Here is a 122,854-nt window from a genome sequence, read left to right on the forward strand (position 1 = left end):
TGTGGCGACCCCCCTTGTCTCTCGCAGGAAAGACGTGGATAGCTACATTTATTGTTGTGCAAGGTTGTGCCTCACTTTCTTTGGGCGTTTCTGCAAAAATGAAACCACAAAGTGTATCCTCTTCTGTCCTGAAGATGTCAGAAAACGCTGTCGTCAAGTTTAATTTCGGACACTGGAGATTCCTTCCATCCATATGAAATATAGTAAACATCTCCGGACTCTATCACGATGACATGTGGAGCATCTGCATCTGTCAGTGCTGTAGTACTCAAGACCAGTCTCAAGACCACTTTTTGAAGGTCTTGTCTCGGAATCGACCGCATTTTTACTCGGTCTTTTCTCCATCTCGGACATAGAGGACTCGGGATTTTATTTCAAGACCGGTCAAGATCACAACTGTGGGTGTTTCACGAAATTGCCTGTACATTGTCTGATTTATTTGTGAACATCGTTACTGTGATTGGATGTAAAACCTCCTGCATCAAATACAACCAATAACGTTACTCATTGTTCATTTGAAAATTTTCTTCCTGTTAATGGCTGTCACCTCTCCCCCACCCCCTTGACTTGGTCTCGCCCTGCTCTGGTCTTGGTTTTGACTTGGTCTCGACCCGTCTAAGTCTTGGTCTTGTCTCGGTCTCGATACACTCTGGTCTTGGTCATGACTTGGTCTCAGTTTAGGTGGTCTTGACAGCAACACTATCCCCCATCCACATCTCTGTGTTAGCAGTTACTATAGAAACGATAATGGATGAGAACAGGTGCAATTTGTGGCCAATCAGAATTGAGATGCTTTTCCGCTCACCACGGTTGTTAAAGAAAAAAAAAGCTCGAACCACCTCAAATCTGTCCATTTTCCTCTGACCTCTCTTATCAGCAAGGCGTTTGTTTCCACCCACAGAACTGTCCCTCGCTCACTCGCTCGATGATTTTTGTTTTTTGCACCATTCTGTGTTGAGACTGTTGTGTGTGAAAACCCCAGGAAGGAGATCAGCAGTTTCTGAAATACTCAAACCAAAAATAGTCATCTGGCTCAGACCAACACCCAGACCACAGTGAAAGGAAGTCACACTTTACTTAGGGTGACCAGATGTCCCGGTTTTACCGGGACAGTCCCGATTTGGGGTTGTGTGTCCCGAGTCCCGACAAAAGTCTGTCGGGACACTGATATGTCCCGGTTTTTGCCACTCGCGACGTTTGCGACTGAGCAGCGTGGGAATCATTAGCGGAGAAATATCTGCATTTACTATTTTGATGAATTGACAGGAATCGCAAACTTTCCTGGTTACTGCCCCCTGGCCCTGTGGCATGGGTGTTTATTTAGCCACATTATTCCAGACAACAGAACGGGTTGCCATGCAACAATAAAATAAACATTAACTGGCGCGAGTGTTCTTTGTCTAGCAGCTAACAGCAGTAATGCTGCAGCAATTATGCCGAAAAGAAAATGTACCTTTTCCAAAGATTTACAGGGCACCTACCCCTTCCTTTGAGAGGTGCAGCACAATGCGCACGAAGCCGACTGCACACACTGTAAGTGCTTTGTTCTTGTACTGAGTTGGGCAGCCTATGTTGCAAATGCTGTGCGCTCCTGTGGGGGCTTTCCTCGGGCTGTCGCCCCTCTCCTCCTTTACTGCTGAAGCCGCGAGAGGCCTTTCATATAATCCTTTTTTTAATTCACCTTGTTATCCCGAGGTAACGACATAATTACCGTATTGGCCCGAATATAAGACGACCCCGAATATAAGACGACCCCCCCCCTTTACAGACTCATGTTTTGGGAAAAAAAATGACACCAAATTTCATATAGAAAACTTATTTATTTGAAAATCAATCAGTTTTGTCTGTTTATAATTCATTGAGGTAGAGGATTTATTTTTCACATTTACCACAAGATATTGCACAGTAGCCATAGTATGAACACTTTGCTTAAATGCCAAAAAACACTTTGAGGCTGAACTACAGCAATCTTTAATTAAAACAGAATATTGCTACCATCTCCTATTCAATTCATCAGATTTAGGCCTAAATGGATCCCATGCCAATGGAGCAAAACATTGCCCAAGAAAGCAGCAAAAAATACAAAGAAGAATGAACTATTGCTTAAAACAGCAAAACATGAAAACAAACAGCCACTAAGCACAAAGATCTTCTGCATCGCTATCACTCTCACTATCGTCGTCACTTTGATGTTGCTGCACCAGTCCCTCCCACAGGATGTCATCATCGGATCCATCTAATGCATTCGATATGCAGCACTTCTTGAACCCATGAGTGATGCTCTCTGGCGAAATGGCATGCCATGCCTGCAGGATCCACTCACAAAGCAGGCGCACCGCAGGCTTCTGAATTTTCCCCGTTGGTGTGAGTGTGTGGTTACCTGACAGGAGCCACTCCGTGTACTTCTTGCATAGATTATCTTTAAAGGGCTTGTTGACGACAACATCCAGCACCTGCAGTTGGCTCGTCATTCCGCCTGGGATGATCACAAGATCCCCGTTCATTTTCTGCACTTGCGCTTTCACTTGCTCCGTTAGGTGACCACGGAAAGCATCCAGAACGAGCATGTTCCGCTTTTTTGAAAGCGCACCAGGTCGCCTACCCCACACAACTTTCAGCCAGTCTACCACCAGCTCAGTGTCCATCCAGCCCCTCTCCTGTGCACGCACAATAATGCCAGCTGGCATGGCCTCCTTAGGGATAGTCTTTCGCTTCAAAATCAGGTAGGGAGGAAGTTTAGTGCCGTCCACAAGACATGTCAACATGACAGTGACCCTGCTTTTTTCATTTCCCGTCGAGCGCACAAGGACTGATTTGTCACCTCGCTTTGCCACGGTCACCGAAGATGGCATATCAAAAAAAACAGGGGTCTGATCGGCATTGCCGATTTGGTCGAGGGGATAGGAGTGTGTTTTCCTTAATTTAATGATATGCCGCTGAAAACTCAGCAGCTTGTCCTCGAAGTCTGAGGGCAGGCGCTGGGCCAGGCTTGTTCGGCGCCTCAGTGATAGTCCGTTGCGCCTCATCATTCTTTTGACCCACCCCAGGCTCGCCTTGAACTCAGCTGGGGGGATATTCAGCTCCTTGGCCATCTCCAAAGCCTTAAGCTGTATTATTGCTCGGGTTACGGGCATTCCGTCTTGACATTTTTCCGTCACATATTGACAGACTCGTCTGTCAATTTCCTCGAAACGACCGCTTTGAGGTCCACGGAAAGCTTTTCTTTGACTGTTAGCATTCCGAAGACGGTCTTTTTGTGCTCGCCACCGACGAACATTGCACTCTGTGACCCCAAATTTTCTGGCAGCCTGACAATTATTGGACGATTCCGCCGCATTCACTACCATCATTTTAAAATTGGCGTCATAATTCCGTCTAAGCATTTGATTAATTTGTCCTGACTTTGAACCACTTCGTTCAAGACAGTCTCGTGTCTTCTCCATTTTTATTTTTTGTTGTGATAATGCGTGAGGGACGGTGGCCGATTCATTGTGTGTTGTTATTACAAGTCAAAACACTCGTTGTAAAATGTTGTTTTCGATGGCATTTTGTCTAGTCCGCGAATGTAAGACGACCCCCCCCCCCCTTTTTAGATCTATTTTTAGAGCAAAAAACCTCGTCTTATATTCGGGCCAATACGGTAATTCAGGATCTCGAGAAAACAACACAACTAATTCGAGATCTCGAGAAAACAAAACCGTTATTCCGAGATCTCGAGAAAACAAAACCGTTATTCCGAGATCTCGAGAAAACAAAACAATTATTCCGAGATCTCGAGAAATCAAAACCGTTATTCCGAGATCTCGAGAAAACAAAACAATTATTCCGTGATCTCGAGATAACAAAACAATTATTTCATGCTCTCAGCTGGATCACTGTATCTCCGTCGGTAGAGACGAAGCCGGGCCAGTCTTCTGCGGAGGTGCCGCGGACTAATTTTGAAATTATCCCTTATTAAAAGACTTAATGCAATCTCTCCCTGTGTCAACCCCTGATCAAAATATTGCCTTATTAGGTGATCGATTATTCCAGACATTCTAATGACCAAAGTTGCGTCTATACAGAATGAGAAATAGCCCCAAAGTCAGCATATCACAAGTCTCTTGGCGCACCTGAATGAACCATTTCTCAGCTGTTTACGGGAGATCATGAAATAATTTTGTTTTCTCGAGATCTCGAATTAGTTGTGTTGTTTTCTCGAGATCCTGAATTAATTATGTCGTTATCTCGGGATAACAAGGTGAATAAAAAAAAGGATTATATGAAGGGCCTCTCTCAGCTTCCGTAGTATATATTCTCAAATCACTTGTCTCTTTTTTGTTTCTGTTTAACATACCATTCTGACAGTTTGGCCATATTGCTGTATTGAACAGCTTGTCTTCCATTAAAGTGTTCACTTTTGTCCACATCTTCTTGCTTTATTCATTCAGTTGTGGGGAATGGTTAGTAAGGTTGATTCTGACCTAGGCTATGTTGAGGTCACATATCTACTTTTTAAGTTCATGCTATAGTGCATACAATTTTAGAGATATAGCCTACATGTGCATATGCATTCTTCTTGGTGTTCTCACAAACAGGTGAAATAAATCAGTTTAAATTTGGCCTATGGACATAGCCTGGCCTATTCTCAGCCATTACTAAATCTGTTGTCTGACCATAATTTAACTGATCTGTATACCACTATGCTACTCATCTCATTCTCATTATCTCTAGCCGCTTTATCCTTCTACAGGGTCGCAGGCAAGCTGGAGCCTATCCCAGCTGACTACGGGTGAAAGGCGGGGTTCACCCTGGACAAGTCGCCAGGTCATCACAGGGCCGACACATAGACACAGACAACCATTCACACTCACATTCACACCTACGCTCAATTTAGAGTCACCAGTTAACCTAACCTGCATGTCTTTGGACTGTGGGGGAAACTGGAGCACCCGGAGGAAACCCACGCGGACACGGGGAGAACATGCAAACTCCGCACAGAAAGGCCCTCGCCGGCCACGGGGCTCGAACCCAGGACCTTCTTGCTGTGAGGCGACAGCGCTAACCGCTACACCACCGTGCCGCCCACTATGCTACTAGATAACAAAATGCCTGTTTGTTTTATTTCATGTGAGATGTTGATAAATGTGAGCTTCAACAAAATGATAAGAGCACCTCTCTGAGTGTCACGTTTACGTAAAAAAAGATGTGCATGCACGAGCATGGTCGCACGCAAAAGTGTCCCGGTTTCAGACTAGGGAAATCTGGTCACCCTAACTTTACTGTGAGATCACAATTTTTCCCGTTCTGACGTCTGAACATTGTGAACATTAACCGAAGCTCTTAATTTGTATCTTCATGATTTTATTTGATGCATCGTGCTGCTGTCGATGGATCGGCTGATTAGAGAACTGCATCAAACAGGAGGTGGATGGAGGGGTGTTCCTAATAAAGTGGCCAGTGAGTATCTGGAGATGTATACACTACCGTTCAAAAGTTTGGGGTCACTTTGAAATGTCCTTATTTTTGAAAGAAAAGCACTGTTCTTTTCAACGAAGATGACTTTAAACTAATCAGAAATCCACTCTGTACATTGCTAATGTGGTAAATGACTATTCTAGCTGCAAATGTGTGGTTTTTGGTGCAATATCTCCATAGGTGTATAGAGGCCCATTTCCAGCAACTCTCACTCCAGTGTTCTAATGGTACAATGTGTTTGCTCATTGCCTCAGAAGGCTAATGGATGATTAGAAAACCCTTGTACAATCATGTTAGCACAGCTGAAAACAGTTGAGCTCTTTAGAGAAGCTATAAAACTGACCTTCCTTTGAGCAGATTGAGTTTCTGGAGCATCACATTTGTGGGGTCGATTAAATGCTCAAAATGGCCAGAAAAATGTCTCGACTATATTTTCTATTCATTTTACAGCTTATGGTGGTAAATAATGCTGTCAAGCGATTAAAATATTTAATCGCGATTAATGTCGCGACTGTCATAGTTAACTCGCGATTAATCGCAATTTAATCGCACATTTTTGTCACATGAAAAACCATTGTAATTCTCTTATCAGCATAAAAAAGTGAATGGGCTTGCTTTGTACCAATGTTTTGTTTTTTTTTTATTGCAGAGCATAACACGTCACAGCCACTGACATCCATAACTTCCATATTAGATGAGAAAACCAAGGGATGAAAAATAAAGTGCATATCACTGTGAAAATAAAATTTTTTTTTTTTTAAAGATATTTTTTTGGGCTTTTTGCACCTTTATTGGATAGGACAGTGTAGAGACAGGAAATGAGCAGGAGAGAGAGACGGGGAGGGATCGGGAAATGACCTCGGGTCGGAATCGAACCCAGGTCCCCGGATTTATGGTACGGCGCCTTATCCACCTGAGCCACGACACCCTCCATAAAAGAAGAAAAAAACAGATAACAAAAATAAAAACATTCATCATACGTTCAAAAACGTTCATCATAGTGTGGCACTGTATTATCTAATTCTCACTGCTTATAACTCTACACCGACCCGGTGGAGATGAGCTGGGAAACTGAAGACTGAAGGAACAGTATTGAAAAGTATTTTTCCAGTCTCATCTGTGAAAGGTAATCCCATGTGATCTCGTTTGGACGGTAAACCTGTTGGTACAGTTAAACGCAGCACATGAATGAGGCATCTTTATTCTCGGCTACTGTCTAGACGCTATACCAGAGACGGTTGAAGAATCTCCACTTTGCCCCATCCAATATGGCGGCGAGGATGTTTATATGTCTATGCCTTTCTCCATCACTCACACGTACTCTTATTGAAGCAGCGCGCGACAAGCCTCAACAGGAACTACGGGTGACTCGCAGGGCCAAATTAGAATTTGCGTTAACGGCACTATTTTTTTAAATCGCGTTAAATTGAGATCGCGTTAACGCGTTATTATCGCGTTAACTTTGACAGCACTAGTGGTAAATAAAAGTGGCTTTTCATGGAAAACACAAAATTGTCTGGGTCACCCCAAACTTTTGAACGGTAGTGTATGTGAGTGTTTGGTGAAGGAGTGCTGACTGCTGACACACTGGCTACACCTGCAGCCCTCAGAACAAGTGTATGAGTGTCTGGGTGGGCCGTGCTCAAACCTGCCCGCACTCCTTCTTCACTCTGCCCCCAACACCATGGCATACAGGTAAGGAATGCAGAGAAAGACGATCAGGTGCAGCAGGGCGCGTGGCGGCATGCCGTACGCAGGTAACCTGCTTCGCCTCATGGGGAACTGTTCTCCCACATGACTCGCTGTGGAATGCAGCAAAATCTGTCACTTTCTACACAAAAGAGAAAGACTGGAAGCGTAAAGTGGTCAGCGAACGACGTGACAACGATGTGACGTTTACACGTGTGACTGTTTTCAGATTTGACCCATTTTTATCATGAAAATTTTGGAATATTTAAATGCTTGGCATGACCCACCCTAACAACTGGGTGGAGATGGATAACCGTAGCCTGAGGGAATAAAATCTCTCTCTCTCTCTCTCTCTCTCGTTCTTGTTCTTTCTCTTTCTCCAGTGTGCTTTCAGGTCTTTCGAAAAGCCTGGGTGTGGACAGTGTACTTTTGATACCTCTGTAATTTGTGCCTATTTTGTGTTACAATAAGCAAAGGATATGGTTTTAGCATGTTACTGCAGAAACATCCACATTTTTCTGCGTTCATGTCACACACACACACACACACACACACACACACACACACACACACACACACACACACCACATCAACACACTTGGTACTTTTCCTTTACAGAAGACTCACATGTGACATCACACTGTATGTTTCATCCAATTATTATTATTATTATTATTATTATTATTATTATTTACTTTTTTCCAAAAGATTCATTTATCTTCACATGAAATTATTTATTTTATTTTTACAAATGATTAATGTTTTCTGCATTGATGTTTTTTGTTACAAAAACTGTATTTTTCTTTCAATGTGATTTTTTTCTTGCTGAATATAAATTAATTAAAATGAATGAGTATAAATGATTCATTTATATTCACTGGATTTTTTTTTTAACAAATGATTCACTTGTTCCTACACTGATTTTATTTTGTTACAAAAGATTAATTTATTTTCACTCTTCTTGTTTCAAATGGTTCATTTATTTATAGATTTTTTTAATGGGAAATTATTCATTTCCATACACCCATTTTTTTTTAATGAATGATATATTTCTACATCAATTGTTTGTGACAAAAGATTAATTCATCTTTGAATGTGTTTTTTTCTTGCTGAATATAAATGAATATGAATGATTAGTTTATATTCCCCAGATTTTATGATTATTATTTTTTTATTTTACAAATGATACATTTGTTCCTACACTGATTTTTTTTTGGAACAAAAGATTCATTTACCTTCATATTATTATTACAAATTCTTCATTTATTTGTAGAATTTTTCTCGGAAATGATTCATTTCTTTACACTTGTTAATTTTTTTTGTGAATGATTGATTTATCTCTCATCTCATCATCTCTAGCCGCTTTATCCTGTTCTACAGGGTCGCAGGCAAGCTGAAGCCTATCCCAGCTGACTACGGGCGAAAGGCGGGGTTCACCCTGGACAAGTCGCCAGGTCATCACAGGGCTGACACATAGACACAGACAACCATTCACATTCACACCTACGCTCAATTTAGAGTCACCAGTTAACCTAACCTGCATGTCTTTGGACTGTGGGGGAAACCGGAGCACCCAGAGGAAACCCACGCGGACACGGCGAGAACATGCAAACTCCGCACAGAAAGGCCCTCGCCGGCCACGGGGCTCGAACTCGGACCTTCTTATTGTGAGGCGACAGCGCTAACCACTACACCACTGTGCCGCCCCTGATTGATTTATTTCTACCTCATTGTTTGTGACAAAAGATTAATTTATCTTTGCATGTGATTTTTTTTCCTTGCAAATTAGATGATTTGTTTACATTCACCTATTTATTTATTTACTTATCATTAAATTTCATATGTTTTTTTTTTCAAATTATTCATTTATGTCTACACTGATTTTTTTGTTCCAAAAAAAAAGAAAGAAATTAATTCATATTTGAATGTCTTTTTTTTTTCTTGGAAATGATTCATTTATTTTCACGTGCTTTTCTCCCCCCAAAAGGATTCACGTTTTTCTACATCAGGTTTTTTTTTTTTTTTTATTTACAAAAGATTGATTTATCTTTGCATGTGATTTTTTTCTGAAATCTTTGCAAATGATTTGTTTATACTCACCTAATTTTTAATTAATTAATTAGACAAATGATTCTTTTATTTCTACGTTAATGAATTATGTGTATTTCTTTCTTCCGAAAGCACACGATTCCTTTATTTTCACACAATGTGACTTCACACTTTTTCTTTTTTTACATTACTCACATGATCACGTGAAATGTGTGTGATTTTTTTTTTTCCAGAAGGGAAAAGATTATTTTTGCACAAAGAGCATGAAGTATTGTACCTGCTAATGAGAAAAAGAATAATTAAAAGCAACAACAACAACAGCTACCTTCTTTATGGTTCATGTATTCACTTCAAAATGGCCCACGCTGTGTCGAGCGCTCGTTCTGGCATGATTCATGTCTCATTGCTGCAGCTTCCCTGTTATCTGGAGCCGCTTTTCACTAAAAGTTATGTTAATGTTATTCCTTTGGAGAGGACAGGGATATTATTTACTGTCTAAAAGCCAAGCACAAGATTTAAACTCGACTCTGGGTGGGTGGTGGGGGTGAGGAGAAACAGTCGAGGGGGCCCATCTCAAATGTTCATTTTTCCAGAATGTGTGTGTTTTTGTTGTCTTAAGTTTTCCTTGGTGGCGGTGAACAAAGTGTTCCACTGTGGAGTGAGCCGTGGGCCTGCAGACACAGTGTCTGTGCTGGGAGTTCCTGTCCCAGGCCCAGATCCCGCAGACCCACAGCAACCAGGACAAGGTCAACGCTCTTCAGCGCTCGAACCAAACGGCTATATTACCTCATGGACTGTGTTGCAGCATTCAAATGAAGAAAGGAAGCAGATTCCACACGGAGGATCAAGACGTGAAGAATTTTGGTCTCAGTACTGAAGAAATAGGAAATATGGAGTCATGAACATCCAAGAATTCAACAAAGTGTGGAATTAATGATATGGTGAAGAGATTTTTTTTTTTTAGTCTTCAGGAATCTCCACCATCAGAGGTGTAAAGGGGTCACTTTAGGTTTTCTGACATCTTCAAGACGCTCCACAACGTTAAATGTATTGTTCATGTTCACAAACTGCTTAAAAGAAAACATGTTATTATTCAAAGTGTAGGTTTTGAGTTCATTTCCTCAACCCTGTTACCGAAAACACATTTGGAGCATTCCACTTCCACATGTTCAACTTGGTCATGTGAATTCCCTGAAGATCATGGGAAGAAGAAGAAGAAGTTGGTTCTCTGATTCTTTTTCTTTCCTCATAATTTTGATATGTTCTGAAATTGTGATGTCAGCTGATGAGGTCAGGGACGAAACCTGTTCATAAAGTCAGTAAAATGTCCGTTAATGTCGTCCGACTACAAGCATATTTGCATATTTGCAAATTCAACTACGTTCTTTATTGATATAAAAACAGTCACATGAATGTTTTTTTTCCCTTTGGATTAAATGTTAAGAAAAAAAAGATGCCATTTTCTTGACAAGTGCTCTTTGTGTTTGGCGGAGATTATCAGACGTTGGGAATTCCAACCATGGTTGCCAGTGATAAGAGCAACTCACAGCTCCAGAAGCAAGAGATTAAGAAGGAACACACGACTGGTGATATCAGATGAAAGAGACACTTTAAAGAGGTTTGTTTTCCAGCTTTGATCTCCAATAGACATTTTTTTTTCTACGTCGAAGCCTGAAAATGCAACGCAACACTCAGAAATCTAATATTTTCTCACCACATGGTGACGTTGCTTGTCTTGAGTAGCTACAAGCTCCTTGTTTACTGCACGCCAAGCAAATTTTCCTGGCATTACATTACCAACAGAGCAGGCCAAATTATTGGTGGTTTGTGGTCCTCGTGAAGCCAGAACGTAGAGGAGGCGTCGGTGTTTGACTGCGCAGATCGCCTGAAGATAACTCAAGCGTATATCTCCAGCAGGCTGTCCGAGTGAGTGGGTGGCGTCATCAGGCATCAGCCTGACGTTACCTACGTGTTCGTGGGCATCTGAACTTGTCACTGCATCACGGATGAGCTCAGACTTCCCAGGGAAGGGATTTTCAGTGAGATCAGCAATAAAATTAACCCTCAGGAGAAACATGTTGGACGTCAACGACGTCAAGGACGAAGTGCATCAACAGATGAAAAAGCAACTCGAAGAGCAACACAAACAGGAAAAACAGACCTGCGCTTGCAGAAAGCTCGGAAGCACACTCGAAGGTCACTGTGATATCATTGTGTTCTTCAAGCCCTGATGGCTTCTGAAATGTATCCTCCTGTACAATTACTTCTCTTATCCAGGTGCATAAGACAAACTGTTTGGGGTTTGGCTGTGAAGCTAAAAATTACCACTGCATTATATTTATATATTGGTGTACACAAAGCTCCGCCTCCTAGAATCTTTGGTAGCCAATGGAATTCATCCATGTTTGTTTCTTAATTGGCTAGCTCGCTAACTTTTCATCCTTCTGCTTGGCGTGCCAAAAAAACAAGCCAAAAATAAAAGATAACACTGATTTGGTCTGGTGTTGGGGTGGCACAGTGGTGCAGTGGCTAGCGTTGTTGCCTCACAGCAAGAAGGTTCTGGGTTCAAGCCCAGTGGTTGACAGGGGCCTTTCTGTGTGGAATTTGCAAGTTCTCCCTGTGTCTGTGTGGGTCCCCTCTGGGTGCTCCGGTTTCCCCCACAGTTCAAAGATATGCAGTTAGGTTAACTGCATATCTGACTAAATTGCCAGTTAGTCTTGGGTATGACTTTAAACTGCAACCGGTGGTGAGTCTAAGGTCCGGGAGGACTTGAGTATTGGGAAAAGTGGAGCTACCCTTTAATCGCCATTACTCCCAGGTCTGCTCTGACCCGGAGTGGTAGCACCTGCTGGGTTCCAGCTATGGGTTAAATAGTACAGCACCAATAAGGCACTGGCAGCAGGGCGCTTTTCGGTGCAATGTGGCAGATGAACCCAACAGGGTCAATGGCACACCACCAGATGGCATGCAGAAGAGCCATTCAAATGGCCAATGGATGGCATCACTCGGCAAGTCAGTTGTCACTGCTGGGCAACTTCCATACCCGTCAGGTCTGTGGCACTTTTGTGCACCACTTGGCATCAGGTCTGGCGGTCCAGAGAGACAACACGAGGGGGGCACGACATTGTTTGTCATACCTTACTGTGCAAGGCACTTCATTAGGAGAGGAGAATAGTATGCGAGAGCTCGCGAGACCAGACATTCCGTGGCGGCCCGGCCGGGCCATTAGTGCCACCGCTGCGGGCGACTCAGTTGTTCTGGTGCGGGCCCCGCAGCCCATCTGCGTTTCTGTGCATCCTAATGAAGCAGTCATCATTGCTAGCAATGGATACACTCGCTTCCATGGACCATGAGCTGGCCTCGTGGTTAGCGTGTCCATCTCTCGACTGGAAGATTATGAGTTGTACTCGCAGTCAAGTCACATCCGAGACCATTATCAAAATGGTACCTATTGTCGAGACACACCGCAATACAGATGTGAGTAGGGAGTCAAATTCTTGCGCTTTCCAGAGAACCATCCCCCCACTGTAACCCGAGCTATGTAATAAGTGAGAGACCGAGGGCTATGGAAATGGAGATCGGTGCCGCCCAATGTGCAAAGTGCCTGGTTAGTACCGGGACAGGAGACTACCTGGGAAGACCAGGTCCTGGCACAAGAGGGACTTTGATATTCATGATATTCATCATCCATGCTGATTTCGCCACCCAACCGGTCTTAATTTCTGTAAAACCATGCAATCAATGGCGATTTGCCATGTATTAAGAGGAAGTAAACTTCACGAAGTGCTATTATTGAAAAATAATCAACCTTTTGGGCTTTTCCTGTAGCTCCAGTTCATCACCACACTGTTGATTCGTTGATTATTTTCCTATACACCCTGTACACCCATGTTTCATTCCTTATACAAGATAAACGATCGCATTTCCCGTCCAGGAGAAATGGCTAACTCAGCATCCAGCTTCATCTCCTTCAAAGTGAGCAGGTAGGAAGCGTAGCTCCTAGATTTATTCTTGTTTTACTTCTTTTGGCGCCGTGACATGTTTTTGCAGCAGATTGTCTTTCTTCCACACAACACCAACAGTCCTATCTGGCGACGCTCAACACCGGATTGTGCTACGTTCGCATTTCTGAGCAGAGGATGGATTGATGGACCCTTGGTGGGGGTGGGGTGTGTCTGACTTGAGGGGGATGACTGACAGGAGGGATGTAGACTTGGACTTGGTTCGAACAGTAATGTTTCATCATGCTCTCCAGATGTTTCTGTGTTATTTGGAAGAGCTCTCTGAGTGTTCTTCACTGAACGTAGCTAAATTTTTTTTTTTTTGGAATAATTTCTTGAGAACTTTCTGCTCTACTCTACTCCAAGTCCAAATGTAAGACCTGTTGACTCAGGCAGTGCTCAGAACTCAGAATGGAAATGCTGAGAGAATGGGAGGGTTCTGTACTGTCATGTCTGTGCAAGAGCTGCTCCAGTGAGGAGTACCGTCTGAGCCACATCCTAATGAGTAAGATCTCCTCCAGCTCAACCTCAGCCTTTCAGACACACTCATAGCCATGCACACATTATTATCTCTTAGTGAGCAGAGATGAAATGACAGCAGAGCAGTACCTGCTTCATAGAGCAATACAAAAGGACCTAGACATTCCATATATATGTGTGTGTGTGTGTGTGTGTGTGTGGTGGGTCACAGGTGAAGAGGAGACCTTGCTCCAGCCCCTGGTACATTCCTTTGTGTTGTGGAAAGCATCAAAATGTTCCCAAGAGTGACGAAATTGAAAAACATTGGGGAAACGCTTCACATTTTTTCACAAAGATCTGGGGAAACTCATTGAGTCTTCATCGATGTTCTGTGTAACTTCCTTATTTGAATAAAAATAGCTAAAAAGTGAATGTTGCGAGCGTGAAAAATGAGATAACGCTCAAGCGTGCCTGAGCACTGAAATCAGCTGAAAGTTGAGAAAGTACGTGACATGCGCCTTAGACGTGAATATGCTACGATAAGATACGCTTTTCCCGAGTTTTGCCTTCGGTCTCCATTTTCAACTCATTGAAACATTCAACATTTGACGAAACAAGCAAAAGCTGCATATTCGAACACGAAGGGGCATGGCTGAAGCATCGGGGTGTTTCCTATTTTCTGCTATTAGCTCAATGAGTTCTCAGTTCTCGGGAGCCATGTTCGTATTACGTATATGGTAGTACACTGGTATGCTAGCATATCGAATCGTGAAGATAGCTTCTTTCTAAGGAGTAATGTGTTGTTGTTTTTTTTATTTTTTAACTCCTGTCATCTTCTAAACATCAATTCAGTTCAATTCTAATGATTGAAAATTCAAGAATAAACTCTCTCAGCCCCTGTATCCATCCACCTATTCATTTTCTTCTGCTTGTCCAAAGTCGGGTTCCGGTGGCAGCAGGCTAAGCAGAGTATTCCAGGCGTCCCTCTCCCCAGCAACGCTCTCCAAGTCCTCCTGGGGGATCCCAAGGCACTCCCAGGCCAGATGAGATAGATAATTTCTCCAGCGTGGTCTGAGGCTACCCCAAGGTCCTCTCCCAGTTGGACGTGTCCGGAAAACCTCCAAAAGAAGGCCCCCGGGAGGCATCCTAATCAGATGCCTGAACCACCTCAGCTGACTCCTTTCGACATGAAAGAGCAGCGGCTCTACCCCGAGATCCCTCCGGATGTCTGAGCTCCTCACCCTATCTCCAAGAGTGAGCCCAGCCACCCTACGGAGAAAGCTCATTTCAGCCGCTTGTATCCGCGATCTCATCCTTTCGGTCACTCCCCAAAGCTCATGACCATAGGTGAGGGCTGGAACGTAGATTGACTGGTAAATCGAAAGCTTTGCCTTCCAGCTCAGCTCCCTCTTCACCATGACGAACCGGTACAATGCCTGGATTACCGCTGATGCCGCCCCAATCCGCCTGTCCATCTCACGCTCCATTTTACCATCACTCGTCAGCATGACCCCGAGGTACTTGAACTCCTTCACTTGGGGCAGCAACTCACTCCCAACCCGCAGGGAGCACTCCACTGTTTTCCAACAGAGAACCATGGCCTCAGACTTGGAGTCAGCCCCTATGACTCTTCAAAAATTGATCTTCAAATTGGCCAGACTCTCAGGGTAGGAGGAGCATCCTTTTTCTCAATACTAACCAATTATGGTCATCTGCGAGCTCATGTACGCAGAAGTGGGTGGATCGTGGGGTCTGAAATCGAGTGCGTTTTTGGAGTAGAATTCACAAAAATACAAAATGTGGTTGACAACAATACATCGGCATCCATGATGACGAGGACATCGAGGGCTTGGGAAGGATTTACTTCAAATGAATTCATAGTTTACGTCCAATCAAATTTTTGGCAAAAGTCGAGCTCGCTTTCTTCCTCTGGTGATCCTCATGAAATTTGGACGATGCAACTATCTTCTGAACTTGTGAAAGATTGGAAATATTTCATCAGGCACTTATTTATTTTTGTATTATAGTCACTAACTGAACCTCTTTGGGAGCTTTGGAATTTTTTTCTTTTTGATCTTTCCTGTCTGCCTGACAAGAATGTTTGCACCATGAAATAGTGTGAACGTGGACATCCCCAGGACCAGAAAATGGTGCCTGGTCATAAAAGCCCTCGAGCTACGCAGCTACAAAAGTCGTCTTATCGGCATCCTGTGGATTGACTTCAGGGATCTGGAGGGCTAAAGCCTCCACCAGACGTACTTAGATTAGACTCAAGCGGCTTTGACAGCGTAAGGCACGTTCTAAATGCTTACTCATTATCCGTACATCAATAAATCCATGTTTTTTTTTCCAGACTTTCGTTTCAGAACTGATTGCAAAGCAGCACTGAGGTGTACAAACACATCCTAAAGTGCACAGGGCACACCTGATATTTTGCAACGCTGGCCTGAGATTCATGTCCTGGCGTGAGTCCTGCACAGGCATGTTCGTTTGACTACAATGCCAGGATGTAGGGAATATTTTCAGGGGCTTGTGTTTGTTTAAGGATCCTTTTGTGTCTCTTGATAAAGCTCATGCAAGTAAATACAGGCGCCGGTTTAATTAGACCGAGATGTAAATTGATCACTTCCTGCTCTCATTTCATGTGAGATTTGACATTGCTTGAGCATAACATAAGCCTCAAAGATTCACTGGGAGGTTTTTTTTTTTCAGCACCGTCTTCGTTTATTTACAAAATAGAGGATGTTTATCTCAGTTATAATCTTGGAATTAGAAGACAGATATTGGATTTGGCTCAGTTTGTTTTAACTTGGGGGGGGGGGGGGAGGGACATCATGATCTGCTATTACGGAAGCAAAATAAAGTAAATCCGACCTTGGTTGCAAAAGTATTCACCCCCACCCCCATGGGTCAACGCTTGATAGAACCACCTTTGGCCGCAACACCAGCCAGCATTCTGGAATCAGTCGATCAGCTTTGAACAAGTGGATCCGAATGTCCTTACTCGAACTTTGCCCGGTGGATGGAGATCATTGGGAAAGAGCAGTTTTACAATCAGAACGAGGACTGGGCAATTCTACCGTGCTCATTTTCCTGATTCTGAACCACTCCAGAAGCAGTACGCTGAGTGTCATCATCCTGTTGGACAGCCCTGATATCAGTTCTCTTGAACAGGTTTTCCTCAACCATGACCAGTTTCCCAGGCTCTGCTGACCAAAAGCATTCACGCAACATCATGTTGCCACCACCATGCTTCGCTGGCAGGATGGTGTTCTCAAGCTGATGAGCAGCATTCAGGTTCCGTCAAACGTTCAGTCTGCGCCAAGGCTAAAATCTTCAGAGAACGTTTGCCAACATGCCTTTGGTCAGCTCCAGGAATATTAAACGTTTCTTATCGCAAAGCTTTTAGGATTGTCCTGGTTATGGATGCTCTGTGAACAGCTTCTCTCAAATGAGTTGCGGATCTCTCCAGCTCTTTCAGAGTGACTCTTGAGCTCTTTGTTGCTTCTCTGACCAATTCCTTCTTTCGTCAGGCACTGACTTTTGGTGGACGGCTTCCGAGCGTGTTGTCTTTGCGACGGATTTAAAACACGTTTGACAGGATGTTCAAAAAAATTGGGATATTTTATTCACCAAACTTTGGTACCAGAAAGTTGTCCTGGTCTTCATGATTCTGGGTTGTTGGGGTAAGTTCTTGAACTAACTCTCGGTTTCTTTGAGGAACAGGTGTATCTACAATGTGATCTCGGATGGTAACCAATTTCAGGTTGGAATAGGACAACAGTGCTGGAAAGCAGATCTCAGAACGATTCATTTTATTGTGATTTCAGAATGAGTTCCAGGTTTTGGAACATGAGCAGAGACAGTACTGTATTTGGGGGGAGAAAAAAAAAACAGCAAGCTGTGTGTATGATGTTCATGAAATTGTAATTGGTTTAGAGGCATGTGATTTGTGTCTCCTGGTCAGATGCTGAATCTGATTTCATGGTTTACCAAAAAAAAAAAAAAAAATTGAGTGCAGAGGGTTTGTTTTTGTAATCGTATTATTGATCTTTCATGCTCGTTCCTTCAAGACTGATTGCATTTTTGACAGAACAAATCAAGTCTGTTTGAGTTGAACTTGATTGAATTACTGCAGAGAGGAGAAATACTAATATCAGAATATAAAGTGGCTTTAAATACTGCACAAGACAACTTTTCAATGTGATTGCCCTTGTTTTGTTGAATGATTTTGATTCAAGTGCCAAAAAAGCAGATGGGAGAAGCAGCTGTTAAAAGCTAACATGACCGTGAGAAAGCAGAATGTTTGGCTTTTGTAAACGAGCAAAGCTCGCTTCAGGCTTTTGGGGTGACTGTGAGAAAAACAATCCTCTCTTTCTCATCAGGTCAGATGAGATCAGCCGATCACGCTGTGGTCAGGCAGAGAGTCGGGTGAAGAAAGAGAGCGAGAGTCGAACAAAGTAAGGAACATGACCCATTTTAACAAGTTCTTTTCCAAACAGCGAGAACATTCCTCTTTGACATTTTCTGGAAAGTCAGATGATGCAACTTCCTGGTGAGCAAATGAATGAAAAATTACTTTAAAACAATCCGTCGTCTATTTAAAGTACAATAACGATCATGGCTCAAGGTAAAGTCGAGTCATCAGAAGTTGGGAACAAGGGTTTTAGTGTAAACGAGGCATCCTGAAAAGTCATGTGGAACACCTGCATTGTGTGCTAGCTGTAGCTTTAGGGCCATACGCTATCAAAGTCAACGTTTCATCACCTGGAACAGTTCAGCCCTGAGTCATACCCCTTTAAAATGTTCATACCCCAGATGCAACTAGCATGGACAAGTGTCCATTCATTCCTCGAGTCATAGCGCAGTCAAAATACTCCTCATTCACACTTTTTCGTGAGCGGTCGAAACGTATAAAAAAAGTGCAGAAATGGACGCATTCTATAACCTTATGAAAGGCGCTATTCAAAACAAGTCATGAGATCTAACTCCAGCACCAGGAGCACATGCCATTAATCGAATCCTCGAGATGAGATTTGCACTCACTCTTCCACACAGGATGTCCTGACAGGGGCGGGGAGGGATGGCAGGGAAGTGAGAGAGCTACCTCGGCAGGAAGTGTGACATTTTTTTGGGACTTGAACAGGTTCACAAAAGAGCAAGCTGTGGTGTCAGAGGATGGTAGAGTTTTCCCAAATTAAAAGTTCACACTTGACAATCGAGAAATTTTCCTTTCCTTGATTTGTCTCAACACCTTCTGGGGTCAAGTCAGTAACTCCATGAATATCTCTATAGGCTGTTGCTTTTTCACAGCCCTTATCCGGAATGTTATTAACTACTGAGTCACATCAGGAAAGCAGGACTGGAAAAATGAGCGGAACATCTCCACCTTGTGAATCAGGTGAACGCTTCGTGAGTCAAATGACTGCTGGAGCACCACCCACATTAAAACACACCGTCTTATTTTCTCCAGGTTTGACATGGCTGCAGGGAACACTAGCACATTTCACTGCGTGTTTGTACACGACTCTCCCAAAGAGATGCACTCATCAATTCTCCAGATTCATTCCAAAACACGGTTTAAAAATAACAGGAAGCTTTTTTTTATTCATATGGTGTATAAAAAACAATGGATACAAAAAACCCCACCCATTCCACTTAAATGCATACGTACGAACGCTATACAATCATTTCAGTCACGCGTACATTCAAATACGTATTAAAAAAAAATAACCAGTTAAAAAGCTCAGAGGAAAGCACCGCGAGTCCGATTGCCAGGACATGATCGCGAGACGCTCGCGAAACACTTTGCACTTGTTCGCTCTCCGACGATGGCTTTCGGTCCTCGAGTTCTTTGGTCTAGCCGTCATACACCTGCTATTAAACAGAACAGCTCCAACAAGTTAACTGTCATACCGTTAATTGTTAAGCATCCAATAATGGATAATAACAGGCTGAGGCTCCTGCTCAAGTACGAGCAGGCCTCAGATTACGATAGTACGGAGCAGTAAACGCTTTTACAGTACATAGAAGGATTAAAAAAGGTCAACATTGGGGGTGGGGGTGGGGGGAGCCAAAGCAAAAACAGTCAGAATACTGTTTAGGAATAGGAAGCACATGACGGAGCACATGATTTAAAAAAAAAAAAAAAAAAAAGGAATGAAGGTCACCTCACTCAGTCAGTCATATGCGCCCCTGGATTTAAGAATACTGTGTGCAGAAATTGACAAATCTTGCAATTAAAAAAAAAAAAAAAAAAGGCACCATAATTTTTTCTTTCCCAGAGCAGTTCTTTTTTTGGGAACTGGGGTCAGTGAGCGACGCAGCATCCCGACTCCTCATGCTTGTGCAGGAGAGACATTCTGGAGAAGGTTTTCGAGCAGTTCTTGCACTGGTACTTCTTCACGTCCGAGTGCGTCTGCAGGTGAGCCCTGAGGTTGGATCTGTCTGCGAAGGCACGGCTGCAGTGAGAGCACGAGAACGGCTTCTCGCCTGAAACCAACCACACACACAAACACACAGGTCAGAAATGCAGCAACTCATTCATCTCAGAAAGAAAAGGTACCAAAGTGTACTTGATCCTCGTCAGCCAAAAGGTACCAGTGAAACTGGTATCTGAAAACTTTATTTTCAAATGGCTTCAATTGACCTCAAGTGAACGTTGGTGCCTTTATTTATACAAAAAAAAAAAAAAAAAACTGAATCAACTCTTAGGTCTGTCCATGTTGCATGAAGACCTTCATGTACTTGTTTCTTGCCCCTTCGAGCTCACCTGTGTGAGTACGGATGTGTCCTTGGAGCAGCCACGGGCGTGAGAAAGCCTTGCCGCACAGCTTGCAGACGCACGGCAGGGTGTGTGTCCGTATGTGCATTTTGAGTGCGCCGAGGCTCACATACTCCTTCTCGCAGTACTTGCAGCTGAAGGCCTTGCGCGCGTGCGAGTCGCAATGCAGCTGCTTGTGCTTGAGCAGGCCCGCGTACGTCGAGTACGACTTGTGACACAGAGCGCAGCGGAACTTCTCCGCCACATCCGAGCTGCTGGTACTGGTGGTGGTGGTGATTGTGATGGAGGCCGGCTGCTCCTGCTCGTCTTCGTCGCTCCGCGGGATCTCGTGGCTGTCTTTGGGCGATGGGTATCCCGACACGGGCGAGAGGTCAGTGGGAAGCGGTGACGGCGGAGAGTCGCTCGCCGTCCACATCGTGATCGGACTGTACATCACCGGGCTCAACACCTCGGGCTGCGGGATCACCGGCATCACCAGGCTTTTGAGGAGCTGCTGAGACACGAACGCTGCAAACCACAAAACATGTTTGGATCAACCATCAACAAGTGGGGACTTTTTTTTTTCCCCTGGAAAATCAAACACTTTCATTTGACATTTCATCACTGCACTGCACCAGCGTGAAACTGATTCTTCCTGTTGAGCAACACCTTAGCTGTCTGATCAAGCTGTATCGTTAGTTGTCACCTCTGGCGAGGTGCACGTAGCATCCCTTTCAAGCTTTATTCAAAAAAAAAGTCCGTTTACGGTCTTCAAGGTGCACTCGCACTACTCTCTTCCACGTGAAAGATGCACACAAGCTCCAAAACAGCAGGTTCAGTTTCATCAGCCCACCCCTCAGAGTGTTCCCACTCAAAGAGAGGTTCTTTTACAGTTCCTCAAAGTTTTCTGGGATGTTCTGAACTTCCTAGAAAGACATGCTAAGAAGGAAAATCGAGGGTCTCCTCAGGCCTACCTAGAAGATTCGTCTTATCTAGAAACAGGTCTTCAGTCATTCGTAAAGGCTCAGACTTCCAGTGGAAAGATCCATGTTTAGGTGGTGACCCAATGTACTTTTTCATAGTCCAATATCTCACACACTAGTATGAAAACATTGAGGATTCCACACTGAACCTTTCATGGTTTAAGCCTCTAACAAGGCCAAATCTGTTTATGACTGATCATGTGACCAGCGCATGTTCTCGAGCTACTTGTAGAAGACTAGAGAAAAGTTCAGCAAGTTCTACACTCACTGATAAATCTCAGTATTAAAATTCAGTACTTGGTTCATGAACAAGTATAACCGTTCAGGATTAAAAGTTAAGTACTGAAGCACAGTGTTAAGGTTCAATGCTCAGTCGTGAAGTTCAGTGCTCTGGATTAAAGCCCAGTATTAAAAAGTTCAGTACTCAGTATGACAATTCATTATTAAAGCTCAGTATTAAAGTTGAGCGTTCAAGTTCACTCTTCAGCACACATGTTGAGTATTAAAAGTTCAGTCCTCATTGTGACAGTTCAGTATTCAAGCTTAATACTGGGCTCCAGTACTGAAGTTCAGTGTAAAATTTCAGTACTCCGTCCTGAAGTTCAACGCTCTGAATTAAAAGTTCCGTACTGAAGCTCAGTATTAAAGTATTACTGGTCAGTACACAAGTTGAGTATTAAAGAGTTCAGTACTGAAGCTCAGTGTTGAAATTTAGTATTAAAAAGTTCAGTCCTCAGTGTGACAGTTCAGTACAATGGGTTAAAGCTCACTCCTGAATGAGACAATTCAGTACATAAGTTCAGTCCAGTGTATTAAAGCTCACTCCTGAATGTTCAGTCCAGAAATCGGAGTTTTAAAGTTCAAGCCACTGGATTAAAAGTTCAGTCCTCAGTACGACAGTTCAGTACACAAAAGTTCAGTCCAGTGTATTAAAGCTCACTCCCGAATGTGACAGTTCAGTACAGAAAGTTCAGTCCTGAGTAGAACAGTTCAGTACTAAAAGTACAGTCCTCAGTGCAACAGTTCAGTACAAAAGTTTAGCATCAAGTTCAGTACAATGGGTTAAAGCTCACTCCTGACTGGGACAATTCAGTTCAGAAATTCAGCATCAAGTTCAGTCCAGTGTATTAAAGCTCACTCCTGAGTTCAGGACAGGAGTTGAGTTTTAAAGTTCAGTCCTCAGTACGTGACTTCAGTACACAAGTTCAGCACGACATATTAAAGCAGAGTGTTGAACTCAAGAGTGAACTTTAGAAGTTCAGTCCTCAGTAGGACAGTTCAGTACAATGTGGTAAAGTTGCCTCTTGAGTGGGACAATTCTGTTCTGAACTCCGGAGTGAGCTTTAAGACACCGGATTGAACTGAAGTGTAGTTTTAAAATTCAGTACACTGTATTCAAAGTTCAGTCCTCTGTCTGACAGTTCAGCCCAGTGTTAAAGCTCACTCCTGAGTTCAGGACAGGAGTTGAGTTTTAAAGATCAGTCCTCAGCATGTTACTTCAGTACACAAGTTCAACATGACATGAAAGCAGAGTGTTGAACTCTGGAGTGAGCTTTAGAAGTTCAGTACACTGTATTAAAAGTTCAGTCCTCAGTAGGACAGTTCAGTATAATGTTTTAAAGTTGACTCTTGAGTTGGACAATTCAGTTCAGCATTAAGTTCAATCCAGGGTCTTAAAGCTCATTTTGGAATTCAGAACAGAAGTGTAGTTTTAAAATTCAGCACACTGTATTCAAAGTTCAGTCCTCTGTATGACAGCTCAGTACCAGTGTTAAAGCTCACTCCTGAATTCAGGACAGAAGTTGAGTTTTAAAGTTTAGTCCTCAGCATGTTACTTCAGTACACAAGTTCAACATGACATATGAAAGCAGAGTGCTGAACTCAGGAGTGAGCTTGAAAGTTCAGTACACTGTATTCAAAGTTCAGTCCTCTGTATGACAGTTCAGTACTCAAGTTCAGCCCAGTGTTAAAGCTCACTCCTGAGTTCAGGACAGGAGTTGAGTTTTAAAGACCAGTCCTCAGCATGTTACTTCAGTACACAAGTTCAACATGACACATGAAAGGAGAGTGTTGAACTCAGAAGTGAGCTTGAAAGTTCAGTACACTATATTCAAAGTTCAGTCCTCAGTATGATAGTTCAGTACAATGTGTTAAAGTTGACAAGTCAGTTCAGCATTAAGTTCAATCCAGGGTTCAATCCAAAGCTCACTCCGGAATTCAGAACAGAAGCATAGTTTTAAAATTCAGTACACTGTACTCAAAGTTCAGTCCTCAGTAGGACAGTTCAGTACTCAAGTTGAGCTCAGTGAATTAAAGCTCAGTCCTGAATGTGACCGTGCAGGACAGAAAGCTCAATACTGAAGCTCAGTCCTGAGTGTGACAGTTCAGTACTGAAGTTCAGTAGTGAGGCTCAGCTGGGTGTTCTTACCTGTGGGGCACTCCAGCTCGCTGTAATTCGGCTTCTTGGCGGAGTTGAAATGCTTTTTGACGAGAAACGAGCGCGGCATCTTGGACCTGCTCCCACGACAACAAGGTGAAAGTGTGTGAAAAGCCGAAAGCCCGCAGCAAGTCGAACCCTTTCCTCCTCACTGCGCTCCCCGACACACTGCCATCCTGCACCGCGGAGAGAAAAACCAGCCCGGCGCCCCAACACCGCCATCAAATACTCCGCAATCAGGTGCAGGGGGCGGGGCCTCGGCTCATTTACATAACCCGAGGCCTGGCTGCGTCCAATCAGATCCCGAAGGCGGTGTTTAACTTCGGAATATATTTACACACAAGCGTGTTATTGGTCCTCCTGCATGCGCGTCACTCTCGGTGGGAGGAGCTTACGGACCTGCTGGAGAAGCAGACAGGTGTTTCACGGGAGCGTGAAAACAAACAAAAACAAGACGTTTACAATGATATCAACAAAACAACAATACATTTCCCGAGCTTTGGCATAATTTTGAATTTCCCTCCCACGTCAGCTTGATCACGTGATTCACCTTTCCTTTTCATAGCCTGAAACTACAGCTAGAGTCTACATGATGTCATTTTCAATAATATTTTTATTCAAATTAAAAAAAAAATTAAATAAAGTTAGAATAAAATGTTCTTCTGCACATTGTGCTGTTTAAAGAGAATTCAGAGAGCTGGATCAGATCAAGCCTTTATTTCCTCCAAACACAAGCCTGGGAATAAAAGTGCACTTGCGCCCTCTTGTGGCCACGACACCAAGCATCCCAAAAACTCTTGTGGAAACATCACCCTGCCACGTGTTGGATCATTTTTCTTCATCTTTGAAAGCAGGGTTTCTCAGTAAAACGCGCATGTTGGTGTTTTTCCTGCTTCCACGTTACCTGGGCCCTGTACTACGAAGCGGGTTTTCTGGCTTACCAGGGTAACTTCGAGAGTAACTTGATCATGTGCAGCGTAACTTCCCGATTAACCCATACTACGAAAGTTGGCTATGTTCAAACCGAGGTATGCTGCCATGGCAACTTACGCTGCATCTCAAACCTGCTCATCTCAGGTTATGTTCTTGGTTAACCCGAGGTTTCCGATTAACCACACCCTTTTTAAACACCACCTCTCCACCGACATTTCCTCGAGAGACAATGCCAGCGTACCTGGATGACCCGTGCGATATCGGACCGCAGATTAGAGATGGGATTTATGGCTCTTTGATGGGATCCGCATCTTTGTCTCATCTCATCTCATTATCTCTAGCCGCTTTATCCTTCTACAGGGTCGCAGGCAAGCTGGAGCCTATCCCAGCTGACTACGGGCGAAAGGTGGGGTACACCCTGGACAAGTCGCCAGGTCATCACAGGGCTGACACATAGATACAGACAACCATTCACACCTACGGCCAATTTAGAGTCACCAGTTAACCTAACCTGCATGTCTTTGGACTGTGGGGGAAACCGGAGCACCCGGAGGAAACCCACGCGGACACAGGGAGAACATGCAAACTCCACACAGAAAGGCCCTCGCAGGCCCCGGGGCTCGAACCCAGGACCTTCTTGCTGTGAGGCGACAGCGCTAACCACTACACCACCGTGCCGCCCCCCACATCTTTGTGATCCGTTCTTTGAAAAGAGCCGTTCAAAAGACTGGCTCATTTGGCTCTTTTTAAATATTTATTCAGTTTTAAGAAGACAGCGTCTAAAGAAGCCAGATCCCTCTGCTTAGACAGTGACATCAATATTTCTGGACATCCCTTTTATATAAAGCAACCTAGACTTACATTATTGTAACCCCTAAACGCTCATAAATAACCATTAAAAAACAATGAGGGCTTCAATGAATGTCCATGCAGAACGGCTTTTCTGTAAAAAAAAAAAAACACTCAAGAACATAGTTATCAAGAACGCAAGAATATTTTATAGAAAAACACTTGTTTTACAAAAATATTTAAGTCTGAGAGACAAAATAGATACAACTACAATAAATATAACAAGAACTAGTTATCACACAAGAACATTTTAATAGAAAAAAAACCTTTCTATATTAAAAATATTGAAATTGTAACAAAAATAGATACAACTAAACAGTCAGATAAATAGATAAAGTTATAACAAGAACACAAGATTATTTTAATAGGAAAAACAAACTATTAATGCAAAAAATATATTATTAGAAAAATAGATACAACTAGACAAACAGATAAATAAATAAAATACACAAAAATGGAACAGACAAAATGACGATAGAATAAATTAAATGAACGTCTGTGCAAAGTAGTTTTCCCACAATATTATCATTAATATCACACAACAACATTATAAACTGTATACAAAACAATTTGAACTATTAGGCAAACAGATAAAACTTGAATAAATAAAAGGCAAATGAATGCTTGCTTGCACGCACACACACACCATTATGAATGATGCTTTTATATTTCATTTTCACCTGTTGCCAGGTGCGTTTGGCACTGCTGTTGCCTCTGAAATGTTCACAGGACCGACACCAACTTAGTCAAAGGGACTGAACAGTCAGTCATCCTAATTCATGTGACTCTGTGCACATATCAGCTTAAGTAGGCTACTCCATGAATTTACCATACCAAATTTTATTCAGGATTTTTCGGACATTAAACAAGCTATATGTGACTGGGGCCACGTCGAAGGACCATTTTCTGTGACTTGTGATTGATCATGAAGCTTTCTCTCATCCTATACTTCTGTTCTGGAACATGTAGAAGGGAGAATGTACTTGCGCATTTACCCGATCGGCAATTCGTTGCCAACATGCTTGCCGCTCCTTATTGGCAGCCGCTGTGTTAGATTTTGCTCTTAATGTTGTTTTGAACTCCTCGTAGCTTTGCATTATGACAGCGCATTCTTCCTCCGTGAAGTACGGCGACCGTGCCATTGTGAACAGTGGGGATTTGCGCTGATAACCTCCCCTTTAACGAGAACGCGCATTAACCCTGATTAGGTTAAACCAGGTTCAACAAATCAACTTCATAACTGGCGTCGTAGTACTGTTTAACCCCAAACAAGATAACCAGGTTTTGGGAACCCCGGTTTAGCGGGGGAACCCTGGGTTACTTCTGGGTAGGTTAACCTCCGTTCGTAGTACAGGGCCCTGATGGAAGTATAACCAAGGGTCTGTTTGAGCTAAAAATCTAAACAGGGTCAGCTTTGGAACTAATGTGTTGTTTTGGTGGAAAGGTCTGGAAGTAAAAAAAAAAAAGCCACAATATTTCTGTCCACTTCTGAAGAATGAGCCTGATACAGGATGTGAGTTCGGTTTCTTATTTTACAGTGGGTTAAAAAAAAAAAAAGTCCAAAAACTTTCAGCGAGGTTCAAATAATCAGAGGTGAAAAACACTTCAGGACCAGGATCGTGAAAGTTCTTGTGTAATTGGACACAAAAATATTTCATTCGAAAAAGTTTGGTGAAAATCTTCAGGGGAAGGAAGGATTTTTGAAATGCCATTTTGACAAGAATTTCAGTCAAGGAGATAAGAATTCTGACCTCGTGTCGTGTACAAACATGGGCATGATCATCACAAAATATAATAAAGTGACCTGAATATACAAGTGCATCTCAAAACATTGGACCATCATGAAAAAGTTCATCTCATCTCATTATCTGTAGCCGCTTTATCCTGTTCTACAGGGTCGCAGGCAAGCTGGAGCCCATCCCAGCTGACTACGGGCGAAAGGCGGGGTTCACCCTGGACAAGTCGCCAGGTCATCACAGGGCTGACACATAGACACAGACAACCATTCACACTCACATTCACACCTACAGTCAATTTAGAGCCACCAATTACTCTAACCTGCATGTCTTTGGACTGTGGGGAAAAACGGAGCACCCGGAGGAAACCCACGCGGACACGGGGAGAACATGCAAACTCTGCACAGAAAGGCCCTCACCAGCCACTGGGCTTGAACCCAGAACCTTCTTGCTGTGAGGCGACAGTGCTAACCACTACACCACCGTGCCACCCCCAGTACCTCATATTATTAGAATATTTCATTTCGAGTTTGACGAAAACAGCATAAATTCTGTGCATCTCTCTGTCTAGTTCAGTCCACACAACCACAATCATGAGGAAGAATGCTGACTTGACACCCTCCACATCCACAAGGAGGGTAAGCCACAGAAGGTCATTGCTGAAAAGGCTGGCTGGAAAAGGTGCACAAGCAATAGGGATGAGCGCAGCCTCGAGAGAATTGTCAAGAAAAGTCGATTCAAGAACTTGAGAGAGCTTCACAAGGAGCGGACTGAGGCTGGTGTCAGTGCATCAAGAACCACCACGCACAGACGTCTTCAGGAAAGGAGCTACAGCTCTCAGATTCCTAATATCAAGCCCCTCCTGAATCAGAGACAAGGTCAGAAGCGTCTTACCAGGGCTAAGGAGAGAAAGAACTGGACTGTTGCTCAGTGGACTTGATCAAACACCAGCAGATGACATGGCACCAAATCATCACAGACTGCGGAAACTTCACACTGGACTTCAGACACCTTGGATTCGGCGTCTCTTCATTCTTCCTCCAGACTCTCGGACCTTGATTTTCAAATGAAACGCAAAATTTACTGAAAAGAGGACTTTGGACCACTGAGCATTGAATTTCAAAGACGCTCACTATTTTTCAACCTTTGCACTGAAATTCTAAATTTTTGTTTTCATTTTCCATTTAAACTTCTTTTAATCCCAAATTGTTTTTATACATTTTAAAATGTGGTCTCAGATTTGTTTTGGGACTTCAGTAAATTAACTTCATTTGGTCTTTAATGATTTGAAATCTCTTCCATGTCATGTGCAATGTTTTCACTCGCGCTCAAACCAGAAATTTCCCTTCGAATATTGGAGGACAAAATAAAATCAAGATTCAACATGCTCTTATCTATCGCTCGATCTCTCCATCACTGGTTCCTCTTTCTTGTTTGTCAGTGCCTTTCCTAATTCTCAACTCCGTGTTTGTAATTTATTTTTAAAAAATGAAGAAACTTTGAGAAACATTTGTTTCACATTCACAATTTGAGACACTTCATGTTAGGTTTTACACGTTTTTCACCTGTCGTGCAGGCATTTTTATTTTTCCACCTGATTTTTAAATTTTTTAAAATCCATTTTTATGGAGACATGATTCATCCTTTTATTTAATTTTTTCCTAAAAAATGCAAATTGAGTCACATGATTTTTTAAAAAGACAATTCATTTATTTTTGTCATGTGATTTTTTTAGAAAAGGTTTTTAATTTTCTTCCATGAGATTTGTTTTTCCACACAATTCATTTCTTTTCAAACGTCATTTTTTTTTAAATTTCAATTTGTGTTTTCACATGGGGTTCAGGATTTGTGAATCACATGATTCATAAATTAATGAATGAAGAAATTAATTATTTTTGAAACACATGGCAAAGACGTAAGAACTTCGAGGAGTATACATTTAAGTCTGAACAGAAACTTTGGTAACAACTAACTCGTATGATAAACATCGTTTTGAGCATTGCAAGGTTTTTTTTTTACTCATCAGAGGGTCAGGGGTTTGAGTCCCATCTCCACCTACAGTGGTGCTTGAAAGTTTGTGAACCCTTTAGAATTTTCTATATTTCTGCATAAATATGACCGAAAACATCATCAGATTTTCACACAAGTCCTAAAAGTAGATAAACAGAACCCAGTTAAACAAATGAGACAAAAATATTATACTTGGTCATTTATTTATTGAGAAAAATGATCCAATATTACATATCTGTGAGTGGCAAAAGTATGTGAACCTTTGCTTTCAGTATCTGGTGTGACCCCCTTGTGCAGCAATAACTGCAACTAAACATTTGCGGTAACTGTTGATCAGTCCTGCACACCGGCTTGGAGGAATTTTAGCCCGTTCCTCCATACAGAACAGCTTCAACTCTGGGATGTTGGTGGGTTTCCTCACATGAACTGCTCGCTTCAGGTCCTTCCACAACATTTCGATTGGATTAAGGTCAGGACTTTGACTTGGCCATTCCAAAACATTAACTTTATTCTTCTTTAACCATTCTTTGGTAGAACGACTTGTGCGCTTAGGGTCGTTGTCTTGCTGCATGACCCGCCTTCTCTTGAGATTCAGTTCATGGACAGATGTCCTGACGTTTTCCTTTAGAATTCGCTGGCATAATTCAGAATTCATTGTTCCATCAATGATGGCAAGCCGTCCTGGCCCAGATGCAGCAAAACAGGCCCAAACCATGATACTACCACCACCATGTTTCACAGATGGGATAAGGTTCTTATGCTGGAATGCAGTGTTTTCCTTTCTCCAAACATAACACTTCTCATTTAAACCAAAAAGTTCTATTTTGGTCTCATCTGTCCACAAAACATTTTTACAATAGCCTTCTGGCTTGTCCACGGGATCTTTAGCAAACTGCAGACGAGCAGCAATGTTCTTTTTGGAGAGCAGTGGCTTTCTCCTTGCAACCCTGCCATGCACACCATTGTTGTTCAGTGTTCTCCTGATGGTGGACTCATGAACATTAAAATTAGCCAATGTGAGAGAGGCCTTCAGTTGCTTAGAAGTTACCCTGAGGTGCTTTGTGACCTTGCAGACTATTACACGCCTTGCTCTTGGAGTGATCTTTGTTGGTCGACCACTCCTGGGGAGGGTAACAATGGTCTTGAATTTCCTCCATTTGTATACAATCTGTCTGACTGTGGATTGGTGGAGTCCAAACTCTTTAGAGATGGTTTTGTAACCTTTTCCAGCCTGATGAGCATCAACAACACTTTTTCTGAGGTCCTCAGAAATCTCCTTTGTTCGTGCCATGATGCACTTCCACAAACGTGTTGTGAAGATCAGACTTTGATAGATCCCTGTTCTTTAAATAAAACAGAGTGCCCACTCAAAACCTGATTGTCATCCCACTGATTGAAAACACCTGACTCTAATTTCACCTTCAAATTAACTGCTAATCCTAGAGGTTCACATACTTTTGCCACTCACAGATAAGTAATATTGGATCATGTTCCTCAATAAATAAATGACCAAGTATAATATTTTTGTCTCATTTGTTTAACTGGGTTCTCTTTATCTACTTTTAGGACTTGTGTGAAAATCTGATGATGTTTTTGGTCATATTTATGCAGAAATATAGAAAATTCTAATGGGTTCACAAACTTTCAAGCACCACTGTAGCTGCCACTGTTGGGCCCTTAACCAAGGCCCTGAACCCGATCCCATCCATCAATCCCATGTAGAACTCATACCATAAAATCATGTAAAAAGAAATTCTTGTTTCGCAGTACTCCTCTATAACAAATTGGTATTGATGAAAAAAAATCTAACTCCTACATACAGCCCATGACTCATTTGCCCTTTTGAAAGAATCCACAGAAATACCCTGCGTGTAAAAATGAAAGTTCTTTCAGTTAAACAGTGACTCCTCTCTGCGTTAGGAACCCTTGGTAATTAAAACGAAACGACACACTAAACAGATTTGCTATCTCGCTGCAGTAGGAACGGAGTTGAAGTTCTTATCTCTCAAATCCAATTACAAGAGCCGCGAGACGGCCTGCTTTGTCCCGCGCTCAACCTGCGCAAGGGCGTTTTCCTTCCCTGCACGTTGCACAATGACACATTTCAAACTTTCTGCATCTTCTGTGGAATGTGTCGTGCTCCGAGTCAGATTGTTCCTCATCTCATGAGGATCCAGTGGTTCCAGTTGATCTGGTGACGTTTTCTGCGAGTTGAATAGTTAAGGAAGGAGTCTCCAGTGTCAGTAAGCAGAGGTAAATCTTAGACTACGTTCTCCTTTCGAACCGCATCGCAAGGCAGTTGAACAACGAAAGGAAAGCGCTATTCGCCCTCTTCCACATACATGAGCTCAGAGATGCAGACGATTAGCTCGTGTTGCTGTTTGACAGGTGAGAGAGAGACAGAGTGTATGCCCCTCCCACCCCGCCAGTTTCGCTCTCGAGACTCGTGACCAAGGACAACTGTGGCGTCATCACTTTTCTGTCGTATAATGTTATGGGTTTTTTTGTTTTATTAAAGGTAGACTGCCTTTCAGATTTTTCAAATGTAGGTCATGAAAAGAATTGTCCCAACACCCAATTATTTTTGTTTAGTGGACTGAAAGCTACTGGATTCGAAGCACAGACTTCCAATTTTATTCGTTTAAAAAAAAAAGAACAATTAATGAATTTATCTCCACATGGCCCTAAACACTATTTTTTCCTGCTTCACCATGACCCAATTCAAGATACTATGTCATGCATCACGTGGTGGGCTTTCCCCGTTCATGCAAGGCACTGTGGGATACAAATTTGAAACAGGAGAGAAAAATGGAGGATGTGAGTGTGCAAATGAAACGTAAAAGACCGACGACAGTAACGGAAAGTGAGATGAAAAGACGTTATATGTAATATATGAAGGAAAGGAAACGCAGGACTAAACTAATAAATATCGGCGCTCAGCGAGCACCTCGGTGTGATCAGCTGTTCGTTTAGCGACAGAATGATGGAACTGCCAGTGCACGCTCAAAGGTAAACCTGCGCATGCATGCACACACACATCCTCTGTCTGCTTGACTGCATGAAATCACTCGCTTCATGCACATTATTTGTTTGGGAATCCCCTCAAATTGAATAACTTCCCAGCCACAGAATGGCCTGATATTTTATGAGATATTACGTTCATCACAACGACCACATTTCAGAGAGAACTAAATTTCACCGATTTCATGAAATCGAAAGGCCGTCTTGCTTTCATTCAAGAGAAAGGCTGTCAAAATGGACATAACTTGTTTCGCAGATGTTCCGCAACATTAAATGTCACTATAAACTGATAAAAAGTATGACTCGTCCCTCATTAATAAGTAGACTGTCAGTAGTAGGAGTACTCTCCCTCTCTCTCCCTCTATTACAGCAACACAAGCTAATCGTCTGCATCTCTGAGCTCATGTATGTGGAAGAGGGCAGACAGTGCTTTCCTCTCGCTGTGAAACTGCCCTGTTATGCAGGATTTTTCATTCATATGAAACATCTTGATCGACACTGAAAAATGTTGAATCATCTTTTTCTTTTTGGAGCCAAGAGTGAAATGTCACCACGATCCCTCGAGTCCTCCTGTGACCGCAGCGTGGCTCCTAACTGCTCAGGAATAATGAATACAGCACCAACCAACAGATAAGCACCGAAATCACTCAACTCTGGATCGTGTGTTTCAGGGTGGGGATTTCCTTTTAGGCCCCAGTCATGGGAATCATACATATCTTCTACACTGACATCATTAATTTAAAAAAAATTAATTTTATATATATATATATATATATATATATATATAGAGGGGTGTCGTGGCTCAGGTGGATAAGGCGCCATACCATAAATCCGGGGACCCGGGTTCGATTCCGACCTGAGGTCATTTCCCGATCCCTCCCTGTCTCTCTCTCCTGCTCGTTTCCTGTCTCTACACTGTCCTATCCAATAAAGGGGAAAAAAGCCCCCCCCAAAAAAAAAAAAAAATCTTCAATATATATATACACACACACACACACACTGTCCATATAAACTCTGATCGCTATCATTTTCGAAGGTGATAGATTCGATGTGTTGTGTGCGCATCAGTGAAACACAGTGAATGTCGAGTTATGTTGCCAGGTATGACTCATGCAACGCAACAGGATTTCTTTTATTCGTACTTACAGGAAGAGTGACACAAACAAAGGTGATTTTTTATTTCCTGATAGAAATCATTTGAGAAGGCACTTCTCTTTAGTTTTTTTTTTTTCCACAAAACATTTTTGGAACACACTGAGGAATTGCTGCTCATAAAAGCAGTTTTCACAGCAATAAAAAACAGCTATGATGGAAAGACTTCATCAGCAGGATCTCCAGGGGAAAAAAATAGCTTGTTGATTCACAGCAGGTTTTCATAAAAGGTCTAATAACGCAAAGAAGAATCTTTTTTTAGTGGAATTGTGAGGAAAAGTTACGAATCCGATCTGAAGCTATGAGCCGTTTCTGGTCAAGGCATGGCGATGATGCAAGTTGTTATTAGCTTACTCGCTAATGATCACTAATACAGAATGAGCAACAGCGTTAATGTGGAAGTTATCCCATCACGTAGCTCGCTGCTTACTCAAGATGTCCCATATGTAGTATTAAAGTAAATTAATGCAGTTGATTATCAGTATAATCTTAATGAAGCACAGGCTCAGTAACATTGTTTAGTTTCGCATATTCTTTCTCTCCGTGGCGGTGTGGCTTTCCTTAGGGTTCTCTGGTTTCCTCCCACCTCCAGGAAGTGGTTTAGTAATGATAAACATCCCCGCATGATGGACTGTCCAGTGTTGTGCATGAACGCTTCTGACAGACACTGACGTCCATTTTGAATCCAGATTTCGCTTTGCTCTGCTGTTGTATTTCATATTATACGTTTCACTGGGAAATACACCACTCGTATTTTTCCTCCGACCTCCATCCAGGACAAGGAGATCCAAAACTCATCATCTCATCTCATTATCTCTAGCCGCTTTATCCTGTTCTACAGGGTCACAGGCAAGCTGGAGCCTATCCCAGCTGACTACGGGCGAAAGGCGGGGTACACCCTGGACAAGTCGCCAGGTCATCACAGGGCTGACACATAGACACAGACAACCATTCACACTCACATTCACACCTACGGTCAATTTAGAGTCACCAGTTAACCCAGCGGTTCCCAAAGTGGGGGTCGCGGAGGGACTCCAGGGGGGTCACGGAGAGACGGGACTGTTTGCATAACACAGAAAAAAAAACGGGCATTGGAATGTTTTGAATGGCGTCGGAATGTTGGTAATGCGTCAGCCGGCAGAGAGTCATTAAATCAGTCTACAGAACCCAATCACCCCCTTTCACTCCATAGTCGCTCCCCGCCCTCCAATATGAATTTCATTCAGTGTATAGCTGCCACGGTCATTAGAATTCAATTGCTCCCTTTCACTCAGTAATCGCGCTCCGCCCTTGAATATTAATTCAATATTAATTCGATATTGTTGTTGTTATTAGCAAACCCTCCTCCTGTGAATACAAACTGTATAAAACAGGTCCCTATTTTGAGATTCAGAACAAAACATCGGACGGCGACTTTATGACAACATGGACAAGTTTCTACGCGTGCTTCCTACAAAACGCAAGGCTGCTGCACAGGACGAGTTCCCATGCACTTCGGCAGCGAAGTTCCCTTTTGCCACATCCTACCTCTGTGAGGTGGGCTTTTCTGCAGTGGCCTCCATCAAGACCAAATACAGGGCAAAGTTGAACATTGAAAACGAATTAAGGGTGGCGATCTCACAGTTATCACCAAGATTTGAAAAACTCTGTACTGAAAAGCAAGCACACACAAGTCACTGAAAAAATATTCTGATGTTCTGTTTTATTATGATGTGCAATGCTCTTTTGTGGATAATGCTCTTCTGTGAATAAAAAATAGCAACTTTAATATCCGTCTGATTATTATTATTATTATGGTTATTATTACTACACTACACACTGCATAATGGGTGGTGGTGGTGGTGGGGGGGTCGATGTCAGGGGGTCCCAAAAATATTCTGAAGTCCAAAAGGGGGTCCCCAGCCAAAAAGTTTGGGAACCACTGAGTTAACCTGACCTGCATGTCTTTGGACTGTGGGGGAAACCGGAGCACCCGGAGGAAACCCACGTGGACAACATGCAAACTCCGCACAGAAAGGCCCTCGCCGGCCACGGGGCTCGAACCCGGACCTTCTTGCTGTGAGGCGACAGCACTAACCGCTACACCACCGTGCCGCCCAGATCCAAAACTGTGACACAAATCTCTATGTCATTCCTGAGTAAATCGATGAAATGTTTTGAGAAATTTGGGGACTTTTTGGGTCGTGAAAGAAAACCACACGTTGGCTTGAAGATATGAAGCTTATCTTCTCATGTTGACCGTAGGTGTGAATGTGAATGGTTGTTTGTCTCGCTGTGTCAGCCCTGCGATGACCTGATGACTTGTCTAGGGTGCACCCCACTTCTCGCCCATAGTTAGCTGGAATAGGCTCCAGCTTGCCCCCCTGCACAGGTTAAGTGGTTATGGATAATGGATAGATGTCCAAATAACATTAAGAACATTACACTGTGGTGAAAAGATATGAAGTTTATCTTCTTGTGTTGACAACATTTTCACTCGTTCACTTTACTCACTCATGATAGATACATTCACCACTCAAAGATAAACTTGATATTTTTGTGCCACTGTGTCATATCCTCTGTGCATCTGCTAAAATACTGTGTATGTACTGGAATACTTTCATTCAAAAGCGAGATGGTTCCCACTGCGAAGCAAAAAGTCCAGGGGGGTGGAGCTGGATCTGATCCAACTCCTCTGATAAGCCTTCATCTCTAACCTTGCTCTCCCATATGAAACCTTTATCCAGCGTAAAACACACTCCAACCCCTGGACTTTTGGCTCGACTCCGTTCCAAATAAGAGGATCTGAATGAGGTTTGACTCCACCTCACTGCTTATTAGCTTAGCTCTGTCCAAAATAGAAGGCGCTGGATCAGATCCCACTCCAACCCCTGGAATTTTTGCTTGACTCCATCTCCGGTAGGAGGTGCTCGATCAGCTCCCACTCCACCCGCCGGACTTTTGGCTCGACTCCATCTCAGGTAGGAGGATCTGGATCAGGTCCGACTCCACCTCCTGGAATTTTGGCTTGACTCGGTCCCAAGTAGGAGGATCTAGAGCAGATTTGACTCCACCCCCTGGAATTTCGGCTCAATTCCATCTCCGGTAGGGAGGTGCTGGATCAGCTCCCTCTCCACCCCCTGGACTTTTGGCTCAACTCCATCTCCAGTAGGAGGTGATCAGATCTGACTCGACCCCCTGGACTTTTGGCTCGACTCCATCTTGGGTACGAGGTACTGGATCAGCTCCCACTCCACTCCCCCGAGACTTTTGGCTCGATTCCATCGCAGGTAGCAGGAGCTCAAGCAGATCCCACTCCACCCCCTGGACTTTTGGCTCGAGTCTATCTCAGGTAGGAGGTGCTGATCAGATCCCACACCACCCCCTGGACTTTTGGCTCGATTCCATCCTGGGTCGGAGGTGCTCGAGCAGATCCAACTCCACCCCCTGGACTTTTGGCTCGACTCCATCCCCAGTAAGAGGTGCTCGATCAGATCCCTCTCCACCCCCTGGACTTTTAGCTCGACTTCATCTCAAGTAGGAGGTGCTGGATCAGCTCCCACTCCACCTCCAAGACAATTGGCTCGACTCCATCTCGCATCAGAGGTGCTCGATCAGCTCCCACTCCACCCTCTGGACTTTTGGCTCGACTCCATCTCGGGTAGGAGGTGCTCAATCAGATCCCACTCCACCTAATGGACTTTTTGTTCTGCAGTGAGGGGTACTTGCTAAAAGCCCCAAACCTGGTTGCCACAGCTTAGAGGTTAAGGCTTCAACATCCATAGATCTGTGATGCAGCCAAATCAACATCAATATAAATATATACTGAAAAAGAAATGTGTGTGTGTGTGAGAGAGAGAGAGAGAGAGAGAGCGCAAGAGAGAGCAAGAAAAAAAAGAGCGCGTGCCTGCGCACGTGCTGACGTAGCTCCGCTTCCGCAATCAAAAACAGCGTCGTTTCTGGTCTGAGCTCAAAGACCGAAGAGATGTTTCCCTGAATATAATGAGCTGCTGAGAGACGGACGATGAGCACGAGGCTGGTGTGGGGGGTGAGGACACACGCGCGCGGATTACTGCGGAGAATGCTAGCTGAGGGGACAACCGATACCGGCCTGTTAATGTGCACTGTATCCACGGAGGGAGAGAGAGATGGAGAGAGAGAGATGGAGAGTACGCGCTTCATGTAGCCTCGTGATGGAGAATATCTGAGGATTTCTGTGTGTCATTGCGGATTGGACTGTGCCGTAGTGTCCGGGTGCATCCGCTCCTGCTCTGTCTGTGTGTGTGTGTGTGTGTGTGTGTGTGTGTGTCTCTGTGTGTGCGTGTGTGTCATGGGCTGAAACAAGCCAAGCAAGAGGGATCGAAGAAAGCAAATTAGCACCTGTTAACAGAATAGGTAAGAACTGCCTGTATGTATAAACAGCACAAAATGTGACATTGCAATGCAATTTGTGCACAGAGACACGTGTGCGCGTACGGCTTCTTCCACACATTTCTGCGCCGAGAATGAAAAGAGCTTTATTTTTTTTTGCCTGAGCAATGCAAAGACATGGATTAGTCATCCTGTCAGTCAAATGGTGTAATAGTCAATCTGAAGAAATTGATGCAGTCCAACCTTTCAGGTCTGACTGGCACTTGATAGCTGCAAGAATAGGAAAATCTCTCTCTCTCTCTCTCTCTCTCTCACACACACAACGCTATACTCCCTACTCATTATCCTGGTACCAATAAAAGGATTTAAAAAAAAATGACCCTGGAGCTTTTAAAATCACAGACCCCCTCCCCAATTATTTTAGTTCATTATCAGAAGTCAAATGATTCCTCTGAGAATCCTCATGAAGATCTGGAACGTTTGCAGCTTCTGAATCTTAGATGTCTACTTAAGACTGAAATAAATTCTGTTGGAGTTAAAAGCTAGGAGGGAAAAACAAGTGCTCTGGGCAACTCTTATCGAGGAGTAGGAGTAAATCCTGAGAGTACATCTTGCATCATTGCAAACTGATCAACCACACAATATTCTGACTAAGTAGAAGTCGTACACAGGATGTAGACTGGTGTCAAATCCATTGAAAGCAAATAAGTATTCGAACACTTTTCTTTTTGTTAGTTAATACATTTCCACTTTACATTTAAATACAGGGTGCTTTTTTTTAAAATCAGGAAAGTCAGGAGATTGTTTACAGAGAAACAGCCCCAATTCCTGATGCTCCCACCACCGTGCTTCACTGTGGCTATGGAGATTATGGGATCGTACCTGCAACTGTTCTTTCTCCAAACATGCCAAGCTGAATTATTGCCAATAAGTTCTATTTTTTTTTTCACCTGAAATCTGTCAGGCAGCACGGTGGTGTAGCGGTTAGCGCTGTCGCTTCACAGCAAGAAGGTCTGGGTTCGAGCCCCGTGGCCGGCGAGGGCCTTTCTGTGCGGAGTTTGCATGTTCTCCCCGTGTCCGCGTGGGTTTCCTCCAGGTGCTCCGGTTTCCCCCACAGTCCAAAGACATGCAGGTTAGGTTAACTGGTGACTCTAAATTGACCGTAGGTGTGAATGTGAGTGTGAATGGTTGTCTGTGTCTATGTGTCAGCCCTGTGATGACCTGGCGACTTGTCCAGGGTGTACCCCGCCTTTCGCCCGTAGTCAGCTGGGATAGGCTCCAGCTTGCCTGCGACCCTGTAGAAGGATAAAGCGGCTAGAGATAATGAGATGAGATGAGATGAAATCTGTCAACGCTTTTAGACGTGCAGCACAGTGCTTCTGGTTTAGGTTTTATTGAGGTGTTGGAACAGGGTTTGCTTATTATTGTTATCTGCTGCTTTCAGCTCCTCCTGCAACTCTTTTTGAATGACTTCTCTCTTACCTTCCTTATCATTCATCTGTGAAATCATGGATGGAGGACCTGTCCGAAGTCCTTGAACTTTCCACTTGTCGATGATGAAACCAGTCATGCTGACAGGGACGTTTCAGGTGTTCGCTGTGGCCCTGAAGTCCCCCACCATTCTGTAAATTTGAGGAAGCTTTTTCACATTCACCATGATAGTTTTTTATACAAAAAGTAGCAATCAATATGTACACAGATCTGGTAGCAGCTGGTCACGATATCTATAATGCTAATAATGTGAAGTCCGTATGATACAGTACAGTTGAGCCTTATACCTATATCAGGTCTCATCTTGGGCATAAAACTTGTACTTAAAAAAAGGAACACTAATTGAAAAGACAGCCAGGCAGCACTATTTGTAGGTTGAATGGATAAATATGTTCTCTCTCACACACACACACACACACACATTATCTGATTGGACAGATGGTGTGGCTTTGTGGCAGGACTGAATCTGAATGAGTGCAGTATGACTAAAAGTGGTGAATATCCAATTACTTTATGACCAAGATGATATGACTTCATTGAGGAAAAAAAAGAACTGGTTTATGAAATCAGTCAACATTTTGTCTCAGCTTGGAACACACAGCTCCATCTGAAACCCATCCATCCATTATCCGTAACCACTTATCCTGTGCAGGGTTGTGGGCAAGCTGGAGCCTATCCATGCTGACTACGGGCGAGAGGCAGGGTACATCCTGGACAAGTCACCAGGGAATCACAGGGCTGTCAGAGATAAACAACCATTCACACTCAAGGTCAATTTAGAGCCACCAATTAACCTAACCTGCATGTCTTTGGACTGTGGGGGAAACCGGAGCACCCGGAGGAAACCCACACGGACACGGGGAGAACATGCGAACTCCACACTGAAAGGCCACCGTTGGCCACTGGGCTCGAACCCAGAACCTTCTTGCTGTGAGGAGACAGTGCTAACCACTACATCACCGTGCTGCCCAGCTTCATCATACAATAGAATAATTAAAACAGACCCTCTGATTGTTGCTGTACATGTCTTAAACATCTTTTACTGGAAAAGCAGCGTTTCTTTGCATTGGCGACGGAAAGCACATCACGCAAGCTTTGAATGCTTCTTAAACATCTGTGATTGGAATGCACCATGGGTCATGTTCCTGCCTCTTTTCCTATGTAGGCTTTTGAGCCTGTGAAAAGGGAGGAATGATGTAAAAATGGCATATTCTGAAACGATTGTGTTATTGTTGTTCAACCTCTTGAATTAATGACTCGGGTGCTTGAATGGATGTCCAATTAAAAAAATAATTGCATGAACAGCATTTGACACAGTCTTGACAAAATTATCAAAACTGACGCATGTATTCACCAGAAAGCAACATGAGGTAGGACTTCTATCTTAAATTATTCAGCTTCAGAATCATTTTCATGGGACCCTGACGAGTAATACTCCAGTCCGAGTCCACGCCTGGTTCGCCAGTTATAGCACGATGCAACTCTGGTAGCACGTCCCTGAGACCTCGAGAACTGCGTAACACCTTACAGCACTGTTAGAACTTTGAAAATGCTTCCAAAATCAAGCAGTGACATTACGGATAAGAAGCTAAATTGGTATTCTCAGTATGAACATCATGGCAGTCGAGGTGAAGAGACTAAAGGTGATGCCGTTGCAAGAAGCCAGGAAAAAGAAAAAAAGTGACCAAGCAAGAGTAAACTTGGACTGGATTTTACTCCTTGGCGAGAGTTAAAATTAAAAGGCTGGGAGATAGATGCTGAGCAAGGCTTCTTTCTGTTGGACTAGTCAGTAATATTATATTAGCTGCATTGCTATGTGTTCTTTTGTTGCACTTGCTTGATGTTTGGCTGTTAGCAAAGTTGCCAATTCATTAACTTTTGATTATAAGCCATGTCGGCTCTTTTTGACAAAGGTTTAGCTGCTAGCTACATCTCGAGGTGATGTTCGCAAACTCGCTACAGAACACTCAGACATTCGCGTCGGTAATAAAAACGCTCATGTCGGTTGCTGTCTCACTTTGCTGGCGAGCTTGCCAACCAAGGTTGCATCACTTTGTTTCATCTAAATTTTGTAAGGTTAATTTTGCTAACGAACTGCTATTTGTCCGGTTGCATCTTCCAAGATTCGATGGCAGTGTTTTGACAACCTGACAGCAGAGTGAACATCCCTGTCAATGTTATCAAAGATTGTGACGCAGGCTGTAACCTTATAGGCGTTCTCCCCATCTCACAGAGATTCATAGCTTTTCCAAATGACAAGTCTTCTAACCTTAGTCCTGTCTCAGCCGAGGCAATTAGCAAGCTAATCATGAGTGCCTCTCAGCTCATGCATATGGAAGTGGGCAGATAGCGCCTTAATGTTGCATAAGCAGCAGTTCGAAACAATGTGTTCGGGTGGCATCACGTGCCTCAGCGGAAACACGTGATGACCTTCACGCTCCCTGGTTGGTCGCTATCGTATGATTGGGGAGACTTATCTGGTGGGTGGAATTTGGCCACATCTAAATTAGGGAGTAAAAAAGGCCTGTTTTTTTTTAAAAGATAACCAGCTAAATTTGTTCAAAAATATCACAAAATAAGAAACTGAACGAGCATGATGATATCAATATCATTTTGAACTCAAGTGACGTAGCTGAGGTTGAGCAACTGTCAGAGCCAGAATCTGTGGTAGGGTTCATCTACACCGATCAGCACTAACATTAAAATCACTGACAGGTGAAGCGAATAACATCTCATTACAGTGGCATCTGCCAAGTCAAGGGGTGGGAGCAAGAAAGAACAGTCAGTTCTTGAAGTTGATGTGTTGGAAGCAGGAAAAATGGGCAAGTATAAGGATCTGAGTGACTTTGACAAGGGCCAAATTGTGATAGCTAGATGACTGGGTCTGAGCATCTCCAAAACGGCACATCTCGTGGGGTGTTCCTGGTATGCAGTGGTTAGTGCATACCAAAAGTGATCCGAGGATCCAAAGGACAACCAGTGAACCAGCGATAGGGTCATGGGTGTCGACGGCTCATTGATTCGCATGGGGCACGAAGGCTAGCCCATATGGTCCAATCCCACAGAAGAGCTACTTACTATAACACAAACTGCTGAAAAAGTTAACGCTGGTTAAAATAGAAAGGCGTCTGCTCCTTTGAGTTTAAGCCATGTCCAATTTGGGTTTAAAATCCAAACCGAGTTCCAGATAATGGCATTGTGTTCCACCCCTAATACGCATTCCGAAAATGGCTCCTTTAGTCGATTATAGTGGGTGCAATCATAAAATGGCGCTTTACTTATTATTTGGAATGTTTGAATAACATTTTTATTATTATTATTACTGCCACACCCTGTGGGTGTTTCATAGATTCTTGGGGCCACAATGCTTGGTAATGTATGCTCTCATTTTGCTTGGTGCACATTCATCCAGCACACACGCACGGGTCCGTATCAATATTCATAACGATGCTCATCAAAGACAGGCATACCCACCTCACTCCTTATTATGCTTGCTAATAAGCACCAGTTAATCTCGTCAACACAATTTATTGCCTTTTTAATTTTAACTCCTTTACCACCAGGAGTCGAGTGTGCTCGCTGGTAAGGGGCAAGCAAACCAAAATCAAAAGTCATTCTTTTTTTACATTGTTGTGCCACTTGTTTTTGCGGTGGCCTCTACCTTGCTGGTTTGCATTATTCATCCACTGCCACTCGCATAATAAAGGGTGGGTGATTTGTTTCTCTTTGGTTTGCCCTGGCAGTTACTCCGAGGGCTTGTTTTTCACAAACACATCCTTCAAAGCCATCTCAGTAGGTCAGGTCCCGAGTCATTTCCATCCCAGTCACTCTTTAGTGCTCGGTTGTTGCTGATGAATAGCCTTGAACCTGGTTTAATACAGCAGTGCCGGCCACCAGGTCATTCTGAAATGTTAATTCATGAAAATGCAGGATTTACTTGGCATTGAGAGATTACTGCATAATGATTTGAAAGGGCTTAAACTGCTACGTATTGCACTTCAACGTGCAGAACAAGCCACAACAATGCAGTTTACTTGCTGGAAAGACAACATGCAGTACGATGAGGTCAATGCATCAGAAATTAGTATTTCTGATAGTCATTATCAGGTTCTGGTTTTTGCTTGTTTACCTCCGCCAACTGTGTTGGAGGAGGTTATGTTTTCAGCTCTGTTTGGTTGCCTGTTCCCAACTAGGGATGGCGAAAACTAAAAAAAATCTTGACCGACCAGAATCTATTCTAAATCTAACCGCGAGCATCTGCTCATTCAGTCCCAGTCGCTGCCCTCCACTCACATTACCTTTTCTACAGCGCGAAACATTTAGTCAAACGCGGCACTGATGTCGAGGGGTTTGTATTGGAGCGGTGGACAAATGGCTCCAGCTTAGAGACAGTTTCAGTTGGCCATGATGGCGTTGAAAATAAAGTCAAGTGCTAGAAGAAGTACATAACATTCAGTGATGGGAATAACGGCGTTAAAATAAAGGCTGTTATAACGCTGAGTAATCTAATTAATTAGCTACAATCGTTATAATGCCGTTACCAATATCAACACGCCATTACTGCATGGTATTGAAGTTGCTCTGAAGCCGTCACCGACTTGGCTCACAGACATAAAAGCTGCGTTTGTCACTCCCCCTCCAGACACCGCTGTCATTTCATTCTCTCCCCTTCCCTCCAAAAGTCGGCATCTGCGCCTTTAGTTTGTGTGGAGAGATATGATCTGCAATAACATGCATTGTTGGCTACAGACCGAAACATACTTTCAGAATGCACTGGCCAAGGCAGGACTAAACTCCATGTGCCTTCTAATAATAATAATAATAATAAAAAAAAACAGAATAGTAATTTGTAAGCTAAAAAGCCTGTGTCTACACTTTTCTTTTGCCGAGTGGCAGCTGTCTTTAACTGTGGTGGGAGGGTGGGACATGACTGAATGGGTGTTTCTGATTTGTCAGCTGTCGTCCTTACACCGCATGGCATGACCCAAGCGTTTACAACACAGAATTCCAGGTTCTCCGCTCCAAAATCGGCAGCTTCAAAACGATTGATTTTTTTTTTAACCGACAACCAAAAAAAATTAACCGGTTGACATTGATTCGGTCAACCATCGGTCAAACAGTCATCGATTAACATCCCTATTCCCAACGCGACTCAAAAAGTAGTGAATGGATTTTGATGAAATTTGGAGGAAAGGTGGGCCATGGGCCAAGGAACAATCGATTAGATTTTGATGTAAATCCAGGTACGTACGTGGATCCAGATAAGTCTGTGGATCCAGAATTTTTTGTCTGTTCCCAAAGTAACTCAAAAAGTAGTGAATGGATTTTGATGAAATTTAGTGTACAGCTTTAATTTGATCTTAGGTTCAAGTGATTTCGATGTGTGGCTTGGCAGAAGTATGCCCACTACCGAGTGCCCTTCTCAAATTTGTTCTGTCTTCAGTTCATTTCTATAACTGAAGTGCATGTTTAAATCGGATGATTATCAAGAACATTTTTCTGTTTGGCCCACAAAATGGTCATCGACTTCATTTTGGGGCTTTTGGTTGGACCTGAGCAGTTAAGATAATCTTCCTCATTACAACTCGGCTGGGCATTAGCAGAGTACCGCGACGAGGCTAAAATTAGCAAAGCCCAAAAAGAATGAGGCCAAAACTTGGAAACAAACAAACGTACATCCAGGCAGACTGACCAATAAATCAACAAAACAAAAGAGTTAGGTCCACACCCCCCAAGCAACTGGAGGTCAGACGAAAGCTGAACAATAACAAAATAAATCAACTAAATGAAAACAAGTGCTGTCAGTCTACCACATGAAGTACAACAGAAACTAGAAGGGCACTCTGAAAATGCAGTCATCCACCAAGGACAATAGTTGAATCTTGTCTGCAACCGCAGCAACGTTACATGTCTGGATATATTTCCAAAACTATAAGAATGATGTGGCTCCATGTGTATCCCAGAGGATTACTGGCATCCATGAATGTGGATTGTGATACGAAGTCCTTGCCCTAATCCCATCCTATTTTTCAAGCTTCACACATGGGACATAGAAGTAAAGAACTGTACCATCACTTGCAAAATCATCATCATTTTCACAAAGTTCTACAGACATTATGAATAGCAATTTTTTCTGAATTCCAATTACATATACCTTCGCCTGTACATTAAACCAAGATACTCAAATGGATTTTAAAAAAGTTTCTTGGTTATTTGCGAATATATACAACATTTATAGGTCTCTTTCCCCTGCAGTCATCATGGTGCATGTTACACTACCTCAGTTTACAAAGCATTCTTGGAATTTTTCGGCCACTCTATTTGGAGTCTGCATCTGAAACTGCTCCATTTCGAGTGCCAGTTGGAGGGCCAGAGGACCACCATCCCTTGATCCCCAAAAGAAACAAGACACCCTTCCCTAAAAAGAGTAGGCACAAAACAGAGGGGTAGGGCCAAGTGGTCAGGCTAAGGAGGGGAATTGGGATTGAACGATCGTATTTCTACATTGTCTAGGTTTTGTCACGATTGAGCTTTCCTGCCATCGACTGGATTTTAAGATGTTTAGCATGGTTGAGCTCAGACTTCTGCGAAGACCAAATGCTGGATCTCACAATGTTTGCGAAAGTGGAAATAAATTCATGGATCCACTCTTCAATTCAGATCTGCTCCAAAATGTAATGGCTTCTTCCTCGGCCCATGTTAAACCCTTCCACCAACTTTCATTGAAATCGGGTTGGTAGGTTTTGTGCAATCCTGCTTAAAGTCTAACAGGTAAACAAACCCCATCGAAAACAATATCCTTGGCAGAGGCAACAAAGGCCAACTCGCCATGTGCTCCCAATGAATAGCCAGCAGGAGTTAGTGTGCAGCAAGCCAAGACATAAATAAAAGCTCGATAAAATGTTCACACATCCACACCTGTTGCCTGTTTGGGTTCTGCCAGGTTGTGAAACCTGCCAGTGCGTTCGCCACTCTTAATAATCCACTAATTGATTTTGGCAGCGTCACTCCGTGAGGATTCTTTTTCCCCCCAGCAATAGTGATCCTCAGCCATTCTATTGAGAGATGGAAGTTGCTGATGTTCCTGCCACTAACTTTTGAAGAGCGACCACCATTCATTAGCTCCTAAATGCTCTAATTGATGATCCAGTGATCCACTGATGATCAGCAAACAACTACGCAGACAGTTTTCCACTCACTTTGAGGTTACCATGGTGACCATGTTATTACAAATACGTATCCAGCTTGTCGACATGATCAAACATGGGGTCATTTAAAGTCATTTGGTTTAAATGTCGCCATTTAGATGCCTCGGACTACATTTTCCTTTAGCTCAGGTATTCCATTTTATTTGAATTTAATGTGGCTTTAAAAGTGCAAAAGCACGAGCTCTTTATATATCAAGTTGTGTGTCACTGCATACAAATGTGCAGTACTGTAATGCTATGAATATGAATGAACCATTGTGAAACACAGCATAAAGTTCTGTACCAGAGTCACAGCACAGGGATTGCCAGTTATATATGTAGCTGTGGTTGTATGAATCACTTGGACACTATTGTATGCTTGGAGACATATATGCATGGGGAAAAACGGAGGTCTTTTTTTTATCAAATCATTCATTTGCTTGGAGAACATCATGGTGTATATGGAGCCGATCCTGGGAACCTTTTATGGGATGGCTGTACAACTCGGGGCACCACGGAAACGCATTCATATTCTCATCTACACTTAGGATCCCCAGTTTTGGGATGGAAGAAGAAACCAGAAAATCTGCAGGAAGTAAATACGGACAAGAGGGAAAACATGCATAACTCGATCTAGTTAGGAACTCCGACTAAAAGATCAAACTGGACCCTGGAGCTGTGACTTAACACTACCTGGTACCACCATGCAGCTAGTTTTTGGGTTAAAACATCTTGGTACTTCAGAAGAGCTCCTGGTTCAACAGCTGTGAAACAGACCCAAAGCTGGTAGATTGAGAGCTGGGAATACACCCACAATAGAGCACCACTTTTGCTCGCTCATTCTCATGGCATCTGTTTGTCTCATTGGAATTCTGGAACTGGCAAGCAAACGCACCATGAATAAAAAGCATTCACGATGTTTCAACCATTAAAAAGACATCCCACTGTGCACCCTCTCTCTCGCTTTCTGCGATATTCTACAGATTTTCTAAGCATCAGGGAGCCACGATGAAGTCACAGGAGACTCCTGGAAAGTGCTAGAAAGGTGGGATTATCTGGAATCATAACTTTCCAAAGGTCCAATTGGATTTTGAGTACACTTCACACCAGAGAGACTGATATCACCCTTCAGTCAGATCTCCATCCAGCCATCCGTTATCCATAACCGCTTATCCTGTGCAGGGTCACAGGCAAGCTGGAGTCTATCCCAGCTGACTATGGGTGAGAGGTGGGGTAAACCCTGGACAAGTCACCAGATCATTGCAGGGCTGACTGTTCTGTTCTGTCTGTTGCCGTCCTCACAGTTGAGGGTCGGCGATCCAGGAAGCTATCAACTAGCCTCCCTGAATTCTCTTGGGTGATCATAGCACACCAGAGGGACCCAAACCCTCATCTGGTGGCACACACACACACAGGCAATTTAGAATAGCCAATCGACCTAATCCATGTCTTTGGACTGCGGGGGAAACCGGAGTACCCGGAGGAAACCCACACAGACACAGGGAGAACATGCAAACTCCACACAGAAAGGCCCCCATCGGCCACTGGGCTCGAACCCAGAACCTTCTTGCTGTGACGTGACAGTGCTAACCGCTACACTACCGTGTTGCCCCACCCTTCCGATTGGCCTTGTTCGTCTCATTTTGAGATTCGCAATTCCCAAACTCTGTTTACACCCAAAACTTACCCTCACTTCAGGACTGATTCCTATGAATATACAACCCCGATTCCAAAAAAGCTGGGACAAAGTACAAATTGTAAATAAAAACGGAATGCAATGATGTGGAAGTTTCAAAATTCCATATTTTATTCAGAATAGAACATAGATGACATATAAATGTTTAAACTGAGAAAATGTATCATTTAAAGAGAAAAATTAGGTGATTTTAAATTTCATGACAACAACACATCTCAAAAAAGTTGGGACAAGGCCATGTTTACCACTGTGAGACATCCCCTTTTCTCTTTACAACAGTCTGTAAACGTCTGGGGACTGAGGAGACAAGTTGCTCAAGTTTAGGGATAGGAATGTTAACCCATTCTTGTCTAATGTAGGATTCTAGTTGCTCAACTGTCTTAGGTCTTTTTTGTCGTATCCTCCATTTTATGATGCACCAAATGTTTTCTATGGGTGAAAGATGTGGACTGCAGGCTGGCCAGTTCAGTACCCAGACCCTTCTTCTACACAGCCATGATGCTGTAATTGATGCAGTTTGGGGTTTGGCATTGTCATATTGGAAAATGCAAGGTCTTCCCTGAAAGAGACGTCGTCTGGATGGGAGCATATGTTGCTCTAGAACCTGGATATACCTTTCAGCATTGGTGGTGTCTTTCCAGATGTGTAAGCTGCCCATGCCACACGCACTAATGCAACCCCATACCATCAGAGATGCAGGCTTCTGAACTGAGCGTTGATAACAACTTGGGTCGTCCTTCTCCTCTTTAGTCCGAATGACACGGCGTCCCTGATTTCCATAAAGAACTTCAAATTTTGATTCGTCTGACCACAGAACAGTTTTCCACTTTGCCACAGTCCATTTTAAATGAGCCTTGGCCCAGAGAAGACGCCTTCGCTTCTGGATCATGTTTAGATACGGCTTCTTCTTTGAACTATCGAGTTTTAGCTGGCAACAGTGGATGGCACGGTGAATTGCGTTCACAGATAATGTTCTCTGGAAATATTTCTGAGCCCGTTTTGTGATTTCCAATACAGAAGCATGCCTGTATGTGATCATCATCACATCTTGTCACGATAGTGCTTTATCCAGGAGATGGCGGTGTTGGTGACTTCTCTTAGGTCCACACCAGAGCAGTGAGGACCTAGTGGACAGTCCCGTAAGATGTGGTCCATCGTCTGTTCTTCGCCGCAGGGACATCTTGCATCTGTCGCAATACCCCAATGTGCCAGGTTCTTCTTTGTTTTACCCACTTTACTCCTTGCCCGGTTCAATGTCACCCAGTCCTTGCAACTGAGAGAGCTTCCTGTTGGCAACTGCTCTTGATGTTCGGGAAGCGCTGCGTTGAGATTGGCATCGTCTAGGTCTTTCCATCTTTCAAGATGGAAATTTGATGTCTGAGCAGGGTCGAGAGGTTCAACGGTGACGAAGCTCTTGCACGAGGCAAGACGGCGAGGTACTTCCTGGTGCTGGTGAAGTGGATGGCGCTCATCGTTGGCTTGCTTGAACCGCTCTGCACGAGACAGAGCTTCTCGTCGTACGTTGGGCGGTGCAATGCCCGACAGCCTATACAAGCTTGGCAGTGGGGTCGCACGCATGGTTCCTGTTATAGTGAGGCATGCACTATTCAGTGAGGGGTCTACTTTGTTGATGTGTGCAGATCTAGCCCAAACGGGAGCGCAGTATTCAGCAACTGAATAGCACAGTGCTAAAACCGTTATTCGGATGGTGTTGGCGTCGGCTCCCCAGTTAGAGTTTCCCAGTTTGGCCAGCAAGTTGTTTCTGCTGGAGATCTTCTTCTTTAACTTAAGGATGTGTTCCTTGAACGACAGTGTCCTGTCCAAGGTCACTCCTAAGTAAAAGGGGTGCTTGGTGTTCTTAAGCAGCTTGCCGTTCCATCTGATATCCAGGGTGGTCTTGGATTCCTTGTTATTCAGGTGGAAAGTGCAAACTTGAGTCTTTCCTGGGTTTGCATTCAGGGACCATTTTGTATAGTATTTGGTCAGTGCCTCAAGTGCTTCAGTTAGCCTTTGTTGGATAGTCTTGAAACTATCAGATTGTGTCGCTAGACACAAATAGTCAGCATACAGAAATCTTCTGACATTGTTGAAGACTGGCTGATCGTTCGTGTAAATATTAAATAATTTCGGGGATAGGACAGAGCCCTGTGGTAGGCCGTTCTTTTGGCTCCTCCAGAGGCTCTTCCTTCCATCCATTTCGACAAAGAATCTTCTGTTTGTCAACAAAGACTATGATTCGGACAGTTGGGATGTTGCTTACTGTCTTGGCTAACTTCATGAGCAATGACCTATGGTTCACCGTGTCGTAAGCTGCGGACAGATCCACAAGCACAGCGCCAGTGATCTTCTTAGCGTCGAAACCATCTTTGATGTACTGCGTGAGATTTAGAACCTGCCCGCAGCACGATTTACCTTGTTGAAACCCTGCTTGTTCGGGGATTAGTTGATCTTCAACCGAGGGTGCTATTCACTCCAATAACAATCTCTCGTATACTTTATAGAGTATGCACAAGAGTGAGATTGGGCGATAACTCTTAGGATCTTCGGGCTCTTTCTCTGGTTTCAGAAGAGCAACAACCCTCGATTTTCACCATATCTTGGGAATGGTGTAGGATGTCACACACGAGTTGAAGAAGCTTACAAGCCAGTTCCTGGTTTGTCCCCCAAAGTGCTGAACAGTCTCCGGAGGGATTCCATCAAGTCCTGCAGCTTTTCCTGGCTTTAGTTGTTTTATAGCTGCATTTACTTCTTCAATCGTGAATGGTTCGAATTGGTCGTCACAGGTGTTCATGACGCGTGCCATTTCATTTTTCATCTTCTGTAGACATCCTCTTTCTTTGTTGATGGGTTTTCCATTCATCAAGAGCTGGTTCGCGACTTGGTTTGGTGTCACCGCAGCAGATCATCTTGGCGGCTCCTTGTTGCAATCAAGTTTCCTAATCGTATTCCACGCTTTCTTGCTATTGTGAGTTAAGTCCGTGCTGGTTATAGTTTCTTTCCATTGCACCTTTCTCTCATCACTAACAAGTGCGATGAGGACTTCCCCCAGTTCTATCATATTCTCTGCAAATGGCTCTGCATTATATGCACGCACGTACTCAAAGACTTCTCTGCTTTCGGTGTTTAGACCTGGGATGTATTCTTTCCTACATCCTCTGGGAATGTTGCGCTTAGCACAATCCCATACAAGCTTCTGGAAATTTTCATAGTGCTGCAATGCTGGTGGTATAGCAGCAACACTTTCATCTAACTCTGCAGTGAAGTTATCCCAGTTTGCTTTACGGAAGTTGAAGCGTGGCATGGGCTTGGTGGTAACCCTTGGTCGTAAAACGGGCTTAGCTTCGACCAAGATTGGTCTGTGTTGTGATTTTGGTATAGGGCTCATAACTGATTTTTCGAAGTTGTGACGATGTTGCAAGGATACAAAGACGAGGTCTGGGTTGTACCCTCGTTTCCATCTAGCGCTAGAGAAAGATGGTTTATCCTTTGCGCTGTGGAGTAGCATCAAGTTGTTGTTTAGGGCCCATTCTTCGACTGCTTCACCGTCATTGTTATTATGGTCGTAGCCCCATAAGGTATTATGGCTATTGAAATCCCCAATAACCAATAAAACCTTATTTCCAAAGTCAAAATTAGCGGGCCATTCAAACGGGATCGGTGGTGGCTTATACACCGAGATTAAGGTGACTTTCTCAGTTTCCACACGAAGTATTTCGATCCCATTCAATGTGCAATCCTTGATCTGGGAAATGATGGATGAATCCCGAGCGTAGATAGCACTTCCGTGAGTCTGGCCAGGGCGGTGGATTATCAAAGCCATTCCTGGGATGTTAGGGGGTGTGGCATTTTTGTGGGTCTCTTGGAGGCACAAAAAATCCACGTCCATTTGCGACAGGAGGACTGATTTGTCTTGGGACATTCCTTCTGCGTTGAAGGTGCAGACTTTAAAGGAAGCCATGGTCGGGGCCGAGGGTCTATCCTTTTACCACCCCTGAAGTTTTGCACTCTTCGTGTGTTGTAGCAATTGGTCTCTGGCGATGCCAGATTAATGAGGGACACCACGTGAAGGTTTGCTACTTGTCCCCCCCGTACGTGATGCAGTGCTGTCTAAGGGCCCGAAGATCACGGGCACCCAGTATGGTTTTCCGGCCTTGACCCTTACGCGCAGAGATTCTTCCAGATTCTCTGAATCTTTTGATGATATTATGCACTGTAGATGATGATATGTTCAAACTCTTTGCAATTTTACACTGTCGAACTCCTTTCTGATATTGCTCCACTATTTGTCGGCGCAGAATTAGGGGGATTGGTGATCCTCTTCCCATCTTTACTTCTGAGAGCCGCTGCCACTCCAAGATGCTCTTTTATACCCAGTCATGTTAATGACCTATTGCCAATTGACCTAATGAGTTGCAATTTGGTCCTCCAGCTGTTCCTTCTTTGTACCTTTAACTTTTCCAGCCTCTTATTGCCCCTGTCCCAACTTTTTTGAGATGTGTTGCTGTCATGAAATTTCAAATGAGCCAATATTTGGCATGAAATTTCAAAATGTCTCACTTTCGACATTTGATATGTTGTCTATGTTCTATTGTGAATACAATATCAGTTTTTGAGATTTGGAAATTAATTATTGCATTCCGTTTTTATTTACAATTTGTACTTTGTCCCAACTTTTTTGGAATCGGGGTTGTACAGTATATTCAGGATGATGTACAGTAATCAATTAATGTAGGTAACTTTTGTTTCATTGTCTCTGAAGCGTATTCCCCCTGACATTGGCACATGGATTTCAAGACCTCAAAAGAAGAGGTAAGAGATTTTCCTCCTTATAATTTTGCTGTATCTTTTCCAAACATTTGAAATACATTTTGTTGAACGATCCAATGCAATGTATATTTCCACACACATGAAACTATCTTTACTCTGATGAGAGGATGTAGAGTTGAGTACAGCAGAAATTAGAAACGTGAACGTGCGTGTTCCTTGGGACAGTTTAGATTTTTGTCTTTTAATTAGTGATGAAAATGACAGATGTCTTGTGACTGCTCGCTCACAGACAAAGACGGGACTTTATCTACTGCAAGATGGTAATGAAGAGCCCTTCAATATCAGACTGCATTTGTCCAAAGACATTCTAACCATTCAAGAGCAAGACGTTATGTGCCTTTCTGGGGAACCCTTCTACTCGAGTGTAGGTTCTGTTGAGACTTTTTTACTGATTGTACCACTCATTTCAGGAAATCAAGTGAATATTTGTGTCTTGTAGGAAAGAACTGTAACGATACGACGGCAAACAATTGGAGGATTTGGTTTAAGTATAAAGGTAATTTGCATTCAGATCCTCTTGTACGCAACTTATGCTGTATCCATCATTATGAAGTGGCAAGAAATAAAGACAAGACTCTTTCACAGGGTGGTGCAGAACACAAGATCCCAATTGTGATTTCGAAAATTTCAAAAGAGCAGAAGGGTAAGTTATTTCATTTGCCTCTACCTGCATTGTTGGAATGTTTGCGCCTGTTTGTCTGTTCAGCCAACGTTTGATCTTTGCCTCTTTCCGCAGCCGAGCTCTCTGGTCTTCTGTTCATTGGAGATGGGATTCTCCAGGTGAATATATAGCTCAATGCCAATGGGCCATATGATGCAGATATTACCTATCTAATGTAGAACAATAACAACTTTGCCTAACTTTGTTCACCAAAGAACACTTGACTTGGAGGATTATGGTCAACACGTGGAGAACATGCACAGGTTAAGCAAAACTAGTAACGATCAACTCAAAATAAATTAAATAACAAACCCCAAGTTGGTATGTCACTTTGGAACCATCTGTGCTCCAATGAGTTTGGTCACAATTATCACATCCAGTCATTGATACCTTGATGAGGTTTTCACCCTTCTGCATTCAGTGGGTAGAATTGCCCCAAATTGGCTGCAGTTTGCAATCCACTTTCCTCAACTTCTTTGCAAATAATTGGAAAAGACAACGTATTCATGAGCTTTTAGGCTACCGGCTACGAGGCCATGGTCACAATGTGATGCAAACAAATTGTACTTGGACAGAAAAGGTTTTCCATGTCATCCAAGATAGTCGTGTTGTAGTACTTGAGACCGATCTCAAGACCACTTTTTGAAGGTCTTGGAATTTTATTTCAAGACCTGTCAAGACCACAACTGTGAGGATTTCTCTAAATTGCTGATACATTGTCTGACTTATTTGTTCACAACGTTACTGTGATTGGATGCAAAATCTTCAAACGTGACCAATAACGTGACTCGTCGCAAATTTGAAAAGTTTCTTCCCATTCACAGCTGTCACCCCTCCCCCACCCCCCTTCACACACACTGGTCTGGTCTTGACTCGATCTCACCATACCTTAGTCTTGGTCATGACTTGGTCTCAACCCCTCAAAGTCTTGATCCTGACTACAAGATAGTGGTCTAGAACAAAACGAAGTAGATCTGGGAATACTTGATATCTTAATCCTTTTTGATTGCCTTCCTCTAACTGATGTATTGTTTCTAGATAAATGGGATAAACGTCAGAAGTTATCGCCATGAAGAAGTTGTAAGTGTACCTTTTTAAAAATTACCTTGAAAGAAAGCAGTTCTCCCAAGCCTCGGCTTGGTAGTTGTCAAAATGAAAACAGTCCGAATTCTCTTCTTCAGGTTCAGGTTCTACGGAATGCTGGAGAAGAAGTAACTCTGACCGTGTCTTTCCTGAAAAGGACGCCCGCCTTTTTAAAGCTGCCCATCTGTGAAGACTGCACATGTATGATTTCCTTTTTGTGTGTATGTTTACACCTGTAGTATTGCTGTCAAAATCAGTCACAATAGATCAGAAATCGCGGCATTCCAAAATGACTGCCGTGGATGTTACCAGACACCAAGTGTCATTAGATTTGTCTGAAGCATGAAATCTGCTTTTGAAACTTCTTACACGGTCTGTATTTTCCCCTCAGGTGTACCAAGCGACCAGAGCAGTGGGACATCATCTCCACTGTGCGACAGTGGTCTACATCTGAACTATCACCCCAACAATACGGTGCATAACACTGCATTAAAATCATTTACCCTCAGGTTCCAAAGTGGGCCAATACAAAAGCGTTTGCCCCGTCTCTGGGAGTCCAAGAGAGCGAAATTGGGTGGGAGTGACAGCACTACTCTTTCTATTGTCAATCACAGCAACAGTAACCAATTGTGGACTTCTGTGAGATTGCGTATGCCGAAGAGGGGAGATAGCGCTTTCCTCCAAGTATTTAGTTATCCGATGGCGTAGCATGAGCAGTAGTTTGACATCTTGGACGAAGAACATGCTAGAACCTGGAACACCATAGCAACCACCTTGAAATCTCCAATCGACCCTTGGGGATTGCGCAATGGACCCGAAGACTTTTTCTGAATTATGGACGATATATAAAATTTTTTAAAATTCTGAGTAGATAAATTGAATCGCACTTTCCCCACACCACAGCCATTCAATTCAACGTGTTAACTCTCCTGGCACCTGTACGCGCTTAGTCATGATTCATTATGCAAATCAAACAAACAAATTAAAAAAAAAAAAACTTTTCTTCTTCATCCTCTCAGGACACGTTGTCTTGCTCGTCTTGGCCAACGTCCCCAGCGCTACGCTGGGAGAAGCGATGGGTGGATCTACGCCTCATCCCACTCCTCCACGCTCGTCTCTCACAGTACATCCCTGGCTCCGATATCTCCAGGTGAGCTAGTTGGAAAATTCCAGAAGACTTCTACATGTGCCTTTGTCAGTCCTGCCGTAATATACGGTATTCTCAGACGTGAAACAAAGCTCTCGGGATAATTAAAAGTGCTTAAATTTGAGATGTAATTACACTAGACACGAAGGGATGGTTAAATTTGATTAATTTTTGTATCTCCACAGGCAAAATGCGTTTCAGGTCATCGCAGTGGATGGTGTCTGCAGTGGGATAATTCAATGTCCTAGTGCTGAAGAGTGCACTGACTGGCTTCAAGCAATAGCATCCAATATATCTGTTCTCACAAAGCACAATGTACGTATTTCAGCTGCTTTTCTTTATGAAACATCGATTAAGTTTCAAGTTTCTTGTTCAGGGACGGCTGGCATCGAGTACCCAGACGACTCCACTTTAAAATGGATTAAATTGAATTTTTTGCCTTTTATCTAGAAAAAAAAATAATCCTTTAAGTGCGTGTGTTTGTATCATCTCACAACCACCCATCATTGTTGTTGCTGAAATGAGTTCCAAAATGCACTTCAGTAAATTGAGCTCTGATTTTTATCTGTTTGTCTTTGTGTTGGTTGGGATAGCATCACATGGGGCAAAGTAAAATCTATGCTATTTTTCCACCTTAATGTTCGCTGTCATGTTGTAACAATTACAGTCACTGTGTATTTCAACAATTTGTGCACAACCCTACTTCTGTATCGATTCGATCAGGGACATCAGCGTGTGCAGTTCCTGTATTTCATTCACGCTCTCATTCTGGAACTCGATGCTAAAGCGCTACAGGTAGACAAGAATGGGATGACTGGTTTGAGCTGACAGGAAGGAGGATACGGTAACACAAATAACCACTCTTTACAACCTTTCGGAGCAGAAAAGCTTCTTATAAAATGCACAAACGTCAAACGTACAACAGCAGTTGGAAAGACCAACTCCTGTCAGCCAAGAACAAGAAGCTGATGCTCCAGTGGGTGCAGAATCACCCAAACTGGACTGGTCATTCTCCTCCGACCTCGATCATCAACTCAGCATTTCCAACCCGCAGAATTGCCACTTCCTGAATGTTTTTGGTTTTCCATACCTGTGGCAGCAGGGGCATGGCCTAGCATCAGTTTGTGAATGGAGGGCGGGGCCAGTGAAGGTGAGTGGCAAAGTCAATGCACCTGTGCTTGCTTAATGTTGTGTGTCTGTGTTGCAGTGACAGAGGATAGAGAAGGAGGGAGAGAGCAGAGGGAGGGAGAGAGCAGAGAGAGGGGAGCTCTCCTGACCACAACACATGTGTGTGTGTGACTGTGTGAGTGAGTGAAGCTGAAAAGCTAAAATAAGTAAAATAAAGAGCGTGTGTGAACCTGAACTCCCGCCTGCCATGCTTCTGTACTCCACCCACATCAGGGAACTGTTACAGTGGTGCTAAAACCCAGGAGGTACAGAAGGGAACCACCACTTGGAGTCCTCCCCATTCAAAGAGCTTATCCATGCCCTCACTACCGCCCAGCAGAACCAGCATCAAGCGCTGACCACCCTCCGGAAGGAGCAAGAGCAACGCTTTGAAGCCATGATGCTGGCCCAGCAGGAAGATCGCCAGGCGTTCCGGCATCTGCTCGCGTCAGCAGGGGCTTCGACTGTCACCCCAGCGGACCCTCCTCACGTCACCCTCTCAAAGATGGGCCTGCAGGATGATCCAGAAGCTTTCCTCACCCTCTTTGAGCAAGTGGCCGAAACGTGGGGGTGGCTGCTGGAGCACCGCTCGAGCAGCGCGCAACGTGCCTCCTCCTGCTTCTGACTGGTGAAGCACAGCTCGCAACGCTCCAGCTCCCTGCCAACAGCTGACTCATGCATGCAGACCTGAAGAAAGCCATCCTGCAGCGTGTCGGCCGCTCCCCAGAACAACACTGCCAGCGCTTCCGGACGCTGACGTTGGAGGAAGCTGGCCGGCCGTTTGCATTCGGCCAGCAACTCTGGGATGCCTGCCGGTGGTGGCTGAGGGCGGAAGACTGTGACGCCGATGGGATCATCAATCTGGTGGCACTGGAACAGTTCACCTCTCGACTTCCAGAAGGAACGGCGGAGTGGGTCCAGCGTCATTGCCTGGCCTCACTAGAATGAGCCATCGAGTTGGCAGAGGACCATCTGGAGGCGGTTCTGACGGCAGGCGGACAAGACGCCTCTCCTCATTTTCTTTCCCCTCTCTCTCTCTGCTCCCTATTCCCCCCCTCTGTCCCTCATCCCATTCCCCTACCGCGGAGGCGTCGGCTGGCTCTTCCCCAGCCGGTCCGTTGCACCCGCGGTGCCCTCCCATCCCCCTCTTCCGTGTCTGTGTCTTCTCCCCCTCAGGTGAGTGATGCCCATAATGCCAGTGCAGAGGAAAAGCCTGGGCTGGTGTGCGGGCGCGGCGGGGAGCCGGAGCATCTCCCGAGTCAGGGCTCAACAACAGGGGTGGGAGCTGTGATCCGCATCCCCGACGCACCAGAGACCACCCCCAATTGGGCCGGAATGTATCGCATACCGGTAAGCGTTCAAGGGGATACATGATCACACGGTGGATTCCGGTTGTAATCAGACCTCAATTCACCAAAGCCTGGTGCAAGGTGAGGCACTGGGGAGAGCACAAGTAGTGAAGGTGTGTGTGCATGGGGATCTTCACAATTACCCTCTAGTGTTGGTCCATATTCTAATCCGGGGCCAGGAGCATAGAATTAAGGCGGCGGTTAATCCTCATCTCACCCACTCGATGATTTTGGGGACCAATTGGCCAGGGTTTCGATCCTTAATGGAATACATAGTAGGGAGTGGGTCCTGCTGTAAAACGTCACGGGGGGGGATCCCGGTGTGGCATTGACTGGAGAAGGTGTCGCAGAGCCGTCCACGTCATCACCGTGTCAGAACAATAGGAGGAGTGAGGAGCAGCCCTCCCCTCCTCCCGCTCTCAGGGATTCCCTTGAGGATTACCCTTTAGAACAGTCACAAGATGAGACTCTGAGGCATGCGTTTGACCAAGGGAGAGTAATCGATGGTCAAACTCTCCAGCCAAATGCGGCATCTGTCTTCCCGTACTTTGCAATTATTAAAGATAGACTGTATTGACTGACACAGGACACTCAAACCGGGGAACAAATAACCCAGTTGCTAATCCCTAAGAGCCGTTGGGAACTCATTCCATGCGGCTCACTTCAATCCCATGGTCGGACACTTGGGGCAGGATAAAACACTAGCCCGAATAATGGCCCGGTTCTATTGGGCAGGGATTCGCGGGGACGTTCCCCGGTGGTGTGCGGCATGCTGCGAATGCCAATTAGTAAATCCCGCAGCCACTCCAAAAGCGCCTTCGTGCCCTCTCCCTCTAATCAAGACCCCCTTCGAAAGAATTGGTATGGCTCTTGTTGGGCCATTCGATCAGTCAGCAAGAGGATATCGCTTTATTTTAGTTCTGGTGGACTGCAACACGATATCCGAAAGCGGTGCCTCCCCACAATATCTCAGCACGGAATATTGCAGAAGCGCTCTTCCGTATTACCTCCCGGGTCGGGATTCCAAAAGAAATCCTGACAGACCAAGGCACTTCGTTTATGTCACGCACACTGCGCGAGCTGTATGGGTTGTTGGGAATTAAATCCATTCGCACCAGCATCTATCACCCACAAACGGATGGTTTGGTAGGAGAGCTTTAATCAAACACCTAAAAATCTAATTCGGAAATTTGTAAATGAAGATGCACATAATTGGGACAGATGGCTCGAGCCCCTGTTATTTGCAGTACGAGAGGTCCCGCAAGCCTCCACAAGATTTTCCCCCTATTTGAATTATTATATGGGCGAAAGCTACGTGACATCTTGGACGTGCTGTGGGAAAATTGGGAGGGGAGACCTTCGCCTAGTAATAATGAAATTCAATACGTTCTCAATCTACGCACAAAACTCCACACCCTCACGCACTTAACCCAGGAGAATTTGTGGCAGGTACAAGAACGTCAAGCCCGGCTGTACAACAGGGGAACGTGTCTTAGAGTTCACTTCGGGAGACAAAGTACTCGTATTATTGCCCACGTTGAGTTCCAAATTAGTCGACAAGTGGCAAGGGCCCTTCGAGGTCACATGGCAAGTCGGGGACATTGACTGAAGTGAGGTGAACTGATAGGGGTGTGGCTCTACAAATATACCACCTCAACCTGTTAAAGCGTTGGAATGAGGGGGTCCCTGTGGCGTTGGCAGTTCCTGAGAAGGCAGAGCTGGGGCCGGAGGTAAAAACAACCAAAACCCGAACTGCTCCGGTCCCTTGTGGAGCCCACCTCTCACCGGCCCAACTCACATAGGTAGCCACGTTGGAGGAGGAGTTTTCTGATGTGTTCTCACCCCTTCCCAGCCGCACCCACCTCATAGAACACCACATTGAAATGCCTCCGGGGGTGGTGGTGTGTAGCCACCCTTACTGCTTACCCGAACACACACAAAAAGGGGGGGGTTCGGGACGAACTCAAGGCCATGCTTGGAGCAGCCTGGTGGTCCTGGTACCCAAGGCCGACGGGTCGGTCTGGTTCCGTGTGGGCAATAGAAAAGTCAACGTGGTGTCTAAATTCAACATGTACCCAATGCCTCGCATTGAGTTGCTCAATCGGTTAGGTGCTGCTCACTTTTATTTGACACTGGATTTGACGAAGGGATATCCCGAGAGAAAATGGCTTTTTCCACACCGTTTGGATTACGCCAGTTTGTCACGCTTCCTTTGGGTTGTTTTGGGCTCCCGCTATGTTCCAGCAGCTCATGGACAAGATCCTCTGCCCCCACGCCACCTCTGCGGCAACCTACTTGGATGATATAATCATATACAGAAGTGGCTGGCCGTGGCACATAGAACACCTTAGGGCCGTCCTAGAGTCGCTGAGGCGCGGGTCTCACAGCCAACCCGAAAAAGTGTGCAATTGGGCGGGTGGAAGTACGGTATCTGGGTTTCCACTTGGGTCGTGGGCAGATGCGTCCCCTAATTGACAAGACAGCAGCAGTTGCAGCCTGCCCGGGGCCCAAGACCAAAAAGGGGGCAAGACAGTTCCTGGGGCTGGCTGGCTACTATCGTAGGTTCATACCTAATTATTCGGACATTACCAGCCCGCTGACTGATCTCACTAAAAAGGGAGCACCAGATCCGGTCCAGTGGATGGAACAGTGCCAACAGGCTTTCACCAGGGTAAAGGCTGCGTTGTGTGGGGGGCCACTCTTACACTCCCCTGATTTCTCCCTCCCCTTTATTTTGCAGACAGACGCATGGGACAGAGGGCTGGGGGCCATTTGTCCCAGAAGGTGGAGGGCGAGGAACGCCCCGTGCTGTACATTAGCCACAAGCTCTCAATGTGCGAGAGTAAGTACAGCACCTTCGAGAAAGAATGCTTGGCCATCAAGTGGGTGGTCCTCAACCCTCCGGTACTACCTGCTGGGGTGCCCCTTCACCCTCTGTTCGGACCACGCGCCCCTCCAGTGGCTCCACCGCATGAAATATGCCAATGCGTGGATCACCCGTTGGTATCTAGCCCTCCAGCCATTTAAATTCGAGGTGGTCCATAGGCCAGGGGCGCAAATGGTAGTGACGTACTTCCTGTCCCATCGGGGGGGGGGGGGGGGGGGGGATCTGCTGCAGATCGGACAGCTCCCCGGCCTGAGTCAGGCGGTGGGGGTATGGGGCAGCAGGGGCATGGCCTAGTGCCAGTTTGTGAATTGAGGGTGGGGCCAGGGAAGGTGAGTGGCAAAGTCAATGCACCTGTGCTTAATGTTGTGTCTCTGTGTTGCAGTGACAGAGGAAAGAAAAGGAGAGAGAGAGCGCAGAGAGAGGGGAGCTCTCCTGACCACAGCGCATGTGTGTTGCGTGTGTGACTGTGTGAGTGAGTGAACCTGAAAAGCTAATAAGTGAAATAAAGAGCGTGTGTGAACATGAACTCCCGCCTGCCGTGCTTCTGTACTCCACCCACGTAAGGGAACTGTTACAATACCACTTCACGTAAACCCTAGAGACAATCATGAGTGAAAATCCTCTGAGCCTGTCCATTTCTGAAGTAGTCAAGCCACCAATAACCATGGGACGCCACACTATCCATCACACCGAGGGCATCTTTTTTGGGTGGTGGAACGAAATCAGAGAAACTAGCACAAACCTGGTGAGAACAAGCAAAACTCTGGATGAAATGTTGCCCCAAGTTCAGGCTAGAACTGAGGACCACGAAGCTGTGACACATCAATGTTATCCACCGTCACACCATGCTTAATTCTTCAAGATGTAGTTGATTGTGCCCTTTTATTTTCCAACAATAAAGTATTTTCAAGCTGAAGACCTTGAAAGAACACCCAAGCAACATAATATAGCTTATTAATGTATCCCCAAGGTAACTGCCAGGCAAATAGAAATTCCAGGAAATGTCATTTCACACTCAAACACGGATGTCTCGGTGATTTCTGAAGGGATAAGGAGCAGCTGGAGTCATGAAAATGATGAAGCCAGTGACTGATAACTAAAGCCTTAAGATTGTTTGCGAGAAAGGGTTGTTATCTCAGTTCGGAATAATTGGGGTGAGATATTACAAAGGTCATTTTAGGAAAGCTGATGCGAGTTTCCTTCTCTAGTATAGCTGAGGCGGCAGAGCGTGTTTAATAATTAACATAGCTGCTGCTCTGATTCAGTCAATCTGAGGAGTTATTCAGGATGCAGGATTAAGCGCTTGAGGTTTAAGATAAACAGTAGGTCAGTTAACGTTAACCTTGGAAAAGCATGTCTTAAAGCGAGATGGCCTTTCGATTTCATAAAACTGGTGAAATTTAGTGCCGTCTGAAATTTGGTCATTGTGATACATGTTTATTTCTGTAAGATCTCACAAAATATCAGGCCGTTCTGTGGCTGGGAAGTTATTTAATTTGAGGGGATTCCCGAACAAATAACGTGCAAGAAATCGCCCGCTTCACGCAGTCAAGCAGACAGAGGAAGTCTGTGTGCACGTGCATGCGCGGGTTTACCTTTGACCGTGCATCGACGGTTCCATCATTATCACTAAACGAGCAGCTGATCACACAGAGGTGCTCGCTGACCGCCGATATTTATTAGTTTGGTCCTGCGTTTCCTTTCCTTCGTATATAACATCACACATCTTTTCTTCTCGCTTTCCGTTACTGTAGTCGGTCTTTCACATTTCATTTGCACACTCACGTCCTCCATTTTTCTCTCCCGTTTCAAATTTGCATCCCACAATGCCTTGCGTGAACAGGGAAAGTCTACCACATGATGCAGGATGTAGTATCTTGAATTGGGTCATGGTGAAGCAGGAAAAAATAGCGGAGAATTTAGGGCCACATGGATATAAATTCATTAATCGTTCTATAAAAAAATAAACTAATAAAATTGGAAGTCTGTGATTCGAATTCAGTAGCTTTCGCTCCACTGAACAAAAATAATTGGATGTCAGAAAATTCCTTTTATGACCTACACTTGAAAAATCTGAAAGGCAGTCTACCTTTAAGAAAACAATCTCAGCATTGCAGTCTTCTGTACCATATACAGTATATATCAGAATGTTGTGGTTTTTTGTGCACCAAAATCAGTAATAACGCAACAGGAAGTTAATTCCTGCTTTTCTTATGTTATGCACTGCTGAATAAACAGTCGCTCCCTCGCCAGCCACTTTTGGTAAGACAAAATACATCCAAAATCGTAAACGTAACTGCAAATCACTTCGCAACGCCCCTATCCTGAGGACTTTCCCATGGTGGAGAACCGACAGAGTGCTGATTTTTGCGAAGAAAACATCTCATATGAAATATACATTTTTATTTGTAAAATAACACGTTTCATATTATGTTTATCGCTTGCCTTAAGCCTGCGATGATTTGGTGACTTGTCCAGGGTGTAACCTGCCTCTCGCCCATTGACAGCTGGGATAGGCTCCAGCTTGCCCACGACCCTGCACAGGATAAGCAGTTAGGGATAATGGATGAACGGACTTGCCTTGGGTTCGGTCGATCGTCCACCATCCAATTCCCTGTGAATGAGTTAATATCGGAGCAATCATAGGCTACATTTGAACGGGTCGGCACTGCTCATCTCATCTCATCTCATTATCTCTAGCCGCTTTATCCTGTTCTACAGGGTCGCAGGCAAGCTGGAGCCTATCCCAGCTGACTATGGGCGAAAGGCGGGGTACACCCTGGACAAGTCGCCAGGTCATCACAGGGCTGACACATAAACACAGACAACCATTCAAACTCACATTCACACCTACCGTATGGTCAATTTAGAGTCACCAGTTAACCTAACCTGCATGTCTTTGGACTGTGGGGGAAACCGGAGCACCCGGAGGAAACCCACGCGGACACGGGGAGAACATGCAAACTCCACACAGAAAGGCCCTCGCCAGCCACGGGGTTCGAACCTGGACCTTCTTGCTGTGAGGCGACAGCGCTAACCACTACACCACCGTAGGGTCGGTGCTGCTGTTCGAGAAAATTAAATCAACACCTTATAAGCAATCAGATATTTCAGAGAATTCAACCACACTGGATGTGAGCTACTTGAGCCTCTGATGCTCAGTAAATTTACTTTTGGAGATGACATTTTAGTTTTATTAATATTCAGTATGAAGGCATGACTTCCAAGCAGTCAAGGTCTTGTGTGAGTACCCAGGAAGGATGAAAGTCGAAATTTCTAATCGAAAGCGAAGGCACCTTAATATTACAAGATGGACTGTGATTTGATTGAAAATATTTTTCTTCTTTGTTGCAGGTGAAGAAGATTAACAGAAACTTTCCTGTAAATCAGCAGGTAATGCATTCATACGTCACCTTCTGTTGAACAAGACAAAGGGGAAGTAGGAAGCTTACTTTGGTAGAATGACTGATTATAGGTACCTGAAAATTGAGATATGATGACTGCAATTATTCCTTAAAAAAAAACAAAAAAACAAACAAAAAAAACCCTTACCCAGAGTATCCTGGTGTACTTTAATGAATCTTCAGCACAAGGTCAAATCCTGAAATGTTAATATTCCTTCCTTCCTCCAGTTTGTAACATTTTGCCAAAAAAACCCTTTCAGAGCTGATTAGTGGCATTCCATACCATAGCCATCCTCCTCCTCATAGTACTTTAGACCTACATGCTAATTGTTCAAGCTAGTTTTGCTCAACGTTGAAGCTGCCAAATGCTAATCCTAAGGATGCTAGCTAACAATAAATATCATGGTTTGTGAGCTTGGTAGCATTTTTGTGCATTCTCTTGCACGAAATTAGTACAAAAATTTAGATATAAATATCTTATGCCAAATTATAGCATATTTCAAAAAAATAAAGAAAAAATCAGAGTCCTCATCTCCAATTTATGAGTCCTAATGCAGTTAACGCACGAGTCCGAGTCCTCAGTGCTCAAGTCCAAGTCAAGTCACGAGTCCCGGACTCGAGTAGTACAAGCCTGGTATATCGTGGCGTGATCTTGGTGTTTTTCTGATGTTTAATGACATTTGTCTAGTTGATGGTTTATCTTTTTACAAAGAAGATTAAATCTTGTATCCTGTCTTAATTAAAAGGACACCAAGTCTCTGGAGGCATTTTCTTTTGTCATTTCTGAAAAACACATTTCAGATCACTTATAGTATGCCGAAACATATAGAGCAGTGGTTCGCAAACTTTTTGTAGCCAGAGACACCTTAAACTATGAAATACATTTCCACAGACAACTACAGTACAGATTTATTTTGTGAAAACTATGAAGGAATTTAATATTTTAAATGATTTTTTTTTGGAGCCACTGAACTTTTTAAAATTTCCACTGACATTTGAACAGAGTTGACTTTGGTGCTTGGACCTCTCAATATAATTACGTTGAGAACCACTGGTCTCGAGTCGTAACAAAATCAGTTAGCTTTAAAAACTAGTGTTGTCGTATTTGAGACCAGTCTCAAAAGACCACTTTGTCAAGGTCTCGGTCTCGTCATCGGCCGCGTTTTTACTCGGTCTTGTCTCGGCCTCGGACATAGACGACTCAGGATTTGATTTGAAGACCAGTCAAGACCACAACTGCGGGGATACAAATACAAAATACTTTATTGGATTCCCAGATGGGATCTTCATATCCAATTTACAATATAAAGAAGAAAATTAATATACAACCCCGATTCCAAAAAAGTTGGGACAAAGTACAAATTGTAAATAAAAACGGAATGCAATGATGCGGAAGTTTCAAAATTCCATATTTTATTCAGAATGGAACATGGATGACATATCAAATGTTTAAACTGAGAAAATGTATCATTTAAAGAGAAAAATTAAGTGATTTTAAATTTCATGACGACAACACATCTCAAAAAAGTTGGGACAAGGCCATGTTTACCACTGTGAGACATCCCCTTTTCTCTTTACAACAGTCTGTAAACGTCTGGGGGCTGAGGAGACAAGTTGCTCAAGTTTAGGGATAGGAATGTTAACCCATTCTTGTCTAATGTAGGATTCTAGTTGCTCAACTGTCTTAGGTCTTTTTTGTCGTATCTTCTGTTTTATGATGTGCCAAATGTTTTCTATGGGTGAAAGATCTGGACTGCAGGCTGGCCAGTTCAGTACCCGGACCCTTCTTCTACGCAGCCATGATGCTGTAATTGATGCAGTATGTGGTTTGGCATTGTCATGTTGGAAAATGCAAGGTCTTCCCTGAAAGAGACGTCGTCTGGATGGGAGCATATGTTGCTCTAGAACCTGGATAGACCTTTCAGCATTGATGGTGTCTTTCCAGATGTGTAAGCTGCCCATGCTGCACGCACTAATGGAACCCCATACCATCAGAGATGCAGGCTTCTGAACTGAGCGCTGATAACAACTTGGGTCGTCCTTCTCCTCTTTAGTCTGAATGACACGGCATCCCTGGATCACGTTTAGATACGGCTTCTTCTTTGAACTATAGAGTTTTAGCTGGCAACGGTGGATGGCACGGTGAATTGTGTTCACAGATAATGTTCTCTGGAAATATTCCTGAGCCCATTTTGTGATTTCTGATACAGAAGCATGCCTGTATGTGATGCAGTGCCGTCTAAGGGCCCGAAGATCACGGGCACCCAGTATGGTTTTCCGGCCTTGACCCTTACACACAGAGATTCTTCCAGATTCTCTGAATCTTTTGATGATATTATGCACTACAGATGATGATATGTTCAAACTCTTTGCAATTTTACACTGTTGAACTCCTTTCTGATATTGCTCCACTATTTGTCGGTGCAGAATTAGGGGGATTGGTGATCCTCTTCCCATCTTTACTTCTGAGAGCCGCTGCCACTCCAAGATGCTCTTTTTATACCCAGTCATGTTAATGACCTATTGCCAATTGACCTAATGAGTTGCAATTTGGTCCTCCAGCTGTTCCTTCTTTGTACCTTTAACTTTTCCAGCCTCTTATTGCCCCTGTCCCAACTTTTTTGAGATGTGTTGCTGTCATGAAATTTCAAGAACCAATATTTGGCATGAAATTTCAAAATCTCACTTTCGACATTTGATATGTTGTCTATGTTCTATTGTGAATACAATATCAGTTTTTGAGATTTCTAAATTACTGCATTCTGTTTTTATTTACAATTTGTACTTTGTCCCAAGTTTTTTGGAATCGGAGTTGTATATAAATACTATTTACAATCCAAAAAAAACCCCCACTAAAACAACTCATAAAATCAATAATAAACCTACAGTTAACTGTGGGGATGTCACAAAATTGCCTGTGCATTGTCTTTTTTTCTTGTCCCCATCATTACTGTGATTGGATGTAAAACTTCCTGCTTCTGTGACCAATAACATGACTCATTGCTAATTCAAAATTTTCACTGCTGTTAACAGCAAATCACCCCCTTTTTTGTCCACTAGTCTGATCCTGGTCTTGACTTTGTCTCAACCCCTCAAAAGTCTTGGTCATGACTTGGTCTTGGTTTAGGCAGTCTTGACAGCACTATTAAAAACGTTTCTGTTTGTCTTCCAGATTATTTACATGGGCTGGGTGGATGAGAAGGAGCAGGACTCTGTTCAGGACCGCATGTACACACCAAAGTTCCTGGCGTTAAGGGGTTCATCCCTTTTCAAATTCTCAGCACCTCCAGTGAGCACTTACTCTAGTGTGTTACTCTTTATAATCACCATTCACTCGTTACTTAACCCTTGCTGTTCGCTCAGCCTTTCCTTTCGAGAACAAACCTGACCATATTCACAACTCCTTACAGCACAGGAACTAACTTGTCTCAGCATTAAACATTTTGGGGCCTCCCATCTTGATTAGCGTCCACCCTTTTTTTTGAGGGGGGGGGGGGTGAACCTGTATTATGTTTCAAATAATTATCTCCATCTATGTATCCTTTGTGTGCTTGCACCCACACAATCCCTGCTACTATTGTTAGGCTTTTTATTCACTATACAAGACTTGGTAGACCCATTAGAGTTGATTAAACAGAGTTTAATCTCCATACACTGTCAGGAATTACTCTAAGGGCGCCATATAGGATTCAACAAGATTATCTGGACTGTAGTTTTAATAATGTTGGACATTTTTGATTCAATGTTGTCCTGATGTTCCCTTCATCCTCAATGAGGCTTGTGACCTCATTTCCTCCTGATGAGCAATTTCTGAACGAACTGCATTGCCTTCAAGAGATAAACACGAGAGTTCATTTAATTCAGTTGAAGAGGAACGTTCGAGTAGCGTAACCAGGTCGTTTCACCAAAGACCGTGAGAATGATTTACGTGTTTGGACCGGTCCGCTTGCGGATGTCAAGTGAAAACCTAATTTACAATATAACAATGCAGTATAATTTCCTGGATGTGGTTTCGGACCAATAAGTTGAAAGTCAAGCCGAGGTCATGTTTTTCCTCCAAAATGTTGTTCTAATTATCAGCTAACAAGCCTCATAAGGGTGAAGAACAAAAGAGAAACTAGCTACACTATTATGTAAAAGCTGTATATAAAAGTATATAAACGGATCTTGGCTGAGCATAAGACTATTTTTGAAATGTCCTAGGTAACGACTTGGGACTGGACCAGAGCTGAGCAAAGCTTTACTGTCTATGAGATCATGTGCAAGATCCTTAAGGTAACATCAGAGATAATTTCATTGAGGCTGAGGGGAAGGTTGCGTTAAAGGTTAAATCTGTATCATGGAGTCTGGAGCCATATTTGCTCCCTGGATTATTTCAGGACACCGAACTGTTGGACAAGCGGCGGCAGTGTTTCAGCGTGCAGATGGACACGGGGGAGGAAGCCGTGTTCAGCGTGGAGCTGGAGAGTGATCTCGTGCTCTGGGAGAAGGCCTTCCAGATGGCCACCTTTCTCGAGGTGGAAAGAATACAGGTAAATGCATCTCCATCGACAACATTGGCAAAAAGAACTGGGGAAGAATGCCAGCACGCGCAAGATTTGGCCTAGAATAGTACAGAAGGGAAAAAAAAAGAGAACCCGAGTAGCTTTTAAGAGAACTAACCCACTGACCACACCCCTTTAATATAATTTCTCACCTTGTTTTTCAGAGTAAAACATACGCCTGCATCACAGAGAGCCACCTGATGGGGCTTACGATAGACTTCAGCATGGGCTTCGTCTGCTTTGATGCAGCATCGAAGGTGAAAACATTGCTCGAAGCTGGTGTGACCGTTTACAGTTGCTGTAACAAGTGACACCAGAACTAACCTGTTTCATACAAATGAAACGTAGCTATAAATGGATTTTAAAAAGTACTGTAATTGATTAAAACCTTTAACATTAGCTTACCGTTATTGGAAAAGAATCACTTTCAGGGTGCAAGCAGTAACTCTGCTTCATCACACCACCACATGCCCAACAAAGTGTTTGATTTCTGACATGTTGCACTGCTGCTGTGATGAAGTCAGTGATCTCCTGTATCAGGATTCCCTATCGCCCTCTGTAGGTCGTGTTGTGGCGGTACAAGTTCTCCCAGCTGAAAGGATCCTCTGATGACGGCAAGAGCAAAATCAAGTTTCTCTTCCAGAACCCAGACACGAAGCTCATCGACGCAAAGGTAACTGATGTCGCTTTAATTAGATGGCTAATCCACCTCAGAAAATTAGCAAGTCCCCGTCGAGCAGCTCCGGTAAAACAGAAGGGGATGAGAATCGATCTTGAACATTAATGAATCTTATGTGCTGTGGATAAATGGGAAACCCTGATCGAAGTGGATTTCTCAGAAGACTTTACAGGGTGGGTTTTGTTGAGAATAGAAATTAGTGCTCATTTATTGCAGAACGCTATTAATGACTAGAGAAAAATAATTTGCAATACTTGTAATACTTTTTGTTTTTTTGCTCAGGAACTGGAATTCTCTAACCTTTTTGCTGTTCTGCACTGCATCCATGCATTTTTCGCTGCCAAAGTGGCATGTCTGGATCCAATGTTTGTGGGCAGTCCGAATTCCACAGCAGCTACAGCGGTGCCCACGCTGACCTCAGTCACCTCCCTGGGCCAAGCTGCCAGGTTGAAGTACTGGAGTTGAACGACTCGATATTTCCAGCTCCGGCTTCCGCGACAGCGGAAGAAGAATTTTAGCAGCAGTGACTGATTTCCTTGACCCAAAACTGAAATAAGTCTGGTGTGATATATTTTGAATATGGAGTGGAGGCGTGGATGTGTCTGTTCGGTTGGTATTTCCTAACCGTGTGTGCTTTGAAAACAGATTTCATTTTGAATACTTATAGGCACTATCAAGTATACTCAAGTGATAACACAAATAGAGCAACACCTTTGATTATTTATTGACTTTACAGGGCCGTGCATAAGTATTCACCCATTTGAACGTTTCCACATTTTGTCGCAGGATCTCCATTTGACCAGCGAATGCAAACCATCTGAATATTTTTGCCCATTCTTCTTGGTGGAAAAAAAAAAAAAGCTCTCCCACCATCATATTTCAGTGTGGGGGTCGGTGTTCTCAGGGTGATGATTTATAATAAAATCAGATGGCACTTGCACAAAAGCAGACTCCATTCGGCTAATACAACTTCTGACAGCAACTGGTTTGTTGAACCTGAACTAATTTTGGGGTGAATAATCATGCATTCCTAACTTGTACAGTTTTTCCTTTCCAAATAATTTTGCAAGCTCCATAAATTTGTCCTCAATTTGAATTCTATTCAAATTTGTTGCAGGTTGTATCACTTCCAGAGAGGTGAAGTCATGTGCAGTATGTATTTATAAAACTTAGTGTGTACACAAATGTTATAAGACAAAGGATTCAAAGGACTCCTAAATACAGTAATTTCCTATCAATTATGTGAAATTCAGACCAAGCAGGGTACGGTAACCCAGTATACAAAGTCAATCTAATTTTATCTTAATGCTCTGTACATACTGGTTCTTGTCCTTACGATTTTGTTAATTTGAGCATGATGCCCTCACAAGAAACAAAAAAGTATGTAGCGTAGCCCAAAGCATTCAATCTCACCACAAGCCCTTTTTTCTGTCTTTGTTCTGGTTTTAGGTTTAGTATCCTGTTAGACTGAAAAACAGTACGCGATATTAAGATTCCACCCCTCTGTATTTCACGATGAGTTTGTGATTCCTTTGTCCTGCAAGATGCTCAGAAAAAGAAACCAACCCCACAACAACCTCTCCTTCAAGACTCATCATTGCAGTGCACTTTAGTCCAGCAATTTACCCAAGTGAAATTTTTTACTCGAGTGTGTTAGATGCAGTTGGTGGAATATTGAAGGATCCATTTCTTTTTGAAGTGCTGCAGCATTTGGAGACAGACTACTTTCTTAGTGTTGCGAAAGACTTAAAAATGAATTTAAGACAATTCCGGCTTCTCTACTCTTGAGAAGATTTTTGATGCATCACCGAAAGAGTACCACTCTTCTTAACAGCAAGGTTTAAACTGAACCTTTTATTTTTGCCAACTGCTGATTGTTTTAATAAAAGATGTCTACTTAATAAAATTTACTTCCTTTCCCATAAAACGTTTGGTCACATTTGGGTCAACAAGTCATCCAAAGAAGCCAAATACCCTTCATTCGTCAATTGGGGAAGATTCTAGACTATGTGAATGAAATGAGGCAGAAGTGGGTTGACCTTTTAGGAACTGCTTATAGGCCTGAAAATCTGCTAAGGTGGCAAGAATCAAGGAGATGAACACAACCCGAATGGTAATGAACCTGGTATTTTACCTCAATGCACAATGAGGAAGATGCTCAGAAAGGCAATGGTTTTCCCCACGTAACACAGTTGGAGAATTGGTAGCATTTGAGGGTCACCAAATCTTGAAATCCACCATTAGACACACAGGGTGCCAGAAGAAAACGCATCCAACCACAAATGAAGTTTAGGAAACAGTCCTGGGTTCTAGTCAGATGAGAAAAATATAACCCTCATGATGGGTTTGCCATATAAAGGCTGGTTATCCAGAAAAGAACCTAATCTCTACTGTTAAATCTGGTGTGACGTGATGGAGCAGGTTTGCCTGCAGAAGCCCTTGCAAGCTGAAATGACACCACTGCGTTCGAAGAGATTTTAAATGAAAATCTGGCAAGAAATTACAATTAAGGTCACGCTTAGATCTTCCAGCAAGACAAAACTCCAGAGTCCAAATTCACACCAAAATGGTTCACTACCCACAGAATCAAGCTCGTCATGGGTATTTTCAATCCGACCAAAAATGGATTGAAACCTGGGTCCGCAAAAGGAGACCTCAAGCCCTAGAGAGGATCCAATGTTGTTTCAATTTAAAAAAACCCAACAAAAAACACTTTTCATTAGATAAATATCCCTCAATTAAAATTTAACTTTCTCTCAAATTCATATTTTCAGCATGGGAAGAAACCAAATAACCAAAAATACATCCCCCCACCAAAAAGACTGAAAACAAAATTCCCGGAGTTCATTTGATAAACTTCACCAGAGTGCTGGGATATACTTTTTTTTTTTATTGAGAAGATGGTTGTGGACAGACCATCAAATTACAGTGTTGCACTTTAAAAAAAAGTTTTACTTAGAACCTTGATGTGCTGGTGTGCAATTCTGAACCCTTATAACAAAAAAGAATCACAAAAGTTCCAAAATCTTAATGCTTACAATGAAGTGTTTGCTTAAAAAAATAAAAATTAAAAAATCCCATACGTATTGGACAATCAAGGTGCACCCCCCTCCCCCCCAAACTAAAGGAGAATTCCCCTGCACTTGTTTTCTTGCCGAGTACGATTATAAAAGTTGTCACTATATGACCCCATGTCATCAACCTGAAAAAGGTCCCTGCTGTGTTATATTTGTCCTGTATCCCATTCTCATATGACAAAGGAGTTGAGGAAGTGGCTTCAAGACATTACTCTTCAAGTACTCTTCTCTTTTGCCAACAATTTTGGAATTGTCAAATCTGCACCATCAAAAGGATGTGGGCGGATGTACACCTTGGGGATGGCCATTAATTCTCTCACCTACTGGATGGACTGTTAAACTCTTGAATGTTTCTGACCTTTTGTAATCCAGGGCAGGACGGTGAGCTTTTTATTCTCCCAGGCCTTGGGAGTTGGTCCAATTTCTGCAGGACTAGAGCATTTTTGACAAGCACTTGACAGAGCCATACTGTAACTGCCACCCAAAGTCAGGAGCATATCTAAAAATGCATTCCATGACGGCCTCATCCCCAACCACAAGCGAACCCACAAAAGGTGCAAGACCAGTCCCAACTGGCTCGACTTAAAGGAGATGCGCAGAACCTTTAAATACATTTCTGAGTGGATAGTATCTCCATCGTTGACTCTTGTATGCTGCAAAATTGGGAAGAAAATTAAAAAAAATAAAAATACACGAGTGTGTTAAAAATCGACTGCAAAGTTGGCATTCGAGCTGCCCCGCTGAGCCAGCCAGCCCTGGGTGGGTGACGTCACAGCGGGAACCGGTGCTTTTGACCAAAACCAGACTCAGCAGGCGAGAGTGTTTGCAATGGCCTCTTCGTTTGGATTTATTGGAGATTCTTCGGATTCCTCAGATAGGAGTGCATCTGACTGTGATAGTCCTCAAATTGGAGTGTGTGTACATGCTACTGCTATACACATAGAACCATATCAGTTCAAACCATCAGAAGGTGAATCCAATAGTAACACGTCAGCCACGGAGGCCCCCACCTTACGAAATAAAGCCAGAGAACAAAGCCGTCCAGAGAATCGGACGGAATGGAACTGACCGGCTCATGTGACTCTCATTAAAACAGGACAGGCGTTAACTTATGCAACATACATGTACAGGCAAGCATTTTCACTGATAAAATATAAAAGGCTAATTAAATAAATCAGATGAACTGAGAATCACATTCTGAAGCAAATTAAATAATCTTATACCGGTAACTTAAATACACAATACAAGTTACATGTATGAATCTGAATGCAGGTAAACGAGTGGTGGTGTTGTGTAACCAAATGAGAGTCACATCTTGCCCGTCTGTGTTCTAGCTTCTTGAAGGCCGACCAGGTGGCCAATTTTAAAACAATTTGACTTTCAGCTTTTCGTTCAGTTCTTCATTCATTTGCTCCTTACGTGGCTAAGAGTGAGATATTGCTGCTGAGGCAAGCATATCCAGCAGAGAAATCTGATGACTGGTCCACTCATTCTCCATTTTCTTCATACTCCACCATTCCTGCTCGGCTCACGCTCCGGGAGAACTGGTGCAACTGAACTTCCTTTCCTTTTCTTTTCCTTTAATTGTTGGTACCGCACCCTCTTTCAATACATGCTTATAGCCAACGCTCCTCAACAGATCAGAGGTTTCGTATGAGTCCTCAGTAAAATATGCAGAGCAGAGGAGAGACCACTTCGTAGGCACCCAATCCTTGAATTTCACAAAATGCGTCCAAATCGTTGCAGTTTGAACATTCTTGGGCCATGAATGCAACAGAAATCCACCTTCCGTCGTGTTGCTGCACCCTCCAGCAACACAGCTACCTGGCACGGCGATAAATTAGCTCAAAATGGAGGATCGAAGTTGCAGTTAGCTCTGTGTTTTAGTATTGCGGAAACGGTGCGGAGACCGATAGCCTTCCCGCTGTGACGTCACAGATGTCAAGGTCATTCATTCGGACCGCTACCTATATGAATCACTTTAATCGTAAAATTTACTATATTTGTGAACGTTTAAAATTATTCCTCTGCCATTCTTGAGGTCTCAAGGCATTTATAAAAAGTGAGGCCATGGTTCTGCATATCTCCTTTAAAGTACAGTCCTTACCAGAATGGTCGAGAGCATCTGGTGAGGTTCTTTTCAAGAGGTTTCCTGATCTGCCCCTTTCTGGATCGATGAAGCAGAGATGTCTTCGATGGCTTCAACTGTTCTGTCCACTTTACCCATGGTTCACAGGAATGGGGTTCGGCGTCACAAGTGACTAAATGCCATTAGTTATGACCGTAGAACTCATCTCATCTTCCGCTTATCCGGGGACGGGTCGCGGAGGCAGCAGTCTCAGCATGGAAGCCCAAACTTCTTTCCCTAGACACCTCGGCCAGCTCCTCGGGAAGAACACAGAGGCGTTCCCAGGCCAGCCGAGAGACATAGTCCCTCCAGCGTGTCCTGGGTCTTCCCCGGGGCCTCCTCCCAGGGGGACATGCCTGGAACACCTCCCCAGGGAGGTAGAACTGAAAGATGCATTGCCACATTTCAATTGCTGGGGAATACAGGTACCATCCCTGCTTGTGACATACCCTTCTGTTTGGAGAACTTCTTGTGAACAGGGTGTGCAGAAAGCGTGCAAGTTTTCAGACCAGGGTCTGGGAATACACCCTTCTCCGATACCAGACAAAGCTTGTGATCTCCTGAGGTGGAGGCCATCGGACTAAATCATGAGATCACGACACACCTTGACTCATAAGGCTCACCCTGTGTGCTGCATGTGCCTTCTTGACAGAAGACACCACCACTTCATTTATGGATACAGCTATGAAATTGAGAGTGGCTGATGTGTGGTATACTGGGATGCAAGACTAGTTGTGAAAACTGGGAATGTTGTACCTCGAACTGTTCCAGCAATGGCAGCTCGATCACAAGGGTAAGTCACAGGAGCTGTGACGAGGACATGTGCGGGTTGGTCCAGTGATGGACACTGCAACCACACATGCACCCTCAGCAAGACTAGGTATTCCCTTGCGAGAAAACCTTTTGAGCAAAAGGAAGGTCTCGCTCTCAGCATATCACCATGGGATAACTGATATTCAGTAGTTCGAACGGAAACTATTACGTTTGCGATCCGGAATGTCAGGAAGTCGAAAGTAAGGTCAAGTTTTCAACCATGGTTCAATGACCAAGTTATGTCCACAGGGTCTGGAAGTACCGATTTTGCGGAGTACTTGTCAAGAAAACAAACACCTGGGAATACTCCAGCGGCTCCTACAGAAACTGCCCTGGTGACGCCACTAGTCGTCACACACATGTAGCCTTTCTGACGTCACATTTCTAAAGAAACGTATGCTGCAGGGTTGGTAACAAGTGCCAAGTCAGCTGTTTCTTTACGAATGGAAACAGCTTGCAATTCCCCCTCCCAAAAAATAAAATAAATCAACTTCAATGTCGATTACACATTTGAACAAATTTGAATTGGTTGGTTTCAGCCATGTCTTATAAAGCAGAAATGAAAATCAAAAACTTAACAGCTATAATGAATTGCAAAAGAAAAGATAACAGCACATGCCTGTGTGTGCTTTGTCTGATAAACAGCCTATGCAAACATTGTTGAGAGAGGAAAAACAAAACAAAACCCCTTAGCATATGAAATTAGAGCAGTTTCGGACATGAATCTTCACAAAGGTTAGAATTTATTAAAGAATTCACACCCCATATAGTTTTATACTGTACATATATCCAGCAGATAATAGACTTAAATCCTGACTGTGTAAAATATCCATTGGGAAAAGTCCCACATTGGCCCAGTCTGAAAAAACTTGAATAATGCTTTAATATATACCTCAACTTGTATGAATATAGTTGTGGTTTTGTGCTAGAAAGATAAATAGAAAGACACTGAAATGAAGATTGTGAAGCACAATCCTAAGAAGAATACAACATAAGGGACAAAATCTGTCTCCTCTTTATGAATCGAGTCCTAGTCTTTTTTCCACTTGTCTTAGTACATGATCTTTTTCCCTGTGTTGCAAAAGTCTATTTTCTCATTTACAAAAGAATACGAGCAACTGTAAACCCAGCAACTACAAACTGAAAGTGTTTTCCAGATACACAAAATATGGAATTCTCACAGAATCTTTTAAAAAAGGACCTCGAAGCTTAATTTCCTCAACATGACACTTCTTAGCATCTACCATTAAGTTAATACTGTATTTAGTTCATATATTACAAATGAAACAATCAATGAAAAACGTGTCGTGGGTGGACAATGACACACGACACAGCAAATCATGACTAGACTTTATCTTGCAAACATGATGGAAGTGTTGTCAAGCCTCAGGGGAGGGGGGGGGAATAAAATAAAACTGTCGCAACACTGGGTTAGAGAAGGGTTTTTTGGACACAAATCAGGTAATGTCATTGAGTAAAATGATTCATCGATAGACTATCTCTACCAATAGTGCAATGTAACCAAAGACTAAGCTTTGATTAATGTACAACTGGACCAAAGAACTTTAAATTATAACCAATGAAGCCCGCTTCATGTTGTACCTCTTAGGGTCACCTTCTGAGGGAAAGGGGGGAAAAAAGAAAAAAATGCATTCAAACATGCAAGCACATTTTGCTGTGCATCCCAATAAGATTATCAAATAGATACACGCTGAGAAACCCACACCGTTAACTAAAATGTAAAAGTGTAGAAACAGCCTGTCGTGGATTTACAAACGGCAAATGTTTATCCTCGACAAACTAGAAACAGATCAAGTGCCAGTTAAAACTGATCAAGGCCTGGCTCTGGAGACAAATTAATATAAAGATTTCTGTTGGAATATGAATGAGATCATAGCAAACGCCGAGTACAAACTACTAGAGAGATCTAGAAACCTCAAAAAATGTTTTGGTGAGTCCGGTTAGGTCCTCAAATGTTCAAAAGATTTCAGAACCAGAACGAGAAATCATTTGAACAGCATTCAGTAAAGCACAACCATAAAGGTTTAAAATTTGCCTTGAAATCTTGAAACAAAATTAAATTATGCTACATTATCAAAAGTCAGAGAGAGTGAGAGATTCCTTAATACAAAAACATTGCTTGATCGGATGCAGAACGTCAACACTTTTCCTTATTTCTCTCTGTAATACAGCAGATAAGCCTTGAGCGACTCGGGCAGAGGCAAGCTCAGGACCTTGTCTCTTAGCAAGTTGACCTGAGGTTGCTCAGGTTTGTCTTTCTCCACATCCTTGTCCTGCTCTTCCTCTTTGCTGTCCTCGTCATCGATCCTCTCGTCCTCCTCGCTCTCAATGGGTTGTGGGATCAGCTGGTTGCCGACAAACACGTAGGTGTTGACGCGGTGGTGTCGGGTGCGGCGGCAGCGCCTGCGTTTGCGCTTTTGTGGCACGTGTGGCCCTGTCCCCTTGGATGGGTTTTCGTCGTTGGTGAGGTTGCGCAGCGTGCGACGGATGTAGATGCGCGCCAGGTCCTGCAGACTCCGCACTGACAGCGGAGCTGAGCAGCACATGCAAGAATGCAACTGTTAGCAACTGACGACATGCATTCATCACATATTTACAACACAATAGACTTGTCAAGCTGCATGTACACACATGCAACCACTTCCAGAAAAGCTGGGATTTTTTTTTTCAAAAATACAATAAAAACCAAAAATCTGATTTGTTAATTCACATGAACCTTTCTTTGTACTTTTGTCAGTTAAATAAAACATGTTCAATAGTTTTACTGAAAAACAATTTGATTTCTGCAAAACACACAAAAAAAGTCGGGACGGGCAAAAGACGACTAAAGTTTATCAGCTATTCAATTAACACCATTTTGGAAGATTCCACAAGTTAATTGTTATCACGACTGGGTATAAAACAAGTACCAAAGGCATAGCCTTTGCAAGCAAGGTTGGGCCGTGGTTCACCCCTTTGTGCCAAAATTAGAGAGAGAGTAGTTAGTAAATTCAAAAAGAACATCTCAATGCAAGACTTGAGAGAATTTAGGTCTTTTGAAATATACAGTCTAAAATATTGTGAAAAGATTCAAGGAATTCAGAGACACCTGTGTGTAAAAGGCGAGATCGGAAATCCCTGTTGAATGCGCGTGACCCCCGAGCCTTCAGGCAGCGCTGCCCGAGAAACAGTCATGCGAATTTGACAAATATAGATAGTTTTCACTGACGTCACGGCATTCCGGGGAACACCCTCCAGCCGCCATCTTGTGGGGCTAACAAAACGGACCATCGCCATTACCGGCTACCTTATCTCGGACGAATTTATAAAGTTATATAGTCAGTTTTCTAAAATAAAGATCAATGTCGGCAAAATCAAGCAAACGGAAGTATATGGATACATTGGACGACATCTCACGACAACGGTATGCAGCCAAACTGGCCTTGATTGGGGGAACTGACCCCTACAAGTGGACAAAGAAGCATTTTCAAGTGACTATGCAGGGCTGCCATCCATATCGTACCCTGATATTGTGAACTATTTCGTGAATAGTAAAAGTGCCTACACACTTGACGACCTCAAAGCATACAAGTCGCTGGAGTCATACAATTATTTTGTCTGTGGCTGGGTCCGTGAAGTCCACCATATAAAACCAAGCGACAGTCGTGTCCTAATTACAGCCAAGGTATGTAAACATTGGAATTTTAGAGCTCTCAACACTGCATATAAATGTGTGTGTGTATAATATCGAGTTGATTTAAGACAAATTTTACATCCATTAGTGGTATTACAGTACCATGTCAGTTCCAGTTAGGCATCCTCCAGAGACTGTTTACACGATGTTTTGGTTTCCAAAAACAAACTTAAACACAATTGATTGTTTATTTAAACAACTTACCACTTATAAAATGATCGGAGCAGACTTTGCTGCGTTTGAAAAGCTGATAATCCTTGCGGTTGATTCTCGCAAGCCATAGATTTCTCCTTTGTATGCTGCGTTTCTTTGTTTGCTCGCCTTCGTGCTCCCGTACAGTGGGAATTCCATAAAAGCTCCGTTTGACGTCATCATCTGACCTATTACGACAGCCGTGAATACAACAGGTGTGCACCATTGCTAGCTTTAAATAGCCTGCTTGGGTTCTTTTGAAGACTTTGTACTCGCGCGTTACAATGTGTGCTCAGTGACCCGTACGGTAAGCTTGACCCACAAGATGGCCGCCACTAGGGAATCCCCGACTCTGCGACATGTGAAAACTATCTATAGCGACAGGGTCTCGCGAGTACTTCAGAAAACTTCTGCATCCAGAAACGCACCCTGAAGCTATTACGCAAGGAGGAAGCCATTCATCAATTCTACGCAAAAACTCCACCGATTTCTCTGGACCTAAACTCATCTCAGATGGACTGAAACAGCTGAACTGTGGTCAGATGAGTCAACATTTCAGCTGTTTTTTTGGAAAACTGGACATCGAGTTCTCTGTGCCCAAAGTGAACACGACCATCCAGTTTATAATTAGAGAAAGGTGCAAAAGCCAGCATCTGTGACGCATCAGGGCCCACAGCATGGTTGAGCAGCATGTGTGAAGGTACCATTGATGCAGAAGCTTATATTGGCATTTTCGAGAGACATACGCTGCCATCAAGGCGACGTCTCTTCTCGGGAAGTCCGTGCTTATTTGAGCAAGACAATGCCAGACCTCGTTCTGCATGGGCTATAACAGTGTGGCTTTGAAGAGAGTGCATGGGCTTGACTGGCCTGCTACCAGTCCAGATCTGTCTGCTTTGGGGCCTTTCACAGGTCGTCATCGTAACTGCAGATTTGTTTATGCAGCCATATTGCCAGGCAAGATTTGGATTTGACAACAACCAACAACGTAGCAGCACAAGTATACGCGAGTGATTGTAAGCCCAATTCATTAAACGTCCACAGATAAACTTGAAGTGACAGCTAAAAGAACAATGCCAGAGATTTGGAGTGTTTTTGGATGTAATAACAGATGTGGAGATAAGCCTGGTTTAACTTTCCACCATGAACCCAGAAAGATGAGAAAAATGGTGAGTTACAGTTAAACAGGAAGACTGGATGCCAACAAAACATTCCAGTGTGTGGGGAAGACATTTTATATCAAGTTAGTCTGAAAGCTCTGTGCGCATTATTTCTTCTCGCTCAAGGCCATTTGGTTATAAAAAACCCATAAATCTAGAGCTCGCTTCAGTGTACAAGTCAACATTCAACAAGTCTGTAATGCCCTGGTGAACTCGCAATGGGTTTGTGAATACCTGGCGATGAAAAATCGGTAGCATCACCACCAATCGTCCAATGCGCTGCAAATGTTCTCGGAGTGTTCCAAGTTGATTTTTGAGGTGTGTCGTCACCACGCCAATGCCAAAAACTTCATGAAAAATTTCAATGCTTTCATTGACAATCTAAGCGACTAATACAGATAGGTTTGGGAATACTTGCAGGGCTTGACGTTAAGCACTGCCTGACTGCCTGGGGCAAGTGAAAATGAGCATACAGGGCTTTCCACAAGCGCCGGCTGCCGGCCATACAGCCGACTACACAATCAAGTCCAGCCGGCTACTTTAATGACTTATTTTTGTAGCCTACAGGCTCTAAATATTAATTTTCGATTTTAATAAAATTGTTTATCTAACGGACTGACAATGTCAAACTGAACTGCACTCATTTAAGTTGTGATTCGCGCCGTTTGTACCGATAATAACCACAAATTCCCCGCCGACTTCGTTGATCAAGGGAGAGTAACTCATCCGCGGCCCTGACATGCAGTGTGCGCGCGCACTCGGCGGAGGCAGTAGTGTGTCGGGGAGGGGACAGAAGCAGAGATGACGCTTATTTTGTCTCCAGTAAACCAGTCTTCTCTCGTTCAATTACGTGCTGGCATCAAAAGACACCGTTGGGTGCAAATGAAACCAAACTGAGTGGTTGGAGTGTATTTTCATACACAAATGGAGAAATGTTCGCTGAGTGTTTGTGTAGCCCCACTGCAGACCGTTGTTAATTCATAGCATGCTCGGCTGCGTGAATGTGTCATGCACCGAAAATAAGAGGATTTACAAGCCAGGAACGCCTCATGATGCAATACGCAAGAAAAGAAAGAGGATTTACTGCCATTTTACTTTGTATTTGAGTAAAGTGAATAAATAAATGGTCTGTGGAAAATGCATTTAATCCTGGGAACTGCGTGCACAGGAGTTTATTTTGTGTTTACCCCCCCCGGCTGGCTACTTATCTGTCATGGCTGGCTAGTATGAGCCTACACGACACCACCGCGCACGATTCCCCTCATTGGCACAGTGGAGCACCACAAATTGCTACCTGGTCTGTGGGAAACACTGCGACGTATACGCCATTACGTCTTGGCTGTTTTCTTAGTCTCGGTTTCATTTACTGCTTTGCAAGTTATTTTATATACCCCCGCTGTTGGGACGCAAACTGTTTACAGACCCCTTGTGCATGACGTCACGCATCACGTGATCATTACAGCTGGGGGTCAGGCAGACACCGCCTTTCATGCAAACAAGGCTTAATCGGTCTTCAATATGGTTAATGTTTGTGCCGTTTTTGCTTGCTCAAACAGTGAAATAGATAAAAGGCATTACCGTCTCCCTGCTATCAAGAAAAACGTTAAATAGAAGCAAATGCTTCAAGAACAAGGCAATGAGTGGTTAAAGAATACGAGGAGAGGAGCTCAGCCGGAAAACTCCAGAGAAATTCATAATAGGATTTAAAATACATTTTACAAAAACAAAGTCGGAAGTGAGAATGGAAGAGTTTGCTTAAGAATCTAGTTTTATTTTTTTCTGCTCGCATTCGAGTTAGTGCCTTCGTGAAAGTATTTGATTTTCTTAGAGGTGAAGCCGCTTCCTTATTTGACAGAAAACCCACGTTGGTTTCAAACAACTCTGGCATATTAAAAAAAATAATAAAAACTCAACAAGGAGTGACATGCGTGATAAATACTGAAAGAACAGAACAGATTAAGAACAGAGCTGTTATCAGAGGAACACAGTCCTGTGCAAAATATTTATTTTTTTTATTTTTTTATATCATCCACCTCCAGGTTTATGAACCACCCTTCCCCAGTGCTGCGTCATGACAGAGCGGCTGCACTGATTCAGTTCCAGGTTGCCAGGTCTGTATAAAAAACACCCACAACCGACACACTAAATTTTAAACTCAAACATGTATATATAGTAAAAGTTCATTATGTCTACCTATTGAAACTATTCTTTAAATTCGTTTTTTAAGACAAGGATTTTTTAAGATGTTACCTTGACAGTTTCGGCGATAAACTTCCACCTTCTTCAAACAGTCACCAGATGTCGAGTGGTGACGTGCCTTATCAACTGATGTTACGCTACGGAGGCGTGAACGTCCCGCCCAATTTGACAGGTAGTTCACGCCTCCTGCTGTCAGGTCGCTCCTCCAGGACGGCGCTCCAGGTGTGCGACAGTGCATACGCTCCCTCATCCCGGTTCATCGTTCTCTGCGCACGCTTTCGTATCTCCACTGCTTCTAAAATCCAACGTTGGAATCTATTTTCTACTGTTTGAAGAAGGTGGAAGTTTATCGCCGAAACTGTCAAGGTAACATCTTAAAAAATCCTTGTCTTAAAAAACGAATTTAAAGAATAGTTTAAACTCAAACATTATCCTGTCTGTCATGATGCAGTGTGGGTATTTTTTTTTGTTATTATCCACCTCTAGGTTAAAAAAAAACAAACCAAAAAAAAAAAAAAACCGCTGCATCATGACAGACAGGATAATGTTTGAGTTCAAAATTTAGTGTATAGGTCGTGAGTGTTTTATACAGACCTGCCAACCTGTAACCGAATCAGTGCAGTTGCTCTGTCATGACGCAGGGTGTGTGTGTGTGTTTTAATAAACCTAGAGGTGGATATTTTATTTAAAAAAAAATATTCTCAAATAGTACTGTTCAAAAGTCTTGGCACCCTACTGTTCATACAAACTGTTATAGATTATTGTAAGATTTTTACATTATCGAGTAAAGAACCTACAGTCAGAGTTTGACACAAACACACTGAACTTTACAACAGCTGCAGGCATGTAAAATGGAAATAAATCGACTAAGGCAGGAATAAATTTTATCCAAAATAGTTTGTCCGTTACAAGTAAAAAGTAACCAATAACCAAACTTGATATGAACTTAATCAATAACCAAACTTCAACTCGATGGGTGATCATTTTATGTTGCAACTCACAACTATTCTATGGTTTTCCTAAAAAAGTAGTACTCGCAAAATAAGGAGCAAGTGGAAATTTATCCCCACTGGCCCCTCAGGGCAAGCGGGTTTAAAAGTTAATGTCGAGCCCTGCTGCTGGGATAATCTAAATTTTTCAATAGTTTGAGAAATTGTACTGACTGCAGTCGTCTCTATTTTCATAATTGACCGTCACAGCCTTTGGCTGATGCGGTGAGATTTCATAAATAAATACAAACAACCCCTGTGACGTCAGTGAAAAGCCTATATTGAGAATGTAGGGTGCATCATGAAGAGGAGAATCAGACAACGGTGACCACGGACTGTTGAGCAGCTGAAGTCATGAATCAAGCAGGAATGGACAAACATTCCAACTGTAAAACTGCAACAATTAGTATCTTCAGGTCAGGAATGAACAAAAGGGCAGATTTTTGTTTTTATGACATTTTCGAAAATATCCCAACTTTTCTGGAAATGGGGTTGGATATACACACACGACTTTGTCAAAGTGCTGGCAATCAAAACCTATTACTCTCAAATGTATTTATCGTTCACCTGCTTAAACAGGTTTAAACCTTAGTAACTCAATGATAAGAAGCCGAATATGTGAAGAGTTGAAAATTTCAAGTTGTAGGTAAAACAGAGTTTGACAGACCCTTGACATACGATACTGTTCCTGATTTGCCCCTTTTCCACCAAAGCAGTTCCAGGGCTGGTTCGGGGCCAGTGCTTAGTTTGGAACCGGGTTTTCTGTTTCCACTGACAAAGAACTGGCTCTGGGGCCAGAAAAACTGGTTCCAGGCTAGCACCAACTCTCTGCTGGGCCAGAGGAAAGAACCGCTTACGTCAGCCGTGGGGGCGGAGTTGTTAAGAACAACAGCAATCGCAAGACAGCGAAAGGTCGCCATTTTTAAGCGCCAAGAAGTAGCAGCTGTACAAACACGAAGTCATCCATTATTGCTGCTGCTGCTTCTTCTTCTCCGTGTTGTCGTTGCTTTGATATTCGCACCAAGGTTTATGCAAATGCAGTGACGTAACTGACATATACAGCGACGTAACTGACGTGGCTCCCCTTAGCACCGTGAGCTATGGAAAAGCAAACTGGTTCTCAGCTGGCTCGCAAGTTGAACGAGTTGTGAACCAGCACTGGCCCCGAATCAGCCCTGGAACTGATTTGGTGGAAAAGGGGTATTTGACAATCATATCTGGGTCATTCTACAGAAACGTCCACTTTTCTGTCCCTAGACTTAACAGGGCAGTTGCTTTAAAAAAAAAAAAGTAAATTTAGGGATTTGTTTATATTTTAAGATAAAATATGATATTTGAACAATTATAACTTTTTGAACCACTAATGAGTCATTAATTCTTTTTAATCATTTTATTGTTTTCCCAAGTATGCCCAAAAATGCCCGTCCCCACTGTCATGCTGTGAAATTAAGGGCTTTATTTTTTTAATGAAAAACATATACTTTATTAGCTCAACTGCAATTATGTGTCCATACAGGTCTAATGTATCACACAAATTATGAAAAAACACAATATTGCAATTAAATATTATAAAATGTTATAAAATGCATCATAAATGTGCACGTCCCCTGGATTCACGTCACTGGTGTTACTGTATGACAAAAGACTTATTTTGACATATGACATGGTGAAGACATCACACGAAGTCTTTTCACTTCCTTTCTGAAGATCAATGAAGACAGACACATGGTAAGGTCAATGCCATTTTTCATTTTTTATAAATTTTAATAATTAACCCTAAGATTTCCATTGAAGCTTCACAGCAAGTCACTGGTATGACCTACTTTAATCTTTGGGAGATGAACATGGAAGAATAAAATTTGATTAAATTATATATAATTCAATGAGTAATTCATGAATGTCAACATGTGGTTTGATTCCCTGTGGCAGCCATCTTGTAAAATAGAGTTTTTATGACAGTTGTCACTGGTGTTACCGTCACTGGTGTTACAAGCCTGATGGGTAACACCAGTGACTATGATGCCTATGTGCAGATAATCTTTGTTCATTTTCAAATTCATATTCATTATTGAGTTGATGTGCATATAATATTATTTAGATTTTAAGATAATAACATCTTGTGTCACTGTCAATCCCTGTTTGGACAGCTATGGCTAAGCTGAGTGCAGCTGAAAAGCAGAGGCGTTACAGAGAGCGTAGGGATGCTGACCCTCAACGCAGACAGGAATACTTGCAAAAAAGGAAAGAGAGCTATGCCAGAGACATTGATACAGGAAAGAGGAAGCGAATCAGTGAGCTAACTGAAAGGAATAAGAGAGTTCAGCATAAGGAATGGAGGATTCGCCAGCAAAGGTGCAGGGAAAGATCTAGGACCAACAGACAGAACAGAGCATGTTGTTCATGTTACTGTCTGCAGGAAGTTGCCCTTGTACCTTTGGAAGAAGCAATCAGTCATCTGAGCAACGAGTTCAGGCCTACTGTCATTGGACCTCACCACTGTGGTCAGTGGTGTGTTGTCCAGTAATGATAACACCCCTTACCCTGGCATCATTCTGCAGGTAGAGGAAGGCAGTGTGCAAGTGAAATGCATGCACTCCAATGGAGTTAATATGTTCTACTGGCCAAGCCCCAGAGATGACATGACCTGGTACGAGGATGGCCAGATCATGTGCCTCATTCCAGAACCCCTGGCACTGAATCGGCGCTCAGTTCAAATTGAAAAAAAGTTCTGGGAGTTCATCAAGGAACAGCTGCTGTAATAATATTAATTTATACACATAGTTAACACAAGTTCATTATTTGAACTTTTAGTAGTTTCCAAATGCATCTTTCCAAGTGCAGTTATTTTAAGTCTTGCCAATGAGTTTGTTTGATTAACGTTTGTGTCACGTTTACAGACTGCAACTGGAGTTGAAACTTGTAAACTTTTGCATATAATATTATACTTAAGTTTTATACTTACTTTTTTACTGTTTATATTGTTCCATGAAACATTTTGGATGTAATGCCTCATTATTGTTTAGAACTCCAGATAGTTTGATCTTATGTCACTGGTGTCACCGTGTGCATTTTTGGGAACATCAGGTTAAAATATGGCAAATTTGTCATGGTAGGGATTTTGAATCAGTTTAATTTTCCTGTACTCAACAGTTCACATTTACAATATTTCATTATTACTTCATCTTAACTGTTTTCAATTACATTTTCATTTTTAAAGTAAATACACGGTTACAAAACTGAAGAAATATCATTCGAACACAGCTGTAACAAACATTTTGAAAATAAATAAAATAATCTTTTGATAATTTGCCTCATCATTTTTGTACAGTTACTGTCATTGTATGTGCAAAAGAAGTTAAGAAATAATATTTAATAAAAGTTGATTTTATTCCAAATGAGGTCAGGTAACACCAGTGACAAATAAATGGTATATGAAATCTTGAAATAATTATACAAAAAAGGCAAAAAGCCATTAAGGTGTACCTTAGGTATGTTCTTATAGCCAATTAGTACAGTAATAATGTAGTATAATTTTAAAGACTTAAAGAAGAAAGTTATTTTCAGACATTGTGACATGTCAAAAGTGGACGTTTTTGTAGAATGACCCATCTCTTCTAGGTTTCACCCTGTGTATTTTGAGTACATTTTTCATGATGAATGCTTTATCATACAACCCCAACTCCAAAAACATTGGGATGCTGTGTAAACTAAATAAAAACAATGTAATAATTTGCAAAATCATGGAAATCCTATATTTCACCAAAAAAAAAAAAGTACAAAGACAACATATCAAATGTTGAAATGGAGAAATTTTATTGTTTTTTGAAAAATATATGCTCATTCTGAATTTGATGTAAGCAACATGGTTCAAAAAAGTTGGGAAAGGGGCATGTTTACCATTGTGTTGCATCACCTCTACTTTTAACACCACTCCATAAACGTTTGGGAACTGAGGAGACCCATTGCTGGAGTTTTGAAAAATGTTGTCCCATCCTTGCCCGATATACAATTTCAGTTGCTCAACAGTTCGGGGTCTCACATCTTTGTTGTATTTTGCGCTTCATCACGCGCTAAATGTTTTAAACGGGAGACGGGTCTGGACTGCAGCAGGCCAGTTTAGCACCTGGACTCTCTTCCTACAGAGCCATGCAGTTTTAATATGTGCAGAAAGCAGTTGGGGATTGTCTTGCTGAAAGAAGGAAGGCCTTCCCTGAAAAAGATTGTCTAGATAGCAGCATATTACTCTGAAACATGTACATCATTCAGCATTAATGATGCCTTCCCAAATGTACAAGATGCCCATGTCATGTGCACTAATGTACCCTCCTATCACAGATGCTGGCTTTTGAACTGTGCACCGATAAGCCGGATGTTCCCTCTCCTCTTTAGCCTGGAGGACGTGGTGTCCGTGATTTCTAAAAAGAATTTCTACTTTTGATTCGTCAGACCTCAGGACCGTTTTCCACTTTACCTCAGTCCATCGTAAAAGAGCTCGGGCCCAGAGGAGGGGGCGGGGTTTCTGGATGTTGTTTATATCTGGTTTTAACTTGCATTTGTGGATGCGGTAATGAACGGTTTTCACAGACGATGGTTTTCTGAAGTGTTCCTGAACCCACACAGTGATTTCCATGACAGACACGTGTCTGCTTTTCATGCAGCGTCTACCGAGGGCCTGAAGATCACAGGCATCCGAGGTCAGTTTTCAGCCTTGTCTCTTGCATACAGAGATTTCTCCAGATTCTCTGAATCTTTTAATGATATTACGGACCATAGATGTGATCCACAAATCCTTTGCTGTTTTACATTGAACATTATTCTCCCCATCTTTACTTCTGAGAGACTCCGCCTCTCTGGGATGCTCTTTTCATACCTAATCATGTTACTGACCTGTTACCAATTAACCAAATTATTTTATATTTAACATGACACAACTTTCAGTCTTGTGATGCCCCTGTCCAAACTTGTCTGAAACATGTTGGACATCAAATTCAAAATGAGCATACGTTTTTCAAAAAAAACCCCACAAATTTGCCAGGTTCAACATTTGATATGCTGTCTTTGCACTATTTTCAATGAAATATGGGGTTTCCATGACTTGCAAATCATTGATTTTTATGTTTTACACAGCTTCCCAAATTCTTTGGAATTGGGGTCGTACAGAATGATGTAATTTCTGTTCACATAACACCTCATGCTTCAGGGCACGGCTGTCATGTCTTCTAGGACTCTCGAAGCATAAGGGTTTAGGAAATGGGAGGCAAATATTGCCCTTTGTGCATGCTATAGACTTTTCACCATTGGGAGGTGACACACTCACACTGCACAAAATGAATCTTGGGCCAACATTTTCATCTTTGACAGTTATCTTTCTACTAGCTGAGGCAGAAGAAAACCTGATGAAACAACAAAAGTAGCTGAAAATTATAACTGGATACTGAAGAGTGTGTGCAAGACGACTGCAACTCACGCAAGATCACGCTGTCCGGTTTGCTGCCTTTACTTCGGTTTTGCTGGACAAGAGGCGCAAAGGACACGGCCAAGATATTCTTGCTCTCCCAAGAGCTCTGACCGGTTCTGATGATCTGAGTCAACTGTAAAGTTCAAACAGTAACATCCAAATTAGGATCTTGTAAAACTGGTCCAAGACAGAGTTTAAGCATTGGGATAAATATTGGGCTGAATAAATATTGGGATAAATATTGGGGCTGAAACGCTGATCCGTTTCAGATAAGACCTGAACGTGTGAAGAGTATAATAACTGGCTTGACACAAAAATCAGCAACATAAATTACATCAAACGATATGCTGGATAAATAAACAGTGTCTTGCGAAAAGTACTCATCCCCCTTGGTGTTGGTCCCGTTTTGTCGCATTACAAGCTGGAATTAAAATGGATTTTTTTTGGGGGGGTGAGCACTATTTGATTTACACAACATGCCTACCACTTTACAGGTGCATTTTTTGTGACAAACAATAAGATGAAAAACGGAAATCTGGAGTGTGCATAGATATTAATCTCCCACAGTTAACACTTTGTAGAGCCACCTTTTGCTGCAAGTCTCTTGGGGTCTCTCTCTATTAGCTTCGCACATCTCGCCACTGGGATTTTTGCCCATTCCTCAAGGCAAAACTGCTCCAACTCCTTCAAGTTAGATGGGTTGCATTGGTGTACAGCAATCTTCAAGTTATGCCACAGATTCTCAATTGGATTGAGGTCTGGGCTTTGATTAGGCCGTTCCAAGACATTTAAATGTTTCCCTTTCGACCACTGCAGTGTAGCTTTAGCAGTATGTTTAGGGTCATTGTCCTGCTGGAACGTGAATCTTCGTCCCAGTCTCAAACCTCTGGCCGACCTCCAGAATTGCCCTGTATTTAGTCCCAGCCATCTTTCCTTCAGTCCCAACCAGCTTTCCTGTCCCTGCAGATGGAAAACATCCCCACAGCATGATGCTGCCACCACCATGCTTCACTGTAGGAACAGTGTTCTCAGGGTGTTGGGTTTCCCATGATGGCCAAAAAGATCAATTTTAGTCTCATTTGACCAGAGAATCTTCTTCCATGTGTTTGGGGAGTCTGCCACATGCTGTTGAGCAAACTCCAAACATGTTTTCTTTTTCCCCCCTTTAAGCTACGGCTTTTTTCTGGCGCCACTTCCATAAAGCCCCACTCTGTGGTGTGTACGGCTTAAAGTGGTCCTATGTACAGATACTCCCAGCTCTGCTGTGGATCTTTGCAGCTCCTTCAGCATCATCTCTGATGTCTTTGCTGCATCTCTGATGAACGCCCTCCTTGCCCGGTCTGAGTTCTGGTGGGCAGCCTTCTCTTGTCAGGTTTGTAGTGGTGCCATATTCTTTCCATTTTGCCATCATGGCTTTTTTGATGGCAAATTGATTGAGAACTGTGAGGGTGCAGATCGGAAGGTAGAATACCATCATGTTGGAAACGGTGCAAGGGGATACATCAAAAAAGCTTTAGTTAATCACTTCAGATATCGCTTTTGTTTTAGTCCTGCAGAGACCAGAAAGCTCATCACAGATGTGTAAGGTCAAGTAGAAAAGGTTTCGTGATGGTTGCAATTAGGGATGTTAACCGATGACCGTTTGACCGATGGTTGACCGAATCAACGTCAACCGGTTAATTTTTTTTTGGTTGTCAGTTTAAAAAAAAAAAAAAAAATCTCAATTGTTTTGAAGCTGCCGATTTTGGAGCGGAGAACCTGGAATTCTGTGTTGTAAACGCTTGGGGCATGCCATGCGGTGTAAGGACAACCGCTGACAAATCAGAAACACCCATTCAGTCATGTCCCGCCCTCCCGCCCCAGTTGAAGACAGCTGCCACTCGGCAAAAGAAAAGTGTAGACACAGGCTTTTTAGCTTACAAATTACTATCAGGGATGCAAACGGTGCGCCTTTTGGCGGATGCTGCCTTTTTCACGGCTGAATCGCGCAGATCCGATTTTTTTTTGGGGGGGGGGGGGGGGGGCGTTGGGAGTGTGATTATAATTTCAAAGTAAATTCTGTATTAAAATTACTAAATAAGCAAATGCCATTACAGTCCATGAAACATCGGAAGTATGAGAAGAAAACAGTAAATCAGAAAGCTGCGCACGTTTGAGCGAAAGCTGCGCACGTTTGCACAGCTTTTGCGCAAACGTGCGCAGCTTTCTGATTTACTGTTTTCTTCTCATACTTATACTTCCTATGTTTCATGGACTGTAACAGCATTTGCTTATATACAGAATTTACTTTGATGAAATTATAAAATCAGACACTCCAACGCGCCCACCCCCCCAAAAAAAAATTGGATCTGCGCAATTCAGCCGTGAAAAAGGCGGCATCCGCCAAAAGGCGTACTGTTCTGTTTTTTTTTTTATTATTATTAGAAGGCACATCGAGTTTAGTCCTGCCTTGGCCAGTGCATTCTGAAAGTATGTTTCGGTCTGTAGCCAACAATGCATGTTACTGCAGATCATATCTCTCCACACAAACTAAAGGCGCAGATGCCGACTTTTGGAAGGAAGGGGAGAGAATGAAATGACAGCAGTGTCTGGACGGGGAGTGACAAACGCAGCTTTTATGTCTGTGAGCCAAGTCGGTGACTGCTTCAGAGCAACTTCAATACCGTGCAGTAATGGCGTGTTGATATTGGTAACGGCGTTATAACGATTGTAGCTAATTAATTAGATTACCCGGCGTTATAACAGCCTTCATTTTAACGCCGTTATTCCCATCACTGAATGTTATGTACTTCTTCTAGCACTTGACTTTATTTTCAACGCCATCATGGCCAACTGAAACTGTCTCTAAGCTGGAGCCATTTGTCCTCCGCTCCAATACAAACCCCTCGACATCAGTGCCGCGTTTGACTAAATGTTTCGCGCTGTAGGAAAGGTAATGTGAGTGGAGGCTCACGGTTAGATTTAGAATAGATTCTAATAATTCCAATTCTAGAATTTTAAACTCATAGGTTAACCGACTTTAACCGGCTAATGAGGCTCGGTGGTCGGTCAAGATTTTTTTTTTAGTTTTCGCCATCCCTCGTTGCAATTGAAAAGAGATGATCAAGTGTGGTTGGATAGTTATGTCAAAGTTGTGAACGCTGACGCACGACACCACCTGATGGAGAGGTCCTCCCGTACCAGTGCTATCAGCCGAGGATAAGGTGCCGAAACTGGCTGGTACGGTATCCTCCTGATGTCGCCAGTCAGATCCAGGAAGGGAGCCGTTCGCACTGAAGCATCTCCTGTAGGTGTTTGTGACCCCTTAGAGGGTGCTCTGTGGGATATTCAAAGTTTGGGATATTTTTTTATAACCCAACCCTGATCTATAATTCACAACTTTGTCTCTGACCTGTATGGAGCGCTCCTTGATTTTCATGTTGCTTGCTTAGTCATGGTCCTTCCAGGACAGATTGACTGATGCAGATATCATGCGACAGATCATGTGACACTTTGATTACACACAGGTGGATCTTTAATTATGTGACTTATGAAGTGAATTGGTTGGACCAGGTCTTATTTAGGGGTTTCATATGAAAGGGGGTGAATACCTTTGCACACTCCAGATTTCTGCTTTTTCATCGTAATTACTGTGCGTCACAATAGAACAGTTTGCACCCTGAAAGTGGTAGGCATGGTGTGTATCAAATGGTGCTAACCCTCCAAAAATCCATTTTAATTCCAACTTGTAAAGTGACAAAACCGGACAAACACCAAGGGGGATGAATACTTTTGCAAGACACTGGAGTTCATCAGATAGGCTAATTCTGTAGCACATCTTTCTGATCTAAAATAACCATTTCGTCCCAACTGTGAGAATTTTCACCTGATCGTCAATGGGCATGACCAGAATGCCTCCGACTTTCAACATGACCTTCATGTAGTTCTCGTGGTCTTTCTGAACTGCGGCTCCACAGTAGATGCGATCGTACTGATGGCTGTCTGACGAGATCTCTAAACAGTTTCCCACCACGAAATGGGGCTCACAGAACTCAAATCTGAAACACATGGTTTCGCAAACACAATGCTTGATTCCGATTCGTCAAAGGGTATCGGTTCATTTTGTCTGACATGAGTGCAGCTGCAAGTCACTATCAATCATTAGATTCACGTATAGAAACATTCTCCAGTGTCGGCGCTTTATAACACTTCGCTATGAGCCGTTAGAGGAAAATAATCAACTCAACTTCATCACAGCACCATGTCGTTGATTGTTTTCCGAAGACAGCACAACACAGTGTTTTATTGCTTGCTTCTGCATTCACTGCCCCACTCAAAGTGATAACTTGCTTCCAAGACATTAAATGGAACCACAAATGGATCAAATGTCCAATAAACAGGACTTGGGGGGGGTCATCACCGATTATTTTTTTCTACTCACTTGTCAAAGCTGTCACTGTTTTTAACGAACTCGTCCAGTTTCTCTTTTGCATATTCCACCACATCCTTGTGGAGCTCCACGCCATGATTGACTCCAAACGGACCTGCAGGTTGGGAAAGAATTCTCGTTATTCCCCAGATATCTCAGAACAGAAGTGACAAGCCAGCACGGTCATCGCTAGCACTCTTCAACCAAGAACAGAATATAGTGTGAAGTCGGCGTCTCACCGATGATCAGGCCCACCATTGTGCTCAGGTATCCTGTCCCGCTGCCCAGATTGAGGAAGGACAGTCCTTGCTGCAGATTCAGTGCCTCCATAACCTCAGAATAGATGCACGGGGCTGAAAGATGGATGTTGCCGTGCTTCCAGGCCAAGTCTTTATAGGCGTTTTCTCTGTATCCATCTAAATAGTAATCCCCGCGATCTATCGCCCTGAACACCTGCTCCACCTTGTCTGTGCGGATGTACTGTGCTTCCTTCAGATTGTCGATCAGATCGTCGTTGTCCTCGCCGGCACTCACTGCTCCACCCATGGTCACGAGGAAGGGGGTGAAAAAAAATTACAAACAAGGAGAGGTTGACCTCTCTTTCCGTCCAGTGGGAATATTTCTTCCAATGGGATGGAAGGAAGGACCGACAGATGGGGCGACTATCCTATTCTGATCCAACGTATTCACTTTTGATCACCACATATCTAAGGGAAGAGAAGACAACACACAAAGCATACTGGTTTACGTCATGCTGTGCCAACAATCCCGGAAAGTACCACGATCGACGAGAAATATCAATGTGCTTCTCAAGTGCATTATTGTTTTTAACTTGTATCATTTCAACAAGAGTGCTCCGAGAGCACAATATCCTCCGCTGGCAACTATGCCAGAACTATGGTAAAATGCGACTGAATTGAATGAAATTGAAATATGCATATTACCGACAAAGAACCCTATCAAGTTTTGTTAACTTCCTCCAAAAATTGTGAGAGGAGTTGATTTCAGAAGGTGAGCACCCTTCCTGGGACGGAAATCACCACAACATAATCCCCCTTTGGGCCTTTTGGCCAGCGGGGGATAAAAATTGTGAGGGAAGTTGATTTCAGAAAGCGAGCACACCTTGATGAAATTGACAAAGTACAAGTTTGTTAATAATCAAGGGCATAAAACTGGTAAAATCTGGCCAAATTAAACAAAACTTCAATATAATATGCGTATAAACTCAGGCCATTATTAAAAAATGTTCTGTTTCTGGTCCACCGGCCGGGTGAGTGCCGTTTGTGCGGTTGAAATTTTTTTTTTAACGCCGGTTTTTCGACATTTTTTTCAGGTTCGTAAATCTAAAATCGAACTTGACATTTACGCATTCCTCGCAGAATATAGAATCGAATCAGCTCTGCGCATGCGCTGTGCGGCACAAAAAAATGGCAGCCACCATGAAGGAAGGAGATCCGGAGTTTTCAAACATTTGCTAAAGTGTGAAATCACAAAATGGTATTCTAGCGAACAACAAAATAGTAAAGATCCAGAAAAACAAATCATTCAGTGATCATTTTAATAGTGTAATTTCATCCGAACTAGGCCTAACGGTCGATTTAGAACCACAAAAAGTCTGTGTGTCGGACCATCACAAACCGTTACTGGAAAATTCGTTTGATCTTGATCCATCCGAGACGTTACAAACAGCTTTTGAGTTTTATGCGAAATTCATTACCTACTTTGTTAATGACCCTGACAGATCTGTAGGAGAACAGTCCATAAAACGTGGACCTAAAAACACAGCTGCAAGAGCAGCAAAAAAATCTAAAAAATAAGCATGTTAAAGTTTATTTACATTGAGATTAAAATTTGTTTACACTGAAGTTTTGCTTGTCATAGTTTCAAAGAACAAAAACCTGAAAACATTGGTAAATTATCAGTTTCTTTGCACTCTTGCATAAAAATTCTGAAAGTCAAACGAGTGCAGTGCAGTACAAAGTTTAGTGTTCAAAACATTTTAAGTACCTTTGTAAAAGTTTTGCAAATGTTGCAGTCAGCATTTAAAATGCTAACTTCAAGTTTTTGTACAAGTTTCAGTTGATTAAACTGTCATTTTATTAAATGTGTCTGCTTTTGTAATAAAGTACTGAAAGAAAAAGCAAACACAGCATTGCGATTTCTTATCCATCCATATATTAAAAAAAATCCCTCCCTACTGAAATTTTTTTTGCTCACCCGGTGGACAGGAAACGGATTTTTAAGGATGGCCTCATGTAACAAAGCCTTTTGCCAAGTTTGGTGAAATTCCTCCACAAATTGTGAGAGGAGTTGACTTCAGAAGAGCGTACACCCTCATGAAATTGTCAAGGTACAAGTTATTTAATCAAGGGTCAAAACTCTGGGAAAATTTTCACAAACAAAGTTAAATCGCAATATGCGTATTACCGTTATACAACAAGGCCTTTTGTCAAGCTTCGAGAAATTCGTCTAAAAATTGTGACAGGAGTTGATGTCGGGAGGCAAGAACACCTTCATGAAACTGTGAAAGTACAAGGTTGTTAATCAAGGGCTACAACTCTGGTAAAATGCAACCGAATTGAACAAAATAATGTGCATTACCGACATATAACAATGCCTTTCGCCAAGTTTGGTGAAATTCCTCCACAAATTGTGAGCTGATTTCAGAAGGAAAACACACTCATGAAACTGTCAAACTATAATTTTGTTATATCAAGGGCTGGAGCTCCGGTAAAATGCGACCGAATTTAAGAAAACTACAATATGCGTATTTCCGACATATAACAAAGAACCCTGTCAAGTTTTGTGAAATTCCTCCAAAAATTGTGAGAGGAGTTGATTTCAGAAGGTGAGCACCCTTCCCAGGACGGACTGAAATCGCCACGACGTAATCCCCCTTCGGGTCTTTTGGCCAGCAGGGGAGAACATGTTTGCATGCTTCAAATGCAAAATTTTTTTGCGAATGACTCAATGTTTGAACGTCTTCAAGCGGGGATTGAGAGAGCGAGAACTGGAAAAGTATGTAGGACACAATAACAATAATCTTCTCAGGGAATTAACTGCAGTCCTGGATTCCATGGTTCAACAAATTCCTACTCTTAAATTACTGTATATCTGACTCCACTTCTTAGATTCCTAGTGTTGTATTGATGCCCCATGAGCTTGAAGGAGGGTGGGTGGGGGGAGCTGCGTCCAGTTCAAAAGCCAGAAACCACTTCCCGACACTGGAGACTCCTTCCAAATGTTCACCCAACGTCACCTCACAGAAAATGGTACCACAGGAATAACTAGATTTGTCACGAGAGAACTCTTCAGAGATTTATTTTCCACCACTGAGCACCTCGAGATAAAGTTCTACACAATACCACACCCACGCCCTTGAGGCGAAATATGTGAAACCATGCAGTGTATATGGAAGAAAGCCTTTCTGTTGATCATTTGGATTGTGTGAGATTTTAGTCAGGTGACGACCAGAAAATCAAGACGATCCTCGACATCCAAGAGTCTCTTGACTCAACATGAACCAACCAAATGCAAAAGTATCATCTGTGATGGTTTTATAAATACAGTTTGTAGGTTACACAACATGGCTGAGAATTCTGGCACCATGACTAATTACTTTAATGGTGATTATGGGAGCTGACCGGCATAAACACACATGGTGCCAATCAGGTGTGTCTATTAAAAGCTTGGTGACCGGATTCACAGCATCTGGTTATACAAGGTCTGTCAGACTTGATTGATTCTTTTGGCAGAATTCATTTCACAGAACAGCACTCCTCGTCTATTACAGACGACTATTTTTCCAGAAATTATCTTGATTCAAATGAGCTAGCAAGATATTTTCATATACCCCCCGATTATCCAAGTCTGCATTTCGCTTGTTCAGTTTTTCAAAATGGATTTCTATTTTCAGAGAGTAGGTTATGGAGAGAGTCTCCAGACTCGGCACTAAAAATTTGTAACCGTAAAACTTTCCAAGGCTGGAAAGTATTCAGTATATCAAGTCCGCATTTTTCTTTTTAAGAAAAAAGTCTCCAAGAGAGAAAACGGTGTTTCACGCAACATCTAAATGGATAAAAAGCACTTTCTGAAGCGTAGAAAAACGCAATCATCGGAAAACTGTTGCAGTATTCTGCGTGTGACGTCACGCTTATTTTTTCAAACCTGAAGTCCGCCATGTTGGATGATAGACAACCAAGACAGCGGCGCTTTACGTGTGAGCTGCTGCAACGCTTCGTGATTTTCTTTTGATTTCATTGCCTTTGAAGAAAGACAGTGCCTGCTTTGTGTGCAGGATATAACTGCGGTAATAATGCTACTCGTGACAAAGAGAAACGGTTTTTCAGAAAGAACTCCCAAAATAATAAAAATTGCCAAAAAATGAAGACAAATGAACTGTCCAGAGAACGCCGTGCGAACGCCATGGTTAAAAAACATATATGGTAAGGACTTAACCAAGGAAAAAGCTAATTCCACCCACGTGTTGTGACGACTTTATATCTGGTAAGAGTTCATTGCCAATTAAAGCTGCGTTTTCTGCTGACGAAATTGAACTTTTGAGCGGTTTTTATTGAGATTGTTGAGAATGGTTTACACAAACATGAACAAGCACCCCGTCATCTTTGAATCGTTTAGAGAGAAGACGACCAACCAACCCAGCCAGATGCAAATAAACTGCCGGCATCTCAGCTCTTACCAGCCTTCATTTGTGTGTTGGTCATAAAAAAAAAAGGAGACTGTTCATGCTATGGTCTCTTCCTCTGGATCTTGACTTGGCAAAGAAGTCTAGAGAATCATATTTCGTTTATGCCGGTGATGCATTACAGTTATTTTTCGCACGAGACGCCATTTTGGATATGTACATCCTCCAACATGGCGGCAGGTGCATACGTCACACTATTGCGTCACATGGTTGCACACGAAGAATAAGTGGAACTTGAAAACAAACAACCACAACAGGACATGCTGCCTTAAATGTTAATGACTTCGCTTCACCACACCATCCCGTCATTGATCGTTTTCTGATAGCTGCACAACACTGTGCTTGTTGTGTTGCATAACTTGACCTGTATGTTAAGAATGTGCACAGGAGAACAGACTTAAAAGAAGAAAAAAAACCCTAAGGTTTTATGACAATAGGTGGATAATGAATAACACCGTAGCCATGGAAAGCACATTTAACTGTTTTTTGGCTAATTTACAGTTGCATATTCAGAAATGTGTTGTGCGGTATATGAACTATGAACGAACCACTCCTCTCTGCACAGCTCGAAATTCGCGGTGGTCCGGTCGCCTGAGGCGACTTAATCTGTCATTTGGCGGGTAATTCCTGTCACTAGCCAGCCTGGCTGGCTAGTTGAAAATACAATATATATATATACACATATGAAGCAAAGATTCAGACACACCGTCAACTAAAGCCGCCACATATTAAGCGTGTGCCGTGTCTGTGTTAATCGATGTGTTTATCGGCAGGACGGAAAATACCGAAGAATTCCCAATCATATCGTGTACGAGTCAGGCTGTCAGTTTTTTCACTACTGCACATGCATATAACGCATCTCGTTGAATATCACGGTAATCACGTTATCAAATTCAATAGATGTGGCCACATTATCGCCCGTTTAAACACTTTTTGTTGTTGTTTACATTTACATCTGCCAAAGCTATGTTGCGATGTGGAATTTTCTGAAAGGTGTACAGAAACCGCCAGAGACGGGGACAAAGCGACCTCGGTCTGAAGAGGAGAAAAAGGCCGCCGATAAAGCGTACGAGAAGGAGAAATGACAAAGGACTTATAAGCAAACGTGGGAGCAGGGTAGGCCTTGGCTGCGAGGCGATTTTTATGGAATAATTAATTTTTTTCAAGTTGATTCCTAGTCAATATGAAGCTCCTAATGCTTCCTCATAAATGGTGAAATACAAAGCATGTTGGACACATTTTGGGTGCTATAGTCGTGATAGTAAGTATATTTGTTTTCAATACTCATACACCAAGTTTTCCAATATATTATTATTTGTTGATATTATATTATGGTGCTCTGTGCTGTTCTCGTTTAACAACAGTATCAAAATACTCGGGTCTTGAAATAAACGCACATTAGTCATGAACAATAGTAACTACTTTCTTTTGCGTTATTTTTGACAGAAGTAAAATTCATACATGAACAAATGTTGGTGAGTTACTTTGGAAGGGAACTAGTCCGGCTGGCTGGTGAAGAAATATATGAATTTCTAGGCCTGGTCTGTATTCATCTGTGGGATGGGTGAAGGTTCGGTGAGTTCCTTCATATAGTTCCAACAGTACGGTTAAGTGTAAACCTCCCCCCCACCACCACCACCTTTTTTTTTTTTTTCAAGAGCAGCAAGAAGAAAAACAAGAGAAGGAAGAAGGATTAGAAGAATACTAATACTAAGAAGAATAATAAGAGGAAAATAAGAATAATACGAAGCAGAAGGAGGAGGAAGAGCGGTGTGACTAAACGCACTCGTCAGCTAAACGTTCGTCATGACAACTAGAGAAAGTGAACCAGCTTAGATTAGGTTTAATATTTAAAACAGAAAAAAAAACAACTAACATGCTAGTTGCTAGTTCAACTGAGTTAGCCTGGTTGGCTAAAGCGACTGGTGAGTTCACGTCGTTACTCGTCTGGCTAGTTCGAAAAAGTCGGTCATGTTTGTTCTGGCTCACGGTTTTGAACAATACGCGTCAATATGTCGAACTGGCCGAAGAAAACATTAATTATTTGTTTGTTTTTGTGCTGAAACCGCGCTGAGGTAAATCTTCCGAAGGCACCTAGCTAGCAGGCTAGCGCGCGAGCCCTGAACAACGTCGCAGGAACAAAACAAAAAAAACACGCTCGTGCCACTTGACAGATTTTTTTTTTTCTTAAAAAACGACAATTTTCTAATTTAAACCGGAACCGAGTCGCGCCGTCGCAGTAACCCGGGCCTCCATGGCATCACCTTCAAACCGAGAAAAGGACTCGAGATGAGCCTCGGGTCTGTTTATAAATTCTCAAGACAAAAGCTGAGTGTTTTCCTCCCGCTCTTCTTCTTCTCCTCCTCCTTCACGCTGATCAGCCCGCGCGCTAACCCAAGAAAAGCAGCGCGCGCTGCGCCAAAACACCCCGACTTTGCACTCACCGACGCAGACGCTCGAGACACATTCACGCGAGCGACTCAGACCCAGCGCGTGCACGACGGCACATAAAACACACTTTGTGTCGCGCCGCCGCCGTGTTTTCTGCACAGCCAGCTGAGAGGATGTAAACACAGATCACGTGACCTGCACTGCTCAAGCTTTAAAAAAAAAAAAGTCGGACGTTCACACGCGCATGCGCTTATATTCGTGTCGCTGGACGCGACATCTCGCGTAAAGTCCTGACACTCTCGCGATATCTTCATTCCTGCAACCTGACTTACAATTGAACAGTCGAGAAGCATCTTGAAACCGCCGACAGTCAAGGAATCCGAATTTCTTATCGAGTTCCAAACCGAACACAGAATGACACCGTGTTTGACATCATACCGTTACTCAAGTGTGCTTATATTCTAGCGGTTTTCCTGGGGCTTGAGTTTTATCACCCGTTGCCAGTTGTGCATGAGAATACTTGGGATGCTGATCAGACAATACCTTGCAGGATCTCATGGATTATGATTCAAATATGGTGTCCGCATGGGTTTCTTCCGGGTGCTCCGGTTTCCCCCACAGTCCAAAGACATGCAGGTTAGGTTAACTGGTGACTCTAAATTGAGCGTAGGTGTGAATGTGAGCGTGAATGGTTGTCTGTGTCTATGTGTCAGCCCTGTGATGACCTGGAGACTTGTCCAGGGTGTACCCCGCCTTTCGCCCGTAGTCAGCTGGGATAGGCTCCAGCTTGCATGTCTATTCAGGAAGGATACATTTCACCCATTTTTTCTCACTTGAGAGTGACACATAATATCAGCTAATAATAATAATAATAGGGGGCGGCACGGTGGTGTAGTGGTTAGCGCTGTCGCCTCACAGCAAGAAGGTTCTGGGTTCAAGCCCCGTGGCCGGCGAGGGCCTTTCTGTGTGGAGTTTGCATGTTCTCCCCGTGTCTGCGTGGGTTTCCTCCGGGTGCTCCGGTTTCCCCCACAGTCCAAAGACATGCAGGTTAGGTTAACTGGTGACTCTAAATTGACCGTAGGTGTGAATGTGAGTGTGAATGGTTGTCTGTGTCTATGTGTCAGCCCTGCGATGACCTGGAGACTTGTCCAGGGTGTACCCCGCCTTTCACCCGTAGTCAGCTGGGATAGGCTCCAGCTTGCATGTCCATTCAGGAAGGATACATTTCACCCATTTTTTCCCACTTGAGAGTGACACATAATATCAGCTAATAATAATAATAGGGGGCGGCACGGTGGTGTAGTGGTTAGCGCTGTCGCCTCACAGCAAGAAGGTTCTGGGTTCGAGCCCCGTGGCCGGCGAGGGCCTTTCTGTGCGGAGTTTGCATGTTCTCCCCGTGTCCGCGTGGGTTTCCTCCGGGTGCTCCGGTTTCCCCCACAGTCCAAAGACATGCAGGTTAGGTTAACTGGTGACTCTAAATTGAGCGTAGGTGTGAATGTGAGTGTGAATGGTTGTCTGTGTCTATGTGTCAGCCCTGTGATGACCTGGAGACTTGTCCAGGGTGTACCCCGCCTTTCGCCCGTAGTCAGCTGGGATAGGCTCCAGCTTGCATGTCCATTCAGGAAGGATACATTTCACCCATTTTTTCCCACTTGAGAGTGACACATAATATCAGCTAATAATAATAATAGGGGGCGGCACGGTGGTGTAGTGGTTAGCGCTGTCGCCTCACAGCAAGAAGGTTCTGGGTTCGAGCCCCGTGGCCAGTGAGGGCCTTTCTGTGCGGAGTTTGCATGTTCTCCCCGTGTCCGCGTGGGTTTCCTCCGGGTGCTCCGGTTTCCCCCACAGTCCAAAGACATGCAGGTTAGGTTAACTGGTGACTCTAAATTGACCGTAGGTGTGAATGTGAGTGTGAATGGTTGTCTGTGTCTATGTGTCAGCCCTGCGATGACCTGGAGACTTGTCCAGGGTGTACCCCGCCTTTCACCCGTAGTCAGCTGGGATAGGCTCCAGCTTGCATGTCCATTCAGGAAGGATACATTTCACCCATTTTTTCCCACTTGAGAGTGACACATAATATCAGCTAATAATAATAATAGGGGGCGGCACGGTGGTGTAGTGGTTAGCGCTGTCGCCTCACAGCAAGAAGGTTCTGGGTTCGAGCCCCGTGGCCGGCGAGGGCCTTTCTGTGCGGAGTTTGCATGTTCTTCCCGTGTCCGCGTGGGTTTCCTCCGGGTGCTCCGGTTTCCCCCACAGTCCAAAGACATGCAGGTTAGGTTAACTGGTGACTCTAAATTGAGCGTAGGTGTGAATGTGAGTGTGAATGGTTGTCTGTGTCTATGTGTCAGCCCTGTGATGACCTGGCGACTTGTCCAGGGTGAACCTCACCTTTCGCCCGTAGTCAGCTGGGATAGGCTCCAGCTTGCATGTCCATTCAGGAAGGATACATTTCACCCATTTTTTCCCACTTGAGAGTGACACATAATATCAGCTAATAATAATAATAGGGGGCGGCACGGTGGTGTAGTGGTTAGCGCTGTCGCCTCACAGCAAGAAGGTTCTGGGTTCGAGCCCCGTGGCCGGCGAGGGCCTTTCTGTGCGGAGTTTGCATGTTGTCCGCGTGGGTTTCCTCCGGGTGCTCCGGTTTCCCCCACAGTCCAAAGACATGCAGGTTAGGTTAACTGGTGACTCTAAATTGACCGTAGGTGTGAATGTGAGTGTGAATGGTTGTCTGTGTCTATCACTACGTTCACACTGCAGGCTGAAGTGACTCAAATCCGGTTTTTTCGCCCATATGTGACCTGTATCCGATCTTTTATTGACAATGTGAACGACACAGATCCGATTTTTTCAAATCCGACCCAGGCCGTTTGGATATGTGGTCCTAATTCCGATTCCTATCCGATCTTTTCATATGCCACTTCAGTCTGAACCGCCAGGTCGCATTCATCCGACTTAAGGCCTCTGCATGCTCTTGCGACAAGGCTTTCGCAGATAGCTTTTCGCAGACAGTTGTAATTTATTGTTGAGCGGGAGTAATAGGCGTGCGCGATGTTATTCACCGGCACAACGCAAGGGGGCGCGAAGTCGCTAGGAGTAGTTGGTGGGTGTGGTTAGTGGAGTGTTTATCCTCCGGTTACTTATAATGACTAGAACTGGAGTCGTATAGATGTACGTACTTCCTCAATCAACCGCTCTTCGTGCTGCTCCATCTTCGCTCGTGTTTTTAAAAATGGCGGTCATGAAAACAAAACAAACCGGGAAAGTAGGGAAGCAGAAGTGCGTGTACAGTGGATATAGAGTGGACCAATCAGAGCCCTCTTGTCTGCGGCGCTGTCTGCGAGGCTTCTGCGGTGGTCACAATTTTTGGGAGGTGCGCGCAGAGCGTCTGCGAAGGTGGGGGGGCTACGCAGACACTGTCTGCGACGCTATCTGCGAGGACTGGGTTGTCAGCATAAATTGGCCTTTACACGTCATCAACAAGCCACAAACGTCACTATTCTGCGCTGAAGTAGGCGGCGGGTCTCTCAAAAAAAGTTACAACAACATGGCTTTGATGTTCCTTTGAATGGAGGTTGCAGTCACTACCCCGCAGAACGCCTGAGCCAAAACCCTTGCCCTCTTCCTTCTCAACCTCCTCCTTAACATCAGGCTATTGTGCATGTTCTGGCTCCGTCGCAACAACAACTGCATCATCGCCAGGTACTCCATGCTGGCTACTGTCGTACACAGGAAACTTTAGGTTACTTCCGTAAACACTGGCCATGCTCACTGTGTGTGACGTCGTCGTATTCTGCAATGCGCATGCGGAACACTTTTAGGTCGCTTTTCATATTGAGCATTAAGCCTTGCAGTGTGAATGTAGTGTATGTGTCAGCCCTGTGATGACCTGGCGACTTGTCCAGGGTGTACCCCGCCTTTCGCCCGTAGTCAGCTGGGATAGGATCCAGCTTGCCTGCGACCCTGTAGAACAGGATAAAGCGGCTACAGATAATGAGATGAGTTTCAAATATTACTGAGTATGAGAAAAATAGATTTTATTTTTTTCACCATGCGGTTTCCATCAAATCCTGCGCTCTGATTGGCTGGCGAGCGGGTCCGTATCCTACGATACGGACCCCGGTTACGGACCTCTGGCGACTCGCTCGTTCACAACAGCAACAAACATAGTAGAATTTTTTGTCAACATTTATCTTTTTTTAATAAGATTTATTTATAAGATTATCAAAAATCTTAAAATTTTTGCCAGCATTTCTCAGGAGAATAGCATTAATTTTATAGCATGGATAGCGATAACGACAGTCAGTGCGTTTACATGCACATAGAGAAAATCGAATTTCTGCCGTTGCTCGACTGAAATCGAAGTTCTAAATGGCATGGAAACACCTTAGCTAGGCTGAAATTGAACCGAACTTGATTTCTCGTAATCGAGCTACACGACCTAGATTATGCGATTTTTGCCGAGCTACTTAGTGCATGTAAACCCTATCGAGCTACGTAGTCCAGCTACTTACTTCAGCACTGCCCCTTCCGGAAGTGACGAGTGACGAGACCACAAGTGGGAAACACAACAGCCTCAGTCGGAAAAAAAACCCAGCCTCGGTTGGCATGACACTTCACCTTAGCCTCCCACTTTATTAGGAACACTTCTGTTCGTACATACAAACTACAAACACTCTTCTTAGAGTTTAGAGTTTATTTTATTTTAAAAAGGACAGTGTACAAATTAAACATTATCCTTGTGGTAAGGACAGGTGTCTGTACCAGGTTATAGCAGTACATGCTAATTTCCGCCTGTAGTCCCTTGGCAGGTGGATGTAATAAAAAGATAAATAAAATGTACAGGAAATGTCATCAAATCTATCATTAGAGCAATTTGTAGTGATTTAGACCAGTAAAATTTCTTGTGAACACAGAACTGATAACTTTGTTTATACGCTTGAATAGCTCTTCTTCATGACGACAACTGGAAGTGTACCAACACGATGGGGCGTGTAGCGCCACCTGTGGCTCGGGTGCACAATGTACCTCACACAATAGCTCGATTTCTTTGTGTGCATGTAGGATTGGATTTCTCTGGCACCCCTGCTGGGACCCTTAGCTCGATTACCAACAGTAGCTCGATTTGGATGTGCATGTAAACGTACTGAGTGTTCTAGACTGGTACCAAAATCCAGAATTGTGACACCCAAAGGCATTTTTGAGACAAAGTCGGCAAACAGTCTTATTCTGTCAATTTGGGTGTGCCGAATTCAAATCTGCAATATCCCGAGCTCTATCTGACCTCTGTTGACCTCTAGAGGTCATTGAACTTTGGGCCTGTAAACGTCTCAGCTGAACCCAGTTTCTCAGCTTTCTAAGGGATGAAATGTACTAAAATGATTAATGAAGTTAGCAAATGGCCTTGTTTGTTAAATGTTTGGGTGCTGAATTCATTTTTCATTTGTAAAACAACATATGACCTCTGATAACCTCAAGGTCATTAAACTTGGCCTATAGGCCTATGCATTTAACGGCATTTTTAAACTGACTTTACTCCCCCAAAAAGAATATGAACAGACAAAAAACAAATAGAAAGGAACAAATACAACATGGGCGGCACGGTGGTGTAGTGGTTAGTGCTGTCGCATCACAGCAAGAAGGTCCTGGGTTCAAGCCCTGGGGCCGGCGAGGGCCTTTCTGTGTGGAGTTTGCATGTTCTCCCCGTGTCCGCGTAGGTTAACTGGTGGCTCTAAATTGACCATAGGTGTGAGTGTGAATGGTTGTCTGTGTCTATGTGTCAGCCCTGTGATGACCTGGCGACTTGTCCAGGGTGTACCCCGCCTTTCGCCCGTAGTCAGCTGGGATAGGCTCCAGCTTGCCTGCGACCCTGTAGAAGGATAAAGCGGCTTGAGATAATGAGATGAGATGAGAAATACAACATTAAATGCCTGTACATGTGACTTACTTTTCACAATGAGAATGCCTCGGCGATCACCTTACATAACATTGCATTACATTTAGCGGTTATTGTTTATACAAAGCTACTGAAAAAAGGACAGATTCAGCAGCATACAAAATGTGGGGGCGTACAGGGTATACAGGTTAATCAGGGTTAGTATATATGAGAGTTTTTTTCTTTGTTGTTTGTTTTTTGTAAAGGCTTTACCCCGTTTAAAACAAAACAAACAACAAAGAAAAAAACTCTCATATATACTAACCCTGATTAACCTGTATACCCTGTATGCCCCCACATTTTGTATGCTGCTGAATCTGTCCTTTTTTCAGTAGCTTTGTATAAACAATAACCGCTAAATGTAATGCAATGTTATGTAAGGTGATCGCCTAGGCATTCTCATTGTGAAAAGTAAGTCACATGTACATGGACTGGCATTTAATGTTGTATTTGTTCCTTTCTATTTGTTTTTTGTCTGTTCATATTCTTTTTGGGGGAGTAAAGTCAGTTTAAAAATGCCGTTAAATGCATAGGCCTATAGGTCAAGTTTAATGACCTTGAGGTTATCAGAGGTCATATGTCGTTTTACAAATGAAAAATGAATTCAGCACCCAAACATTTAACAAACGAGGCCATTTGCTAACTTCATGAATCATTTTAGTACATTTCATTCCTTAGAAAGCTGAGAAACTGGGTTCAGCTGAGACGTTTACAGGCCCAAAGTTCAATGACCTCTAGAGGTCAACAGAGGTCAGATAGAGCTCGGCATATTGCAGATTTGAATTCGGCACACCCAAATTGACAAAATAAGACTGTTTGCCGACTTTGTCTCAAAAATGCCTTTAACTCCTTAAATAAGCACTTTTTTGAATTTTGGTACCAGTCTATTCACAGCGAAAGCAAGTTTTACTACCCTGAGGAAGAAGAAATAAAAGAAAACATTTCGGGAGAAAACTAAAAACCTCTAACTGTTGCTAACGCCGAGCAAAAACATGGCTGAATCCTGAATGACTTAATTTTGTATAAATAGGGGACTACATAGGCGGCAAAATGTAGTTTTTTTTCCCTGCCATGGAAGTGCACTTGTATACCGAGGAGGAAGTCATTTGCGTTACAGCTGTGAATGAGGATTCAAAATGGCGACTCGGCTCGGTTTTCCCTTTTGGCCACTCTCGTTTTCTGTTAGAATTTGGTCAAGAAAAAAATAAATATATTATTTACCAGCTTAAGGTCGGTCCGTATGGTGAAATACCGTGACCTCGGCCCAGAGGGCCTTGGTCAGTACTTTCAAGACCTCGGTCATGGTATTTCACGATACAGACCTCCCAGTTGGTAAATAACATATGTATTGTTTATTGCTTTATTGAGTTTGTATTATGATTTATGTTTTTGGGAGTGAAAATGAAATGACCCACACACATTCAAAGGTTATGACATCTTTATAAGTGATTTTTTGCACAACTCTTTTTAAATTTATGTCATTCACTAACTTCAGTTTCTGTCTCCTGATTAAGTTATCAACAACCATAATGTCTCAGGAAACTAAAGCATGTGTCAATTGACTATGAAATATCACGAGTAAAATTAATCATCAGTTTCATAAAAATATTATTTCTCACTCACATATATCTCCTTTAGGACCACAAAGACAGCAATTCTAACCTACATTACTATATTAAAAATCCCAGATGACAGCCAAGTCAGCTGTGTTCTCTTACAGCTGTACCGCCTTTCAGATTTTTCAAGTGTAGGTCATCAAAAGAATTTTCCCCGACACACAATTATTTTTGTTTAGTGGACCGAAAGCTACTGAATTCGAATCTCAGACTTCCAATTTTATAAGGTTTTTTACAATAGAACAATTAATTAATTTATCTCCACATGGCCCTAAATTCTCAGCTATTTTTTCCTACTTCACCATGACCCAATTCAAGATACTACGTCCTGCATCACGTGGTGGGCTTTCCCCGTTCGCGTAAGGCATTGTGGGATAATGGAGAGAAAAATGGAGGACGTGAGTGTGCGAATGAAACGTGAAAGACTGACTACAGGAATGGAAAGCAAGAAGAAAAGACGTTACATTGCGAAGGAAAGGAAACGTAGGACGAAACTGATAAATATCAGCGGTCAGCGAGCACCTCGGCGTGATCAGCTGTTTGTTTAGCGACAGAATGATGTAACTGTCAGTGCTCGGTCAAAGGTAAACCTGCGCATGCGTACATGGACTTCCTCTGTTTGCTTGACTGTGTGAAGTGAAGCGAGCGATTTCATGCACATTATTTGCTATGGAATCCCCTCTAATTAAATAACTTCCCAGCCACAGAATGACCTGGGTTTTTTTTTTTAGATATTGCAGAAATAAACATCAATCACAATTACCAAATTTCAGATGGAACTAAATTTCACTGATTTTATGAAATCGAAAGGCCGTATAGCTTTAATCTCTTACTTTGTTGAGGGGGAAAATACCCGGGGCAATAGCCAGAGTGATGGGGCCTAATGACGCCACAGCGTTAGCCACAGGGACTCAACCCGCCATACTGCCCGGAACATCGAGTCCTACAGTCACTTGCTGGCTGACAGCACTTTCACTTTGGCATTTTTTACAGACCCCTGTATTCCTGACCCTGTCCGATGTGTTCGGGGAAGGTAGAAGCTCTGAGTGTGCCTCCCCCATGGCTGTTTTGGCCCTCGAATCATCTTCAGTGCTTCAAGAAGCCCACCCAAAACACTTAATCAGCTTAGACTGCGCCATTGTTTCGTTCACGCAGAGATAATTACACCACCACACCAGGCCGATGAAGATGCACTGCGATTGGTCAAAAGTTTGGCGCTCATTTGGTCATTATGCGTCGTTGATTTTTATGGGTCACAAGCACGTGCTCATTGTTTACACTCCAGCTTCCCGCTGTCTCTTCACTGGGGTTGGATTTCAGCAAACAGAGGGATTTCTCGAAAAGATGAAATATGATAATGAGGACAGACATTTGTCACTGGGATGACAGCGAGTAATTTTCTCTTTCTCACTGATGGATTATGTTTATCAATGACATAGATATATATACATTTACAAAACATCAAAACATGTCTTTAAATGGACTGACAGGTAAGAAAACATTAAATCACATCAAATTATTAAATCAATGAAAAAAGATTTTTTTGATAAATTACATTTATTTTGTTCAAGTTATGAGTAGATATTTTTAGTGTCTTGGTCAAGGTCTTGGTTTTAGATTATTATTTTTGATGAGGTTACATTATTTTTTCGCAACCTATAATTTAATAATAATAATAATAATTAGTTGTAGAATAATCGTCTGTAAATGGCTGTACAATGCGTCTAGTGTGTAGGCTTCCAATCCTCAGCGCTGGCTAGCGGACCTTTACAGTGCCGTGAAAAGAGAGCCGAGTGCGTAAGTCTCTCCTGCCAGTACATACAGTGCCATGCAAAAGTTTGGGCACCCTTACTGAAAATGTCTGTTACTGTGAATAGTTAAGTGAGCAGAAGATGAACTGATCACCAAAAGGCATAAAGGTAAAGACACCACTTTTTTTCAGCGTTTTCTGCAAGATTTGTGTATTTGTTTTGTACAATTGGAGAGTGAAAAAAGAAAAGGAACATCATGCGAAAGTTTGGGCACCCCAATACATTTGAGTTCTCAGGTAACTTTTACCAAGGTTCCAGACCTTAATTAGCTTATTGAGCTGTGGCTTGTTCAAATTCTTTGTTAGGAAAGGTCAGATGATGCAGATTTCAAAGCTGTTTAAATTCTCTGACTCCTCAAACTTGTCCCTAAAATCAACAGCCATGGGTTCCTTTAAGCAACTCCATCGCATTCTGAATAATAAAATAATTGATGCTCACAAAGCAGGAGAAGGCTACAAGAACATAGCAAAGTGTTTTCAGGTAGCCGTTTCCTCAGATCGTAATGTTCTTAAGAAATGGCAGTTAACAGAAACAGTGGATAGCAAGGTGAGGTCTGGAAGATGAAGAAAACTTTCTGAAAGAACTGCTCATTGGATTGCTAGAAAGGCAAATAAAACCCCCTGTTTGACTGCAAAAGACCTTCAGAAAGATTTAGCAGACCCTGGAGTGGTGGTGCACTGTTCTACTATGCAGCGAGACCTGCACAAATATGACCTTCATGGGAGAGTCATCAAAAGAAAACCTTTCCTGCATCCTAGCCACAAAATTCAGCGTCTGAAGTTTGCAAACAAACATCTAAATAAGCCTGATGCATTTTGGAAACAAGTCCTGTGGACTGATGAAATCAAAATAGAACGTTTTGGCCACAATGTGCAAAGGCATGTTTGGAGAAAAAAGGGTGCCAAATTTCAGGAAAAGAACACCGTTCCAACTCTGAAGCATGGGTGTGGATCGATCATGCTTTGGGGTTGTGTTGCAGCCAGTGGCACAGGGCACATTTCATTGGTCGAGGGAAGCATGGATTTGAATAAATACCAGCAAATTCTGGAAGCAAACATCACACCATCTGTAAAAAAGTTGAAGTTAAAAAGAGGACGGGTCCTACAATAAGACGATGATCCAAAACACACCTCAAAATCTACAATGGAATACATCAAGAGGCACAAGCTGAAGGTTTTGCCCTGGCCCTCACAGTCCCCTGACCTACTGTAAACATCATTGAAAATCTGTGGATAGATCTCAAAAGAGCAGTGCATGCAAAACAGCCCAAAAAACTTGTAGAACTGGAAGCCTTTTGCAAGGACGAATGTGTGAAAATCCCCCAGGTAAGGACTGAAAGATTATTAGCTGGCTACAAAAAGTGTTTACAAGCTCTGATACTTGCCAAAGGGGGTGTTACTAGGTACTAACCATGCAGGATGCCCAAACTTTTGCTTCAGGCCCTTTTCCTTTTTTGTCATTTTGAAAATGTAAAAGATGAAAATCAAAAATTGTTTTTGCTTAAAATATAAAGGGAATGAGTCATCTTTAACTTTATGCCTTTTGGAGATTATTTCATCTTCAACTTGCTTAACTGTTCACAGTAACAGCAATTTTGACCAGGGGTGCCCAAACTTTTACATACCACTGTAGCCTCTCCACAGCAAGTCCTATGCAGTGCCTCCTCATGGCTACAGACGGAAACTGGGCACCGCAAGGCCCCAGGGTAAACTGCAGGGAGCTCGGAGGAGGTCTGGCCCCCAGACATGCAGCATGCATGGCCCACCGACGTATGGACATGCCCTGATGCCCATGAACCAGACCCCCAGCAATGGGCAAATAGCACGGGTAGACGGAGCTCGTTAGCCTTGGTAGGCAGTCTGTCTAGGGGAAGGAAAACCCCGAAATCAAACCTGCAGTCAACCTGGTGCCAAATGTCATGCGCTGCACTCCTTTGGACCCCACCAGCAAGGCGAAGAGGGACGTCCTGACATACATTTGGGCAACCCAGGACCTCCATACCTTGTACCAACTACTTGTGCCACTCCAGCCTCACCCGACACTGTGAGGAAACAACACGGAAGCTGGCAGTCTATGAGTGAGAAGCCCATTCTCGATTGATGAAGGGTATGGGTGCCATGGGCCAGCTTTGACGGTGGGAGGGGCCATCGCTTCCCAATGGTCAGCTACCATCCGCCTCAAGCCGGGTAGCCCCCGGCCAGTAAGGTGCTGACCTGTCACGGTCTGCCTGCTTCAGCGGGTGTCTGGAGCTTAGAGCACATTGTTAACAAGCAGATCATTAAACGTGTACCAGACAAGCAGCAAAAGAGTAAAACAAAGACACCAGCTCTTCGCATTGGTAGCTGGAACGTGCAAGCCATGCGCACAGGATTGTCTGATGACCTCCAAGAAATAGACAATGTCTGAAAAACTGCAGCAATTGACTGTGAACTGCACAGACTCGACATCGACATAGCAGCCCAACAAGAAACCCGACTTCCAGACAGCAGATCTCTAAAGGAGGAGCACTACACCTTCTTCTGGCAGGGGAAAGGCACAGAGGAAACAAGGGAACATGGGGTTGGCTTCACTGTTAAAAACACCCTGCTCCACTCGATCGAACATCCATCGGGCAGCACGGAGAGAATCCTTACCCTTCGGCTCTCTACATTGGAAGGCTCTGTAAACCTTTTGTGTATTTATGCACCAGCACTACAAGCCACGTTGGAGGCAAAAGACTGGTTCTATGATCAACTTAGATAGATAGATAGATAGATAGATAGATAGATAGATAGATAGATAGATAGATAGATAGATAGAACTTTATTGATCCCTTTGGGAGGGTTCCCTCAGGGAAATTAAAATTCCAGCAGCATCATTACAGGATAAACAGAGAATAGAAAATAGAGAAAACTTCTCGATAAATGAAGTATTAACGTATACAAATATAAAAAATAAAATATGAAAAAAGTCCAGCAGGAGAGGTATTGCACATTATACTGCACATTTATATTGTACATTGTCCAGTCTTGCTTTTTGTCAGGCTAGGCTACTGCTCCTTCCCGTCCTCTGTCCTCCTGTTACCCCTTCTCCCCCCCAGAGAGGAGTTGTACAGTCTGATGACGTGAGGGACAATGGAGTTTTTAAGTCTGTTAGTCCTGCATTTGGAAAGGACCATTCTGTCACTGAACAGACTCCTCTGGTTGCTGATGACGGTGTGCAGAGGGTGACTGGCATCGTCCATGACGTTCAGTAGATTGTCCATAGTCCTCTTCTCTGCCACCGTCACCAGAAAGTCCAGCTTCATGCTGACCACAGAGTTGGCCCGCCTGATCAGTTTGTCCAGCCTGGATGTGTCCTTCTTGGATGTGCTGCACCCCCCCAGCACACCATGGTGTAAAACAGGACACTGGCGACCACAGACTGATAGAACATCCACAGGAGTTTCCTGCAAATGTTAAAAGACCGCAGCCTCCTCAGGAAGTACAGCCTGCTCTGTACCTTCCTGTACAGGTGGTTGGTGTTGTAAGTCCAGTCCAGTCCAGCTTGCTGTCCAGCCACAGCCCGAGGTACTTGTAGGAATCCACAGCCTCCACCTCGACTCCCTTGATCAGAACTGGTCTTGACCTTGGGCTGGACCTCCCAAGGTCAATGACCAGCTCCTTGGTCTTTGAGGTGTTGAGCTGCAGATGGTTCCTGTTGCACCAAATGGCAAAGTCCCTCACCAGGCTCCTATAACTCCTCCTCTCTGTCATCCCTGATACACCTCACTATGGCTGTGTCATCGGCGAACTTCTGAATGTGACACAGCTCCGAGTTGTAGCAGAAGTCCACGGTGTACAGGGTGAAGAGAAGAGGGGCCAGCACCGTGCCCTGGGGTGCTCTGGTGCTGCTAATCACAGTGTCAGATGTGATGTCCTTCAGCCTGATGTACTGCGGCCTGTTGGTGAGGTAGCTGGAGATCCAGGTGACCAGGCAGGGGTCCACTCGCATCCTGTTCAGTTTGTCCTGAAGCATAAGGGGCTGGATGGTATTGAAGGCACTCGAGAGGTCCAAAAAGAGGATCCTCACTGTGCCATTTCCCTTATCCAGATGCGAGTGGGCTCAGTGTAGCAGGTAGAGGATGGCGTCTTCCGCATCAACATCTGTCCGGTACGCAAACTGCAGACAGTCCTGGGCATGTTGCACCTGGGGTCTGAGGAGGCTGAGGAAGAGCCGCTCCATCGTCTTCATCAGATGTGAAGTGAGTGCCACCGGTCGGAAGTCGTTCAGCTCTCTGGGCCGGTTCTTCTAAGGAACCGTTTTTTTTTCTTCGTTTCCGTTTCCGGTTGAGAGTACGTCGTGCACATTCTGGCTGCCGCTTCTCACCAGAGCTTTTTTTTTATTTTATTTTTATTTTCTTTCTTTTTCAATTTTCATTTTATTTATTTATTTTTTCTGTGTGCTTGTGTAGTTTGATGTTTGTTTGAGTGTTTTTGCCCGCCGGTTGTGGTGTAGCTCCGGACCCAGTTTTGGGCGTTGGTTCCCTCTAGGCCTTGGTTCGCTGTGGGTGATGCCTGCGCTCCCAGCTATGGACTGCAGTGAGCTCCCTGCTCATTTAACATTCGTGGTTGTCCAGTGCTCTGCGCTTTAATGCTTGGCGTGATGTTCCGAGCGATGTTGCTCGGTGGCGTCGCAGCGGCTGTGCAGGCGGTTTGGGACACACCAGCGCTCTGCGTGGCGGAGCTTCTGTGCTCGCTTTGTGGATCCACGGTGTGGTGTTTGAGCGATGTGGCTGACGGCGTCACGGCGGCTGTGCTGGAGATGTGGGACTCGTTTTCATGCGCCTTTTGGTGGGACTGTGGCTGCTACACCACTGGAATTACATCCTGACTCCTACTTGGTGGACTTTTTACTTTTATTTATTTATTTATTTATTTATTTTTATTGTTATTATTTTTTTTCTTTGTCTATAATTGTAAAGTGTCCTTGGGTTTCTTGAAAGGCGCTATATAAGTTGAACTTATTATTATTATTATTATTATTATAATTATTATAAGGAACTGGAATGATGCATGATGTCTTCCAGAGGGTGGGCACTCTCCCCAGCTGCAGGCTGAGGTTGAAGATACGTTGGAGTGGTTCACCCAGTTCAGCAGCGCAGGTCTTCAGTAGTCGGGGACACACCTTGTCCGGGCCTGCTGCTTTCCTGGGGTGAAGCTTCCTCAGTTGACCTCTGACCTGGTCTGCAGTGATGCATGGAAGAGTCTGTGTTGAGGTAGGGGAGGAGGAGGAGGGGGCTGCTGTGATGACTGGGGGGAGGTGTGTTGAGGGAAGAAGGAGAGATGGCTGCAGTGAGGGGGAGGGTGGGGGGGACGTGGACTGGTTGAACCAGTTGAAAAAGTCATTCAGCTCGTTTGCCCTCTCCACTGTCCCCCCTACAACTCTGGTCTTTGTGTTGTGGCCTGTGATGGTTTTCACACCTTCCCAGACCTCTCTCATGCTGTTCTCCTTCAGCTTCTGCTCCACCTTTCTCCGGTAGCTGTTCTTAGCTTCCCTCACGCAGCGTTTCACCTCCTGCTGTGCTGCTTTCATCACTTCCCTGTCCCTCCTCCTGAAGGCGGCCTTCTTCCTGTTGAGGACAGCTTTGACTTCCTGTGTTACCCATGTCTTGTTATTAGGGTAACACCGTACAGTCTTAGCGGGGAAGACCACGTCTGCACAGAAGTTGAGGTAATCTGTCAGATAGTGTGTCAGCCCCTCTATGCCCTCACAGTGTGGGCTAAGCAGCACATCCCAGTCCGTGGTGTCATAATAGTCTCTTGACAGCATCGTCAACAAAGTTCCAACACGAGAGCACATTTACCTCCTGGGAGATTTTAATGCCAGGTTGGGCGCAGACAGAGAGTCTTGGCCAAGTGTGCTAGGTCACCATGGCATTGGAAAAATTAATGAGAACAGTCAGCAGCTCTTGGAGTTTCACTGCTACCACAAGTTTTGCGTGACGAACACCTACTTCCAGAACAAGGCATGCCGCAAAGCATCCTGGAGACACCCAAGGTCAAAACATTGGCATCAGTTGGACTTAGTCATCACCAGACGTGACTCCCTGAACAACGTGTGCAGTACCAGAGCCTACCACAGCACGGACTGTGACGCCGACCACGACCTTATCATCTCAAAGCTAAAGCTAAAACCGAAGAAACTCCACCACTCGAGGAAGAAATGTCAACCAAGAATCAACATCAGCAAGACTGTCAACCCAACCAAAAACCAAGAGTTTATAGACCACTTGGAGGAGACATTGACTAGTAACCAAGCACAGTGTGCCGAGGACAGTTGGAACTTCCTGCGAAATAACATTTATAATACTGCAGTTTGTACCTATGGAAAGAAAGAATGCAAGAATGCAGACTGGTTTAAAGCCAACATCCCAGTGTTAGAGTCGGTCATTGATGCCAAACGTAGCACACTAATTAGCGACAAGCGTGACCCAAGCCAGCAAACCTACAAGCACTGAAAGCCACCCACAAAAAGGCCCAACACGCTGCCCGTCGCTGCGCAAAAGACTACTGGATCCAACTGTCAGCTGAAATCCGGCAGGCATCAGACACTGGTAACATCAGTACGAGGGCATAAAACAAGCAACGGGCAAACCAATAAGGAAGTCTATGCCCCTGAAATCAAAGTCTGGAGATCTGATACCAGACAAAGATAAGCAAATGGAGCGTTGGGTTGAGCACTACCTGGACCTTTACTCCAGAGAAAACTCCATTACTCAGGAAGCTCTGGATGCCATCGAGGACTGACCTGTTCTGAAAGAACTGGACTTGGAACCCAGTGTGGAAGAGCTTGGTAAAGCTATTGATGTCATCAAATGCGGAAAAGCCCCCAGCGAGGACAACATCCCACCTGAGATTATCAAATGTGGAAAGCCAGCTCTGCAAAAACCACTTCATGAACTCTTGTGTCTTTGCTGGAGAGAAGGCAAAGTACCTCAAGACATGCGCAATGCCAAGATAGTCACTTTGTACAAAAACAAAGGCGATCGTAGTAACTGTAACAACTACAGAGGCATTTTCCGACTGAGTATTGTAGGCAAAGTCTTCGCTCGAGTGGTCTTAACACGACTACAAGTCCTAGCTGACCACATCTACCCAGAATCCCAGTGTGGATTCAGGTCCTAGAGGTCTGCAGTTGACATGATCTTCTCCAGACGCCAGTTACAGGAGAAATGTCGCGAACAACAGATGCCACTATACATTGCCTTTATCGATCTTACCAAGGCTTTTGATCTCGTGAGCAGGAAAGGACTGTTTCAGCTGTTGAGGAAGATCGGCTGCCCCCCACGACGACTCAGCATCATCACTTCCTTCCACGAGGACATGCAGGGTGTGGTCAGCTATGATGGGGAAACCTCAGATCCATTTCAGATCCATTTCAGATCCGAAGCAATGTGAAACAAGGATGTGTCCTTGCTCTAACCCTGTTTGGCATCTTTTTCTCACTACTGCTGAATTTTGCATTCAAACACTCCACACAAGGCATGCATCTGCACACGAGAAGTGACAGAACAGCTGCTCAACCTAGCTCGCGTGAGGGCCAAGACCAAGATCCGCACAGTTCTTATAAGAGAGCTACTGTTCGCTGACGACGCAGCCTTGACCTCCCACATTGAGTGGGGACTACAGCAGCTGACCAGCCAGTTCGATCATGGCTGTAGGCAGTTTGGACTGACCATCAGCATCAAGAAAACCGTTGTCATGTGCCAGAGTGTCCCCGTACCAACATCAATCACCATCAACAATGAAGTGCTTGAAGTTGCCCATCAGTTTACCTACTTAGGCTCCACAGTCACCAGCAACCTGCAACTGGACAGGAAAATTGACACTTGCATTGCTGAAGCCACCAGTGTGATGTCCAGATTGAGCAAAAGAGTGTGGGACAGCAACAAGCTGACCTCGAACACCAAACTCAAGGTTTACCAGGCATGCGTCCTCAGTACCCTACTCTCTGGCTGTGAATCCTGGACGACTTACACCAGGCAGGAAAACCGTCTGGAAAGCTTCCATCTTCGCTGCCTACAACGGATCCTTAACATTACATGGCAAGACAAAGTCACCAACACCGGTGTTCTGGATCGTGCAGGCTCTCTGAGCATGCACCGCCTCCTCAGTCAGAGCCGACTGCGATGGCTGGGTCATGTGCACTGGATGAAAGTTGGTCGAATACCCAAAGACATCCTGTACGGTGACCTAGCTCCAGGACACTGCCCAGCAGGCCACCCAGCACTGCGCTTCAGGGACGTCTGCAAGTGAAACCTGAAGCAGACAGGTATCGACCCAAACAGTTGGGAACTGCTTGCTGGTGACCGCAGCAGCTGGCGCTACGCCATCCGAGAGGGAGTCAAGAGGGGTGATGAGGAACGAAAGCAAAAGCTGGAGGCCAAGAGACAACGCAGGAAGGACAAGAAACAAAGCCATCCCACCACACACTCCAACTTAATTTGTCCAACTTGCGGGATGGACTGCCATGCTAGGATAGGCCTGCTAAGTCACGCGAGGCGCTGCACCCAGACCTGACCTGACAGAGCGCTACCATCGTCCCACGGGACTGACGGATGCCGAGAGAAAGACATTATTTTTTTCGTAACCTATGATTTATTCATAATAATAATAATAATAATAATTAATTGTTTTAAATTGTTTTGTTTTTAACCTTGTATTTAAAAGATGTGCACATGCCTGGGGTTTGACTGCACGTGCTCCTCACTGACGGTGCAGAAGAGTCGCCATTTTGTATCATAATAAGAATAAGTTCAACTTATATAGCGCCTTTCTCACACCCAAGGTTGCTTTACCATGACAATAAATAAAATTAAATTAAATTTAAAAAAGTCTACCAGAAGAGGGTCAGGATGTAATTCCAATGGCGTAGCTACCCACAGTCCCACAAAAAGGCACACAAAGTTCTGTCCCACACCGCCTGCACAGCCACTGCGATGCCGCCAGGCAGCATCGCTCAGAACACCGTGCCAAGCACAGATGCACCGCTGCACAGACCGCTGGACAACGCCGATGTTAAAAGAGCAACAACCTCACTGCAGTCCATCGCGAGGAGCTGGACCAAGGCCTGAAGGAAACAGACGCCCAAAACTGGGTCTGGAGCTCCATCACAACCAATGGACAAAACATTCAGAGAAGGAACATTCAAACAAAGAACAAACAAAAAGAAGAAAACTTTTCCAACTTTAGTCATGGAGGTGAAAATCAGATTTCTGTCTGCGATTTAAGTTTTTTACAAAACCCTTTTCTTGTGTTTGCTGTTTGAGGTAAACTATTAACACGTATCTGTTTTAGTTCATGTATCCATTAAGCCTAGGTCACAACTGGCCGTACGTGCTCCTATGGCCGGTCTACGTGCAAAAAACGCAAGAAACGCACGGAGGGCGCGCGTGTGACATGCTGATTTTTGAGCCGTAGACTGGCCACAGACCTGCCGCAGAGGTTCTTTGTCATGTCAAACAAACGCTTACGTTTTTTTCAGGTTGCAAGACAAACTTACGGCCAACGTGTGTCTTTCTCTACGAACAAAAAAAACGCAGCGATTTGGGAAACGGCAAAAATCGCACGGCCAAAAAATCGTACGTCCGGTTGTGACCTAGGCTTAACACGATGCGCAAACAATAGTTGGGTCAAAGTTTATTTTCCTGTGGTAAATGTTGTTGTTTGTGGTGAAGTTATCCTGTGAAGTAGTTGAGCTAGCCTGCTAGCGCAGATTTTTGCCACCTTTTTTTGTCTGAGGCGTGTGACCTGAGGCTCTCACTACACAGCAGTTACATTTTTTAAAATTCACTACATTCCTTCTCCGACCTCTCTCTTTTCCTCTAACTTGAAGTTAATAAGACAAAAACTCAACGTGGCATGTTACCACAAAGAATAAACTCCTGTCCTGAAGACTTTCACATGGCACAAACCTGACTGCTGGAATTCGTACAGCAGTGTCTTGTGACCAGACATTTTGGTGGGACAGGCGGACATTATTAACGACATTGCCTCAAAAAAAAAAAAGAAGTCAATGGACAATGTTATCAGCGACTGTGTCACGAATTTTTTGAGTTGTGATTTGACAAAACAGTCATTTTGCGAATGTACAGTTTAGTAGCTCAATGTAAAGAAATGTAAAACATACCTTCATTTGCGTTTAAGGTAAAATCATTCACCAGGACTAACAGGTTTCAGGCACGTTTTCAACCCAAATACAGTTGTGGTCAGAAGTTTACATACAGTGACATGAATGTCACCTTGGATATGAATGTCATGGCAATATTTGGGCTTTTAATGATTTCTCTGAACTGTTCTTTTTCTGTGGCAGAATGATTGTACAGCATACTTCTTTAAAACAAACAAACAAACTAGAATTTGGTGCACACTTTTCTTTGGGCTTTCTGAAATCAACACAGGGTCAAAAATTTACATGCAGCACACCTAATCTCATCTCATCATCTCTAGCCGCTTTATCCTTCTACAGGGTCGCAGGCAAGCTGGAGCCTATCCCAGCTGACTATGGGCGAAAGGCGGGGTACACCCTGGACAAGTCGCCAGGTCATCACAGGGCTGACACATAAACACAGACAACCATTCACACCTACGGTCAATTTAGAGTCACCAGTTAACCTAACCTGCATGTCTTTGGACTGTGGGGGAAACCGGAGCACCCGGAGGAAACCCACGCGGACAGCATGCAAACTCCACACAGAAAGGCCCTCGCCGGCCCCAGGGCTCGAACCCAGGACCTTCTTGCTGTGAGGCGACAGCGCTAACCACTACACCACCGTGCCGCAGCACACCTAATATTTGGGTAAAATATCTGTTTGCAAGATTCACCTTGACCAAACATTTTTTGTTTACCACAAACAAGCTTCTGGCAGAATTCTGGTTGGATATTTCATGACCCTTCATGGTAGAATTGGTAGAGTTCAATTAAATTTTTTTTTCTTGGCATGGACTTGACTTATAAGTACGGTCCATATATTTTCAATAGGGTTGAAGTCAGGGCTTGTTTTAAGCTTATGCTTAAAACAAGCATAATTGTTTATGCTTGTTTGGGTTCATTGTCCTGCTGTAACTCCCAAGTCGTGTTCAAGTTTCTGATGGTTTATGCTGAAGAATTCTGAGGTAGTCCTCCTTCTTCATTATTCCATCCACTTTGTGCAACGAACCAGTTCCACTGGCAGCAAAACAGCCCCAGAGCATGATGCTGCTACCACCACCACTAGCTGGTACAATGTTCCTCTGTACATCATGGTCGCTGTGGCCAAACAACTCAATCTTTGTCTCATCTGACCATTCTGGTGTTGTCACACCTGAAGGACATCACAGACCCCCTGCTGGACCCCCTGCAGTTTGCCTACCGGGCAAACAGGTCAGCGGATGATGCAATCAATATGGGACTGCACTACATCCTGCAACACCTTGACTCTGCAGGGGCATACGCCAGGATTCTGTTCGTGGACTTCAGTTCGGCATTCAACACCATTGTTCCAGACATCCTCCACACCAAGCTCACCCAGCTCACTGTGCCCTCCTCCACCTGTCAGTGGATTACAAACTTCCTGACTGACAGGAAGCAGCAGGTGAGGATGGGGAGCATCATATCCAGCACTCAGACTGTCAGCACTGGCGCCCCCCAAGGGTGTGTGCTCTCCCCACTGCTCTTCTCCCTTTATACCAACGACTGCACCTCAAGAGACCCGTCTGTTAAACTCCTGAAATTTGCAGACGATACAACGGTCATCGGCCTCATCCGGGATGGTGACGAGTCTGCATACAGACGGGAGGTTGAACGGCTGGTCTGGTGGTGCGGTCAGAACAACCTGGAGCTGAACACGCTCAAAACTGTGGAGATGACAGTGGACTTTAGGAGGAGCCCCCCCCCACTCTGCTGCCCATCACCAACAACACTGTGACTGCCGTTGAAAGCTTCAGGTTTCTGGGTTCCACAATCTCTCAGGACTTGAAGTGGGAGACAAACACAGTCACTGTCATCAAAAAGGCTCAGCAGAGGTTGTACTTTCTGCGCCAGCTCAGGAAGCTCAACCTGCCTAAGGAGCTGCTGACACAATTCTACTCTACCATCATTCAGTCTGTTCTTTGCTCTTCCATCACTGTTTGGTTTGGATCGGTCACCAAACAGGAGAAGAACAGACTGCAATGGACAATAAGGTCTGCAGAGAAAATTATTGGTGTCAACCTGCCCTCCATCCAAGACTTATACTTGTCCAGAGTCAGGAAACGGGCAGGTAACATC

At 43.7% G+C, this 122,854-nt stretch overlaps 3 protein-coding genes across 10 annotated transcripts; 1 reads left to right on the plus strand and 2 right to left on the minus strand.

The window, feature by feature from the left end:
* Positions 1–19,234: 19,234 nt before the first annotated feature.
* On the minus strand, positions 19,235–24,068 carry snai2 (snail family zinc finger 2). Its single transcript, XM_060920369.1, has 3 exons — positions 23,830–24,068; positions 20,428–20,946; positions 19,235–20,147 (listed from the first exon to the last, which is right to left on the minus strand). The coding sequence occupies exons 1-3, from the start codon at positions 23,906–23,908 to the stop codon at positions 19,966–19,968; spliced, it is 780 nt and encodes a 259-aa protein (XP_060776352.1). The 5' UTR covers positions 23,909–24,068; the 3' UTR covers positions 19,235–19,965.
* A 13,380-nt stretch (positions 24,069–37,448) lies between these two features.
* sntg1 (syntrophin, gamma 1) lies at positions 37,449–71,837 on the plus strand. Of its 4 annotated transcripts, none has more exons than XM_060921038.1 (18): positions 37,449–37,913; positions 53,023–53,072; positions 53,320–53,454; positions 53,530–53,586; positions 53,664–53,733; positions 53,827–53,870; positions 54,790–54,831; positions 54,933–55,035; positions 55,226–55,308; positions 55,854–55,984; positions 56,167–56,296; positions 64,739–64,777; positions 67,961–68,077; positions 68,992–69,063; positions 69,168–69,320; positions 69,497–69,589; positions 69,895–70,005; positions 70,294–71,837. In XM_060921038.1, the coding sequence occupies exons 2-18, from the start codon at positions 53,046–53,048 to the stop codon at positions 70,474–70,476; spliced, it is 1,590 nt and encodes a 529-aa protein (XP_060777021.1). In that variant the 5' UTR covers positions 37,449–37,913; positions 53,023–53,045; the 3' UTR covers positions 70,477–71,837. The 4 variants fall into 4 exon arrangements, with proteins under 4 accessions (XP_060777021.1, XP_060777024.1, XP_060777022.1 ...); XM_060921041.1 differs by having other exon boundaries at positions 71,461–71,837; XM_060921039.1 differs by having other exon boundaries at positions 53,676–53,733.
* A 4,918-nt stretch (positions 71,838–76,755) lies between these two features.
* pcmtd1 (protein-L-isoaspartate (D-aspartate) O-methyltransferase domain containing 1) lies at positions 76,756–101,430 on the minus strand. 5 transcript variants are annotated; one of them, XM_060921042.1, is made up of 6 exons: positions 101,279–101,430; positions 94,369–94,836; positions 94,142–94,244; positions 93,587–93,758; positions 89,731–89,854; positions 76,756–78,583 (listed from the first exon to the last, which is right to left on the minus strand). In XM_060921042.1, exons 2-6 carry the CDS (start codon positions 94,673–94,675, stop codon positions 78,201–78,203), a joined length of 1,089 nt encoding a protein of 362 aa, XP_060777025.1. In that variant the 5' UTR covers positions 94,676–94,836; positions 101,279–101,430; the 3' UTR covers positions 76,756–78,200. The 5 variants fall into 5 exon arrangements, with proteins under 5 accessions (XP_060777025.1, XP_060777029.1, XP_060777026.1 ...); XM_060921046.1 differs by lacking the exon at positions 101,279–101,430 and adding an exon at positions 100,711–101,210; XM_060921043.1 differs by lacking the exon at positions 101,279–101,430 and adding an exon at positions 100,319–100,704.
* Between the last annotated feature and the right edge of the window lie 21,424 nt (positions 101,431–122,854).

Source organism: Neoarius graeffei, chromosome 5 (genome assembly GCF_027579695.1).
Source record: "Neoarius graeffei isolate fNeoGra1 chromosome 5, fNeoGra1.pri, whole genome shotgun sequence".
Classification (NCBI taxonomy): Eukaryota; Metazoa; Chordata; class Actinopteri; order Siluriformes; family Ariidae; genus Neoarius; species Neoarius graeffei.

Coding starts and splice junctions, on each gene's coding strand:
- sntg1 (XM_060921038.1), top strand. CDS start 53,046: ATGGATTTCAAGACCTCAAAAGAAGAG. Junction 53,455..53,529: donor GGGAACCCTTCTACTCGAGT/GTAGGTTCTGTT, acceptor TGTGTCTTGTAG/GAAAGAACTGTAACGATACG. Junction 69,064..69,167: donor TCATGTGCAAGATCCTTAAG/GTAACATCAGAG, acceptor GGATTATTTCAG/GACACCGAACTGTTGGACAA.
- pcmtd1 (XM_060921042.1), bottom strand. CDS start 94,675: ATGGGTGGAGCAGTGAGTGCCGGCGAGGACAACGACGATCTGATCGAC. Junction 94,245..94,368: donor AATGGTGGGCCTGATCATCG/GTGAGACGCCGA, acceptor CCCAACCTGCAG/GTCCGTTTGGAGTCAATCAT. Junction 89,855..93,586: donor TCATGCCCATTGACGATCAG/GTGAAAATTCTC, acceptor TGAACTTTACAG/TTGACTCAGATCATCAGAAC.
- snai2 (XM_060920369.1), bottom strand. CDS start 23,908: ATGCCGCGCTCGTTTCTCGTCAAAAAGCATTTCAACTCCGCCAAGAAG. Junction 20,947..23,829: donor CGAGCTGGAGTGCCCCACAG/GTAAGAACACCC, acceptor TGTGGTTTGCAG/CGTTCGTGTCTCAGCAGCTC. Junction 20,148..20,427: donor ACACATCCGTACTCACACAG/GTGAGCTCGAAG, acceptor GGTTGGTTTCAG/GCGAGAAGCCGTTCTCGTGC.